The sequence below is a fragment of the Athene noctua genome, chromosome 16 (assembly GCF_965140245.1).
Source record: "Athene noctua chromosome 16, bAthNoc1.hap1.1, whole genome shotgun sequence".
Lineage (NCBI taxonomy): Eukaryota > Metazoa > Chordata > Aves > Strigiformes > Strigidae > Athene > Athene noctua.
Window position 1 is genome coordinate 1,666,860 of NC_134052.1, and position 116,548 is coordinate 1,783,407.

General features: G+C 40.2%; 2 protein-coding genes across 3 annotated transcripts; one reads left to right on the forward strand and one right to left on the reverse strand.

Annotated features, from left to right (window-relative positions):
• Positions 1-463: 463 nt before the first annotated feature.
• ITCH (itchy E3 ubiquitin protein ligase) lies at positions 464-63,796 on the reverse strand. 2 transcript variants are annotated; one of them, XM_074919988.1, is made up of 25 exons: positions 63,716-63,770; positions 46,406-46,510; positions 37,635-37,725; positions 34,913-35,051; positions 31,592-31,716; positions 30,234-30,371; positions 28,028-28,070; positions 25,817-25,986; positions 24,392-24,626; positions 22,120-22,215; positions 20,639-20,813; positions 19,691-19,757; positions 17,717-17,801; positions 16,287-16,415; positions 15,540-15,612; positions 14,517-14,588; positions 12,333-12,421; positions 11,504-11,663; positions 11,086-11,219; positions 7,138-7,278; positions 5,246-5,366; positions 4,347-4,451; positions 4,022-4,118; positions 3,577-3,649; positions 464-2,896 (listed from the first exon to the last, which is right to left on the reverse strand). In XM_074919988.1, the coding sequence occupies exons 3-25, from the start codon at positions 37,702-37,704 to the stop codon at positions 2,797-2,799; spliced, it is 2,637 nt and encodes an 878-aa protein (XP_074776089.1). In that variant the 5' UTR covers positions 37,705-37,725; positions 46,406-46,510; positions 63,716-63,770; the 3' UTR covers positions 464-2,796. The 2 variants fall into 2 exon arrangements, with proteins under 2 accessions (XP_074776089.1, XP_074776088.1); XM_074919987.1 differs by lacking the exon at positions 46,406-46,510 and having other exon boundaries at positions 63,716-63,796.
• A 12,903-nt stretch (positions 63,797-76,699) lies between these two features.
• On the forward strand, positions 76,700-106,218 carry AHCY (adenosylhomocysteinase). The gene is made up of 10 exons (XM_074920326.1): positions 76,700-76,807; positions 78,565-78,755; positions 81,531-81,606; positions 83,465-83,617; positions 89,715-89,827; positions 92,834-93,041; positions 93,860-93,947; positions 94,852-94,969; positions 101,946-102,140; positions 105,219-106,218. The coding sequence occupies exons 1-10, from the start codon at positions 76,780-76,782 to the stop codon at positions 105,348-105,350; spliced, it is 1,302 nt and encodes a 433-aa protein (XP_074776427.1). The 5' UTR covers positions 76,700-76,779; the 3' UTR covers positions 105,351-106,218.
• The last annotated feature ends 10,330 nt before the right edge of the window (positions 106,219-116,548 follow it).

Here is a 116,548-nt window from a genome sequence, read left to right on the forward strand (position 1 = left end):
ATCAACTGACAGTTGCATACCAATATACATTTGTGACATACTATGAATTTATGCAGCTCAGGTTGCTAAATCAGTTGAAGTAGTGGGAGACAAACTCATTAATCTCTGCTAAAAGTCTTACTTGTAAGTCCAATTCATAATGACCTATTATCTGGGATACCAGATGCTGTGGGCTCATCCACATGTTGTTTTCACCAGATCCCCACAAAAAACAGAAAAGTGCACCAGTGGCTTATGTTAATTCCTTTTTATTTCTACACAACATGCTGTAAAAAATTAACAGATTTGTTAGCATTCACAATGCTGACAAAGTAAAATGCCTAAGTCATCTTAACCTTTGACTTCAGAAACACTGCCAATTTAACACAGTAAAAATTTTTTATATTTTTGGCCAAATCCAATATTTCATAGATTTCCCCCCCCCCCCCCCCCCCCCCCAATAAATTCTTTATTTGTAGTATTTTAAAATCATATCTGGTGCTTGGGATATCCAGCCCCCTTTCCCCCATCCTGATACAGCAGAAAAGACATATAAACATGCCATTTAAATTAAAGAACAAAAAATTGAATAAGTGGAATCCCGGACTGCAAAAATATATACAAGCATTTACCTTTTTCCTGAACTAAACATTTCAACCATAAAAATATTAAACAGCCATACCCTATAGAACTAGGGCTAAGGCTATTTCAATTATAACTATTCTTCATTTTAAAAATATAGGGCTGAAAGCCTTTTGGGTGATATTTATACATTAACAATATTTCTAGGTTCCCTACATGAATCATGAAGCATTACGCAGAACACAAACTATTTTTCATAGCTTAATCTTGCATTATCTTGCTTAATTTAATCTCTCTTGTAAATATGTTAGATAACTACATTTCATCATAAGAATTAATATAAACAGAAAATATTTATAAGGCTTTTTTTTCTCCTCATGAGCTGTGTACTACAATATATCCATAAAATGTTTCGAAGTTGGCAGATTTTCCTCCTAGTAAACCCATGAAGTCAGGTTAGTTCTCGCCATCAATGAAACTGTAGAAGAGGGTCATTTCTGTATCATCAGAAACTCTTTTCCATGTCTTTCTTAGAATATGCATCACAAAAAAAGCTATTCACTCTACAGTCTAAATATTCTGCCTTCCAATAAGCACGTATCACTTTGTATGACCTGAAAAACACTTGAACTCTGATAAAAACTGTACTGTTTTGGTTGTTCTTAGGCCTGAATCAGTTTTCCCCTCTTATAGTTTAGACAGAAAGGGCAGCAGGAAAGAAATATTCTTTTCAAGACTGGAAGTTCAGTTGTAGTTTCCCACCGTCCTCTTTCATCTCGGATACCTAGAAGCCTCTTAAGAACAGCTCCCATCCCAAGGCTCTGAGCTACAGTTACGCTTTGCTATGTGCTACATGCTATTTCAGGGGTCACGTCTCTTACTATGGCTAACAGCTCATCTCACTGAAGTTTGCTTTCCTCCCTTCAGGCAGGGAAAGAGCTGACCATACCCAAAAAGTGCATTCAGTCTAAAGGAGCAGTAAAATGCAAAATGTTACTGTAAACCAGAAGAGAGTTGAATATTAACAGATTCTAAAAGGAAGTAAAAGATGTTATTAATCCAATAGGAACTCACTACAAAAGTTACTAGCTATAAGCAGCTTAGGGTGAATATGCTTAGAAACCTCCCCAAAAAACCTTTCATTTCAGACTTTATAGAACTGTTTACTGATGCTCCATCTTTTCAAAAACCTGTAATCCATATCTGAACTTTCTAATCCTCTTAGCCTTAGCCACTATTGCAAATCAGTTCATCAGCAAAAATGGTTAAGTATTACCATTTTCTGAATCCAGTCGTTTTGCACCTCTTCCTGAAAACCCAATAAATTCTTCAGAGCAAACTGACTGCAACATGTAAGAATAACACTGAGAATAATGTCCATTAACACTTTTGACAAGAAACATCAGTCTGCAAACAGGAATTTAAAAGGAATCAGTGCAATCCCAGGTGGTCTTGTCTTTTGCAAAACAAGTGAAGTACCACAGTGTTAATATTGATTTAAAAGTTAAATGTGTTACACAGAAAAAGATCAGAATTCTTCTGAGGGCACACAGAAATGTTCCAACAACTTTGGGCAGGTGTCTGTTTTGCTGAAATTAGCAGGATTGGGAAAAACCAAAGAAAAGCTATGCCCTGGATTTGTGCCACAGTTTGACATCCCCTTAACAGCAGCTTGAGTCCAGCTGGCATGTGAGCAGACTCCAGGCAGGGAAAAAACAGTCTGGCCACACTCGAGTTAGAAAAAAAGGCTTAAGCAATGAATTTGCTCATGGTACGCAGAGGATGGTTAGGAGCTGGCTCTAATAACACTGCTGTAAAGAGGCTTAAGATGATGCTGCAGCATTGCAGCTACCAATGAACTTCCCAGTGCATCAGTAGCAAAAAATGCTACTAAAAAGGAAAGACAAAACTATTATTAAAAATCTGTCAGTCTTTAAGGAAACATTCTAATTAATGAATGGTAAAACAAAGCAGAGCCCAAAGCTGTATTAAACCTCTACTTAGGTCGTAATTCATTTGTAGCCATATCTGATCGCTCATTTGATTTCTGAAAGTGCTCAGTAGAAATCCAGAGTTAATGTGGATAACACCTCAGGATAACATCCATTTACTTACACATTAGTATTGTTAAATAAATCCAAGTCAAGTCTACTTTACAATGAAGTGTGCAACAAGCAGAAGAAGTGAAGAACATATATCATATTGAGTTCACATTCTTCAAGGTGCAAATTTTAGCTATTCTTGTCCAAATCCTTCTGTTTCTTCAATTGCAAACAACAGCTTTTCCTTCAACTGCTCATAATTCTTATAGGGTGGAAGGTCTAAACGATTGAAACTGAAAATAAAGAAAAAATTAAGTACTGAAAAATAATTAAGCCATCATTAAAAAAATCTGTTCTGAATATGGGTAACTAAGCTTTTTACTGTGTAGATGGATACCTGGATTCATATCCTGTGAAAAGCTGACTACCAACATAAATCTGAATATTTCTGAGAGCAAAATTCAAGTGCCTGAACGGTCATAGTTTTCTAGAAATGTAGTGCACTCAGTAGGAAGTTTCACTAACCTTTTGTAGTTGGTTAATGAGAGACATCATTCACATTTGAAATTTTTAATTTTTGTCTTTTTACTGACCACTAATACACCCAAGGAACTGAGTAGAAACCACCTTTTCTCTAGGGAAGAGGGAGTGTGAATGTGGCTCCTTCACTATCAAAATGGAGTGTAGTGATAACAAAAGATCAGTCCCAACCTCTTTAGACGGTACAGTTTATTACTTTAAACTTTCAGTAATACACAAATCCATGGAATTTACAGTGGAATCCTCTCTATGCCACAAGACTTTTTCAGAAGTTCAGGTATTATTCAACAAAGTTTACCACTACAACTTGGTGTTTGCTTTCACAGTCTCAACCTTAAATTTAAGCATATCACCCATTTACTAAAATCTCCAAGTAGATTGCTGTTAACAAAAACCAGAACAGTAGTAATATTCTGATTTGTTACATACTCACCAGGTATGACTTCTGGGTAACCAGTTTTCCTTTCCAACTTTTTCAATACAAAATTTTTGGGGTCCATTGCTCCCTGTAACAAATTCAAATAAAGAAGGTCTAGCTACCTTTATCTCAGTAGGTAATACATTACAACTGAAGTGTGAAAGGCCCAAACACAAGACAAGATTGAGATTACTCACACAGGAAAAAGACATCTGATTTTCACTACATCTAGATCAAAGTATGCACGTGATGCAATGCATAAATTTGATTTTGAAACAATACAACAGGTGTAATCATTCCCTCCATCTCTTTTTCCATCATAGCTCAAGTATATGCAGGACTTAAAAACCAGCATTAAATACTATAAAGCAATAAAACTAATTTAAAATGTCTATAAATATATAACTTGGTTCTTTTAAAAAAAATTATCTAATGCTTTAGAGGGATTATTAATGCATACCCATGAGGTCAGCAAATCCTCCCACTGGTAATCTGCATGTTCCAGTAACAAACTGCAAGAGCCTCATTCTCTTCTCGTTATCTATTTCTTTCACAAACTGAAAAATAGTAATTGAAATGAACATTTAGGTATAGATTTGATATTCAGATTTTCACATCCTCATCCACAGATTAACAAATTACATGATTTACGAATAGCTGGATTAGCAGTTACAATTTGTATTTACACACTACAGATCTGTTCAATCATTCTGACTATTGTTTACTAAGTTGCAGCTGTGCTCTCTAATTTCTGTTGGTCTGAGACTAAAACAAAATCTACAAACCTGCCAGAACCATACTATCTGCCTGCTGGTCCTGGTATAGTGCCGGTAGATGGTATGTCTCTGCCAGTCATTCAAATCAATTTCTTGCATTCCACACAGAAGCACCTTTAGGGAAGAAAAAGGGCAATAAACATGAATACAAGTTAATGACTTGCCTTCTATAACTTTCCACATAGTAAAATAGAATATCAACTGCACCCATACTCAGAAGCATCTGCAATGGCAGTATATTGTTTTTAATTTTAAACTTCATCCAAAACTTCTACAACAAAGAATGATGACTGCTCATGAAGTTTATTTGGAGAGGCCACAAAACAGAAAGCACCTCTGTCATGAAAAATAGAGTAATTGCTTGCCTTTAGGCATTCAAGCCAGGAACGGTTTATCATTGCCCAGCCATACGATTTTTTGCTAGGAACAGGATGTTTTGTTTTTATCTTTTTAAACTGAACACGTTTCAGAAAGTGTAATCTTGAGAGATCAAAAACATCTAGAGTCCGGTCCAGACTATATGCAATCATCTGTTGCATATCTGGTTTTACCTCCCCTTCTGTCAAGTTCCTCATTCTTTGAACATAGGCAAATCAAATTGCTGAGGATTACAAAGGCAATTTGATAAGAAATTTCTACTGGCGGAATTATAGCCTTTAGAAACAGTGAAGCAGACTGCAGAGAGGCAGGGTGAAAAGAAACACACTAATAAATAGTAGACTATTATTAATAGTATATTATTAATATTATTAATATTATTAATAATAGACTCCATCAAGTCTCCTTCATATGCTTTATAAAAGAGAGTTGCCAGCCTTAGTGAGTTCTGCTCTTCAGACACACTGACTGGAGTTTAAGTATTTTATGTGTAACAACCTGGATCTAGTAATAGCCAAGCAGTCCTTTACCTCCAGTTCCTTAGCATCAAAATACTGCAAATACTGCTGTGGCAGAATTTCATTGAAGCCTTCAAAGAAAGCCTGTGTCTGCTCCTCAACACCTCGGGAAAGTCTCCATTCTGCTACTAGCCTGTAAAAGAAGATAGAGAGAGATCATTTAAATGGGCCTGTGCTAACCCAAGTCCACATCTTTGTTAGCCTATTTTGAGATGAACTGTAAGCTAAGTTAAAAAAAATTATGGAAAGTCTGGAAAGTTCTGGGGATAGAGTGTTGCATAATTTTATTAGTAACCTTTACACTGTGCAAACAATTTTGGCTTTTTACGTTAAAACCCTATGTTTCAAACCAGTCTGCTACGGAAAGTATTTTAGACGCAAAGAGGAGGCAGCATCTATTCACTGATTGTATTAATGAGAGCACAGCAGTCCCTAGGTATTTGAACAAAGAAAAAAATGCAGAGCTATATTCATCTAATTCTCCCCAGAAATCTCAGTCATTATCCATGAAAAGGTAAAAACTAGGTCAAGTTGTACTGGTGAAGATAAGTAGGACTGCTAGCTTACCAAGAAACGACTATGTCCATTTGGAAAGTTCCATATTTGTTTCTGTTAATCATGAAACTTTGCTCTGTGGCAGAAACTCCACTCTCCATTAATAAAAGGGTGAAAAGCAGGCAGGAGACCCGAAGAACCTGAACCCAGGGAGAAGCAGATATTATGCTGAATTCAAGCCTAACCTGTCAGGAGAATTGGAGTCTAAAGGAGAGATGGCTATTTCCTGATTTCAATCCTAGAAACTTTGGGGACTTAAAGCAGGACTCAGAGTAAGACAAAAGAGTATGTGTGAAACTGCAATCTGAGCTCTCCCTGGGTTCCTTGAAACTACAAGAGAATGGTTTTCTGCAGATCCTCCCTATTTTCAACCCTAGTATTAATACCTTGCAGAACTGCAGAATGCAAGTATGTTTCTTGCACAAATACCACTTTTTCTGTGAATCACTGAAATGTTTTTAGATACGCGATGAAAACAAAATCCATTCCCTTCTTCCTCACCCCTCCCCATGAAAGAAGCCTTCACAGAACGCATCGTAAAAGAGGAAAATTCTACTGTGATTCAGTTTATTTTGTGCCTGAAATGTGTGATTTTTTTTTTTGCAAGCACATCCTCCAAGCTTATATGTTGAAGTTCACACCTTAAAGCAGACCTTAAATAGTGCTGCACATTGAGAAGAAAGGAATATTTCAAGACAAAGCAGGTGACTTTTCACATTTTTATTCTTTAATCGCTCTTAGGCTCTTCCCTCTTAACCTACTGCTTTAAAGCATTCTGGTACTGCAAATATAATCCTTCATTTATGACAGTACAACTTATGACATCACAACCACTGTCCTGTTACAAATACCAAGACCTAATTATACTATAAGGCCAGTTCAGATAAAACTAGTAGCGATCGAGTATCTTTAAAAAGTAAGAATCATCACAAAAGTATCAAAAAATGTTCTTATGTTTAAAAAAACCCCAAACATAAATGGCTGGGCAGAGTATCAGCAGGCTATGAAGCAATGTAATTCCAGTGATAAACACATGCAATGATTTCACAAAATACCTGACATTCACATTTGTTGTCATGATGTTCTGCTACACATAAGTATCTCTAGGAAAAAAGTGTATGTTTTACTATAATTCTTGGGAAAAATGGATTTTAAAAACTTATTTCCATCAATATTCTTCTTTCAAATACGATATCCAAACAATTGCCACTTGTTGAGTAATTGCTGATGTCGACAGACAGAATTTCAGCAACACTTCAGATTACACAGTCTGATAATCTTTTCTTGTTAAAATTCGAGAACAAAAATGATGGAGATATTAGTATTTTTACATCTTCATTTATTCTCACCTAATATATTCTTCTTTGTTTTCTTCTGTGACCAGAATGTTGCTACCATTTGGCTTCAAATCATGGCTTTTGATTTCACCTAGAATTTCTTTATCAACTGAGAAAAACATTTCCAAGCCACATTCTTCAATATCATTCTCTCTGTAAGGAAAAAAATACACTTTTAAATAACTGTGTCAAGACCTTGTACTCAGTAGAGGAGAACCTTAAGAAAAAAGGTTCGGAGCTAAATAATCAAGATAAGGATATAGTCCTTACACAATAATTACAGTTTTGCAAGAAGTACTGACTCATTTTACCAACGTGTATACATGAATTGAACTCCTGATCAAAAGTTTTTGATCAATAACACCTTTACATTTACCAATCACAAGGCTGACAAACTACCTGCTGACTACAATCTGTGGAATGTCTATGAAATACAGAAACTTTTCAAATAATGACATTTTTGCATTTCATTGCATGATTGCTTCTTCTAACAGGTAATGTAACTGTCACTTTGTCAGAGAATCACAGATAACAAGCAACTTAAGACTCTGCACGCTTAATGAATTATCTTCAGCTCCAGTGTATTTACGGGACTATCCTGTAAGCATATACTGAAATGTCCCAAGCTCCTAAGTTAACAAAGTACAAATACTCCTGCTGAAGAGGAATTATCTTAGAAATTTCAAAATAGGAAGAATCTGTAGCCAACAAACATTGTTCAAATAAACTGTTGTGTTTACAGGCATTAATAGACAGGAGAACAAGTACAACGCTGTAATTTATATGTTGATATGTGCTTTTGGAAAGTGAAGAATCACCTGCATATGCATAAAGTTTTGGTGACCATCTTCCTCCCAAATAAAGTGCAAAATCAAGACATTTGTTCTGAACCATCACACAGTAACGTCACTCTTGAAAACATCACTGTGGCTTATCCAGCACGGTGATGCAACAGTGCTTCTGAACTTGATCTTTCCAAAATACATACTATTACATGAAATCTTAGATGAGGAGGGAAGGCTTCAGATGGGTGGACAATGAAATAAAATCACCCCTTCCTTTTAAAATTAAAGATACCTGCTCTAGTTCAGTTTGAGCAGAGGTTTGACTAGACGACCTCTAGAGGTCCCCTTCCAAGCTCAATGATTCTGTGAAATTTTCAGAATTGTGGGAATGAGAAAAATGGCCACCTGATGGAGGAAGTCCCAAGAAATTAAAAACTACTGAAAGCTTCCTGGAAAGTTATAAAATGTGCTTCTTTGTGTGAGGAATAAAATTACATCTGCCCTGACAGACGTGACTTTTTCTCCCCCTACAAATTTGCAGTCATCTCCACAAGAGTATAACTTCATCAGCTTCACCTTCATCAGATAAGCAGGCTCAACTATACTGAACTTGAAGTGTGGGTCTCAGTTTTAGAGGTCAATATGCATCCCTTGAGGTCTGAAGATTTTTCTCCAGAGTTTTCATATTCTTAAGTGTTTTTTCAAAGGGGCAAAGCCTTTCATGGACTCCAACCTAGAAGATTTCTTTATTACTACAGAAATTGCTACTGATATTTGGGTCATATTTGCTCTAGAGACAGTCTCCAGAAAGTTCTTGTTATAGCCTGAAGCTTCCCCATTGCTTTCTTCTGTGGTTAAAAAAAGGAAAAAAACAAAAGGGAAAAAAAAAAGAGAAAACCCAAACACTGAGTGCAGATTAATAAAAGGATATGTAGCCTGCACATCTTAAGTCATTTGAAACCCTCATATACAGAGTGAGATGTAGAACGTTCCTCTTTGACAGTAAGTTCTGAGTTTTCTAGTTGCTTGCTACAGATGCAGGCTTCTCCTGTCTTTGACAACATCTTTCATTAGGGACTGCTGATACCCAAGAATTCAGTCTAGGAAGTTTCACACCAACAATCCACTGGGTGGTATCTGGCAACACTGTATATTTCAAATTAAAATGAGGGGAAAAAGTAGTCTGTGATGCCTGTGACAAGTTCCCATTTATTGCCATAGACAAGCAGCCTAATGTTGACATCCAAAAGCCTCTGTACTCTCTTCTATACCGTTATAAACTACATATGCACCAAAAGAACCATACATAGAACTAATGTAACACCCTTGAGCAGCACTGAAAGACCTTGCAATTACTACTGGGTGTTATAAAGAACACCCATTGCTTTCAAATGTGAAAAGTGTCCAGCTCACGTGCACTACACACACAAATGCAAAGATACAGCTACATCTACAGATAATGTCTTAAAGTAACACCCTTTAAATCTAGACTTTCCACAAAATATTAATGGATCGATATTGTTCATGAGGTAAATGTTGTTATATGTGCAACTTGCTACAATTTAGTCAGCAGATCTTTCACCAGTAATAGCTTTCCCCTCAATTTAATGCAGATTTCTTCACTATACTATTTTTCAGTATCATATTGGCTTGGTCTCTAAAACTCAGTAAGTCACAAAATGACAAAGTGCCCTCTTAAAAAAAAAATATACATACATTTTCTGACTAAAAAATAAATGACACAATTCCTTAATTACAGAAATCAGCACTTACAGCTTTGAGACACTTTCTTCCTTTTCAGGTCTCAGTTTCATGGCATCTTTACTCAAATAACAACAGTTCTAAGTTTTCCTAATAGAATTCTAACTCACCACACCTTTTAGCAGCACATATATTGAGTACAGATGATACTACTCTTTGAAAAACAAATCAAAATTCCTATCTGAATTTCTAAACATCTCATAAAGCTGCCTTCCCCCCACCTTGTTATTCAAGATAATGCTTCCAAGATTCACCACTACAGGAGATGACAATCTTGTCTTTTACCTTTATTTCTGCATTTTAAAAACCAATCTATTCCCACACCTTTTATGAATTTCTTAAAGTGTTTTCAAAACTAATCTGGTTTTGTGTGATTCTTAAATAAAATATTTTATCTCCCTAGTCATGTAAAAAAAGCCTGTTTTTTTCTGCTAAATTGTTTTTACTATAGCAAAAGCAAAAAAAAATTGCCTTTATCTTTCCCTTCTAATTTTTGTGTGGTCTTTTTAACTCGCCTGTGTTCCTGAAACAAATGGTGCACATCAACCACGGACTACAGCATCCTGGAGTGCTGCTATTATGAAATAAGTATAGAAAAATAACTACAGAATTACAATGCTTTACATCTAAGGGATTTTTAAAATTATTTCTTAAAATATTTTAAACATATAATTCCAAAATAATTATGATATACAAACTCCAGATCCTTTTGATTTGCTCCTTTCTGGAAAGGAATCTGCAAAGGAGTGGAAAAGGAGGACTCAAAAAATGACTGTGTAACAGACAGATGACTGACAATGCATATATGGAAGGCTATATGTAAAAGTGGTCTTGAATGATTCAACTTCGAGCAAAAAAACAAGGACACGTAGAAAAAAACTTATTTAAAGCATTAAATCATTGATATTAACCTTTAAGTCAAATTTCAGGTATGACCAATAGAAGAATTTTGCAGGAGTAAATAAACTACATTTGTTAACTCCACATTATTGTAGCAATAAACTTTTTATGTTTTCTAACTAAACCAGATACTAGAGAGAGAAACATTAAATGCATTTTTGATTATTTTTTTTAATCTGTTATCTGAAAATTTTCACTGGAACTCAACCATTTTATATATAAGTGTTCAAGACTGCCACATCTGTGTAATTAATTATACAGACGTGGCTAGATTAATAAAAATCAATAGCAAAAATCAAATGAAAGATGCTGTGCAGAATACTCAATGAATGACTTTTGCATTATCAAATTATTATTTGTGTATCTGAAGTAAAAATTCCAATACTGCTCTGCAACTGATATATTATACTTTCCAGTGGGGTTTTTAGTAATACATTCACACCTACTTCCTAGCATAAGTGAAAATTAAAAACATTGTACTGCTATTTCAAGAACAAAATCAAGTCAAACTCACTTTACCCAGATGAGAGAGTTGTAAAACTCTGGGTCAACAGATTCTAAATCCTTGAGTCCTACTGGCTTGTTTAGGATACGTTTATAGAACGGCAGAGAGAAACCAGTGTCAATGAATTTCCCATGGAACAAAGCCTGAAGAATACGAAAACAGACAAAATAACGCAAAGGACGATTGAATACTTACTATGACAACATTCTGTACTCTCTACCAATGAAATTTGACAGCCAAAGAATTAAAGCAACCTAGAATATCATGACTGCTAATAAAATGAATTAACTTAAACCAACAGTAGCTATATCCAAACATCTGATAATAGTTTCAACTCAAAAATGAACTGTTTAATTATCATCTGATGGTAAAATATTTATTTATAGGAAAATTACATGAAAGAACCTCTGTCTACTTTTGAACTTACCATGGCAATGAATCTCCCAATAAATCGGAAATATTTCAGATGGTCTGGATTAATATAAGAGGCTGGGTTTATCTGTAAGCAGTAGTTATCTTTCCCTGCATATTCAAACAGGCAATACATTGGGTTCAAAACTTCATGTGACAATAGAAAGAACCATTCCCTGAAATCACACAAACAATAAAAACACATTTCAAAATAAATTAAATTAGATATTACTTTAGCTAACTTGCGTTGACTTAGGAACTTGTTGACACGCAGGTAGTCAGTCCGACTTCTTTACCAGAAAGTATGATTGACCAAACTGAAACCAATTTGAAACTAACATAAATTACAAATTAATATACAAAGTTACACAGATATACATTTGTCAGTGGTTTGTATAAAAATCACCCTTATCTAAATGAGCAGGTTAAAAGTCTACCGCTGATTTAAACTTCAGGGTTTTAGGGAATGTTAATATATGTAATTCTTGGTTATGTTCCAGTAAAGACTTTTGACTTGAAAGTAGATTTCTATTCACCTTTTTCAACAAAACTACTTTGATAGTAATGGCTGTGACAAAGTCTTACTTTAGTTCAGTAAAAGGTGTATCTCCAATCACTGAGACAATTAAAGTAATTCCTAATATGAACTGGAAATTATTTTATACAGTTTTAAGACATACATATATTTTAAGGAACTGTCTTCCTCAGATACTCCAAGGAAAGATAGATAAGGAATAAACTTCACTAATATTCTGAAAGCACTGCATTTTAAGTTATCTATTTTGGGGAAGTCTTCACACCAACAACTTGCAGAAAAAGGTATTCACCATTTCAGTTTAGTTTACCTTGCCACACCTCCATAATCTAAGCCTTCTTCACCCGGGAAAATAACCCATAAACGTCTCCGTAGATCCTGAGGGCTGAAGCTCATTATCTTAGTAAAAGAAAAACAATCAATTCTTTTTAAGAAAACAGCTATGAACACTGGCTAGACTTATTACTATTTGCTATCTAGCAATAAGGCATTTAATAATTCAGACCATAAAAAGAACTGTGAGTACGTGAAGTACTTGCTTATGGAATGTTCATGGAATCAGAAGTGTTAGTACAAACCTACTTCCATAGTTTAAAAAGTAAAAGATGTAGAAGCAGAGAAAAATAACAATTCTGAAATTACAGACTCAGGATACTTAGGCCAGCAGCCTGTCTATAAGTATAAACCAGAAATCCAGACAATAAATAATAGGCCCAAAGTGAGTAAATTTGGTATTTGTTAAATAGCATACTGAGTAACTCGGTTACAAGTTATGAAGAGTCATGGTCAAGGACTCAAAGAAATAAATTAGAAATGAAACAGTAATACACATATATATTTTTTCATTTTACAGCTTCATCTCCTAAAGAGAATAATCAAAATCTAGCTGGTTGGTTTGTTTGTTTTTTAAAAGTTAGGAAGAATCATAGATGCTAAGGAACTTTACTAATGCTGGTTTTAATACAATGACCAAATTTATAATTACGCTGGTCAATTATCAAAGGTTTACATAAAGAAATTTCACATAACACTTGTGTGTGTCCAAGCACTTTAAGTTTTTGTTTGCAGGGAGAGGCAGAGAATTTGGGTCAAGATTTGCATTTTAAAAATCTCTCCTAGATGTCTGTAGTAATCATCACAAAAAATGTTATAACCCCAGAGATATCTGCAAAAGATGAATGACTAACGAGTATTAAAAATTAACTTGGGTCTTTGCAATTAGACCATCTATACTACTGATAAGGAACCCTATTTTCCCAAGGAAACCTAGGTTTGCTGATTTTTACATAATTACATAATCTATCTCTTGATTCTTTCTAGTACAGTGTAATTTCATTACCTTTATGGTTATACTGTAAAAGGACCAAGTACAATTTTGGAAATAATGCTGGAGTTAACTTTCAGTAATGGGATTTTTGTCTCCTTCTAACCCCTTTTATTTCAAGACATCACTGTTCCAACAGAAAAGACAACTGCACTATTTGTTGCTTCTAAGCCAGTTGACAGTAATTTGAACAAGAAAGCATTAATCCTGATTTAAGAATATATTTGACTCAAAACATAATATTCTATTTCTTCCAATTTCCTGGCATGACACATCTGTGATAATTCCAACAAGAAATGAAACCTGAAGACATATAGGAAGACGAAAAAAAATTCAGCTAGGGACAGAGGAAGATAAAACATCTTCTTATGTAAGGTCTGCATTTTCTTAAGCTACTTTTAAGTCAGAAAAATACAGAAGTGGCCAAGAGGAGTACTGGCATGACCAGACTGTTCTGTGCACTTCCAAGCTTTTTTTTCTATGTATCTTACTAGACTGACGAAGAGCTGCTTTTGGCTTCAATTTTAACAAGCAATGGGAGTGATTTACTGCCACAATGAACATTCAAAAAGTAAAATTCAAAAGCACTTGAAAATATTGTATAAGAACAAATTTTAACCAGGGTTTAAGTCTACAAACATTAAAAAGAATTTTGCTACCAATAATCTAAATAGAATTTTTATTTTCTTTTAACCATTTCATTACTCATTTAAAGATCCATAATGCCCTAAGATCAACTTAATGATGTTAACTAAGATGAACTTAATATATTTTGGTATGTAACCCATGCTTATGTAATACTGTTTGGAAAAATGTAATAACAAACACAAGCACAACATGAAAACTTCCTGAGAATGGGGAGCTGCTCTGCCACAGCGCTCACCTCAAAATTAACTCAATTTAAAGTACACTGAGGAAAAAAAAAAACCAACAACAAAAAAACCACCTTTCTCTGTTAGATGAATCAGTCTTTAGAGCCAGAACTTCATATTTTAGAATGATCTTTTAATATATAAGCACGGATGTATCCTAAGTATTAAACCAGTATTTTTGTTAGCGTCACTTAAAATGACAGTAGCAAGACATCAAAGGATCAGAAATGACACGTAACAATAAATTTAAATCAACTCAACTTCTCATGCCCACTACTAACACATTTTAATACAATACCTGCTGAAATGAGTCCTCAAATAATGTTTTTCTGCTCACTGTAATCTTTATGTGTTGTGGCATTGCCAGTTGCTGAAATGAAATTTTGTAGAAGTGTACAATCACTTAGAGATTCTGAGTTTGGACTGTTATTTGTTGACTACATTATTTTAAGAGGTACAGTTGCATTTCACCAATCAATATAAAAAAAACAGTAATCAAGATAATTGCATTGTAATCACTCTAAGAACAAATTGCTTACAATACTGATATCTACAATGAGGATACATGCCTCCAGAACCTGCTTAGAACAGGTTCAAATACTGTACTCTTACAAGACATCAGAAAACATTAAGATCAATAACATTCTCAGTCAGCAAGGCTTTCTACCCAAGGATTTAATGACAAATTTTAAAATCTAGGTTCTTTCAGCACAAAATTCAAAGTGAAAAATTAGGCTAGTTTCTCCGCTATTTTTCAAAGGATAATTCATTGACTCTTGAAAACTTCTGAACCATATAAACCTAAGACTTCTTTCCAAACACCAAGGTACTTAATCTTTTGACATACATAGAGCTTGGAGGACCAAGACTGACACTCTGGAATATGATATTACGTTAGAACACGATAACGTGCAACACAGTATAGTCTTCAATGTTTAGACATGCATGTTCTGTGTCAAATGCCCTGCATTTTCTTCCAAAAGTAGGTATCTGTTCAGAAAGTAGATATTGTATTAACTATAAAAACACTGTGCCTTCATATATTCCCTTATTAACAGCGGAAAACACTATTCTGAAACCTACAACTTCTAATAAAATAAAGTAGCTAAATTAATGTTTTCCTTTATTCTGAAGATTTAAAGCCAGTTTACCTTTAAAGCTTACATTAGTTTATTCAAGTCCTGTATTTACTCCCTTCTAATTTAACTCATCTTTAACCTTAGTTTGTTCACCTGTACATGCAAGGCATTGAGAGTTCATTTAAAGCGTGTAAGCAAAAACCAAAAATGCAAACAAATATTCTCAAGAAATGAAATCATACCTGACACCAGAATCTGAAATAATGGACCTTTGCCTTGAAATCACGCACATAAGCTATCTGGGGTCCATTGTCTCTGGAACCAAAGGAGAAAAAAAAAAAAAAATTACAAAACTACTTTTGAAATTAAAGTATAAGCTTGCAATTGTATTAGTTACATAGTTGTATGGTTTAGTTGGAATCTAGCTGGAAGATTCTTATTCACATTTTTTGATTGTGGGGTTTAATTTTCTTGTTTTTAAACTAAAAAAAAAAAATCTTCCTTTGCAAAATGTGGAGTGCATACACAGTACTTTTTAAACAGTACCTGATTATTAACTGTCAAAAAGATTCTAACAGTAAGGATGGGATGATATTCCACTAATATAAACTGGGAGTTAATTCTGGTTTTAACTCCATTCCGGCTCCTAAAAATCAAAGAAAGTAAGGGTTGAGTGTACTTTTAAAAAGAGAGACTAGTAACTGGAAGGAAAGGATCTGGTCATCAACAGTACTGATGAAGCTCCTCCATTACCCTAAAATCTTATAAACTACTTGGCAAGAAGGATTCTCAAGTGTTCAAAACACTGCCTTCTTCAGGGACAGTTATCAGTGGATGAAAAAAACCCCAGAAAATTAAGAAGCATTACTACATGTAAAACTTTCTGCATAAAACACATACAAAGAGGGGGGGGAAAAAAAAACCCTTTCAAAAATGATGTGTGCTAAACTGTGCTTTTGAAAATTCAGTGTAATGTTAAAAACACTTACAGAGCAGACTTGCCAGTGCGAGGATCTATATATGTAGTGGTTCTCCTATTGTGATCCACAAAATATGGAATACCATCCACAGTAAATCGCATTTCCCAGCCCTCTGGTAAAGGTTTCTCATTTAATTGACTATGGATACAAGGAAATACACGTAACTGATGAACTCAACACATTAAGACAATTGAACAATACCTGAAGCAGTAAAAATTTTGGCAGATCTAGAAAAACTGTGGATTGAGAAACTTTCCATTCAGTATTTATTCTGCCTTTTTTTCCTCATAAATTTTCATGTCAGCTCTCAATTAGACCAAAATGACTGTTTAACTAAACATTAGCTTATCTGGTTACACTACCTGGAATAATGACAAATAAAAGCTTAAGGGAAAAACGTATGTAAGATTTAGAAATACTTCCTCCACTAAACAATTTTATATTCTATTAGGTTTTTACTTGGAAACTGACATTTTAATAAATAACTTTTAGCACCTCATGTATAATCACAGCAGACAAGATAGTTTCAGAATGACAAAAATAAATGAAAATACTGATCTTGTATAATTTTTTGACAACTTCTAACTCAATTTTGGTATATATAAAAATCTCAAGTTATTTGGAAGACCTAAGTAGTATCACTCCAAAGTGGTCTCATACTGACTTCCCTCCACAGAACTACACTGTAGGACCATGTTCCTAACTTAAGCCAGCACATTTGGTTGTTGGTTGTATTCAGAGTAATAGTGTTCTCCACAGTCAGCTGCTGCAGACATGACTGTGGTAGAAAAGTTGTCACCTCTGGCTACAGCTATTACCCCTCCACACATACTGGGCTGTTGCCCTCCCCCTCCTCTCACTCCTTCTCTATGGAGGACAGATGGAAGTTGCTTCAACAAATGGAAATTTTCAGCTGAAACAGGAAGACCTGGAATTGAACAGCCTTCACCCTCAATCTCCTGCCTACATACCCTACCCTCAAAAAGTCTGAGTGACCAGACCCTGAAATTAACAATACTCCATTACTTCTAGTAGTTCCTCAAGTTTTGCAAGTGCTGCAGTTTTACAAGTCTGTTGTCTTTCTGTCTCTTAGCTATTAACTGTCTAGGATCCTCTGCACCATCCCATCACCGTATGAAAGAAATCTCTCTCCCCCAATGATACAAACGTTTAGACATGTGTGTCTAATTATAAACAAAATAGGAGCTGTTCTGGGGAATGAACTTACTGTTGTTGACCAAGACTTCCCCGGTAATTGTATTTTTACTAAGTAATATTTTTTAAAGTTTCTATTTTAGCTAGTACCTTTTAATATTTTTACAGGCTGTCTGATGTTTGTGTAGGACAGCATATGTTTCAGCTGTGGGCAGCATTTCCTAGCTCACTACTCTGTTACCTTTTCATTCTAGACTTACACGAAGATGCAACTGATTTCTTACCCTTGACTCCTGGGATCTTCCCACTGAGTGATTCGTGTGTTGTGATTGACAAAATACACTCTGCCATTACTGTCAGTTCTCTTTTCTGAAAAGATGCAAAAGAAAAAAAAAAATTCAATACCTGCTTAATGTATTGCTGAGACTACATCAAAGAAAATAAATAAAATCAGTCAACAGCCTCTGCTGTCTTCAGGTTTCTCTGCACCAGCTTTGACTCAACATCTTTCCACTGTCATTGACATTATTCCTTAATAGGCTGTTGACAAACAGGAACCTGTCTTAATACTACTGACTGCTAATAGTCAGATGAAACTGCACCATCACCTCCTCTGGGAAAAACCGTACTTAATGCTGTTCATAGGCAAGTTCTTTGTAACTCAATTCTTACTCTGAAATGTTCAGGTATCTCCACCTGCACTGCTTATACCAACAATCCTGACCACGAGAGAGATGCTGGGCATCGTAACAACAATATAAACATTTGCGTGAAGGAAGTAGCTCACCACAGGAGATTTACCTTCACTAGATCTACTGGCCTACGGTTTACATTTCTTAAAAAGTTTTTTCAGTATTTTTGCAAGTTAAAAATGTGTATGGACTAAAATACTGACGAAGTTCAAATTTCCATATTAAAGTCCTTTACCATGCTATTTATTTTTCAATTGTAGGAAAAAATTAACAGGAAGAAAGAAAAAAAAAGTAAGCTGTTTTCTCCACAGAAAATCCCAGTTGCTTTGATTATTATGACATACCTTACAAGCAATATAGACAGTAAGCACAAAATAGGTAACAAATGCATGCACAAGGATCAAGAAAGTACAGGAGCTTCATATTCAAATTATGGAGCAAGGAATAAAGAGGGATCAATGCAGTTTCCAAGAAAATAGATTTATATTTTCTCTCAGATAGTTTAGTGTATAACCATGACTGAACAAAGCTTATGATAAATTCCCCAGCTTGGTCTTCTGTACCATTCTGCAGCTTTTCATAAAGTTTTCATTTAGTGTTGCAAGAGAAATGCAGAATATAGAATCAAATTATAAAAAAACAGGCCAAAAATCTCACTACCACAGGTAAAAAATCTTCGGTTTACAAGAGAAGTCTGGAAGTAGACACTCATCTATTGATAGCAGAATTCAACATGAGGTGGAAAAACTCAGTTTTGTTGTTACCTGGGCAATGCCAGCCTAAAGAACTTTCTTTGAATTTTTATATACGTAATGCAACAAAGCACAAGTGTGAGGAATGATTTTATGGCATGAAATTGCATCAATACCGGAACTAAAAATGCAAATAGTTATGTTTGAAACAGACAAGCCGAAAACCCGGGTCTAACTTTGCCAAGTAATTACTTGCTTTAAAATTACACAATTCTGAGAACTTTGCCTACGTATCATGAAACTTCATTTCTTATATCAGTTTGATAGTCACACTAGAAATTAGTTTTACACTTATATTTTTGTACACACACCCCCCAATTATATTAACTGTAAGTTGTTAAACCTGTAAAGTACAAAACCAAATTTACACCAGGGAGAGGGGCAAGTCAAGAAGTGGTTAGTTGTATTAAAAAATTTTCAGACCAACAAAACTCTTCAAGAATCAGCTTGGAGAGGGAATCTGGCAGTCTGGTTTAGAGGAGATTTGGAGTCTGATTTGGCAGGAATGAGACAGTGGGTAGGGAATCCTGCCTAATGAAAGTAGTTAAAAAAGGATCACAGTGTGAAAGAAACTATTATGATAGTTACAGGGAGTGAAAAAGAATACTTTACAGTTTCCAATCTACTTTGAAACTGCACATCCTTGCCAGGACTCTGCTTTAACAGCACATTTGATTAGATTCAATTTTAAAATATTTTTAATCCACATTTTCATTTTAAAAAGCTAGCCTAGAACAGCTGACAAAATTTGGAAGCAGTATAATTTAATGTTTAATTACATTGCACTAAAAAACACTTTTCAAGTCAGTCTTACCCCATCCATGTGGCAGAGGCCCAAGAGGATCAAACTCTTTGTTCTGTGTGGATGAAAAGTCCTGGTTCTGCAAGTGACACAAATAAATGGTACATTAATGACTAGTCATTTGCTTTCCAGATGTTCTACCATAGCCATCATGAATTACTGAAGTAAATGCATTTTTGTTGATGTTACATATAAGCAAAGATGCCAACAATTTATTTTTCTCCACAGAGAATGCCTATTTTACAGACCTTGGCATACTTAATTAACTACAATGCCAAGGAAATAATTATTCTTTGTTTAGTCCCCCTGCCTACGCAGAAGGGAAATTAGTACAGCAGCACCCAAAACAATCAGAAAGCAAATGACTTAATTCCTGCATTCTCCCTACAACCATTTATGAGGTCCATTTTTATTCTCTTCACTTACAGCAAATTTAGAACCTACAATATTCCTGATAAAACTAGTAGCATGCATTGGAGTTATCTAAAGTCTACTATTCATCAAAGGTAAACAATGGATTTAAAATTCTGGAAGGATATTTTTAGTTTCCCTGCATATTTCATTTTACCCAAACCAGAAATATATGTACTGTGAGCTTGCTTTTACCTTCTAGGTCTTTGGCCAAGTGACACAATACAAATAAACCAGTTATTTGTTTTGAACCAATGACTTTTATCAATATTGTACATAAACTTTATCAAGGAACATCACCAGCTGACAAACATTACACTGCATGTGATGCCTGCAGCCATTGCAAGGACATGAACACATACAAAGATAATAGATTATCACAAAATAAACCATAACAAAGTCTGGTAGCTTATGGAGAAAAGTCACCCACAAACACGCTCAAAATACATATATGCTTTCAATACACAGAAGAGGAAAGACTAATGGGTTGAAAATTTGAAAAATATACCTCTCTTACTTAACCTTTATATTCTTCATTATATTACTTACCCCATATATAAATCTCTGATTAAACTGCTGCATAGCTCCTTGAAGCTGACTGCGCTGAAGCTGCCACTGCTCATAATTTCGGACAGACTCTAATGTTGGTCTTTGCCACGTTGTTGTTCTAGTGAAGTGGTCGACATAATAAATTCTCCCCATGTTGTCAACTCTTCGCTCCCAGCTTTTAAAATAATTATAAGCAACAGTTCTCAGTGGCAGACAATTTTATGGGGTCAGAAGCACTTTTACGCAAACAGACAGTAAGTAGGAAGTAGATATAAAGCATGGGCTCACAGCAGACTTGTTTTTCTCCTTTTACAATTCACTAAAACTGTAATGAATCTAAGAGCTAAAATTGTCTGAGGAGAATCACTTTTACTTTGTTGTATACTACACCAAGTCAGACTCATTCCATTTACTGTACATCCAGGATATTTTGAAATAGTTTAAGAGCTACACAAACCACGGTCAATACTATACTGTCATTACCTTATTTATCCCATCCAATCTCTAAGTCTGCTGGTTTCTCTTCAAAATACAGCAAAACCCCTGACAGTTTGGGCTACATAATCCAAGATTTCCTTACACTCTTAATTTGGCAGAAAAGGAAGGTGTGAACATTGGGTTTTGGTTTAGTTTGGATTTTTACTATTTTCAGTTAATATTAAATCAGTACTATTTACAAAACTTGAATGAAAACACTACCATTCTGAATAAGTTTAAGTAATATACTGGTCAATTCTCTCAGAGTTCAAAATAGATTGAGCATGACAGCTGGGTTCCCTCTATGAGACTCTCTGCCAGGTTTTGTTCTTTAATACCAATTTCTATTTACTATCAATTTCTATTTACTATCCCACATTTTTACTTAGTAATTCTGTACAGCGTGTGAACCACTGGAGTATGAAGTCCAAGAGAATAATTCTCATGTTTTCCTTACATTTTTTAAAAACTAAGAAAGATAGCACTGCTTTCATGTAGAGACTAACATCACCGGCTGTTCTGATGCTATCAGCTGGAACAGCCTAATAACCAAATCTGTTTTATAAGAGCATAATAAATTAGCAGATGGAAACTGAGACAAGATCAGAGGACTGCAAACAGGAACCTCAGGATAAAGAGCTAACCAAGGGCATTCTTGCTTAAGCTGATAGTTACCTCAATCCCAAAATACTTTTCTGTGGTTTTGGTTCCCTTTTACAGTTGGGGGTGTCTACTGTCTTTAACTTTAATCTGTTACTCAGTAAAGACCCACTTCCTTCATCTTTGACAGGAAATTCAGATCCCATTATGTTTGGCATTCAACTGTTTTCCATACTATGTACTACACATTTTTGTGGAGCTCCTTGGAGACAACCTGGAGCAACTATTTGCACTGGGTTCACATTCCTCTTAATGAAGATGTATTCTAGCTTCAGTAAACTGCCAGTCAATTTCTGAAAAGTCCAGACATATCTTAGACAATCACATGACTTATCCTGGCTCACCTTGGAGGAAGAGGTTCTGGCCGATCCCATGTTGTTCTTTTTTCAACATGATCTACGTAGTATACTCGACCATGTTGGTCTACTCTTTGCTCCCAGCTGAAAATAAAATATCTTTATTTTCCTCCAGATCAAACTACTCCAACCATTCATCCACTGTATAAAGATAAGAAACACTTGCTTTCATAAAATGCTTATTTCTAAACAAAAGGCTCAAAATAGACTTGGTTCACAAGATGCACCAAAATGCTGTACAATATACAGTGGTATCATGTTCATATTGGCAGTAATTCTGTGTCAACTAGAATACAAATAAATGTTCGACATGACCACCTTCAGTTTCTGGGAAACTGAAGCTAAAGTTCATGCCTACACATACAACTTTATCAAGCAAGGAAGCAAGGTTTTGTATTCAGTATCAAGTATATCAATAACTTGTTGAACAGAATCATCTGTTGAGCCATTTTGAGTAACAATTTAAATTGAACCCTCAAACTATGCAAATTTTGAGATCATATATGCAGAATTCACCTTAAGGGCCCTGGCAACATATTTTCTGCATCTGGGACACTGACTTACCCTTGTATTTGCATCGAGTGTAACCTTGCTGGTGTTCCTCAGGGCTCAGTACTGGGGCCAGTTCTGTTTAATATCTTTATCAATAATCTGGACAAGGGGATCAGGTGCACCCTCAGTAAGTTTGCAGAAGACACCAAGCTGGGTGGGAGTGATCTGCTTGAGGGTAGAAAGGGTCTACAGAGGAATCTGGACAGGTTGGATCGATGGGATGAGGCCAGCTGTATGAGGTTCAACAAGACCATGTGCTGAGTCCTGCACTTGGGTCACAACAACCCCACACAATGCTACAGGCTTAGGGCAGAGTGGCTGGAGAGCTGCCAAGCAGAGAAGGACCAGGGGTGTTTGTCAACAGCCAGCTGAATGTGAGCCAGCAGTGTGCCCAGGTGGCCAAGAAGGCCAATGGCATCCTGGCTTGTGTCAGAACTAGTGTGGCCAGCAGGGACAGGGAAGTGATTGTCCCACTGTACTCGGCTCTGGTGAGGCTGCACCTCAAATACTATGTTCAGTTTGGGTCCCTCACTACAACAAAGACACTGAGATGCTGGAGTGCCTCCAGAGAAGAGTGATGAAGCTGGCAAAGGATCAAGAGCACAAGTCTTCTGGGGAGCAGCTGAGGGAACTGGGGTTGTTTAGTCTGGAGAAAAGGAGGCTGAGGGGAGACCTTATTGCTCTGCTTGTAGCAAGGTGGATGTCAGTCTGTTCTCCCAAGTAACAAGCGAAAGGACAAGAGGAAATGGCCTCAAGTTGCACCACAGAATGTTTAGATTGGATACCAGAAAAAAATTTCTTCATGGAAAGGGTTTGTCAAGCATCGGAACAGGCTGCTCAGGGAAGCGGTTGAGTCACCATCCCTGGAGGTATTTAAAAGCCATGTAGATATGGTGCTTAGGGACATGGCTTAGTGGTGGGCTTGGCAGTGTTGGGTTTATGGTTGGACTCTATGATCTTGAAGGTTTTTTCCAACCTAAACAATTATATGATTGCAGGAAAAAAAAACATGCTAATTTCCTATTTCTGTTGAAATCAAAACAGTCAAGCAACAACCAATGTTTTCAAGACTGCTTTTACATTTCATAGTTGTTCTGTGAGTAAGTAAAGTAATTCAGACCTCTCCTACCTTTTGGTTCAATTGCCTGCACATTAAGGCAGATATTTCACCAATTACACCATTCACATTGGAAAGCTTTTGCCTTCCCTCACTCAAAGAGTCCAGAACCCTTTTTTTTTAAGTTTACAATCTAAATGAGAGCTTTGAGGCAACAGACCCACCATCTGGTAAATTCCACATGTACCTGATACAGAACAGTGTGCCCACACTACTCCTAGGAGCTGCAGTATAAAGTCCAAAACTTTCATACATATCACAGATTATGTACTGCAATAGCAGCTTTTCTTCTACTTACCTATACCAATATTTTACTATCTGACTTCATCCTAATTTGAAGACAGCAAACTGTCACACTATTTAAAACTTCTATGTTTCACTGACATGGGAATGTATAACAAGTATCAAAAGTAAAGATTCTTAGAAAAGAATAAACCATGCTTGAAGGCCTACCAGACAAAATAGTGATGAAAATCTCCAAATTAGTATGGGGGGGATTTTTGTTATGCAGCTTTATTACACCTACTATGAGTGAAATAAAGTAAAACCAGAAATGTCAGCACAGGAAATAAAAAGTCATTAAACTCATACCCAGGTGGAAGAGGACCTTGACTGACTGTAGTAAGTGCCTGAGGTGGAGGATTTACTGGCTGGACTTGTCTTGATACTGGAGGTGTGGTGAGTGGAGCAGTTGCAGGAGCTGTGGTAGCAGCTGTTGCCCCCTCAGGGCTCTGTTCTGGAGATGTATGTGCAGCTGTACCTGCCAGTGATCCTGCACTGGACCCATCATTTTCTGTGGATGTGGATGAAGGACCATTTACACTTGCTATGATGTCAGAGATACCAAAGACAGAAAAAAAACCCTTTAATTGATATTTATCCTCAATCTGTTTTAGAAGTTGTAAATCACGAAAGTAAACATGCAAGAACTGGTATTTCCAAGTGCACACATACAGTCACACTTTACAGCTTACACAAAAACTAAAAAGCAATTTTGTCTTGCTTTTTAAAAATGCTTTAACCCAAAAAATGCCATTAATGGCACAATTTTGAAATTTCTGATAGAATAAATCATGTTTACCAAAACAAGTTGTCTGCATTGTGTAAACACTGAACAATTATAAACAAAGAATGCATTGATTGCATTGATGAGTTAATTATTTCCCATTTATTGTTTGGAGTAATAACTGAAGAGAACAAGCATAAAATTTTCAAGAGACCTGACACTGCATAGAAAGAAATTATTGGAATGGGAGAGGAATACATACATTCTTTAATTTTTCATTTTTTTTCTGAAATGCCATTCGCTGAGTGGGATTATAAGTTACATACAACTCAGGCCTTATTACTGAACTACACTGGATTAATCTTTTTAAGTAATTACTGTATCGCAGTTTCCCATCCAGACTCAGCATTTATCAATTGTAATAATGAGACTATTGAAACAGATTGCAGCGTATGCAGGTGAAGCAGTTACCCTAAAAACATTAACTATTGAGGACTATTTGTCTTACAAGTTTTTTGTTTTTAAATAATCAAATCAAATAAAAAAAAAGTCTATCCATTTCAGTGCAAGAGAATAATGAATGCTTTAAGTCCTGCTATTTCAGAGAATTTAACTAGAATTTTAGAAACAAATAATTAGTATTTCAAACACCAGTATTATCAGCTTGAGACAGTTCTGTGAGTCCTTCAGTAGATTTCATCTCAAGCCTCAAACTGAGCAGATGTCTTAGTGCAGCAGCATTCACTTGTGTTCTTTTGGTCCCAGCTCCACTCTATGTGGCAGCATCATTACAATCATTACTTAACAGACATGGAAGCTAGAAATTTCTAATAATATGAACAATGATTAAACACCATGTACTGAATGCAAGCTAGAAAACAATCCTGCAGAAGTTATCTGCCAAAGAACTTACCATGAAAAAAGGTAGTTAAAAATCAGCATCAGAAACAATTATGTTAATTCAAAGATTATGTGGCTTTAAAATGAATGCTGGGCCCTAGATTACAAACCAGCTACTGAAGCAGGTCTCCGAGGGGTGGGTGGAGGTGGTCTAGAAGGCCTGGGAGGTCTAGAAGGTTTGCAGTTTCCATTTGTCAGTAATGGAGAATCACTGCCATTAACAGTCTTGTTTTCATTGGAAGGAGCATCTTCACAGCTTTCATGGTCATTGGAGTTAGTCCTTTTGCAGGAAAAAGACAGAAAGGAGAAGTGTTCTGATAGTGTATGGATGACATTAAACTTTGCAGAAGACACTAGAATGTAAGTAGTTATGACCAGCTGAGATTCTTACATTCATAATAAAACCCTATACATCCATATAAACATACTAAGAGTTTATCTCCTGAGGTACATGAAACCTCAACTGATTAAAAGGTTGTGAAATAGTTATATATAACATCTGTCACTGAAACCTCCCCTTTCATTTCCCAACTCGATACACCTGCCTTTAGGCCCAGGCTCAGGATTTTGCTACTCAGCTGTTCCCACCCATGAATTCCACTTGTCTCTAATGAGATGGAAAGCTGACTAAGACCTGAGAACAAGCCTGTGTGTGTTTGTTCCACCAGGCTAGCATATGCTCAGAACACAAATGCTACAAAATTTTAGAAAACTTAGACATACAACAATTTTCCCCCTAAACTCAATTCTGGAAAGGGCTGGAAAATTTAGGGCTAAGCATTAAAGTTTTGACAAACAGCTATGAATATAAGCTTCTCAACTTTACAAGAGTTAAGGGACTAAACAACAGTACTCACCCATTCCGTACTGTTCAGTTATACCTAGCAGCGTATTATCCTGATATATTTGTAGCTCCTTAAGCAAAGTTGCAGGTATCTATAGCTTTATTTCTAATATTTCTAAATAAAAAGATTATCAACTAAGTCTAGTGGATTGGCAGGTGAAGTACACAGGTCATTGGTAATAAAAGCACAGGTTACTGTTTCAGTCCAGTACCTCTAAAGTTACACTTATTTAAATGTACACAAAATAAAAACCAATACGTAAGCTTAAGTAAACCACAAGTCCTGGAGGATTAAGTAGAATTGTGTACGTTTGACCTCAATATCACTGTCCAACACACTTTCGCTCTATACCAGGTGTAGTGCATGTAATTCACACCATACCACACCGACCCCTACATAAATGACTATGAAAGTGTGTACAAATCATCGGTGACCAAAGGTGGCAAGAGCTACAGTCTGGGTGTTCCTCAGTTCCAGAAAGCATACTGCTGCTGTTTGAACATTAAAGTCCTAAGTGCAACCTTTTATCTTTAGTGATTTGACCAGTTGGCTTAAGGTATAACAATGCATATCAACACATTATTATACATGTAACAATAACCACTACTAGACATATTCCAGATGATTTACATGATCCTCAAAATGGACCTTTAATAAGCACCACAAACCCCACCAGTTGGTACTAAAACCAGATTATTATTACTATTATTACTGTACCATTACACACTCAGGCATTCTGAATACCCAAGCATGGAAACTTTCTTCTGAGCATGGAAAGTAAATGGAACAAAAATAAACTTTAATGGGAAGACTTTAGACAGTATAGGTAAGGGAGTTATGATCCATTAAAAAAAGAGTGAAATTTAACTTAGCTACTCCAGATCTCATCCAAGAATGCTGTGCACTGTACAGATCCTTAAAATACTTGTAGTACTGGGCACTGAAGTGGCATGGTGCTCACTGCAGGTTAATCCACCATCAAGTATGGTCACACTTTTATCCTACCAAGCAGCAGGGTACATAATCCAATACTGACCTTAAAACACTGCAACTGCTAGAGAGCTTTTGGTATCTTCTTAACAAAGCTAAATATAATTCTGATACCTCCACGCTATAAAGCAAACCAGTTTAAAAGTAAGTAGTGCCATTTACTCACCAGTGAGATTTTTTTTTAAGTTTTTTATTTTACTTTGATTAATCACTGGGAGATGGAAGAGGAACACAGAGGGAAAAAACCCAAAAGATCAGTCAGATATGGAGGAAAACTGAAGCTAAATGACGGAGCTCATATGGAAAACAATTTAATATGTGAATGTGCAACAGTATAGTAGTTTTGTTTAGGACATGCTCAGATCTCAGGGGATACTGTTGTAGGGCACACTCAGAAACTTTTCAATTGTGATAAAACATACAATTCCTCTTCCAAAATAGCAAACATTAAAATGCAGTATAAAAAAAATGAGGAAAAAGCCTTACCGTGTATCATTCCTTACTTTGGAGCTATCATTCTGTGTAGGACCTTAAATATCAGAAAGAAAAAGACAGTGGAAGTACAAGCAACATTCTGAACCATTTCCAGCAAAAGAAGCAGTCTTTAACACTCAAATTTCTTCCAAATTTGGAGGTGATGCACTATGTGCTGCTCATTTACTGTCTTATCTCAAACTGTATACATTTTTCATGTCTATCTATATGTGTGTGCAAACATTTTTTTAAAGCCACTGCCACAGAGTAATATTTTCACCTTAAGGAAGATAGAACAGGATATCCATTTGACTGTATGAATATTCTCAAACACCCACAGTTAAATAACACAGTCTCGTGTCTTTGTAGCAGTATCAGCATTCTCCATTCTTCAAGTGGACCTGGTTTTTCATGTTCACTCCTTTTTCAATGATAACAGGCAGAGCAGGAAGGGCAACAACTTCTCTAAAAACCTTCCCTCTAGCTGGCTAACAAGCAACCACAGGGGCTTTGTTTTCTGGGGCTCTCTAGCCTGGACCCTTCCCCTTCTCTGTAAATTTTTTAGCATAAAGGCATTGAAGCAGGTACAAAATATGGCTGCACTCCAAACAGAATTATAGGAGCTCAGCCTAGATTTGCAAATGTTTTGCGACTGCTTGTTCTGCCAGCTTGGAAATATTTGCCTTTTGTGCCAGCATTTGCAATACTTGAATATGCAGCATAGAAATGCTCATTCATGTAGACAGCACAAATACTTTATTCCCATAGAATTAAACAAGTGTCATTAAGAAAGAAATCAGATATCAATTCTGATGGCAACTAGGTACAGATCTAAGCCAAAGACAAGGATGTAGTCATGTAAAAGGCTTACAATAATGTGCTGTTAGTGGGCTGTGCACAGAACCGATTTTAATCCCAGAAACAGAAATCTTAACTTAAAAAGCTACCTGGTAAACATTGTGTTTGCCTGTAAGTATCTTTAGTCTGTACAATGTGTTGGGACTACTTTAAGATTTAAGTCTTTCCTCAAGTGCTACAGTCCCCTAATTACCTGGGAACTCTCTGCTGAACATCTGACTTGGTCTGTCAATGTCTGTCTTTACTGTCAAGCCCAAAATTGTATTTAGTTCTCGTTCCATGCAGGTAGCATGCCTTTTTCTACTTGTTAACACCTTTTCCTCTGTAGGTGAATTTCAGGAAATAGAAGAATGCATAGATAAAAACCAAGTATTGAATAAGAGGGAAATTTGTTACTTTCACTACATATTTCTATTGACATATCTGCTCTACAAGTCCCACACAACCCCACTATTTGGCTTTTATTTACAAAAATATCCCACACCATCAGATCATGTAACTGATCCTTTTAACAAGATGCAAAGAAAGAGGGACTAAAATCTTTAAGAAATAATGGTTACAAAGCTAGCGTGTAAATTCAGTTTTCCTATATTTAGATGAAATCTCGAAGCTACCTTCTCTAGTCCTTTAAAAAAAACAAATCCAGAAGCCTAAAAATTGCCAATTAACTGTCTAGCTAATTGCTACAGCAGACAGTCTCTCCAATGCTGCCTTCTGGAGAAACAACCTCTTATTCTCTACTCTGTAGTGTATAATACCCTCAAAAACACTCTGTTGCCTGTCCTACACCAATAAAATTAAATCCCCTTCCTTTTTATTTTAGTGTAATTACACACCTTATGTGTATTCAAGATTTTCAGTTAAAAATCATACTAGTTATCTGAAACCAAAGACACCAACTAAACAGAATAGTGGATCCCTCTCTGCAGCACTCCACAAGGAACAATCTATGAAAACATTTAAATGAGATATTTAAAGAAAAACTAATATAAACCAATGTCTCCTAGTGAGCAGAATACTTATGATGATGAGATGAAACCTATATTTTTTTCTGTTTATGATGTTATTAAACATTCAGGGAAGCTAGAGGCTTTCATTAAAGTTTGGGATTGCTAGCTATGAACTAGCATAGTCCAGAAAATAAAGATGCTAATGTTATTTTTGTTACGGTAACCCCGAAAATCTTCACTGTGGACTATGATTCCACCTCAAATAAAAATGCAGGAGTCCTGATCTCTACAGTCAGTTATAGAAACCACTGTTATTAGGATTATTAAAACATTGTATTAAAGTTTCCAGAAAAAGCAGCTGTGTATACCAGATATATGTAGAGGGCACATTTGAACTAAAAGTTACTTACTTCTTGTACTTGAAGCATCACCGTTGGTTAGGAGCTCAGGATCTACCTGCATTCCATCTAGACAGACAGACAAATCTCCTACCACTTCTGCTGGTTCTCTGTCACCAACAAGATGCAATGTCACCACCACCTGCTCAACTGAAAAAGTATGGAAAAGAATTGGAGTTTATCTTACTACATGACAAAAAACCTGCATTTTATTCAAGGAGCCATAGACTGTAGTGATCAAGGAAAAAAGGAAAACAAAAGAAACCCCAGAATTACAGCTCTGTCTTTCCATAATTTTTTCTTTTGTGTGGTAAAACTAATCATTTCGGGATGTCAGTAGAAAGTTATTATGTCTACAAAAAAGGGAAAACTGGAGCATAAGCTTGTTGCTGCCTAAAGAAAGAAAGGATTATCATTACAGTAGACTGAGTCTCATATTTCTGCCCGCATTTCTGCGGCAATTAATATACCTGTCCTTGAAACCCTATAGTTAGGGAATGCAATTCACTTTATTCTTCATACAGAGCAGACAGCAATTCCATATTCTGATTAAAATACGTTTATCTACTGAAATCAGGATTCACATTTAGACTGTGAAGATTTTGCATCACATCCCCAGACTAAAAGTACTTTCAGGGTAAATAATTGTTTTTCAATGAAACAGAACTGTAAATAAGCATTCTTGATGAAATGGTCTGAAACAAAATCCAATGAATTACAGCAGGGTATCTGCTGTATGTAGTTACTCAAGGTAATTTTCACCCAGATTCAGCAGGACAGTAACATTCTGTCAGGAGAACAGGCTTATTACACCACTATCAACATGCTGCATTTATAATGCTCACATCTGGAAGTACAAATAAAACACTTCTTTAAAGGACAGAACATAAGTATGACAGTACAAAGCTATATGCTGTGGCAACGAATTCTCTTAACAGGTGTGTAGAATTCTCTATTTCTCTTTCAAGCTTCACAAGATGAACGTACTGCCTAAAGTCCAACTAGTTCTAAGATGCATTAAATAATATATCCCTATAACACTATTTAGAACAAAAATAACTTTACGCATTTCCTGGTTTAGCACCAGAAACAGAGTCACCATTTTTAAGCTGTATAAAAGGAAACACTTTCCTTTAATCAGGTTTTCACTCTTGCATATACTAGCAAAGTGAAAAATACCATGTTTTCACTGACACCATAGCAGACGGTGTATAATGAAATACGATTACACTGAAGAGGAGGAAGCTCATAAATGCAATATGTAGCAAAAAAAAGGAATTCTTAAGGGCCATCTACAGAGCTGCACACATTAACAGACAAATTCCTGACAAATTCTGAAACATCCAAGGTATTGTTAATCCTATACTTACGTTTCATACTGTTTGATTTCAAAGTCTCATGAATATCCAGAGCTGCACTTCCTAGAAGGACATCAGATTTTAATGTTTGGTGGCTCCAGACTCGAAAGTTTAATTTACTTACAGGAGTGACAATTCTGAAAACAAAAAGTTAAGCAACATGTAAGGGCATTTTTTGGCAGTGAAAGTGGGTGAACTGAGCACTCTACTTAAACTCTCACTTAAAATGACTTAAAAACAAAGTAATAATTGTGGTAACATCAAACCATTTCTAATCATCACATTCTAGTATGCAGTCACCTTTATATGTCATGTAAATCAAGACTATTGCAAGACTGTTCACTGAGTATATTTTTTATTATTACTATTTTAAGGGAAATATCTATAGAAAACCCACCACCTCACAATTCGCATCTGAGTGTAACCAGGATTAATAAAAAAAGGCTGATTCTTGCAGGTTCGCATTTCATGAGCATTCAGCATTTATGTACCTTGATGTGAGAATTTTTCACACAGAGCAAGAAGACAGCAAATTTGTTTTCTGAAGAGGTTATCAGAAAATTTTAGGACAATCCATCAAAAGGGAACTACTCAGAAATACTAAAAATTATCTCAAGTATTTTTAGAAGATCACTGTTCCCCTAATAAACTGGCACATAATATTATGACAAAGAAGCAGGAATATATACAAAATTATTTAACATTTTACCAGTATACTTCTGGCTTCACAATGCATTTACTGAGAACAGAAGAACACACTACATCTTCCATGGCTTAACAATTCAAAAACTTCCCTCACCATGTCCAGGAGTAGGAGGTATTACTTCTACAGTGTGCTAATTTGATTATGTCCTTGGAGAATTCCTTCCAGGTTTACTACCACCGAAGTCCCTTATGACCCAACTATCACAAAAGTTTCTCTTCATTCCAAATCAAGTAATTCAAAGAATTATTCAACCATTTACTTCTATCCCCTTTTCACTTCCCTGAGGTTTTTCTTAATTTTTTACTTTTTTCAGTGACAGAAAAATCCAAACTTGATTCAAAGCATGGTGCTACAATCTGGAAAGATGCCTTCCAGAGAGCAGGCACAGTACTAAACAGTCCAAACAAGAGGCAAAGTTCTCTCTGAAAAAGCCTGTGGCCTGGTTAAGGTCATAAACCCACAATACTGTAGCCTTGAATTTGTCAGCCTGTGGTAGAGAAGGTACATCTCCGTTCCTAGAAAAGCCGTCAGCAGAGTCACTCCCTAGACCTGAAAGCTCTTGATCAAGGATTACTTATGCAGTAAGACCTTCCATTCCCAGATCTATGCCAGCGGTTATGTACTGGGAGGGCCCCGTACCGGAGCATGAACACATGCAAGTAGAAATATTTTCTGCCAGAACAGTTAGTCTTCCTCTCTCTAGCTCCAGAATAAGCTGAATCAAACCATGCTCATTTCAAAATTGCTAAATCTCACCAAACGTTTTGCAGCAAGATGATGACAGCTCATATAATGTATGCAATCAGGCAAATCTTGGAGAATAATGGAACTCTCCCAGTGATAAGAAAAACCTAAGAGCCTAGATTTTTCTTTTTCCTTCTTAAAAGTATTTTGACAACAGCAAAAAAATAAGCATCACAAAAATAGCTGATACTACAATTAAAAACAGACTCACAAAACTTTTTTTTCCAGAAAGTTGCTCTTAGAGGTAAAATATTCACCTGCCCCACCATGCTCCCTTGAGTTTTGAGAAGCTTTACAACAGAGAAAGAAATTTACATCACTATCAGTTGCTGACATTGTATGAACACTTTTCTGGTGTTTTTTTTTTTTTTTTTTTTTTTTTTTGTTTGTTTTTGGTGTTTTTTTGTTTGTTTGTTTGTTTTTGTTTGTTGGTATTTTTTTAATTCCTAACAGCAACTTCAAAGTAATTTTTAATACTGAAATTCTTTTTCTATAAGGGACATTCTAACATTTATGTATTTTTAAATTATTTTAATTGCGAGAAACAGGTATTACAAATGACTGTTTATTTTCAGTGGATAATTTCACTTGTATATGGTTGATAAATCCAGATTTCCACCATCAGACAATCCCTTCAGAATATGCAGCTCCAGCTAACAGACTGCTTGTTAGAAGAGGAACCCATGGTCCATATCCATTTGCTGAAGATATTACACTTTTCCTTTTTACTCTGAATCTGAATGTAAGGATCTGTGTCAAAATATTTCCTGAAAATCTATTAACTTAATCCACTCAATTCCACGGAGCATTAGTGTAATCTTCAATGAAGTTGATATGCATTGGGTGTCTCTGTTTGGCACTTACTGAACAAGAGCAAAAATTGCCCATGTATTATTGTGTGGACTTGCACAGCACAAGCCACAAATATTTCCATTTAAAAAGAAAAAAGCATAAAGAAAAAAGGCAGACTTTAAAAGGTGAAAGAAGAATCTGCTTCTGCACAATGATATGCATGTAAAGCACAAGGTTTTCTCTTTCTTAAAATAATTCTTTGAAGTGGAAAGTAACGTAAATAGTAATAACTAAAACTTCATAATAATCTGAATTACAAGAACAGAACAGGCACTAAAAAGGTTTTCATCAGGCAGGAATGTTCAAGGTGCCTCAAAAATAATAATCTAGAATTTAAGCATAAGCAAATGTGCAAGCACAAGACTGACCTTTATCCCTGTGTTCCATTTGGTATATTCTTAAGAGAAAACAAAATTTCATAGAAGATGAAGATAATTTTTTTTCTGTGCTTTATACTTCCTATGATCTCACAACACAAACAGTGGGCAAAGCAAACATCAATAGCTCTGTTCATCTTGAATCTACTGTCAGTTTTGTACTCTGAAGGCACAAACTAATCCGGAATTTTGTACTTGTGATTGAATTTAGATGTGTGCAAGACAGCGCTCACTATCTGTGCTATGGCATGCTACACAACGAAGTTGTACACAAAGAACAGCTATGCTTTTCAGCCACAGTATTTCAGAAACACTGTAACCTTAAATGTGACAACAAAAACGTGTATGGGACTCAGTTCTAACATCAAATTACCTTACTTTCCTTACTAACTCATAGAATTAAAACTCCTTTGATATGCCCACATACCTTAATAAAGAATATTTTCCTTCATAATCACTGGGTACTTTCCATAGGACATGATGCAATAGTTTGTAAATATGTATTCCAGACTGTAGTACATTTGCTCCAAAAATTACACAAATATCTTCAAATCATGTAACACTGAATGCTTTGCTTAAAATAAACGCTTAAGTGCATTGTCAATTGCATTAATTTATTTTCAAATAAATTGGAAACAAAACCATCAAACCTACACTGTAAGATGCTGCTTCCACTTTGGACTATTTGTATTGTTGCATTTTTCTGTCTTCTTTGACTGTCCATCTACTGAGACTTCCACATAAGGGCTAGGTCCAAACCACTTATTTTTTTCTTTTAGTTTGGCTGAAATAACTGTTAAGAAAGAGAAAAATAATTATCCACTCAGTAAGGTTTCAACTGCAAAAAAATACTTTTCAGTTGTATGCTTCAATATTCAAGTATTATTTCACTGATGCCTGACAATAATGCTCAAGGAAAAACATAAATTAGATGGACAAAAATGGTCTTGCATTCCAGATCATTTTATACAATGTTATAGCTCACACAAATGCCTAAAACATGCAACAGAACTTCCATAACTTGAGATACTATAATTAATAATAATCAGTATAAGATCCACAAAAGCATTTAGGTGCTGAAAGTAGAAAATATCCTCTACAACCTCCTCCAGTCTATAACCAGCCAGGAAAATTCCTCGAGTTTATTACACTTGCTTGTTAAAACACCCAAACCATGATCTGTCTGTCTCATTAAAGAATCATGTAAAACTGCCACCACTTGTGGTGAAAAGAACATCATTAAGAAAAAAACCTTTGTGTTATGTTTTCTGTATCAAAGAAAACTTACAGAAAAGCTAACTAAAGGCAAACTGAGTTCCAACAACTACCTACTGTTCTAGACACAACAAAACCTGAATAGGACTTGCAGCTCCAGAGCTTTAATGGGGTGAGAGGGGGTGTGGGGTGCGTGTGTGTTGAGTTTTTTGGTTGGTTGGGTTTGGGTTTCTTTGGTGATTGTTTGTTTTGTGGTTGGGTGTTTGTTTTTTCTTTTCCACACATTCAACATCATTGACTGCAACACTCCTGTCCTGCCAAACAATGGCTACATTGCCTCCTTTTAGCCAAAGCAGCAGGCATGTGCATCAGTGGATGCTAAACTCACAAAACAGTACTTAACACAAAGATATTAACATTTCTAATTGGCCAGTGAACTCCACTCTAACAAATAACAACTTCGTCTCCTGTGTTTTTGTCACCCACCTCAGCTGCACTACATCCTTAAAAAAAAGATGAGTAATTCTAGCCCATATGGCTAATCTACCTAGATTCCCTTTATAGCCTATGCTCCTTTAGAGATTTAGAGAAGTAGCTTAGAATAAACTGCTCTGAACTGCTCCCAAGGGAAACTCTTCCTCTCTATATTACAGACATCTTACAGAAATTAATTTCAGTCAGCTAACATTAATTTTCATAAATAGCTCCCCTTCCCCTCATGTCTCCAACACTTCTGTACTACGACATCTCATGCTTCAACATCACTAGCTATCTCAAAGGCATCAAGACCTACTTAGAGGCAGCACAAATCAGCAGTCATGTACCTACTTTCAAGGTTCTTACTTAAGCAGACAACGTGGAAGTTCATTTAAAACTAATGAAGACAGCAGAATGGGGAGGTGAGGGTAGGGCAGGTGGAGGCTGCTGTTTATGCAAATGTCTACAAAAAGGTAATGCCTGCTTGCACAGGAAATCCCAGGCAGACTGTGGCTGAACTTCTACAGAATTTAACAACCATTCAAACATCTTAATAGTCTCAATTCTAAACACTGAATAATTTCTTCAACTTCACTTTCTTTATGCTAGGCACAGGCCTTTAATGGAGCAAGCTTCTGACAGCAGTCACCACTCCAGCCCTCAGCTCTGCTCTGCATAGCCACATGTGGATGTACCTCCGCCCAAACCTCTTCGATTTTTCTCTCCAATATCAACCCACAGGGACCAAGATTTCTCTTCATCTCATGGCCTACTGAGAAAAAACAAGCTTGTAACCCCGGTGCGACAGCTAGAACCAGTATAACTCACTGAGTTCCAAGCTCTTTTCTAGTCTAAAGCTTTCATATCTATTTTTGACAGTTCTTTTCATCGTCACAATATCAACATTGTGAAACTTCTGCATATACCCACAGATCTTCCACACTGATGGGGCAAAATTTACCCTTGATGCTTCTGAACATATTCCTGCATACAACCACAGATCTCCCATTCCCAGGCTTCAGATTTTATGATTCAGTAAAATTTGTCAGAGAGTAAAAGTGAGGAAAACTTGGTAATTAAGTTCCAACAGCTGCGCTGTGGGTGTGGCACTACAAAAAGTGAAGCATGTCATGTAAAACCATTCCTATGCAATCGACAGGTGTTCAATTACAGTAATATTCTCACCAACACTTTTATTAAAGCTCCTTTACAATGGTGGCCATAAAAACATGTAACAATGGAGAAGCAGTAAGTCAAATTTAACGAAGAGCAGTTCAGATTCACTTAGCTTGAGATGTAAAAAGACTGTCAGGAAAAGGTGTTAGATTTGGTATTATGTCAAGTGTCAGTAACTGAAAGCAGTATCATAATACATTATTGCATTTCAAAGATGACTGTTCTGTACAATTTACTTAACAGCATTCAAAAAGAACTCTTCCGTCCATTTTTTACACAAATTATCATTTCAAAATACATTTTAGATAAAATCTTGAATAAAATCTCTATATTTCTGCCATAGATTATGGCAATGGTATAACATCATCAGTCTTACTGTGTGACTTCTCTTGGGTTATATAAAATTCAAGCTTCCTGAAATGCAACATACTAGTAACTTCCAGTTAATTGTGGGAAAAACCCTTTCACATTTCTAACCAGAAAAGATATATCCTTTCAGAAGTCTTACCAGTGATTTGCAGCTGTGATTTCATGGAAAACCCACTGGATGGTCCTGATTTGGACCCACTGCCAGCCATAATACGGGCTGGATCTTGAATCTGGATGAAGAGACAATGTAAACATTTGAATCCTCAGAAACTCAAAAACTGAATCATCTTTTCTTTTGACATGTAGATACATTATACTGCAAACAAAAACACCGCACTTGTTTTCTTTCTAGTTCCTTCCCATTTCCCCAAAGTACAGAAAATGTTTTACAAAAGGAATTAGTCTCTACATACAATGTTAACATTCATTTCTTAGGCAAAACAGGTCTTTTGATTTTGTCCCTTCAATTTGCCAATTAACCAAGAGTGAACAATGTTCTAATCGCAAAGTTTGCTATAACTCTCATGTCTGAAAACATCTGCCTGTTCTGATGTTCTAAGTTCTGGGTAAGAAGTTTACCTTCCTATGTCAAGTATTACTTGGTTAAAAAAAAAAAGGGAAAAAGAAAACTACAATTCACAAGCATACAAAAAAGGCTGAAAATTAATTATTAAAAAGTGAATTTCAAATTCAGATAAACCTGCTTCTGTATGTCTTTCATTTTCACTTGGTCAGATCAAACCTACAGACAAGGGCTGTAATGCTACAAAGTGTTAATACATCATTTCTGAAAAAGGGTAAGACAACCTTCATTTACAGTCCCACCTTCCTTCTTACACACACCCCAGTCCTCAAACCTGTACTAGGCTGATCCTCCCAGCACCAAAGCAAGCAGGTATTCCTATTATTCTTTGAACTTTAACCAATTCAGTAATTGGTTTTGGTGGGCAGAGGAGAGAAAGTGAACAATATTCATCACATAGCTTTGATATTAACAGACAGAAATGAAACAGTGTGCTATCATATTAAAAATAGACATCACTTCGGAAATAGTCAGATATCCTTGCCTCCTATTAATTTTTAAAACACATTTTCAGCTCAGCATCCCTTACCAACTACACTAGATATACATCAGTAAGTCCTCTACAGCAGATTACCCACTGGAAAATGAATGGCTTATCACAGACTCCACATTACCTGCTGGACACAACTTCCAGACTACTTACTGCAATCCCTATTCATGCCATGTTCCCTCCTTTGTGCCATTTCCTCACTGTCTTCTGTGATCACAACCTACTGCAAAACCATGCATCCACCTGTACATCTCCCTTTGGGCTCCCACGTGTTGTGAGGCTCACGTACTGGAGCCAAGGGGTTGGCTTATCAGCACCCGCACATCTCCCAGCCCACTGCTGCACATCTTTGGTTAGCTACACAATCTGAACCCCAAAGCAGATCAATGATCATGTGCCAGCTCTCAGGTCATTTTCTGCACACACTATTTCCAACAAGGAAAGTAACATGTTAGCTTAAGCTGCTGCTAATCTGTATCTTGAGTACAGAGAGATGTATATATGAATTTACCAACTGATAACACCACAGGCAGTCTAAACAAGCACATGTCTTATCCTCTGCATGCCATGCAAAACAGAATTTGTAAAAGGAGACCTCTTCTGAGTAACACAACTTTCTTTTTAGAGACTGCAATCTGAAGCAAAAATCTGTATAGTGTGACACTGATAATTCCACAGGTATCTTGAAAGTGGAAAAATGGGAGGTTCTTGCAACCTACAGCTTGCTGATGTGACTGTTAACTACTGGAGAATATGACACTACCAAAAAAAGTACTAATGACTCGCTTGAATAGTATATACTGTTAATTACTAGATTCCAGACACAAATCACACAAATCTAAATCCTGCTAGAGTGAAAAAGCTTTTATATAAGTATTTAAAAAGTAGTCTAAATTTAAAAGATTTAGAGGACAATTCTTAATTCTGATCCTGTGATTAGTTGTATCAAACTCACTAGGTATCCTTTACACTTTAAGGAAGCTGCTGAATAACTTCTAGACCAGTACAGACATACTGGACAGCCTAAAGAGTCTGCACTTACAAAAGAGATTTTATTTTCCACTTGGAGAAATGACACTGCACATAATACAAATTACTGAAGGCGATAATTTTCAACTGAAGTCATACAGTAAGCACATATGGCATACAACACTCATTCAGAAGCACATGTTAAAGCTAACTGTAATTTCTAAGCATGAAAAATACCCTCATTAAAATGTTTTTATTAAAATTTGATCATTTTCACTGAAAATATGCAGTAAAAATTCTAGCAGCTTAATCACATCTGAAATGACTGTCCTGCAAACATTTCAGTTAGCACGTGTGTCCAAGTGTATACATAGTGAGACATAGTTTTCACTAACTAGCTTAATTAAAATGTGAATAATCTATTGCCTCCTAGTATTTTAAAAAAAAAGAAACTACATTACACATTGATTAGTTCTCTCAATTGCCATAAAGTTTCTAATTATTTTTGAACAAAAAACCTGGAGTCTTATTTTATTGCATGGTTGCTAAAAATCGAGAGGCTCTTCCCTTACAGCAAGCTCCATTAGTCAGTCAGGAAAAAGGAGAGTTCCAAAGGAAGAAGCAGAAGACAACAATTTACCTGTGTCCTGCACTTCAATAGACCTATTCCTCTTTTGATGTTTTCAAATACCTTGACTCCAGTGCCTCTTCCACTCTCCTTAACTGCCAGCTGAAAGACTCAACAAGCAAAGTTCCAAGCCAGACATCCAGCAAGGAATAATCACTGAACTCACATTTTTCTTTCATCTGGGCACTATTTTAAGACTCTTCCCTATGACATATGTATACAATCCCATCCAGATTTTTCATAATTCATATAAATTTAATCAACTTTGACACCTCCATCTCCATGAATTTTTAACTGGAATGGATCAGCTATTAAGAAAGTCTGTAGTGCAACACACACAAAAAAAGCGAGCAGAACAGGACTGGAAGGTGGCATTGTATGTACTTCCTTCCTAGGAAACAAGGCTAAAATACATTGATTAGTCAAATAAGAATCTGTGATGATTAGTGAACTACACTTTGAAGAATCACAAAGAGCTTGCAAAAGACAATAACCCCACAAGTTACATCTAGCTGATTTCTATATTTAACCTTAATTTTTAGCATTTACATTCTCTGTTTATATAACAAATACATACACAAATCTGTTTGGTAAGAAACTACTGTATTAACAGCTATTTTTAATGGCAACACTGCATATGATTTCAACTTAAAACCAGCCTAGGGCTACTTACAAGCTTAATCACAACATAAGACAACATACACTCCTCAATCATTAGTAAAATATTTCCATTTAGTTTTATTACAATAGAAACAATATTTAAGATTCTGTGAAAATCAAATGTCTTTAAGACCAGCAGTTCTGTCAGCAACTGGGTATGAACAGACCATCATGTGTGAACACAAGTATTAACTGTACTAGACCTTTGGACCTCTTGCCAATGGAAAGGAGTATAATGATTGCTTTCCAATTACATTATAAATAATCTTTTTATAAACAAAAATATAATTTGAGAAATCCTATAAACTGCGTATGTCTGCTTCAATGTAATGCAACAAGTACTTCCACGAGTTCAAACTGTTATTCCAAACATTTCTGCAGTAGAAAGTTACACACATCCTCATAAATATTTAGGGATTTGGTTTGGTTTGGGGGTGTTTTTTGTTCTGGTTTTGTCTTGTTTTAAATTACATTAAGCTTATATTGCCATTTTTTCCCTCAGATGCCAATACCCACTTCCAAAAAACCTCACAATTTGAAATTTAGGAAAATTAGTTTAAAGGTTTCAAAGCCGTGACAGAGAGAGCAGGGCAGTGTAACAGACACTCTAATCATGATCACATAAATATAATTTTCTTAGAAATTAATAAGATAAAGTATTTGACATATATAAAGACATAATAATACAGAATATCTTCTTATCATTAAAAATAAACTATTCAAATGCTTGCCTGAATTTCTTCTGTGGCTGCACATCTACTCCCAAGTAGGTTGGTTTGTTTTTTTAACATGCTACCATAATGTGTAGATTATTAGATAAATTATGCTCAACTTCATAACTGCACCTGTCATTGTTTGTAGTCAGCCAGGTTTGAACAAACATTGTTTAAAATAAATCTGCTTCACAGTAGGAAACTTGGCCACACATCCTTACAGGATTCAGTTCTTTGAATTCCACCTCTAACTAGAGCACTTTCTCGGAAGCCTCTCCTATGGCACAACTTGATGGTGTTAGGCCAAAGTGCATCACCTTCAGTGGCATTTTGATCCAAGACAGCAAACTTCATTACCAGATTTTTATTTTTTTTTTTCTGAGTGTGGTATGGAAGAAAAAAGAAATTCTAGAGGAGCACAGCCCAGATGTTACACACACTTTCAGAAAAAGAAAGGAAGAAAGGGAGGATCCTCATTTATTTTTCTAAGAAAACATGAGACAGAGCGGGGAGAAAAGGAGCTCTGAGTGCTTCTTGGTTAAAGCAAAGTAAGGAAGAGGTGGGAAGGATCTTCTTGTCCACAAAATCAGGGAGTATAAATAGAAGAAAAATGCTATCAAAGGCTTGAGAGATCTTCCAAATGTCACACCAAAGTAACTTAGGTGACTTTACCCAGCAGTGGGCTTCACCTGTTAAAGAGCTGAACTACTGAAGAAGGTAGTTCTGTTTCATATTTATTTGAAAGAACAGAAGACACAACTAGGTCAGAATTAAATCCTGTGACGTACATTATACATGCATAGCTTTGAAAATATGTTGGCACATGCTCTTTATAATTTAAAAAAATACTGAAATAATTGCACATTGTTGGCTGCTGTATGCCTTATGTTTAGTAATTAATTTTAAGAACAGGCTAAACTGCTCTTTACAGGTGTACCAATTGAAAGGGTATTTGCTGTTTCAAAAATCCAGAAAAAAATTTGCATAATGAAAAAATTTCTTTAACATACCTAATAATGTAACAATAGTTGTGAAAACCTCACTGTGTAACACAGGAATACAGACTTTTGGAAAAAGTATAAAGTATACAAAGTTTTGTTTAAAAAACTGCATGCAAGATGCAACATGTCACCTTTACAATAATTTATCAACAGCTATGTGAGTTACAGACAGTTAAGAAGAAATTAGACTAGATATTTCAGAGAAAGTTCAAAGTCACCTGTTTGCATCAGTACTGCACTTTTTTGTGTGTGAGAAATTAAATACAAATGCTTCCTCTCCTTCACCCAAAAGACTGAAGCCTCTTTTTAACTGAAGGCATGCATATTGTGGAAAAGTTCTTTTCTCTTAAATGTTAGATATAATTATCCAGTAAGCGTAGGCAGAGACAGGTAGTTTGGCAACTTACTTGTTTAGCAAATCTGCAATTACTTCAACTGTTCAAGTTTCATCTTTTTACTTAAAAGTGCTTTGACAAAGCTGGTTGTATTGTTTTACATTTTTATAATTTTTTTTCTCCCTAAAATAAGTTTTAAGGACATGGTCAGTTTTGCCCAAACAAGAAGACATACAGAAAGAAACTGCTGAGTAATCAACCAGGAAGAAAAGAATAGACTCAGATTATAAGAGTGTTGAGTATACTTTGTAAATGGAAGCAATTATGAGGTTTGCTTCAAGGGATATTTATATAAGGAATGGAAACAGAGGGTTTTAACAACAGAATGCAGCTTAACACCCTTGGCTGTTACTACATGTGAGCAGCACTACACCTACTGACTGAAAATGCAGTCAAATCAAAGTAGTCTCTGCCATAACACATCTGTTGAGATCTGAAATTCAGATGCCTAAATTGTTTTTTGAACAAATGTGAAATACAGTGCATGGTGGGTCCAAACACAGACTTCAGGCTGAATTACCGAGCTGCTGGTGTTCTACCTTCACTGCTACCAGTAACTGTACCCACCAGATCAGAGCCAGCACTGATACACCAGTTCCTACTACAGGCACACCTCCCTTTTGCTGCCTACATACTCAGTTTAACTATTCACAAAGCTAACAACATATGAGCAGCTGTTCCAATAAGAATGAGTGAGATGCAGACTCGAAGACAACACCCGAGCTAATTCAATATACTAGCTAAAAATATATTTGTGAGAAATAAAATGTAATCAGTTTGGGAAGTAACCCAAGTGACATGACCTTCAGAGGCTGCAATGGGAGAAAAGCCAGATACATAAGCCACAAAACACAGAAGTGCCTGAATTCTGTCCCTTCCCTACGATGGACTTTCTAATGAGAAATCTTTGACACTGAAGTAGAAACTTCATCCATTACGCTATCTTAAAAATGTATATTTTACATTTTCCCCTAATTCATGTATACAGTATATATGATCCATTGTACTTTTGGCTCAACACAGGAATTATTTTCATGTTATGCCTGCTTAAAGACTATCATTTCTACACCCTTTCAAAGTACAGTGGTGTATCAGTCAGAAGTCACATCTCTTAAATGAACAGTTGTAATTATACTTTATGAGTGAGATTATCTGAATCTGGAGAACTACAATCCTGAATCCTTCCACTGGATGTTTTTCTGCTACAAGCAAACACACCTTGCAGAGAATTGTAGTGAAGCTGTTAAGATTGGTATGAACAATGAACTAATGGAAACGTGCACATATAAATAAAAACAGCAAAACAAAGGTTAAAAAAATGTCTTTTATTGATAACAAAGGACACTCCTTGCAGCAGTAAAACTAAGGAGTGTTTGTGTCAAGGCCAGGATGCCTTCACTCTGATAAGACTACGGCACAGGTGAATGGCCAGCAAAAGAGCCTGTGCTTTAAAGAGAGGAGAGGGTTATGTCACATCACATATGTCATTCCTTTTCCTGTTAGCCCAACAGGAAAACATAGTGTATCTATAAAGATACGGACATTTCAAATAAGGAAAAAAACAACTAGCATCAGCCTTCACTTAAGATTTATGGAGGTTGAAATAAGCCAGATTCTAAAGTAAAGGACTAGTGCAGAACAACTCTTGACTCCCAAAGAATATAAAATATGAATCTATAAAGCAGTTCTTTATCATGCTTTGGGTTACTTCTGGTGACAAACAGCTGACAGATACCATTAGTTCCATCCTTCATGTTGTACATGAGACACCGGCTATACCACCTCAACACACAGAAACATCCTGGTGCTTGTGAGTACACAAGTGTGAGAAAGTAAACGAAATGTCTGAGAGAATGAGTAGGTAAAATTAATTTAAGACTTTAAAAGTAAATACCATATCCTTCCCTGTAAAGTCTCTGAGTTTTGTTATACTAACTTCCTGCGACCTCATACACATTAAGAATGATAATCATTCTGACAACATATTGATTGATATCCTCCAATAGGATCAAAAGATGGCTCTATTCTGTATCATGAACAGATTCAAAGTTACAGTAGCAAAGACTAAGGAACTACAGACTAAAAGCCTTAAACACCTTTTTTAAAAACACTCCGACAATTATTTATGCAACACTAATCCTCAGCACCGATTCCTTGTTTTTCCTGAGTATCTACCACTTCAAAAGAGAGCTGAACATGGGAAACTCTTCTGAATCCTAAGTTTCTAAGATAGAAAAGCTGCAGAACATTTAATGTGACTATCAAAACAAAGAGATTGCTCAAGAAAAGAACAATTCTGGAAATGTTGTGGCCAGACACCCAGTTGTATTCACACTGCAACTTTTACCTCAATACCAGGGATCTCTCTTGTTCCTTAAGCAAACTGTGCAGATTAGAAAAACTGGTCCATCAACTTCAACCTGTAGAGAAAAATGCTTCCAACAACACTGCTTGCAATTCTAATTAAATTATGTCTTCAGGCCTCCCAAACTTAAGACTTACATCAAAAATATAGAGAATTCATTCATTAGCTTTTCTATGCACCAAGAAGCCTCCCTGTATAACCTGCACCTCAACAGAAATGTTTCATATTACTATTCTCTACATACATATAGTATTTGATACTGAATAAAAGAATTGGAAACAAGACACGTAAAGAAACAGTACCGAAATATAGAAAATTCAAAGAAAAAAAAAATCATGTAACTTGACAGTTTCTTCCCCCTTTTAGTAGTATATCAGTAATTACCCAACCACAAGCTGTTCTTAAGACTAAAACTGTGGCAGGCAGGACAAAAGGACAGACTTATCCACCAACTCAGATAACCTGCCAATGAATTTCCTTCCTAACTAAAAGGACAGCTTTTACTAACTTTTAAGAAATGCTCAAAAAAAAGACAAAGTATACATGAACATCATATGCCTTTCGCTTGATTCCAAAAAGCCTGGCAAGAAAAGTCACTGCAGAGAGCTGCACAAGATAATTAAAACCATTTGTGAAAACAAAGAGATAGTCTATTTTTATTTCAGCCATTTCCTTCTTATGGTACAATCCATTTCAAAGAGGACAACAATTCATATATGCAAACCACTAAGCTAAAACTGGTTCACTGATGTAATCTTAGAAATACAGCAATACTTAGAATGGCTGGTTCTTAAATACCACCGTTGGAAAACAAGATATATTAAACTTGGTGTGCATGTTAACCCACAGTAGAAAGAATTAAACTGGTATTAGAAAGACGGAGAAGACAGTGAAGCTGCCATCACTATAACTACCACAAACTTGAACAGATTTTTGAACTGCTGGATTTACTGATATTAACTGGACATCAACTGGATTAACTCCTGCATTTTATAAACCACTGCTTTTAGAAAGTCACTTTGGTCTTTTAAACTCCTTTAAAAAAAAATCTTTTGTAATAATATAGCTTCAACACAATACTGCTTTGGCTCAGAACTGTGTCTCACCTTAACACTTCTGTGATGCGGTGTCAGGAAAATTTTTCAGTGGTAGTGCACAACCAGAACAATATTACAATCTGTGGACTGGGAGGTAAGCAGTTACCTTGCTACCTGCAAAGCAAGACAAATTGCTTTTCATTCAAGAAACCTGATACACAAGCCAATTCCTTTTATGGCTGAAAGTACCCAGGTGTTATCATGGGTTGACAATACTCAAAGTGAAAGTTCTTTTATCCATTTTATGATGGGCAACACTATTTTCATAGGCCCCCTCTTCTGGAATCTTACTCTATAGGTCTAGGTTTTGGTAGCAGAAGGGCTGCAGGGGTGGCCACTGTGAGAAAAGATCAGGGGTTGCGCCTGCGTTGGACAGATCCAGGTCCAAACCAGACCCCACTGCTGGTCAAAGCTCAGCCCATCAGCAGTGCAGGCAGCGTCTCTGCGATAACATGTTTAGGAAAATGTATAAAACACTGTGCAGCAGCTGTGTGCGAGAGGAGTGGGAAAATGTGAAACAACTTTGCAAACTTGAAGGTCGGTGAAGGCGGGGGAGGAGGTGCTTCAGGCACCAGAGTAGAGATTCCCTGCAGCTGTGGAGAAGCCCATGGTGAGGCAGTTGTGCCCTGCACCCAGGCAGGGTAACGCCCAAGCAGATGCCCCCCCTGCAGCCCAGGGAGGTCCCCACACCAGAGCAGGCTCCTGGCAGGAGCTGCAGCCCATGTGGGAGCAGGTTTTCTGGCAGGACCTGAGGCCCATGGGGGACTCACACTGAAGGAATGTGTTCCTGAAGAACTGCACCCCACGGAAAGGGAGCTGCACTGGAGCAATTCTTGAAGAACTGCAGCCCATAGGAAGGGCCCACATTGGAGAAGTTTGTGAAGGACTGTATCCTATGGGAGGGACCCCATAATGGAGCAAGGGTAAAGTGTGAGGACAAAAGACTGGCAGATACAAAGTGTTACGAACTACCTGCAACATCCATCCCCTACCCCCCTGTGCCACTCAGGGCAGGGAGGAGGTAGAGGAGTTGGGAATGAAGGACTGAAGTTGAGCCTGGAAAAAAGGGGGGAGTGAGGAGAAGGTGTTTATAGTTTTGTTTTTCTTACTATCCTACTCTATTTTTAATCTTCCCTGAGTTAAGTCTGGTTTGCACTCAATGGTAACTGGTGACTGACCTCCACATCCTTATCTTGACTAATGAGCTTTTTCAATCTTATTTTCTCCTGTCTCCTGCTGAAGAGGGAGAGTGAGAAAGGGCTTGGTGGGCACCTGGCAGCCAGCCATGGTTAACCCAACACACAGGTCTACTGTGATCATCACATTACAGCCACAACACTTTTCTTTTAGGATGGTTTAAAGGAAGTTTATACCATCCAAAGTACAAATTAAACTCACAGTCTGAAACCTACCAGCTGACAGTAGTATGATCAGAGAGTTTATGCCCTGAAGAGGTGAAGGTTCCAGAACTGTATAGCGAACCAACTTCTAAGAATGAGCAATATTCTTCTTTCATAGGGAGATATCCTTTTAGCACCTCCAAATACCCGAGTTCCTCTGATCTTACACAATTCCTGTTATTAGGACTGTTAGACTTATTATAGATCTCTAACAAAAAAACATCCAGCTCTAGCGATTAGAACTCTTACATCTTGTAGAAATTAATTAGAGCTTTCCCTCTTAACTCTTCCACTTCCTTCCAGTGTGAACCATGTCCTATATGGAACTTTGTGGAAATACAAGTTAAAAAAAAAAATAATCTGTACTATAACTTCATGGACATCCTTCCTCAGAGAGGAAAAGACAGTGACAAAGGCTGAAGCACTGTAATCAATGGGTAATGACAGAGCCCTAACAGGAAAAAAAACCCTTTGTATTTCACTTTTAAAAAACATTGTTACATTTCCAGGTTTGTAAAAAAAAGTACCCAGAACATATGAACAACGCTTTCCAGTGGTAACCTTGGAAGAGAATTTTCTCAAGGGAGAAGCAGATAGTGTGGCCACAAAGCTACAAGCAGTCATTGTTAAAACTGTGCACCAACAGTAAACTGACCAGGTATCCCAAAGCATTTAGTGCTTTCTTTGAATTGCAGCTGTTTCCTAAACACAGTGTTCTACAGCGTGCAGCCTTGGTTACCATTTACCTAAGCAACACTGTGGCCTAACCGCAGAAATACATGCATTTGGTTTGTAATTTCAAGATTGTTTCTCAACACTACTCAAATTTTATCACAAAGGACAACTTGGAGCACAATAAAGCCCTGAAGAGAACCTGAAGATAGTTACAAAACAGAGTTACCAAACGAAGCAATATTTTTTGTTATCTGCCCTATAAAATCTCATTTAGCAGCTACGTTTATGCTTCAGCTGGCTCTGAGTCTGAGAGGTTCCTACAAAGCAAAAATCCAAGTCTTGAGCATCTCAGTCAAATATTAATGGTGGTGTTAGCAACAGGTTATTTTAGATCTTACTATGAAAGTGTGACAAGGAAATCTTCTGAAGAACTTTACCCAAAGTCTCTTCCTGCCTGTTACTATGGGAAGAGGAAGGGAAGAAGTGATCTGGAGGCCTCTGCTTCTCACTACTTTAGCTATGTGACACAGTAGTGAGAAGAGGTGGTCACACAAATCCACAAGCCGTAAGCTACTTAGTCATGTTATTCAATTATTTTTTAATTAGGGCAATGAAATAATGTTAATGTCATCTCCCAGAGTAAAAATATTGTCAAAATTGCAAGGTTTTTTCCCTTTAAGCAATTTCCTTACTTGTAATCTATTAACTGATAACTGCTTGGAAGAGATATTTCAAATCATCTCCCTTTTACCCATCTTTTTTCATTTTTAACAGTTTTCCTGAAATGCAAGAAGTTACTAGAAATAGGTAGGGAAAAAACAAGTAACATTTCCATATTTAAAACAAAGATATTAAAGGATTAAAAGTTATTTCACAAACACATAAGCAAAACTTGAAATATAAAAAATACACTATAAATACCAAAATTTTGCCTGTTATGAAGTGCCCAAAAAATTAAGGCAAGGGAGACAAAATACACAAAACAGTCACTGAATTTGAAGTCATAGTACAAAGCCTTGTGAAAAATTTCACACAGGATGGGGAAAAAAAATAAACACTCAGTTATACTCTCAGACTTCCCTGAACACAGTCTAAACAACTGTCAAGCAGCACTTACACGTTATCCTGTCTCTCAGAACCTTCCTATGTATATTTTTGTTCTCCCCTATACTGTGCATTTAACAAAAAATATCTAAAAGTGATCCGAAAATAACATAAATGAAAATGTGCTACTGAAAGAGCGTATGAGGAAAGAAGAGTATCTTAAAATGAGAACACGCTTCTATGAATTACTTTTTAATTTCCTCCCCATTTTTTTTTGGTATAGAACCACACAATAATTTAGGCTAGAAAGGACCCCTGGAGGTCAGTCATCCTGTCCAGCACTCTCCCAAAACAGGGCCAACTTCAAAGTTACACCAAGCAGCTCAGTGAGCTCAGTGTCTCATAAAAGTGTTCAGTACACTAAACTAGTAGCAAGAAACAAGTTGTAGTAAAGGTATCTCATCAACTTTCCAGATACACTGACAACAAAGTGAGCATCTCTCTGGTTTTACACAAATGCATCTCCTATTTTCCTAAGGTGCACAAACGCCTCACATTCCTAGCATTTCAGGCCTTTCACAAATCCTGCCATACTGCTACAAAGAGGTATCAAGAGAAACAAACATATTTAACATGAAAGTTAAAATATGAAGTTACCTAAAGCTGCATTCCTTAGAACTTCTAAGTCGCTTCATGTTTGCAATAAGATGGAAAAATAGAGTGAATAAAATGAAACAGGTGAACCCCAAAGACAACTGCCTCTTCTACCCTAAGCAATCACCTTTGAATCAAGTTCAGTTACAAGACGGCTTTCATAAGAGATTTCTCACAGTCAAGATAATTTACTTCTTTCAAGACTTCATGCAAACTGTAAATCAAACTGCTTTACTAAAACCAGAGGGCAATCTAATAGTTCCAAAATAAATTTTATATTACAAGATTTATTTTGTTACACTATTTAATTCTCAGAAGTGTAATAATTTTTCCAGTAGATGTTTATACGTTCACTTCATACAGCTCTCAGTTGAAAGACTGAACTACTGAACTAACTTCTTCTGAAGCATTCTCCACCTCACTGTTTTCCAAAAATAATTCTGGGTTTAGTGAATGTAATAGCTATTCTTTTAACACCTTAGGATGTGTGTTTCCCTGTACCTTTCATTAATAAAAATACATATAAATGCTTCCCTTTTTCTCAAGCTAGGTTTCTTTTTTGTTCTTAAAGACTTTTATTGCTTCTTCATTTTCCACACTAGTTCATATTGTACACATTCAAGGAAAATTAAAATAATTCCTTTCTAAAAGTTGTATTTAAAACAGGGCTATTCCCTTTTAGCTTGTACTATCTTATTGTGTTGCCTTATGGCTTCTAAGCCTCACTGAGGGAAATACCTGCCAAAACAGATTCCTTATTTCTTACCATTTTTCACCTCCTGGACTCCAATCTTTCTCAAAACTCCTTGCACATACCTTTCAGAAATACTGCAGTCGACCTGTCTCTTTTTTGTTATGGCATCTTTTAGAATGGCAACAACCTTTTTCCAGCGATGACAGTCTTTGAACTCTCCCTATACCTTCCTTAATCTGATTTGCTGTAGCTATGTCCACATCAGCAAGCAGTGCAATATAACAGAAGTGGAGCTAGGAACTAAGACAGGTCTGTAGACCCAATACCGACACCGTATGTTTCTGGAGTTTTATTTCTGAAAAGCACTACTCTGATCTCAGAGTCCCACTGCAGCTTCCAGTTTAGTTTCATCAAAAGCAAATCAGCTTCCTTGATCCAAGTTCATTTTTTAAGTCAAAGTGCAGTCTGTGAGAACAATCAGGGAATTCATTTCCAAAGTGCACTCCTTGTCCAAATTAGAACAACAAAAACACTAATGCAGATGCATTCCCTGTTTCTGCATCACCTGTTCCTCTCTGGTATGCATTCTGGCCATATGAAAACCTCCATAAATTTAAATTGTCTACTGACTTAAACTCACGCTTCTGCATAATTTTTCTTTAATTTGGTCAATGTGGATATAAGTATTTTCATACATGAATATGCTTAGTCACTTTATTTCAAGACTTCTACTTTTCACTCTGTTTTGACAGTTTCAGATTAGATTCTTTTACGGAACATTTTCCTTTATAAAAATATAAAAAGCAAACCCCAGAGTTTCCCACTCTCCATCACTGGGATAGACCTGTTTTTTCTCTTCTGCACAAAATCTCAGCTAGAAAACTGTTTCTGCAAAACTACTGGAAAAGCACGACCACAGCAGTTAAAACTAAGTAAATAATAAGGATCTTTCCAGTCAACTAGATTAAGATTGCATTTAAAGTATGTATCTATTTAACTTGAATGATTAATGCTGTAGGTAAAAAAGAAAGCTCTGTCACAAAACACAAAGTATTTGTGTCTTCAAAGAGGGTAATGGATTGTGTTTCTCTGAGGCCTAAGCAATGAGCTGGACCACAGAACTGCTTGTTTCAAGTGGAAGAAAGCCCAGTAACTGAGTACCACTACCTGTATAAACACAGATGTTTGTTTTCACAAGGTGGATGCATTTCAAGAGGTATTAAGTATCTACAGAGATGCTGAAAAACTGAAGTTTCTTTTCCCATTCATTCTATACGCTGGAGAAAAATCATTTGCCAAAACTAAAATTTCTGATAAATCTCTGAAGTCAATTTTGAGCTCAGTGAAGCCCATGCTGTGCCACATAGAAGTGAAAAGGTCACTCAACACCTCTAAGTGACTCTTCACATTCCCAGATACTGAAAAAAGCAAATGTCACTCCTTTCTTCAAAAGGACAAGGATTATCCAAGAAACTACAGGCTAGTCAGTCTCAACTCAATTCCAGAGAAGGTCGGGGACCAAATTCTCAGAGGAGCTATTTCCAAACATATTATGGACAAGAAGGTGTTTTGCATTAGTAAGCATGGATTTATGAAGGCGAAATCTTGAGCAACATGAGAGCTTTTTATGACAAGATAATTTGATAGTGGAGAAGACAGCAGTGGATGCTGATTATCTTTGGCACTGTCTCCTCTAACATTCTCATAGACAAGATGATGATGTATGGACCAGACAGAGGACTGGAGTGGACTGAAAACCTGGTTAAACTGTGAGGCTCAAAGTGTTGGGATCAGCAGTACTCAGTCCATTTAGAGGCCAGTTATTAGTGCTGTACCCCAGGGGCACATGCTTGGCCAATACTGTTTAGCTTCTTTATTTATGACCTGGACAATGGGACCAAGCTCACTCTCAGCAAATATGCGGATGAAACAAAAGTTCCACAAAGAGAAGCGCTAAGTTTTGCACCTGTAGAGAAATAAACTCACACAGCAGTAAAGGCTGGGGGGCAGCTGGACAGAAAGCAACTTTGCAGAAAACGCTGGTCCTGCAGAACACAAACTAGCAATTCTTTCTTGCAGAAAAAAAAAAAAATTCGCCAACATCCTGGGCTGCATTAGGAAATGCATTACTAGCAGGATGAGGAAGGTGGTCCTTCCCCTCTTCTCAGCACCAGTGAGATGACATCTGGTGTGCTAGTCTGTCTAGTTCTGGGGTCCCCAAATCAAGAGTGACACAGACATACCGGAGGGACACCAGCAAAGGGCCATAGAGATGATTAATAGTTGGAACATGACATACGGGGAGAGGCTGAGAGCTAGAATTGTTAAGCGTGGGAAAGAGAATGCTTGGGAGGATCTTATCAGTGTGTACAAATACCTGAAGCTCCTATAAAGTGCTAAAAAAGATAAAGCCAGACTCTCCCCAGCAGTTCTCAGTGATGGAACAATAGGCAGTGGCACAAATAAAATGCAGGAAATTCTCCTTAAAAACAGGGGATTTAGTTCTTTATTTTCCTATGAGGTGGCTGAACAGTGGGGAAGCTTGCCTGGAGATGTTAAGTCTTCATCCTGAGAGATACTCCAAACCCATATGAACACAGTACTGACCACTCTAACTGGCCTTACCTTAAGCAGATAAGTTGGGACCAGAAAATGTCCAGAAGTCCCTTCTAACCTCAATTATTCTTGATTCTTTGATCTCCCTAAAAGAAATTCAATATTTCCTGTTGTACCTGTCCTGTTCCTCCTGCTCGTTCTCTTTAGGTCTCTGTCTTCTAGCAGATTCCTCCTCTAAAGAGACACCTATCAAGTTGGTTATATAGATATTTTTTTCCTCCAGACTGAGGTTCCCTTTCAGTGTCCAGTTATTGATTACAGCTTAAGTTTTACTGCTTTGAATAGAAAGGCACAGACTGCATAAGTCAGCATGCATGTTCTTCAGGTTCAGTGTTCTTCATCCTGAGCAACATCTACTTTAATTTCAACAGCTTTTCCCCACATCCTATATTAAAATTCAATGCATAAGCCTACACTAGGTATTTTTTCTCACTTTAAAAAACTACTTCCATTTACTTTATGGCTGCTCTCTATTATAAGGAACAAAAAAATACAGCTTGAATCAATCTTCTACAAAATGTCCAAGATTGTACACATCAAAATGTTAGCTAGCTTCAATTAATGACAACTAGGTAAGGTGAAAACTGAAAAACATGCAAAGTTCAAGGTCAACTGTCCCAACAGAAAGAATGCTGTTATACACCTCATAAGAACACTGCTTTCCTGGCTTATTTTTATTTTCTTTTGCCCTGATAAGAAGCCTCACAAAACATTCACACGTCACTGTCTTGCAACCTGTGTTAACTGTTCACTATTTATGTAACATCAGAGATAGGAAGTCATTGAATATCATGGTTGATATTCTATTTTACTTTGCTATTGGCATGTGTCCAACTGTTCATACCTTCAAGAATTTCCTTCATTTTAACTCATATGGTGGTAACCCCACAGCAAATCTGGACAGTTACCTGCATGTTGCTCTGTATGCATCTATAAAGCATCTGTCCCCATCTCTACAGTACTTTCTATCAAACTAAATATTCTGGTTTACATTAAAAATATCCCATGTGTGACAAATTTGGGATGGAGTGTCACTTAAAGGATGTTGATCCTCTAACAATTTCTATAAGTTTCTCATAGGTATCTATATAAAATAATCCATATCTCAGTGAGAAAGAATGACAATGAAGTTTCACTTAGGACACTAAAACCAAACAAAAATGATGCTGCCAGAAATCTACGATAATGATAACTACAGGTAATTTGATCGTGGAAGCACAACACAGCTGCATACCAAGCTAATAAATTCACATCAATGTGCTGTTCTACTACTATAGCCTTATGGTTTTAACATATCCACTAACTTCCATTCATTTCACAGTTCCCAAGATATACATTTAGCTCTCCTATCTCATTATTACAGAAACACCCACACAGTTCAGATTACAGTTTTATATTATTTTCCAATTAAAAAAGGCAGAAATCAGTAATCTTCATGTGCAAATTTCAGGAACTGCAGAACAATTTCATGCCCATGGGAAGAGAGAGAAAAGGCTGATACTAGTAGGTATGTTGGAGAACAACTTGAGCTCTAATTAATGTGATTGATTCTGTGATTTGACATCAGAAGAAAACTAATGTTTTTGTATTACAGCAATTTTTAAATGCATTTCAAAGGCATTACCTTTGAAGTGTCAGTAAGAAACAATCTCTGTATTATAAACTCTCACAGTAAAATGAAATAGAAGGCCATCACCTCCTGTTTCGCCATCCACCTTACAGCTTTTAAACAAGTCACTTCAGAAGCAGTTACATATTCAGTTATTAACAGAGGACAGTATCTACAGAGGATTTTGTAATCTCCAACCATTAGTTTTTCTTGTTTACAGCTCAATGCTTGCTTCAACCTATTTCCCCATTCCATTCTCAGCACTACATTTCATTATCAATGGTTCATATACACCCTTATTCCAACAAACCTACATAAAGTTTTTAACTTTTGGAGAATGGAAAAGAAAACAGAAAGCTTGACCATTAAATTACATTATTGCCTGTATTCATTACAAAAAATGACAACTTCACCAACTATTATAGTTATTTTAAAGAATGTTTTTATTTAACAGGAGCCTTTTGAGAAAGGCTGTTTGCTAGCAGTCTGTAAACCCAGAACTAAAACCAAATCTTGGCAGCTGGAAGACTCAAATCTAGCAGATACGTTTTTCAAAAGCATAATAAAGCTGGTATCGACATTAACCTAAACATGATTCTTCAGTATGTTCTGTACAGAACTGTACAACACACAACCCACTTTGTTTCAAGAGTGTTCAGTAGCACTGATGAAGGTTCACGCATGTACCAAGGTACCTCCTTCCAGAGATACAGCTCTGTTTCTTTGCTCCCAAGAACACAGATAAAAGGAGCCATGGAGGTATCAGTAGAAAGATACTGGCAAATGATATTGCCTGACAAAAACTATCTTGCTAAAGAGATCATCACTGTAGGTACCTGAGCAATACACTAAATCAAAACAGACTGCACCGATCTGCAATTCAATCTGGCAAAGTGCATCAAAGAAAAGATGAATCATTCTCTGCTACCAGTGACAACCACAAATCAGAAATTTACTGATTTGAAATCTGTTGAAAAAGAAAGTTCTTTGTCACTTGCTGCTTCTACTTGCTTTAGCAAATTAGATGGTACAAGACACAGTTCCTCTTGATTAACTTTGACTCAGCTGTACTGTAGCCAATGCCCTGAAATTCTTACAGTTAGCTAGTTACCTAGGTATGAATATACATACATTGCTCCATAAGAAAAATAAGCTGATTCTCTGAATATTCTTAGACGTTACAAACAATCAAAGAAACTAGAACTGGAAATCTAATATTTGCAACAAAATAAAGTAATATTCCTGTGTGCTAAATTCAATGCCAGCTGGAAAAAAAAGGTTGCATCTTTTCAACCTAAATTATGCAGTACTAAAGGAAAGCACACAAATCTGAAAGACGTAATGGAAATGAGAACTTCCAGAAAAAAACCACCTGAGATTACTTAAGTAAATACTGAGGTATCTGAAAGTCTTCTATGGGTCACTGTTTTTTAAAACTGCAAACTGCTCCAAGCAAAATCTTGAGTTCCAGAGGAATCCTCTTCCTATTTTCTAAATGCAAAAGAAGATTATCACCTGCTTCCTAGGAATCTTTAGCAAATGTCCAGATGGCAACAGGTAAGCATAGCCAGGAATGGACAACACAACCATCCCAACCCAGCAAAATGTAACTGCTTGCTGCATTCCAGCTCACACCTCTCTGAAAAATAAAACAGAAACTATAGGAAAAAGATGGTTTAGAACTGCACCATTATTTCCATATTCTCAGCACTTCCATTTAACTTGGTTTTTGTGGGGCTGCCCTAAAACCCTTTTGCCCTTTATCAGAAGATAAAACTAGACTTCTCTTCTGAAACCTTGGGTTACCCAAGACTTACGACCGTATTAATGAATAAAATCCTTGAATGAAAGTTTCAGTCTTTACATCCTAGATCTTTCGTATGAAGAAATGACAACCGCATGTTTCAAAAAAGAATAGGATTATCTGTTAACAAACATTAATTGCATTCTTGAAATTCAAGGGAATCTCCCTACTACAGGGATACAAATTAAAGCCCACAGAACTGTACACTAGGAGTGACAGCAATACCGATGCTGCAGCTATCAGGGGAGCACACATGGTGAGTTCTACTCTGGCAGCTTGGTATCACTGAAGGAGTGGTCCCACCTTCTCCTTTACACCCCTCCCAGTTACACAGTCCCCTTTGTGCCAATTCTAGTGCTAAACTGACACTGACTTGTTTAAATTCAGTAGATCCTCAGGGAAAAAACAGCTTAGGGCCTCTGATAACTGCAAAACATTTTTTTTTATCAAATAGGCATATTTTGCACACCGTGACAAAGTATTCTATACAAGGAGTGTAATTCAGTGAGAACACTTATTACACCCCTTCACAGGTTACCAGTCCATGCATTGTGGCAAACCAAAAAGATACTCATAACTGGAGTAAAAGTATAGGCCCATAGGGTTATAATGCTACAGAATGATCTTTGCAGTCCGCAAAGAATTCTTCCAGATACAAACCCTGAGTCTAAATCATGTGAAGAGTTCTGACAATTGTTCTTCTAAATTTTGTTCAGACACTTTAGTTTGGAATACATAAGAACTTCAACGTGTGATTATAAGTCATGAAGGTAGAAATACAAGATACAAAGTACAGAGTTTACTATTTTAAAAATAGGAAGTGAAATTGCAAAAAGCAAAGAAATCCCAGCTGTGGCACAGGCTTTCTCTCATAATAGATTCTAACCCTGTCATTACTGTCTACAAAGTCCCTCCCCTCTCAACTCCCACATTTTCCATGCTTAACTGCAAATTTCATTTTGCTGGTGTCTTCTACACTCAAAGTTCACTGCTTTGAAGTAAACACACATTAGCTGGAAAGCATTTTCACCTCTAATATTACCACCAGGACAGTATTAGTTTGTCCAGACATTCACATCCCAGATGAAAGCAAGACTTTTCTTAAATATTATCTTTTGTTTTAATAACTAAAATCATCACTAATGTCATAAAAGTCTTTAGTTCTGAGGGTCTGATGAGGGGTGAAAAGGAAAAAAGTAGTAATAAACATAGTCCTGTGAGGTGTGGTGTAAAACCTTTAAACCATTGAGAATATCTAAATAAAGCACCAGCAATGTCAACAGGCTTCCACACAGAGCAAATCCACTTGCCCAAATTAGATTTCAGAACAGGGGTTAAATACACTGATTCAATGGGTGCACAAAAAGAACAATGAGAACACCGTTGCCCTGTGATAGCTTATTCATTGACCTGAACTAGATTTGGTACAGGCAAATGTTTAACAACTGTTAGCACTGCTCTGGAAATCAGTCCTTCTAATACACAGCACACCTCACGTTTGCCAAAGACAAAAAAGATATTCTAATAATTTACTGGTAAACTCAATTTAACAAGCACAAAAACGAGTATGCCAAATATCTGCAGAAGTACTGCCCATTGATCACAAGTCTTTCTCTGCATCTTTAGGTGATAAACACTTTTAAATGGAATTAGAAATGTTACAGATGGTCTGTATTTACTGAATAACACAATGTAAAAAATCCCTGAAAACACAGGTGACAACTATTTAGTTTGGATAGCTACAGAAACTGGTTTTGATGGAGACTGAGGTGGTCAGAGCATTTTCCTAAACCTTCAGCATTTCCCTCCTCTTTTATCATTATACACATTATTGCCTTTCAAACAGATGGAATAAGAAGCTGCTTTGAAGACTGCATCATTGATGGAAACACATGCACTGGATGAGTTGCATTGGTTTAAGATCAGAAGCAGTCTTGCTATCTTTTACAAGAAAGAAGTTTGTGTCACACTATTAATTATTTTCTTTTTTCTCATTTTCTTTATAGAGTGAATTGCCCTTCATATGCAGGATCATCCTAGAAGGTCTTAGCTTGACTAGATAGGAAAGGGTGTTCAATTTCATGTAAAATCTAGTGAAAATATGCAGCTCATCACCTTCACAGAAGTTAGCAAAACTGGGTAAAGATTAGACCAAACACACTGTCACTTTATAAACATTTTTATGTATTAATCACCACATTTTTTTTATCTAGTGTCTGAAATTATACATTTACAGCAGTAGGAAATACACACATACATATAAGGCACACTTGTAGAGGCAAGCTCTATGAAGAGAAATTAATCAAAGTGATCCAAAGGTCAATTAATTCAGGCTTTGACAAGCCAAAGTAAAGTTGAATAATCCTTATAAAGCATGAACTCATTCCACATAGCTGCTCTGCAAATAAATCAAGAGCAGAGCAGCTCATGGCACTGGCAGAGCAAAAATTAAGGTGTCAGAAAAGTACAAATGCAGTATTTGGAGCAACAGGTCTTAATCCATTCAAATGTTTATGAAACCAGCAGTGAAGAAATAAAAATTTGGATATCTGACAACTCTAACTGTCAGAGAAGAATAATTATTATTAATATATAATTAAAAGACTGCTAGCACTGGGTATAGGAACAGGTACTAGGGATGGATACTGACCAAAACCATCTTAAAAATTAACACAATCCCCTCTTTTATGTCTCAGTACATACTCTTCAACTTGCTCAGCATCTAGTCTTTCTTAGTCTTTTTTCACTGTACTGGAGGAGACAAAGCTAAAAAGATCAGTAACCACTTATGAATGACTTGCACAGGCAAAAGTTCTATCACAGTCATGTAAAACTGAAGGAATCAAAAAGCCCATTTTATTTCTAAGTAAATGAACATGCTCCCAGTCACAAATTTGATATTCTTGATATTTCACTGCAAATGGCTATCCATTTGATGAATTAATGAACAAATCGGAATCAGACTGTAGATCTGTCTTTACTGTGTCTTTTTTTACTCAAGATTGCTTTAAACCTTAACTGATGTTTCTTTTCCTTAGTATTAAACTTTAAGAATACCAGGTATCTAGCTAATACTAAGAGAAAAAGTATGTCTAAAAGCCACCCTTGACAAAAAGCTAGACCTATAAAGAACAGAAAACAGAGAGCATGAGCATTTTGTAGAGGTTGATATTAACACCCTCTTGAAAGCTGCAGCATCTATATCATGACCTATCTGCATCAAAAACCTGAGATCTGCACATTTCAGGTAAAAAGTTACCTAACTTTCACTTCTTCATGAGAAACAGGGTTCCATACAATAAAACTTTTAACAATCCAGCTGAAGAGAATAGGCCTTTTCTTGCTCAACAACAATACCATCTGAGTCTATAAGCTCTGAACTTCAAAATCAATGATCTAAATGCAAACATGTAAGTAGTTCTGTTCATGACTGAAACAATAGGCCTCTCCTACCAGCACAGTTTAGAATAGCTCAGGCAGGTGGGTGGAAGGGAGGCATTATCAGTTTCTAAATGGGAGGAATGTAATAAAACTTTTTTTTTAAAAGAACAGCATATTAACATAATGCCAAGTTTTAAATAATGATTTGAATAACCAGCGTAACAAGATCTAGTACTGTGCTTCCTCAGAGAGGGAGAAAAAAAAAAAAAATCTGCCCTTGTTTTACCAGAAAGTTTGTTCTATGTCCCAGTATAGTAAAAGTAGAAATTCCAGGCATGACTTGAGCTGGTCATATGAAATAGGGACTTCATTTCTTTAAGATGCTCTTTCTCCATTTGTTACAATACTTTCATTTCCATTAAGTGTAATTTGCAATTCTTATGAAGACCAATCCCTCAACAGCAGTATCTCAGCACTACAATAAGTAAAATCTGAATGCCAGTCACTTAGAGAAAATGCAGGTCAACGCTTTATTCTTCAGATGAGAAGGATGAAGAAAAACTACCCTTCCCTCTCCAAAATGTGGACACAGAATTAGCTCGGGTAATAGTCAAACCAAGCCCAAGAAAGACTGCCTAAAACCTTTAAAAATACTCAATTTATGAGACAGTAAAAAGTAAGTAGAAAAACAGAATACTCCCAAGCTAGGCTGTAATCATGGCTTGTCTACTTCCTCTTCTGAGGCGAGCACACACTTCAAAGTGTTTCTATAGTTGGGCAAAGTACATTTACACTAAGCAACTGAGGCAAATACTCTCCTCTAGGTTATGCACATGTATTCGCTTTCCCTAGGTGTAAGGGCACAAGGTAGTTCCTTCAATTACATGTAAGTACAAGACTGACAAAAATTAGAACATTACATGACATAACTGGATAGCCAAACAGAAAGGCTTAAAAATAAACAGCATCAGCAATAGCACTCCCAGAAGCTTCACCATTACCACTTGCAGCAGGTTTTCCTTCTTCAATCCTATATAGTCTTTTCCTTGCTTTTAAGCAGAAATCAAACTGATTTTGCTGCAACATGGAAAAACACTTCCCTATGGTTGAATATGTTCACCCCTTTGTTTAAACAGCTTAAATTTACAAATTATGTTTCTTTAGATGCTATCATTCATACTGATAATGCTGTTGAGAGGCAACTTCTCTAATGCATATGTTGTAAAATAGAAGAAAATTATTTTGTAAATCACTCATGAAACATTTTTTCAAGCAGTCCTCTAAGCTTTCTCAGAAACAATGATTAATTTAAACTCCACAAGAGAAACATTATGCTACTTTACTACCTGCCTCCCTATCAGCTTATTTATTCTGTAGTTACCTTCCCTAAACCATTTTGAAATTTAGTAACAAAGAAACAAGACAGCTTCGGATTTGAGGTCTATTTCACCACAGAAGAAACAGAATTTTAAGACCGGAGAGAAAATTGAAGGGAAAAATATGGGGTGATGCTGCTTAACTAATAAATTCATATAAATAATCTTCTCTCAATCTCTCTTAAGCCCCAAAATAACTGTTTAATCTGTAAGAAGCTTTCAAAGTTAGCACTCAGAAGTCTCAGTTATTTTCCACTGCAACATCATATTTCACGAGTACTGTATCAGTTCTTTGTTTTAAAGACAAGAAAATTCACTTTGGATCAGAATGGAATACTATTCCAGTGATCACTTGGAGATGAATGTATTCAAGTGTAGTGATTAAAACTGTCAGCCAAACCACAACTAAGAGTCCACACTAGACCAAGTTGAGATTTAAACAGCTGTAGCAAAGAGCAGTATAACTGTAATTAAACTAGAACTACTTGGTAGTTTTGCTGTAAGAAGAGGGAAAGTGATTTAAATATGTTTTTTCAAACATTTTTAATCATTAAAATCCTCAGAACTGAAGACAGCTTGCAGTTCATGTTTCATTCTCAAACATCTACACATTGTTTGAGGTAAATACAAGCAGCAATAGTTGGATCTACTGTCATTCTCTCAACACGGACTGTCTTCTTACAAATACAAGTCTGGATTTCTCTCCTTTTCTCTCTGAAAAGGATGAGCAGCAGGGTAGCAGAGACCAAACAAAACTATGAGAAACTCACTGAAATAAGCAGTAGTATATTGGAAAAAGATGGTCTAAAATACCCCGGTTTCTGACTTCTTCAGTTCTAAGCTATGAAGGTAAGTTCTGCTGGAAATATTTTCTGAAGCTTCAGATAAGGGATGCCACACAAATGGCAACAGATACCCCAAATGTTACATCCACCTTTCTCTACATCACGCACAGATCTGAAGTTCTTTTATCAATCTAACATCACCAAATTACAGCTATTATAACAAGCTGAATTCTTGGATATCAAGCCAATCTGGTACAGGAACCCTCAAACACTCTCCAGTGCTGGATACTATTGCCAGACAAGGTCAAATACCCTATTTGGAAGCAGGAGAGTTAAAGCTAGAACCCGTCCGTGTTTCCAAAATAAGGCGGTGGCACCAGCGCTGCCATTCTGCTGTGTTTACAAGAGGGAACATAGTTCAGTACAAACCTCCAGCTATAGTCATGCTTTATCTCTAGGAAATATTACTTCAAGGCATGGCTGTACCCTGACAACACAAAGGCAGCGAACCCTCGTAAAGCGGCTGCAGCAGCAGCTACTTCTGGCAGAAGACCTCGGGACAGGGGGGGGACGCGCTCCTTAGAGGGGACTAAATACAAAGGCTGGAAAGAGGGCTGTGCTACGGAACGACTGCCGGAAAGCAAAGCCTCTGACGGGAGCGAATCCCCAAGGCCCTAAGAGGGCGAAGGTTTGTTTAGAGGCTGATCTCAGCGACAAGGAGCCTGGAAAGGATGGCAGGGTCCGACCGGGGAGGGGAAGCAAACACTGCTGGGGACTAGAGCAAGCGAGGGGAAACGGGCACCCCAGCCCGGGGTCCGGGCGGGTGCCCACAGCAGCCGGAGCAGAGTAAGGGCTCGGCAGCGCAGGCAGGCAGCGCCGGAGAAGGGGCGGCGGGGCCAGGCAGCCCTCGCAGGGGAGCGCCAGGGTCCCGCGACCGCCGCCCCACGCCCCAGGGAGTAACGATGCTGCCGTCCGAAACCGGCCCCCGGCCCAAGAGCCGCCCCTGCGGGGGCCCGGTGAGGCAGCGCGGTGGGGAGAGCCTCCCTCAACGAGGCCTTCCCGGGGAGCGAGGAGCCCCTCAAGAGCCCCAGGCCTACACCCGCCGGGGTCCCCCGCGCCCCTCTGCCCCCGCCGCCGCGCCACGGCCGCCCGGAGCCGAGGAGATCAGCGGGGCCGCCGTGCCGCGCCCCGCCGCCCCGCAGGGTCCCGTCCCCACCGCTACCGCCGCCTCCGCCTCCTCCCTCCCGCCCCGCCCGCAGCGCGGACCCCCGCTCCCCTCACCGGGCACGGCGGCGTAGCAGCTCCGTCCCTCGGCCAAGATGGCAGCCGGTCCGAGCCCAACCTGAGGCAGCGACTTTCCAAAGTCGGGCGGGATCTGCGCATGCGCCGAGTCACTCCGCGCAGTGACTACAAGTCCCGGCGTGCTCCGCGCTAGGCGCTGCGCATGCGCACGGCGCCGGAGGGGCCGCCTGGCAGGGAGGGGAGGGCCGGGCCGGGGCGCGGCGGGTGCAGCGAGGCCCGTCGGCTTCCATCGGCAGTGCCGCTCCCCCGGTTCGCCCGTGGCTGCGGCTTGTATGCCCGGGCCTTGGCGCTACGCTCACGTGAACGCTGCGCAATAGCGGTGGGTTCCCAAGCTGCAGCTGCCGTTTGCCCGTGCGCTCGTGAGGCCGCCCGGGACAGCAGGGAGCTGTCTGGGCCTGGTCATCCTCTCACCTCCCGCAGCAACCTTTCTGGGCCAGGTCTCTGGAAAGCATTATGTATGTATACACACACACAGAGTACATGTATATGTGTGTGTATGTGTACATGTATACACACACTACAGTAAAAATCATTGATCATCAAAGCAACCCTGCCAGCCAGGCTAATGCTCCTCTGAAGATACAAGAATGCCCTAACGAGCCTGTGGCTATCTGTAGCACTGGGTTATCACAGTAACACTAATAACTGGAAATTTCTGGTGGCACAAAGGGACCTACTGGGTAACCTGAGTCTCTAACAGTTAAGCAACTGGGACATCACTGGTGGCTGTGTGGGCTTTGTGACACAACTAAGGTTTTGCGGTTTTGGTGTATCCACTGCAGATATTTAAGCTATTGATATTGCTTAACCCTTACATAAACCCTTTCTTGTTACAAGTGTATTTTTTGTTAACCAGAATGCACTATTGCATAAGTGAAATTACAATACACCTCCTCTTTGACGGTGAGGAATGAGAGCACTCAGTTTCCATGCTCCAAATTCAGAGAAAAGACTCATTTTCAAAGAGCAGGTGAATATCCTCACTAATTTTTCAGGAAAATTGCATGCTTTACAGATGCAATTGCAACTGGTAGGGATGTGAAAATCCATCTTGTCTTCCCTACTTAACACATAAACTCCAGTAAGAAAGTTCCCACAGCTACAACTAAGTGAGCATTTCTGTTGGTGAGGCCTAAGCAAGGAAACAACTCAGAATGCTTTTCCCCTAACAGAATAACTTATGTGTTTCAATGCCAGTTAGCCATCTACAGTTATGCTTGACCAAGGCATATATGAACATAACTTCAAGCACAGGAACCACTTAAATTCCAGCACAGAACAATATATGCTGTGCAGTCAGAGCCTGTCTGTACTGAAAAGTGAGCAGTGTGTGGCTTTGTCAGGAAGGTGTGTGTCCCTGGGAAGCAAATTTGAAGCCAAGGTTACAGCCCAAAATAAGAACTAAACAAATTGAACAGCTGAAATACGTTCTGAAGGTTGTGGGTTTTATTTTGTCTCTGAAGCTTTTCTATGCACCTTTACGTCTTTATGTTCCTTTATGGATTTTCAACCACATATGCATACATTTACAGTTCCATATTTAAATGGTCTGTTCAAATTAATAACAATAAAAATGAGTTCTGAGGCCTTAACAGAAATTCCTCTCTCATACAGAAACAGTCGCCTCTCATCCATTGTTGCGGTACAGATTCCTGTCCTGGCAGGACAGTAAAACTCAGGCTGATATCAGCTGCATAGCTGGGTTTCCTTTACAGTGCATTTGTTCTGCCTCCCAGCTGGTACATAACATTGGGTTGTTTTTGCACATTGCTTGTGGTTTGATTCCCAAAACTGTAGGAACATTGCAGCTAGGTGTACTATGACCTTTTACCCCAGCTGTCTGAATTACTTTTAACTTTAGTAGAAGTTTAGTGTTTGCAGGAAGAAGCTGAATGCTACCCCGTGACTCCTATCGAATTCAACAGCTGTGCATATATCCCCAGGGCAGTGTGGCCATTTGCAGTCTGGTTTTGTCTTACTGTTTTTTAGGTTTCAAAGGTAAAGGTTGCTAAAGCAGATGTGAATTAATAACATTCAGTGTCTCTTTTCAAGGACACCACGTAAGTTGTCTGCTGTGTTACCATTTTTTTCCTCCTTTTGTAACTGGCATTTCAGAAGAGTGATTGTCATTCAAACCCAGCAACCCTAATATTATTATTTTTCAGCTTCTGGTGCCTCAAGTCAAGTTCCACTGGTGCTATCGGCTGTGTAAAATTCATGAGAAAAAATGCATTGCAGGCGCACAGACTACTGATTAGTTTATGCTTGCCAGGACAAGATGAACGTAGATAAATCCTAAAATTCACACCCCTTCAGAGATCACTTTCACCATTAAAAATCATGACATACCGATGAACTGAAACACCAAATAATGAATTAATGCCAGAACAATGTGGCAAGCACAGATTAATATCTTGAGTGGCAGAAGAGCTATGTATCCAAGATTTTACCCATCTTTTGTTTGCTTATTTGGGGAAAGGAGGAGACTACTCGATTATTTTCTATTTTACTATTCTTTCTATAACTACAAGATACTCAGGCAGGATGGAATTTTCTTGCTATTCCCTGTCATAGCTTTCTTTTGACTAGTAAGATCCCCAACAGATGATGAAACTTTGCTACAACTGCCCAGGATGATCTTGTACAAAGGCTTTTTAGGAAAACTGTAAAAGGAAAACTATACTTCATAGCTTTTCAGATTTCCTAGGTTTGCTATGGTCTAGCATTGCTGCTGGGAGTTAATTTCTGAGAGGTAATATTGAGTAATAATCATAATATTTTTTCCATTCTTTCTCAGTCCAATCCAGATTTCAAGGTCACCGGGACAGAGGTGGTTTCTTGTGACAAAATATGTATAGCATTTATTCTCACTTGAGCTATTGTAAGCAACAGCATTCAGATCACTAATACAGTCTTAACTGTGTTGTTACAGCCAGAACTAGCACACTAAATTAGTGCTGGTGGTGCTGGGAATTGACTGGGAAACCACTGAGGATAAGTGTGTATGGCCTAGTTGTGTAAATCACTTCCATGTTTGAATCTTTCATGTGGTAATAAAAAAATCCTGCAGAATCATTAAAATATTGCAATTCTATTAGATTTTTGAGTCTGTAAATGGAGAGTGCTCTCTGATACCTCAGATCCTTCAGCTCCCTCAGCTAGAGGGCTGGGACAAGACTGTGTAACAGAAGCACTGAACACCCTCATTATTTTGCTATCCCTAGAGTATGGGATCCTCTCTCCTGAAATAGACACTTCCTTCATTCACTTCCTTTTTCCACTCCCAACCAACAGATCCCTATTGACCTTGCATATGACAAACCTATTCTTTCCAGGATTACATAGTTGTCTAAAGGTTGCACAGCAAGTCGCTGTCAGAGTTAGAAACAGAACTGTGTTTCTTAGCTCCTTGACAAGTGTTTAATGGTCTTTTTATATATATATATATATATATATATTTCAGTGAAGCACACAAAAAATCTAGACAGAATCACATAAATACAAAATAATTTAGGTAGGAAGAAACTTCTGGAGGCCTCTAGGTCCACTCCCTCCTTGAATCAGAACCAACTTAGATAAGGTTGCAGAGGGCCTTGTTCAGTTGAGACAAATATTTTCAAGGATGGAGACTCTTCATGCCCTGGTCGAGTGTTTGATGACCCACACAGTGATTTTTTTTTCCTTATATCTAATTGGAATTTCACTTGTAGGAAGTTTTTCTTCTTGTCCCTCATCATGTCCCAGTGTGCCTCTGCAAAGAGTATGACTCCATCTTCTTTACACCTTCCCATCAAGCAGTTGTAGACAGCAGTAAGATCCCCCTTTACCTTCTCTTCTCCAAACAGAATAGAACCAGCTCTTTCAACATCTCACGTATATCCTGTGCTCCATCCCTGATCATCTTGGTGGCCATCCCTGTCCTCTGGTACATCAGTGCCTGTCTTATTCCAGGGAGCTCAAACTGGACCTGGCACTAGAAGATGGGTTCTTACCAGCGCAGAGTAAAGGTCAAGGCTCCCTTATCTCACCTTGCTGGCTGCTCTCTTGATGACACAGCCCTGGATGCAGTTGCCCTTCTTTGTCACAGAGGGACTCGGTGGACTCCTACTCAACCTGTTTACCGGGATCCCAGCACCTCCTCCCCCAAATTGCTTTCTAGGCAGTCGACCCCATGTGCTACTGAATTGGCATTACTCCCTTCCAGACACAGAACTATCTTTGAGCACCCACATTTGTCTTTGTTGAGTTTCCTGAGGTTTATGTCCACCTTCATTTAGGATCTCAGTCCAGTAATGCTATATAGCTTGACAGCATAAAGCTGGTCCTGGTACCGAAGAGACCGCAGTGACCATCTCTCCATAGAAGCAATTTTGACAGTGTGAATGCTTACCCACTAGACACAGCCCCAAGCAAATATCACACAATGACTGTTGAATAGTCATCAGATGTCATCAGCATCCATTAGCTGCTAAACTATTTTAAGTCTTTAACAGTGGCTTACACTTCTGTCTGACTTAAGGCTTTGTAAAGCTGGTGATTTACAAATGCAGGAATATTTGGTTTTCACATCAGCTTTCATTACTGGATTTCAAAGCACTTTTAAAAAAAATATACTGTATAAAATATATAAAAATATATAAAGTACTTTATAAAAATTATAAAATAAGTCTTATAAATATGTCTTCTGGAGCTTTATGTTAACTAGGTAATTATCGCAGCAAGTGCTTTATATTTTAAGATCAGACTTACTATCTTGAAACTGTCAACATTAAAAGGAATTTTTCTTGTGCTGCCTTATCAGAGTCTGAATTTATGATTTCACTCATGAAGATAGTGCCGTGTAAGAGTGTATCTATTTCTAATTGACTTTAAAATCAGAATGGATTAACTTGATTTGGGATTTAGAAAAGTATCAGTACGAAAAGATAAATTGCTTCCTATTATTTGGAGAAGGAATGAATGAAACCCTCAGGTTGGTGAGAAATGATTATTATTTCCGAGTAGTCTAATTAAAGGGTAAAACAAAGACATGTGGCCATTTAATTAAGTATTTTACTACTCAATTGCTCTACAGTGCATAATCAGAGAACTGGGAGGGAGTGATTAGGTGTCTTGAGAACGGAAATGACACAACCAAGATATGTAGATGTTTTAAATGAAGGACAAGATACTGGGAAAATTGTTCCTCTCTTCCCTATGCTGAATTATTTTCCATGGGACTGAAGAACATGATATCATAAATCTGCTGGGGAGTTTTCAGAAAAGTAGTGACATGCTGGTGCTGGGATAGGTGAAACACACCACTCATTTTTCAAATGACAGCTCTGTCCAGCTCTTACCTACACAGAGACCTTGCAAACAGCCTTCAGGTCCGCTGGGCCCGTGGTAAGACAGCATGGCAGATACGCAGGGTACCCACCAGCACCACTTGGATCCCAGCTATGACTTTGTTCTCTGTATGCTGCATCTAGGACTCTCAAAGCACAGTAACACATGCATCTTGTCAGTGTGAGCTTCTGCCAGGCTCTTTGAGAAATGTTTTTGAAATGGAGATGCTAGTAGAGAGGGAGTCTTTATCTCACTTAGGCCCAGGTTTATTCCTGTCCCACCCGATAACCTCCCTCATTTATACAGCTGTAAATTATCTACATCAGGAAGGCTGACTCATCCCCTGAGTGGTTTACCTCCTTGCAAATTGCTCTGGTATAAATCAGCTTGCATTTCAGAGCAGAACAGATGCTGATATAAAGCTATGTAATGTCAAAACTAATATAAAGGGAGAAGGTATGATTTAAATACTTGGGGCTTGATCCAAAGCCAAATAAAGCTAATGAACTGGTTTCCATTGTGAAGTCTTTAAAAGTCTTTATCAGCTTCAGGGGTCTGTACCTGCTTTATCTTATGTAGTAACCTCATACCAGGCTACCCCATGCCCTCCACTAAAAAGAACAAAACCGTCCAAGCTATTGATCCTGTTGAGTAAGAGGTCAAGCTGTGTGTTTCACTATGTCCATCTGTCCCTTAGAGCTGCAACATTACACTTCTGAACAAGAACTCTGAACTAAACCTCTAGTTTTGGACTGTGAGGAAGCTAACAGGTCCAGGCTTTCAATATCCCTTACTGAGCACTAAACTTGCTCATTTAATTTATCCAGCCTTTTTTATGCTCAGTGTGCGCTAAGTAACTGGGCAGCTGAATTGCAAATTTGAGGTGAGTAACAGCAAGGGGCAGGAAGGTTGCTGTACCAGTCCCATCGCATGCCATTAACATACCAGGTGCAGTGCTCATAATTTCCCAGACTGGATTAAGGGAGAATTTACTTGGTTAAACTTGCTCTACAAGGCTCAGGGCTTGGTCCTCAGTTCATGTTATGCTCATACTTGCTACAACTGTGAAAGGGAGGAGAAGATGTTGTACTGATTTATCACCAACCCAGAGCCTCAGGCTTTCAGGGACTAAACAGGCTGGCCCCAGGGTTCCTCTAAGAAACAAAATCTTGTCTCTTGTTGGGGATATAAGGAAAATAAGAGGCAAGAAGTGAAATTAGTTCAAACTTCCCTTTACACCAGTTCATCTTCTAGCTCTTGCTTCAGTTCATGCTTGCACTGGCTGTACAGACAGTGTTGTTCACAAGCAAATAATTTCTAGTGTTCTTGCAACAAAAACATAACCTCCTTTTAACCCTTGGACTAACTGTACCCTTCCCAAAAGGCACCAGCTTGATCATACCAAACTCTTACTTAAATGTTATTAGTCCTCATTCACAGGGAAGTCAAAATGAAGGTGCTCTCTGCCCTCTGTTGGGCAGCTAATGATGGAAAGTGGATGGTACCTGTTAGGTATTGGAAGCATGAGGAAGGCAAAACAGCAAAACAGTGAGAAATCTGCGAAGCACACATTTTCCTTGACACAGAGTGCCCAGAACAAACACAGGATGGGACAAAGGTCCAGTGCTTTGTGTTTGATGTGGCGCCAAGGAGGAATGCGAAGTGGGATGCAGGCTGCACGGTTGCATTCTTTCACTTCAAGGACAGATTTATCTCCTGTTTTACTCGTTTCCCTTGAAATATGATTTTTTGTAGCAACCTTCCAACTCTGTGCCTCATCCTCCCTTCTCTCCCACACAACCCAGCTGCACCCATCGTGCCAAGTCAACCTTGCTTCCCGTCCTCCCTCTTTTTCCCACAAAAAATAGCTGTACCTCTTGGCACCACAAAATTAATTATATCATTATTGATAATGATTTGACTACAGTCCCACCCGCTCACCATACCTATTAAGATAAATATTACCCCAAGTTTGTACCTAACTTTGAGGGACAATAATCCGACACCAAAATGGCGGTACAGATTGACAGGTTTGTGCTCTCGCCGCCCCCCCCCCCCCCCGAAGGGACACCTTTTGGTAAGATTTCCTTGGCTACACCAAGTGTTTACCCAGGAACTGTGTGTGTGTGTGATTGTAATCCTTTTGTGTAGTGCTATAGAGCCAACCTGCAGTTTGTGCATTTATTGTAGGCAATCTTAAAGAATCTGTAGATGTTGCATGAAAATAAACCGTACTATTCATGAATCTGACTGCTTCTCTTGAATGCAACCAGACTTACAGCGTATGGGCTGTTTGGGCTGGGTCAGACCTATAGTGACAGCCACTAATCCAAACTATTTGTGAATCTGATGGCTTCTTTTGAACGCAAGAGGACCTACAGCATACAGGCTGTTCGGACGTCCGGGTCAGACCTATAGTTACGGCTCCCATTGGCATACCTACTGAGGGGTAAGTCCAGCCACTCCTAGCCCCACTGATCTCTGAGGACCAGCTAGAATGCAAGGGGATTTATCGCTTCCCAAATTTATTCTCACCCTAAACGCAACAGTACCATAAGCACCAAATCAAGACCTGGTGAAGGGCAGAAGCCTTTACTGAGGAGAGGGGAGGAGAAAGTTAGCTGTGGTGAATCTGGAATGTGTTGAATTTAATATCACTGGGGCATATGGTATTATCATCATAATGCTAATGCTTGCTACAGTAATATAAGCATTGCTGTGGGTTGAGATAGTATTAACTGAACAGATCCTCACTGTTATTCTGTTCTGCTGCACAAGATGATAGTGAGCAGGAAATCATGTTGTGAAGGACTTTGTGCAAACACAAGGCAATACAAGTCTCAGAGTTTATGTTTGAGGCAGGTAGGGAGAGTTTACTTGTGGCATGATATTTCTGAGTACCGTAAGTGTATGTCTATGCTACCCGTTAACAGCACTAAAAAAAAGCCATGAACAAGTCCACACGGGACCCCTGCTAAGCTAAATCAGCAGTGTGCATGTAAGAAGGCTGCTGCAACCTTCAGCTGCTGGCTGCGGCCCTCACAAGCAGTGAGGCTAGAGTGAAGCACATGCTCAGAAGACACCAGTGATGGCATCACTGTTACAACCTACATTAGGCACCTTGTGATGTTTACCATGATACAATTTCACTGGATCATCAAACACTGTACCCGCCCCACTGCACAGAATGGCTGGTGCTTGCTGGAACAGTAGTTAGACAACACCTCCTTCAGCTGCATCAAACCTCTATGCAGGGTAAAGCAACATTAGTTCCTAATTCAGAGTGCTCCTGAATGCTGCCACCACAATATCATAGAATCAGCTAGGTTGGACTGGACAATCTTCAAGGTCCTTTCCAACTGTTAACCTAGCACTGACCGTTCCCAACTCCACCAGATCCTTCAGTGCTGGGTCAGCCTGACTCTTCAACCCCTCCAGGGATGGGGACTCCCCCCCTGCCCTGGGCAGCCCATTCCAACGCCCAACAGCCCCTTCTGCAAAGAAATCCTTCCTCAGAGCCAGCCTGACCCTGCCCTGGGCAGCTTGAGGCCATTCCCTCTTGTCCTATCACTTATTACTTGGCTCAAGAGACTCATCCCCCCTCTCTGCACCCTCCTTTCAGGGAGCTGTAGAGGGCCATGAGGTCTCCCCTCAGCCTCCTCTTCTCCAGACTAAACCCCCCCAGTTCCCCCAGCCGCTCCCCAGCAGACCTGTGCTCCAGACCCTGCCCCAGCTCCGTTGCCCTTCTCTGGACACGCTCGAGTCATTCAATGGCCTTTTTGGGGTGAGGGGCCCAAAACTGAACCCACTCAGCGAGGTGCGGCCTCACCAGTGCCGAGCACAGGGCTCAGATCCCTTCCCTGTCCCTGCTGGCCACGCTATTGCTGATACAAGAAATCATAGTGCTTCACAGGCAGAAGTGAATTTATTTTTGCAATGTATATGTAAATTTGTGGGAAAGTTAAATCATTGTCTGCAGTTTATTGATAAGGGTGAACTGATGCACAGAATGTAACATCAAATGCTCTCATTATTTGTGGGTACCACTTTGAGACCTGCAGGGTTTGTTTTGGCAGAGTATTTGGCATTGCACTGCATTTTTCTGAAATCACTGTTGTAGTCTGGACTTCATGCAGTCTGGCAGAACATTGGTGAAATAATAGTAGAGCAGAGAATGCTCATCATGGACACCTAGAAAATGAGTATGAAATTAATGATCACTTGTGCAAAGCCTGTCCTAAGGGACTGAGCCAGCACCACAAGAGGATGATGTGCTATGGTAGGGATAGAGCCCAGTTCTTCATGCTCCTACAGTGCTGCATTGTCACTGCATTCTTGCTGCTATTTGACACCCATCTTCTTCATCCTGTGACAAATGAAGCCCTGTGAACAGCTACCTCATTTTCAGTACATTTCTAATTCACACTCAGCACAGATCCTCCCAGTTCACTGTCAAGTGAGAAACCTGTTAAACAAAGCACAGGCATTTTTTTAATTAAAAAAAAAAATCAGACTGCACAAAATCCTTCTTATAATGTACATAATATATAAATTGCTCCAGTCAGGCAAGTAACTGGCTTTGTATGGAGTACCTGTGTGAAGTATCACCTGTATTATAGATTTTAGACCGAGGTTTTCTCCTAGTCTTGAAATCTACAGTATTTCCTAGCCATGCCAGTAAACCCAATCTTTTTTTAAATATAGTTCTGAAGAAATGTGTTTCACCAATTATTAGGCCTAGCATAAAGGACACAGCCAGCATAAAGATGAACCAATAACCAAACTGTATTTGATACAAAAGGGTCAGTACATGGGTGAGCGCTGGGGGTACAAACAAATCAGTCAGATTATACATAACTGACACCAATCCCACTGACCCCAATAGTGACACCACACAACCAAAAATGGGTAGAATAAATGGTGAAATGCAGTCTCCCATAGAAGGGACAGGAGACAACCGAGTCAACAAGCCAAACACATCAGACCAAGGAAGCCACATACTGAATCTCTACACAGCCCACGTTTACAAAGGCCAGACCTGACTGGAGCCCAGTCCCAGGGAGGCGGGAGGTCCTTCCCCAACAGGGAACTCTGCACAGGGCATCCCCCTCACACACAGACACTGCCCCTCCTGCAAGGGGTCCCAGCTTTTATCCCTAAGGGGGACACCTGACCTTGGGTTACTTAATGCAGACCCCTGGGGCTCCTTTACCCAATGGCTCTGTCTGCCAGGCCGGCTGCACCCTGGAGGGAAGCCTAAAGGCAAACTCACCCCCCTTTGGGAAGGGCTGTGGGAATCACCCACATGTCAACCTTAATGTGGGGCTTGGGGTTGAAACCCCAGCATTTCAAAATGTCATATTATTCTTTTAAAAAGTGTTTTTCCCCCGAGTTTTACAGCTTTTTAGTGACTGTGAAATATTTAAATTTACAACCCAGAACTTCCCTACTTGAACTACCACAGTAAATGAAACAGTCACAGGATGTCTATATAACATGAATAACATCCTGTTACTGTTTCATATATTCTGTTACGCAGTTATTTTTTGCACTCTTTGTTCTTTTTCCTGTTTCTTCTTCTTCACTACATCCTATTCCCTCCATTTAGTGCCTATCTTGTGCCATCTGGTGTCCCAAATCCACCAGTGACAGCAACAATGAAAGGACCAGGGTGTGTATGAGTAGTCAAGGCACTTACTACTTACAAATTAAGATGTAGCATAATACAGTGCTATGAGGTATTGATCTCCTAAATCAGAGGGTCAAGGCAAACCATGCTGCCAGCATGACTTGTCTTATACACTCCTTATAAACAACTGAGAATATTTTGACAAGCATTGAAGCACCTTCACACTAGGTGGAGCTAATCTGTCCTCATTTAAATTTTCATAAATACTGTCAGCTCCTGCCACCCACTCCTGCGCTTAGCTGTAGCCAGGTGCTGCTCCCTTTCAGCCTTCACAGGGAAGTATACCTTGAGCTGAAATTAGTGGGAGTTATATGAAATGGTGTCTTTGTTTTGGCCTTGTTCATTAATTTAGGAAGGATATTTATGTGTAGGGATTGCTGTGGGTTAGTGCATGAAGACATTGATGAAAACTGACAAACTGATGATCAGGTTTGCTGGGGAGGCTGACACCTCACGCAAGGCCCCTTTAGAGCATTTTGTTGCCCTTAGGCCACACTGTGTAACGTAGATGAGTTGGGAAGTTCCCTGTTCGCCCATCTGCGTGTGGAAACTGCCGCCTGCCTGCTCCCTGACCTCCGTGTCTCGGATGAGAGGGTGGGAAACTGCCAGAGCCCCAACTGCTGTCCTGCTGCTGCGAGCCAGTGCATTTGATCTGTGACAAAAAGGTTGCTAGTGAGAGAAACTAATGAAAGCATGACTAAGTTAGACAAACTGTCCCCATAGGACAGACATGCTACTCCTTTGGGCACCTTTTGATTTACAGAACTGCTTGGTACGGCATCAGGTGCGCTGGTGCTCCTGCAGCACTCCGAATATCAAACATTACCACTTGCACCGGTACTGGCTGTAGGGCTGAAGGTTTCCTACTGGGACTTCTGTCTTTCTGTGTGGGTTGTTGACTGTAGGTCACTGAAGACACCTGCTGCTCAGGTAACAAATAATGAACCTCATTTCTGGGGAGCACTGTGAGTTGGTGTCTCAGAGTGAACTCTGCACTGAGAATTATTTCAAACTGCAAAATAATCCAGTGAGTATTTCTAAGTAAGTGTGAGGAAATCCTCACTTTTTAGTATTTCACAGATAAAATAAGAGGTGTATAACACCCTGGTTGCAAAGTTCACCCGTTTATGACTGAAGCTAATTTCAGATGTCAAAACAGGAGCAAATACACGAGTGACCCCCAGACAAGGCTGAATCAGGGCTCTGCCTCCTGCGTGTGCAGCGGGCATTGGCTGTGGCGGGGGGCAGGGGCCGGCCTGCCCACACCCTTCCTGCCCCGCACCTGGCAACCCGGCCCCGGGCTGGGCAGAGGAACAGGCCACGGCCAAGTCCAAGGTCCAGGCCGACAGAGCGGCTCACGTGCGGCGCCTCAGCTCTGTCTGCGTGGCACCTCAGCAGCGCCCTGCCCTGCCTCGCAGGCCTCCCCCGAGCCGCACAGCGCCCTCGGCCCCGCTGCCCTTCGCCACAGCAACGATCCCTCGGAGCCTCCCGGGAGCGCGGTGCGGCCTGGTCGGTGCCCACAGCAGCGCCATGGCCGGATCCGGTACTGAGGACCGGGGCCCGTCCTGGCGCTGCCCTGAGCCCTGCTCCGGGCCTGTGTGGCTCCAAGGCCCGTCCTGGCACCGGCGGCGGTAGGCGGCAGGGCCGCTCCCGGTACCGCAGGGCGCCAGCGCCCGCCCTGCCGTGGCTCTGCGGCTCACGGAGGTCCCCGGGGCAGAGGCAGCCTCTGGAGCCCACTGTGGTACCGGGGGCGGGGTGTGTGTGTGTGACCCGCTGCGGCCCCCCCAGCCACCGGGGCGCTCCCCGGCCGCGGGCAGGCGGCTCCGCGGCGGGACGGGGAGGCCGCGCGCGCCAACGGCCGGGCGCCCTCCCGCTGGCACCGGCCCGGCCCCCGCGCGCACGTGCCGGCGCGGCCGCGGCCCGCCCCGCCCCACGCAGGCGGCGGCGCCGCCTCTACTTAAGGCGCGCTCGGGGCCGCCGCCTCCTCCTCCTCTGCCGCCTCCTCCGGCTGCCGCGGCCCGCCAGCATGTCGGACAGGCTGCCGTACAAAGTGGGTGAGTGCGAGCCCCGGGCCCGGCCCGCTTCCGCGGGGCTCTGGCGGCTTTCTCCTTCCCCTCCCCGCGGCCCGACGAGCGCCGTGCGGAGCCCGCTGTGGCGGGGCTGGGCCGCGGCCACGCCGCGGAGCCCCGCGGAGCGTAACGAGGGCTCCGCGGCCCCGGTGTGGCGGCTGCGCGTTGCCCGTGCGGCCGCGGAGGGCGGGGAGCGCGGGCAGCCGAGCATGACCCCAGCCCCGCGCCGGGCAGGGCCGGGTTTGCGCCCGCGGAGAAAGGAGGGGGCCTCTGCGCGGGCTGCACCGGCTCGCTGGAGCTGCTGTTTTTTTCCGCAGCGCGGCACCAGGGGGGTTTCCACCCGCGATTTTGCTGCTCTCCTGCCCCGTAACCCACGGCGCGGGCGAGCCTGGCAGCCCCGTCCGTAGACCATCTCCGGCTCTGACCGCTCGCCAGAAGCCCTTCGCTGGGAACACGCGTTCACTTTGAGTGTGAAAGTATCTCGAATCTGGGACTCGTGTTACACCTTTTTGTAGACCTGAAACTCTACAGAAAACCTAATTTTTGTAGAGTTGTGTGTTCTTCGAAGGTTCAATTCAAAGAGATGGGTATTAGTTTATAAGGCTTAGTTTCATAATTAATTTGCCTTGGGGGCTGTGAACCTAAAATATTACAGGATATATTTTTAAGCAGCCCTGGTAAAACTACTGAGCCCTTAAAAGGGGGAAGATTCACCGCCCCTGCCCTGTTTGGTGTGCAGGCTGTGCCCCAGTCAGCCAAAGCGTAGGCAATAGCTTCAGTGGCCCCCAGGCTTCATTCTGGAGCAAAATGCTATTAGCTTGGCTGTATTACAAGCTGCTGTCTGACTCGCAGGTTCTAGTGCTTTAAACAGCCTGTGTTTGCTAGGTAGGTGGAAAAAAAGGTATTTGACCATGTTCTTTAATGAAATGGTAAGGTTCTGACATCTCTGAAAGAGCTAACTGAGCAAGAGGGACACTTGGTGCTGGGCAGTGCTGCAGAGTGGTGTACATGAGCTGTTTGACCCTTGCCTTTGTAAGGCTGGAGTCTGACATCTGTGGTGAGTGTGGTGTTTTCTACTGTGAACTAGCCTGTCAGAAGGCTTTTTTTGTTCAGTTTTTGCTGAACTTTTCTACTATAGATCCTTTTTACAAAGGCAGAAATAGACTTGTAACTAAGGTAATTATGGTGCCTTGAAAATAATCTTTGTGGTTCCAAGGGGTTAGAAACTCTGCAGCTTAGGTCTTAAGAGTGGGAGCTGGGCTGGGCTCAACTCCAGGTGCACTTGGCAGGGAGCATGCTATGTGTGTTCTCCTGTGGGGAAGCTATTGCCATACAGGCAGTTCCCCCTTCCCAGGTCTTAATAGTGTGGAAGTAAATCTCTGTAGGAAGAGTCAGACCCTTGGGCAGTATCTGTAAGGAGGAGTGCTTAAGGCTGTGGCTTACAAAATTAATGGGCCTTGGGATGTCTGCACACTTGATCAGTTGATTATTATGCTCATGAAGGAGCATACTTTTTTCAGAAAGGGTGTTAGGTTTGGTCTAAACTTTGAAAGCCTGTGTACCATAGTAAAAAGCAGGGTGTAATTGGAATAGGCTCTGTTCTCCCCCCAGCTTTGTTTCCCATCTGTTGCTGGGTGTTCAGTTCAGCTGTTGCACTATCCACAAGTGCACAATCCACAAGTGTGTCAACAGATACCAAGGTCTCAGCTACTTAAACTCTGACACCTGTCCTTCTCTTGCAGCTGACATCAGCCTTGCGGACTGGGGTCGCAAGGCCATTGAGATTGCAGAGAATGAGATGCCAGGGCTGATGAAGATGCGGGAGATGTATGCTGGCTCAAAGCCACTGAAAGGTGCACGTATTGCTGGTTGCCTTCATATGACCGTGCAGACGGCAGTTCTCATAGAGACCCTTATAGAGCTGGGAGCTGAGGTAAAGTCTCTCTTGAGTTTCTCTTTCAGGGTGCCCTTAGGTAATGCTCTGCCTTGGGCACTGCTGTTGCTTATATAACTACCTCAGGGGATCCTGGCAGATATCGGTACTCTTTGGAAGAGATTGTGCTGCAGTCTCCAGGTAGATGGAGTATGTCTTCTCTCCTTAAGCAAAAAGCTTGTCACCTGTATTGCATGTGCCTCTGGGATGTGGTATGTGTCTTCCCATTGGACAAGCTGCATCTTTGTGAGTGCCTGTTTTGGGTTGGGTTACTGGCTTCAGCACTCCATCAGCTGTGTGTACAGCTCCCTGAGCAGCAGTGCTGAAAGCTGCTCCCACGCAGTTGTTTTGTGCTCGGGCATGCAGTGCTGTTGCTGGTGATGCTGAAGCCCTAGTGACTGCCTCCAGCATAGATTAGCCTGTATTAGGAACCACACTGTGCCATGGTAAAGTCAGCAAAAACTAATGAAGCTTTCTGCAAGCTCATGCTGGCCCTTAGGCTGTGCAGGAAAACAACAGGGAGGCAGTGTGGTTCAGTGATCGAGGGCTGGGGGCACCACTGGCTTTGAATTTGCTGTGTGACTATGGACCAGTTACCCTGGTCCATAGTAAAGACTGAGATAAGCTATTTACTGCATGGTGTCCTCTGCCTGGCTTGCTGACTGAAGTCCAAACATCACAGCTGAGTGCTCACTGTACAAGACATGAGGAGAGCCAGGCATCTGAGCACAATCTGCAGGGCTTGTGTGCTGACCAGGGAGCTGACAGGAGCTTGATGATGGGTTAAGTACATATGTGATCTGAAGTTTAGCTGCCTGAACTCAGGCTGACCAGAGGTGTCCTATATGGGATCCCTCCCTGGAAATGGTTACAAGAAGTGTCATGCTGATCAAAAGGTGCTGGGAGAAGGGGAAGCTCTATCTGTAGCAGCTAAGGCATTTCCTCCAGAAGTGGAGGGATTTAGGTCTAGACAGCATGCCAGGTCAGCCTGGGCAAGGTACGTGCTGTTGTACAGGTGCTCTTCAGCCTGTTCAGATCTGTTCTGTGGTTGTAAATCATGCACAGTGCTGTAGGAGAGCTTTGGTGTGGAGGTATGGTCCTGGCTTCATTCCAGCTACTCTATGAAACTCTTGTACCTCCACAGGATTTAAAAGAAAGCAGTAGCCACTGAAATTTGGGAAGCTCCTTGCTGCTCCTGTTGGCTGCTGTTTCCCAGTATGGCTGGCCTAGGCAGCAGCTGTGTGCTTACTTAAACACTGCCAAGCTGGTTTAGTCTGAGCACAACCCCGGGTCAGTGTTGTGTGGGATTCATCCAAGTCTGTCAGGGAGGTACCTGCAGAGATTTGATTTCTCTAAGCATAAGGTTGTGCCTTTAAGATGTGTGCTGTTGTGTTAGCTTCTTGTCCTGATGCCTGCATCTTAGTTTAGACTTTGACTTGAGTTTGGATTCAGCCCTAGTTCATCTGTTCTGCCAGAACTTAGGTGCCTGGAAGGGAGGTGTGAAACTGATGTAAACATACCCTGCATAATGAAGATGTAGGTCACTTCAGCATAGTAGTCTCAGTATCCCTTTTTGGCTGGGTTAACAAAGCATAAATATTTTGTGCCTCAGAGTATAAGTTCTAAAATGGTAATAAAAATGCATCTTCTTAATAACCACTGATGTAAATATTAGGCTCTGAGCCCATCAGGTATGCCAGTTATTTTAGGGTCTATGCCATTATCACAAACTGGTAGTATAGATGAGGATGTAGTGTTGAAGTGGCCTGTGTCTTTTATCAAGTTGCTTGCAATGTAAATAATATGTAGGTATTCTGTGTACTTTGAATTTCATGACACTGGATGTCATCTGTATGGATATGGAGGGAGCTTAGAAAAACCCAGGTGAGGAGGTGCAGTGCTTAAGGTCATGAATTCAGTTTTCCTGTGCTCCTTCCAGGTGTAATTCACTAACAAATTTTGGCTGTGTAGGCTCATATGAGGTCCTTCCTACTGCAGCCCTTTGAAGTGTCAATTCTTGATAAAGTGGGGTGAGTGTCTGAAAACAGGCTGAAGGATTATGCCTTATTACCCTCTCTTCTCAAGGTCTGTTACAAATAAACATGCAAATACCTGCCAGGCAGCCCTGTAGGGAGTGGAGTGAGAACTTGTGTGTCTCTGGGATGTGGTGGTTTCTGTGCCCACTGGGGAGCTGCAGTAGGTATATAGATAACTTTCAATGCAACTCAGCAAGATGCTGTTGCTTTTCTAGGTGCCTGAGCCTAGTTATGAAATGTGTGTGGAAAACACTTAGCTCAGCTGGAAAGCTGCTGTGACTGGAGCACAGAGTGGGAGCTGGGTGAGCATAATCTTGGAGAATGTCTGTTGACTGAGTGTAGTGTTTCAGCATGTCCATATCCCTCAGTGGACACTTGCTATGTGGCTGTTCTGAAAATCTGAACTTTATTGACCAAAACTTTCTAAACCCACCCTATTGTGCACTTCCTGAAGATCTACAGCTGAATGTACGCTCTGTCTGTCTGGCAGAAGCTCTTGTGAGTAAGGAGATGGCTGAATATGTAGCACAGCTAAAGCTCTATTACATTCTCTCCCCAAATGACGTTATTTTCCTTGGCCTAGTCAGATACTTAGTTTTCACCTTAACTTTGCAGAACTACTGAGAAAGGCAGGAATCTGCCCTAATAAGCTCTTGCTCCCTTTATAACTCCTGTGTGTGGAAGAGTGCCTGATAACTCAGAACTTTGTTCAGCAAACAAAACTTGGGTTGTTTTCCAGGTACAATGGTCAAGCTGCAACATTTTCTCCACTCAGGACCATGCTGCAGCTGCTATTGCAAAAGCTGGTATCCCTGGTAAGTTTTCCTTGTTCTAATTTGGCTCTGATGAATTGGGGTTGTACTGCTTGTTCTGGCTAAATCAAACTGTGTACAAATCAAGCTCTCCTGAACAAGCTTCAGGACAGAAACAGCCAATGAAGGCAGTGACCGTTCCTGTGACTGTTTGCATCAGACTGTGTAGTACTTCTGACAACGGCTGGTGTTAGGCTATGGAAGAGCCTTGCTGTATGTTACCAGCTTTAAGCCTGGTTATTAAGATGATTGAGTGGGCTGGTAATTAAATGGATTGGTGTGTAGGTGTGTCTAGATGGAGGTATTTCCAGCAGGCTTGGTGCTCAGTTAGTCAGAGAAGGGATGTTAACTGCACTGTGCCCTGTTACAGTGACAGCCTCAATACCCAAGATATTTTTAGGCTAGAGCTAGGCCAGCTGTGTTGCTGCCTAATATCCCTGAAGCAGTTTTATGAGGATGCTGCTGGTTTGTTACTGTCCTTCCATTGAAGAGCAATCCCTTGTGGGATCAGTATGAATACATTTAGCTGTCTGCTTCGGTTACTCAGCTTAAGGACATGCAGTCCTCATGCCTCTGTGCTGGGAACTGCATGGCCTGAGCCTGGATGTTGTCTGAGGCTAAATCTGATTTCTGGCAGCCTGGTTCTTTGCTTTGGGAGGTGTACTTCAATTCTGTTACATTTAGCTATTGCCACAAGTCTTTCCCCAGCTGTGGTCCATTCTAAGGTAACAGAAGTTGTCCTTTCACCAGCTCCTTTGGCATTACTAGCTGCAGGTGTCACCTCCTCTACCTGTCTCTGGCCTGTGGTGTCAAAGGGCCAGGTGGAACTCTCTAGATCTGATGTCAGATATTGCCTTCCTCACTGCTCTCAATACCCAAAACTCAACTGAAGAGCAGTTTACAGGTGGAGTGTTGGTCTAAGTTTTTAACCTCTGCCCTTAATAGCCTTGTTTTGTTGAACTTGCTCTTTTTGTTAATATTGCATTTCATATACTGAATTTCAGACCTTGGAGGAATGCTGATCCTTTGGATACAGTAGGAGATACTGATGCACACTTCAAAAGGGGCAATTGCATGATTGGCTCTTTGGGGCTCCAAGTTAGTTTTCTGTGTAAACAGTGACAGCATATCAATTTAGTCAAATATTGGCGTATGTAAATCATGTGCCTAATATATATTTGAATGGCTGAGTGCCACTGAGGCTCAAGTATAACATGAAGCCAGTACAAATACCTGAAAAGGCAAAAATACTGCTAGATTTAGCATGCTCATGGTTGCAGTGTGTTGCTGGTGGTAGATGTACTGATACAGAAATATGCCCTAATAAGAGCAGACAAGGCATGGCAGCTTGGATTTTAGTGCTGTGCTAGAGACTGGAATTTAAACTTAAAGTTGCTGAAGAGTTTATAGTGTGGTGTTTAACTCATATTAAAGTCTAGTCCCTCTTTTCAGCTGTGCTAGAAAATGCAGTATTTGTGTTTTCATTGGTATCAATATATCCAGTGGCTATTTCTAATTCCTGGTAGCGTTGGGTGTATTAGCAGAGCAAGTGGGGTGTTGTGGATGTGAGTCTGCTTTAGTTTGCTTTGCCTTCTCCATTTTAACATGGAAGAAGAATAAGAGCAGTGAAGTCTCAGTATTTTGACCAAGTTCATAGCCTGGAACAGAAGGCAAAGTGATTTCACTTCTGCTCATTCTGAGATCTTTATTTCAATGCGAATGTCTCTTCTGGCCTGCAGGCACAGATAATCATCTGTGTGTTGGCTCCGCTACTGAGAGCTGCTGATGAAATCTTCCTTTGGTTGCTTTACTACATGCTGAGTAAGGAACTGGCTAATTGTGTGTGTTTGTTCCCATGTAGTGTTTGCCTGGAAAGGGGAGACCGACGAGGAATATTTGTGGTGCATTGAGCAGACCCTGTACTTCAAGGATGGGCAGCCCCTCAACATGATTTTGGATGATGGTGGAGATCTTACCAACCTAGTTCATACCAAATACCCACAGCTCTTGAAAGGTAACTTGTGTTTTGTTTTGTCAGGCACAGTTGTGCTTGGGAGGCTGTTTGGGCAGTCTGTTTCTGTGGGAATTATCTGCTTGTGTAAAAGGGGTGGGGGAAGAGGGACAGGCGTGTGCAAAGAGGTTGTGAATGAAAATTGCTTACGGTCCAAGACCAGAATCTCTTACCTGCAGGAGCTGTTTCCATCTCTTCTCTGTAGTATATAAGCTGCAGTGCCTGTTACCTGAGAATGACCAGTGGTACTGCTGATGTGCCAAAAGCTTCCTGAAAATGGGCTGTGGTTTAGAATTGCTTAATGTCTGCTTGCAGTTAATATTTAACATTAATGCTTTTTCTTCTCCATCGTCTTAGTGCACCTCTGGATGAAGTCAGAACAACCTGTAGCCTTTCTTGGAAAGGGAACAGTTTTCTACCTTATATAAACTACAAGGCATTAACTCATCCGGTTTGTGTCAGTGAAGATGGTGATGGATTCAGGGTTGGAACCCTTGTTTTGTTGACTTATTGCCTTCTCTGTAACTTAGTAAACCAAAACAGATCAGTGTGGTCTTGCTAGCATGCAGTTATCTAAAAAATACTTGTCTGAAGGGATTTTGGGATGATCTATATTAGCAAGCTGATGTGTGCCTGGCAAGTATGACAGTTTCTCCTTAGCTCTACCAGTGTCCATCATTTGTGTGGCTGCAATCCACAGATTCTGAACATTGTTAAAGGGCATATTTGACCTGGGATGCACAGAAAATTGGCTGGTGATATGGGCTGGAAACCAAATGGATACAATGGGGTGTGCTAACATTTGTTCTTGGTCTGTAGAGGTGAGGTTGCTGTAGAAGCCTGCTGGATCATTCTGACATTTGCACTGCTTTAAGAGGGAGCTATGGGGGAAACATCTGAAGGGGCAGGCCATGGATGGGGCTGTGTGAGGGTAGGAGTCTGGGGCTGTTCCCCATCTGTGTGTTCATGCAGGTAGGGGCACCAGGAAGAGGAGAGACTTCTGCTGTGTGACAGGCCTCACTTTCTCCTTCATCTTCAACCTGATGTCAATAGTAATCCAACAGTCAGTATCTCTGTGGTACTTAAACTGTAATGAGAGGTTTTCATTGATGTCTACTTGGCCATGCTGGGATCTCCTCTCTTCTGCCAAAGGTCTCCTGCTTCCTAGATTGCCTCTGATGTTCATCACCTCTTGCTTTTCTGCCATTTGATGCCAAGAAATACCACAGCTGATCATGCCTGCCTGTCTTCTTTGCATTGTCAGAGGCCAGAAGATGCATTTTCCATGTTCGTACTGTTTTGCAGGATTGTTTCTCAGCCACTCACAATGCAACACCTCAGTTGCTGTTCCTGGGGGTCCTTGTGCTGAGTTGCTTTCACATTTCCAGCCCTCCTGCTGCCAGCATCTTTCTCTCCTCCAGCCCTTTTCTCCATCTTACTTGTCTTGTGCTCCTGGTATGAAGGGACTGGTATAGTATGGTGCAGTAGAACAATGGCTGTTGAACCTACCTTAGCATCCATCTCAACTGTCCTTGATAAAAGCCATCCCTGCTGCCTGGGGTTGCTTCCTAAATTCATAGGAATGACTCTTCCACTGGGTTTTTGAAGAGTCTAGGCAGATTGCCATATCTGTCAACATTTCCCTTGCCAAAATGTGTGCACTATCTGCACTGACTGTTGAAAAGCCTCCTTGCACCAGTTCAGTCAACTAATTAAGACTGATCTCTGTCGAGGGTGACAGAACTTGATCTGTTTTACCTTTCAGTCCATTGCTCCTTGGAAGCAGCAAACCTTTCGGAATGGGACTCACTGGGTAGACTCTTGATCTCATTTAACTGAGCTCTCCACTTAGCCCTTTGCTGCAAAGACTGCTTGAATGAAGTGTGTGGCATCCATTTTTTTTATATCTTGAAGATAATAGAAGCTAATACGTCCTAAGGACTTGTGGTGATATTTGACCTCTTTGGGGGAGAGAGATGACAAGAGTAACATTAGCAGAGCATGCACAGTGTGTGGAAAGACTGGATCGTGAGCGCAGGGGACATTTTGTCATGCAGCATCTGAAAATGCTATTTGCCATTAAGTCTGGACAAGTTTTCTGTGCTAATCTCAGAGAACTAGTCTTCTCTGCTTTAGCTGCTTCTAATTTATGTAGAAGTTAGTTCAGCCCTTGTGTGCAACTAACAGTTCAAAGTAGGGCTCATTCAAGTCTGTTTCACTAGGAGATGTGTTAAATACCTGTGGAAATGCTCAGCAAGCTTCCTCTCTCTCTAATTGTGACTGCTGTTAAAGGGCAGAATGGCCTCTGTACTACTGGCTTATTCCACTAAACTACATGCCCTTAAAACCAAGATAAGTAAAGGCAGGAGGGCAAAAACTAGAACTGAACAAAGGAGAAAGTCATCTGAACTCATGCAAGGGAGGTCTCTGGCATCTGTGTAGAAGACTACTGTTGAGAAAGGATGGAGATTGGATCATTTGTGATCCCTTGATGCAGACTTGCTTATTGATGAATAAGCAAGGTAAGAAATAAGGTAAGAAATACAGGGGAGCAAAGTAGGTCTGAGTGTTTAGGAAGGTTTTTTCCAGTTTAACCTTTTGCTCGCTGTAGGCCCTTCACTGTTCTCCGGTCACTTAAGTCACTCAGGCATTGAAATTGGGTGGTGTAGATAGTACTGCTTTCAGCAGACCTGCAAAGTAGTTGAGACCAGCTATAAATGTCACCTGGAGGCAGCAGGAAGGTGGCCTTCAGGGAAGGGAAGCTGCTGCTGTACATAGTGTGAGGTTCGCTTAGTGCAATTTGAAAGACAATCTGCTAAGCTTAGAAATGTCAGCCTGGAGAGCTTTTGAAGGATGGTGAGTGTCTCCTGTTGCCAGGTAGGGCAGAAGAGAGGGCAGGTTTGAACTGGATGTTTCTGCCATGACCTCCCACAGATTTCTTTCACGAGGGGGATGATTATACTTGATCTAGGCAGTTGTGCTGGAAAATCTATGCTTTTGAGAGACTTACTACAGATTCTATATTTCACTGTGCACCAGGCAGTATTCTTTAAACTGTCCCATCCCCTCCAAGCAAGCCTCAGATATGCCAAACTTGTTCTTTCTGCAGGTAACCATGTGGGGAGTGTAGTTCCCAAAGGCTCTGTGTCAGGTCTGTGATGAGACAGAACTCTGTAGGGGTCAATTGATGTAATCAAGCTCTACTTCCTTCTAGTGTTGTTGGTCTTATTTTCTTGGTGTGACGCAGTGCCAGTGCTTCTACCTGGTGGTCTGGGAAGCCAAAGGGAGCTCTAATGGCTCTGTCTTCGACTCCATTGAGACATACATCTGTACAAATTCTGGTTTGAAAACCACTGAGTTGTGCTCAGAGGCTTAAAGCAAAGTTGTCCATGTTCTTGACCTTATGTAGCTCATCTAGGATTAGATCAGTTTGCATTTTTTTTTTTTTTAAGCAGGAGGGATGATGGGTTGGAACAAGAATGGGCACCCGTGTGCTAGGTGCTGCTCGCCTGGCTGAGGGGGGTTGTGGTGGCACCTCCATGTGTGACTGACTGGGGGTCCCCGCTGGGGGGGGGGTGGGGGGCGCTAGAGGGCAGTGTTGTGCTGTAGGTCGGGGGTTGGGGGGGACAGGACGGCTGTGGTCCCCTGTTTGGGAGTGGGAAGGCCTCTGGTGGGAGCATGTGTCTGCCAGATGTGGCAGTGAGCCGGGCTTCCCGAGGGCTTGGGCTGTGAACTTTGAAGATTACTTTAACAAGCTTTATTCTTTCTCACTTAATTGAGCTCTGGTACAAGTTTGGGATTCCCCTTTCCTCCTTTCTGCTTCCTTTACTTGCTGGGGTTGTGACCTGAGCCCATGGGTTCCTGGCAGCTGTCACTGAGGCTCTTATTCCAGCTGGGAAGGTGGCACCCAAAGGGTTTGGGCAAAGCACCTGCCTGCCTTCTCCCAGGATCCATGCTTCTGTAGCCTGCTGGGGAGCTGTGCTCAGAGGGGGCAGGTACCTGCTGGGGAGCTGTGCCTGGCAGTCACACCACCCCTGGGTGCCTGGAGGGTGCAGGTGCTTGTGACTCTGAAATGTGTGCTCTGGCCTTCCTGCCCTCTGGTGTTCCTGCAGGGTCCTGGTCTGGCCTCAAGGAGCCTCCCTGGAGCCTGCAGGCCCCTGGAATGGCTGACCTCTTCATTTGTCATCTGTGGGCAAAGCCAGCTGCTCATCTGGAGGTGCTGATCTCATTGGCTTTGTTCCCGTTCCTGCCTTGGACTGTGCTGATGCTGTTGCTCCCAACAGCGATGACTTCTGCATGCCATTTGGAGAGATGATTCTCCAGTTATTCATCCTGTCCTATAAACTTCTGACAGGTTTTGCTTGCTGGGGGGGTACTGACACTTGGATGCTTCTCTTTGATACCTAGAATTAACAGACTACATAAATAGTTTGGGGGATTTTGCTGGGGGTTATTGTTCCCATTTGCCCATCCCTAAAGTAATACTGGCTGCTGAGGAGGTGCGTGGCCTGTGGTTGAGGAACTCCATTGTTGCTGCTGGCTGGTGAGCTTGGGCAAGACCTTTGGCCCCTCTGCTTTTGCTGTTTGTGAAGTAGGAAGGCTAGTGCTCACCTTTTAGAAATACTGGGAGGGCTATGGATAGAGTGTTGATTAAAAAAAAAGTAGCAATTAGGAGTGATTATATGTTATATAGTGAGGGAGGAATTAAGAAGAAAGAAACCTAAAGGAGCAATATTTCTGTATGTTCACATGCACTCACATAGGATAATTTGGACTGTCACCTGCTTCATCAGTAAAAGGGCCCAAACAGAACAACCGATGAATGTTTTTTAGAGTTGTTCTATTAAAATAACTGTAAAATTATTTTTCTTGCAAGTATCTCTTCATTTTTGTCCTATGACCTCAGTGTGAGAGGTCACTTGCCTGGAGGGACAGTATCTTCTCTGTATACATCTCTGGTGTATGTAGAACTTGGTATTCAGTGCTTTAATATTTTTCTCTTGTGAGTCTGAATTAGCTCCAAATGCCACATGGATCTCTTTGTAGAGATGTTGCTTGTGTTCGTGGGTTCAGCCTGATTTAGCAGAATTCCTATATTTTCCCCCAGTGGTTCATACATCAACAAAATAGTCTTGCAGGGTGCCTCCAGTCCTTAAAGAGCAAATGTATTTACTGTATCCTCTACAGTGGAGATTCAACGAGACTCTGGATAGTTTATTTTCAGAGTTATTCTGATTTTCATAAATTGAGTACCTTTTTGTGCAGACATGCTTTAAGTAATCAGGCTGTTGCCCAGTGTAGCAACTAGACAGTTGATATACAATGAGGTATTATTGAGATATCAGAGAGGAGAGATATCCACAAGTCATGTGTAATGATGCCACTTCTGAAGAATTTGCTTCTGTCAGAAGGTTCATGAAGAATCAGGGTCCTTAAAGCAAGGGAAGCCTTTGCAGCTTTGGCTTTTTGATGTAATGTGGAGTTGGGTAACCCCATGACAGTTCCTGTGTTATGATCTTGGTCTGCTATATGATGTCGGTGTTTCTAGACAGTCCTTTGTCTCTGGTCTCTGCCTCCTGGACTGTTTCAAAAAAGGATATATTTGAAATAATGTTTTTTGAATGTGCTAGTAATACCTGTGAAACTGAAGTTTCATGTAGCTAGTATCCAGATTTAGGGGGTGTGTCAGCTGTTTAATCAGAGCTGAAGTTGATTACGACGAGGATTGGGAATGGTGAACTCTGTATTTGATCTACTTTCAAGCCATCTTGCAAGATTGGACTAGTCTGTAAAAACATCACTGAGGTGAACATCTTGTCCTTTTTGCAGAAGAGTTTTTTTGATCATTTTGTGAGAAAATAGTCTCTTCCCTGATCTAGAGCCAGTCCCTTCCATTTTTCCGGAGAATATTTTATTCTGCACTTTTAATTGCCTTGTGGGGGAAGAAACTGGTTTGAACAGTTTGAAACTGGTTTCTCTTTTCCCCACTTTCTGCAAAGGGTTTAACTTAACCTTTTGGAGGATGCTCCCAGCACCTGGATGTGTTGTTTTGCAGCAGTGTTAACTCCCAACTAAATTGAGTCTTTTCCTCTCCCCACAGGAATTAGAGGTATTTCAGAAGAGACAACCACTGGAGTTCACAACCTGTACAAGATGAAGGCCAATGGGACCCTGAAAGTGCCAGCTATCAATGTTAATGACTCTGTCACCAAGGTAATGCAGCTTCTGCTGCCTTCTGCTGTCTGACCAGTTTGGATGTCATTCCCATGCAACTGTTACTTCTCTTGTTGAACTGTTCTTGAAGTGGTACTGAATAGATTTTCACCATATCCTTGAAGTGAGCTCATGATGTCTCTAATGGGACATGGCATTGTAAATACCCTGTTTTCAGAACATCAAGACCTTCTTTTGTATGTAAGGACATGCATTCTTCTGTTTTAATTATGTGCAAACACCTTTGGAAGTCATGGCTCCTGGGGTACAGTCAGTTCCTGTGGCAAGGGGCATGGTCCTCTGAGTAGCTTAAAGCCCACAGGTAGATGGCAGGTACCAGCTGGAAAGAGAGTGTGACCTACATGAGCTTGTGACTGCTAAGGGTTGGTTGATTTGACAAGGTATCTGTGAGCAACAGTTGCAAAGGATAGGGCAGGAAGTATTTATTCCTTGCTTAGCTATATTACTGTTTCCTGAGACAAATCCTGGTGAATTGAGGGATGTGGAGGAATGGTGTTTAAAGGCTACTGGTGCTTTTTGGATGCTGAAGAATTATAGTGGGAATTTCAAGTGTACTTAACGTTAAGGCATCTAGATGTTTTTTTAAATCTAGTTGCTAAATCTGAGTTACCATACTAACATTATCCTGTTGGGCATGGTAATTCTCACTGTTTGGCCTGCTTCCTCTGCAGTTTGCTATCTGAAGAGTATCTCCTTTCTGTTCAGAGATGCATCTGGCATCTTTATTTCATAGCGAGTGGGATGGAATCCAGTTGATCTTGGAGGAAGCTTGTTTCTTTGCATCCTTTTCACCGAAATTTGTGCGTCCTGCATAATGACTATTAATACTGTTCAGTAGATTTGGAAGTTCAGATGTTTCTAAAAAAGCCTTTTGAATGGATTTGGATTGAGCTCACTTTATTCTAGTGCCAAACAAGTGCTTATTTTCAAGTACTGTTTGGTGTTTAAACTGAGTGCAGATATAGATACAAGGAAGAAATTCTTTACTGAGAGGGTGGTGAGACACTGGCACAGGCTGCCCAGAGCAGCTGTGGCTGCCCCCTCCCTGGAAGGGTTCAAGGCCAGGTTGGACGGGGCTTTGGGCAACCTGGGCTAGTGGAAGGTGTCCCTGCTCAGGGCAGGGGGTTGGAACTAGATGATCTTTAAGGTCCCTTCCCAAACCATTCTGTGACTATGATTTATGTAGTAAAAGATTTGTACTAATCACAGTTGCAGATGTCCAGGAAGACGTGCAATTGAGCCAACAAATTATACTCTCCCAGTTTGATATTTTCAGTTGGTACCACGTTCCTATACCAGTCTTTGGACAGAGAAGGCAGACAGCATTGAGTTCATTGTTTTTCCCTCCTGCTGCTTAAATGTATTTTTGGGTAGGACAGATGTCTGCATCTGTCACTCTGCCTTGCCTGCATGGGAGTGCACAGGCATGCGAAAGGCTTTGATTGTAGTTGGGGGATTTGGTGATGAGGAATCAAATCTGACCATGCTATTTTCCTTCATAAGAAGGCTTATGCTGCAAGGAAAATCTGCTGGAGGACTAGAAAAGAGGATTACCAACTGGCACTAGCTTTGGAATTTGAAGGGTTGGTAATGCAAATTTTCTGAAATATTAATGGCAAATGTGCCTGTGGCAGGAGTTAGAGGCATTGAATCAGGAACTTCTGGACCTGAAGTATAGCTTCTCACACATTAGGCCTTGGTCAGGTGTGACTGATATGTCACTGTACCTTGTAACTTGCTCAGGTAATGCATTGCAGTCATTTTTAGCAACACTTTCATATGTGGATTTTGCATTTTTATTGTAAAATTTTTACAGTTTTTAGCTGTAGACTGAAAACCAAACTGTAACATCACCTTACACGTGCTAGATGGCACCAGCCGTAGCTGCAAGGTAGGTTCCATGTGAAAGATCAGTGCCTCTGCTCACATCTAGGTATGCAGTCTAGAAAACATGGGGCAGGCTTTGGGACCAGAATTTTGCTGCTCTGCTGAATTTTGCTGTCAATGGTGAGTTCTTTTTACCCCTGCCTTGGGAAGCATAGCACAACTTTAGTAGCAAGGTTTGGATTTTTTCAAATTCTTGGCTTCTGTAACTATTCAGATAATGAAATCTGTTTATATGGCCCATCCCTCTGGTCAAAACAAAGGGCCCAAGGAGAAAAAGAAGCATTACAAAAATCAGTACAGCAATGTGTTTCTGAGTTGAGGGAACAGTTCAAGTGGAGCATAGTTTGATATTTGACTTGCAGGGGAATTTGATTTGGAGGTCTGGCTAGTAGGATGTTGTGCGATGGGGCATTAGGAAATGAAATCCAGGGGTTCTTGGTTGCAGTGACCAGTACTGTGAATGGCTACTTGCTGGATTTACCTAGATTTGAGCAGTGGTAAGGTCTGGCAGTGTTAGTGTACCTTTTCCTGGGGGCAAATGTAATTTTGGTCTTCCTGGGCTGCAGGAAGCAATTTCTTATGGTTGATGTGGGCAACTTGCTGCTTCTGCAGGGTCCATGTGTCTTGCAAATATAAGAATATGTGCTAACCAATCGGCTGCATATTCTGCTGATGTTTTTTGCCTACTTGGTTCAGTTCATTGACTGAAAAACAGCAGCAGAGAACTGGTGAACATCTGGTTAAGGAACTCAGGCCTACTTCTGTACTCAAGAATTGTTTGTGTTTTCACTTGATAAATTCAGATTACCTCCAATAAGCTTTTAACATGTCCAGGCCTTAGTAGATGCAACATTTATGAAATGCTTCTCACCAGGGGTGTACTGAAGCTTGTATTTTGTATAAATATATAGACTGAAACTGCATAAAAACATCAAACCAGGTTATCTTCTTTCCATCCCTCATTGTGGTTGAAGAATTTAGCCGACTGTCAGCCTCCTGGTTTGTAGGACTTGCATACAAGTCTGTTTTTTGTTTCTCTAAGGAATTTTACTTGAGTGACTTTCATCTGTTCTAAAACTGTTTCTTTTTCTTCCTCAGAGCAAGTTTGATAACCTTTATGGTTGCAGAGAGTCCCTCATTGATGGCATCAAACGTGCTACAGATGTCATGATTGCTGGGAAAGTAGCGGTTGTGGCAGGTTATGGTGATGTGGGCAAAGGTTGTGCTCAGGCCTTGCGGAGCTTTGGAGCCAGAGTCATCATCACTGAAATTGATCCCATTAATGCACTGCAGGCAGCCATGGAAGGTGAGAACTGAAGGAGATGCAGAAATTAATGTCTGATGGGGGTCTCTGCATGTTAGTGCAGAGTGATAAATGATAGTTGGCCAAGACAGTTTCAGTGGGTTCAGCCCTGTCCCTGCTGAGTTAGAGGTGACTCCAGTTTAATTGTAGGAAGTCTTTCCTTACAGTTAGGGAAGGAGTGTATTAGTGTAGTCCTTGAAGATGTGTTTGCAGTCAAAGATATAAATACCATAGTGTGGTAAGGCCCCCATTTCATAACGCTGCAAGTTTGGTTTTGAATGGGTTCATTAATCTTCAAGTTGTGCAACTCTAATCTCCAGTGTGGGTTAAGACTTCACTAGACTATCTCCACAGTAAAACACTAGACCTTACCTTCAGTAAATGTTTTTGAAGAGCACTGCTGTGCTCTGCCTTTCCAGCTGTGCTCCTTCTCTTCTGCGGGTGTCTCATGTAACTGTGCTGCTTAGTACCAGTTTATCCCATTTCTCTTCATACCTGGCTGGAACCTGTAGGTGTGGTGGGTGCACTTTCTTTGCAAACTTGACCCCCTGAATCCAGTATGAGTGCTGTGCCAGATACTACACCTATGGACATAGGACATTGAATGTACAGATCTACAGATTGGAGAAGGGATAGATATTGCTATTCTATGTTGATATTTAATATCAAGACAATATGCCCATTACCTTGCATCTTCCATAGTCAGGTGTTGGTACAGACTTCTCTTATTCTGTTTCTGTGCTTTTCTACTTATAATATTGTATACAATTTTTAAATAAATGCTGGTGGTTACATAGAGGAATAACTACTTCTCTTTTCAGGTTATGAAGTTACAACCATGGAGGAGGCCTGCAAAGAAGGCAATATCTTTGTTACCACCACAGGCTGTACCGATATTGTTCAGGGCAGGTACGGTCTAGCCACTTGCTTTAGTGAATGCATACCTGTATGGTTAGATTTTTTTTTTTTAAATACAATCCTAAGTTGTCAGCAGTATGGTGAGAGTTAGCATGCCGTCTCATTTTGGGACATCAGAATTTAGCATCAATTTAGTGAGAAGTCAGGGCTTTGGTCTTTCAGCTCTGTTGGATGTTGTCACATTGTGATTGTTCCTGTCTTACAGCATGTAATGATGGAGAAACAAAAAGCGTGGAGGGTTAGATAGACTTCTGGAGAGCACCAGGGCTAAAATTGGTGTTAGAACAGATAAATGTGAACAGAAGAGGAGGTTGATAAAGGTTGAAAAGGTTGAAAGTGATTCCATCTGTGAGTGCACATAGCAGACTTGAAACTAGCCTGTTTTCAATAAGCTACCCTGCAGTTTTTTGTTACCACTTCTTAGATCTCAATTTATAGCCCCTCCACTGTACACAAACTCATTCCTACCTTTGCCATTATGTTTGTACATGGAAGATCAGATTAAGTGGGAGGAGATAATGCTATTAGTCTCTAGAGCCGGGAACTGTTGGAAGGTCATGAAGCAAATTATTTCTTCTGTGTAGGAGAGAGAATAACTGCAGATATCTTAGTTTTGACCAACTAAAACAGTTTTACTTTCCATACTAGGATAACATTTTTCTCTCCAATAACCTCTTATCTTTGGGAAATGTCCTTCTATAGAAGCTTAAGAGTTTTTTCCAGTAAACTTGACATGTCTGGAAGATTACCAGACCCACACATCCTGTGAGAGTTAAATGTAGTTAGTGAGTCAGGCACTTTTCATTTCTCCTTGATCAGAGCTATGGACCAGAGCATTTTCTGATGCTTAATAATTTTTTTGTGCATTAACTTTTCATATAACTTTTTTTTCCAGGCACTTTGAGCAGATGAAGGATGATGCCATAGTGTGTAATATTGGCCATTTTGATGTGGAAGTTGATGCAAAGTGGCTGAATGAAAATGCAGTAGAGGCAGTGAATGTTAAACCTCAGGTGAGACAGCCCTTGCATGAGCTCTCCTGTTAAGAAGCAAGCAATACCTACTGAGTGTCTGTTTCCAGAATGGGGTATTTCTTTTCAGGTACTTGGGTTTCTAGCTTTCTTGGAAGCCAGTGTTTCTCTGGGCAAATCAGAATAGAGATTCTGCTGTGCTCTTCCCTGATTAACCTGGAACAAGCAATTGGTTCCAGCCAGTGCCCAAGTGTACAAGCATGGCTTCTGGCAAGAGGCACCTGATATGGATGCATCTTTCTCAGTGTGTTCCTACTTCCTGACAAACAGGAGCCTACCCCTTACTGGTGGCTGTGTAGACAATTAATTGCATCAAGTTCATTCCGTACAGGAAGTCAGCTTTGTTTGAGGTGTGGTGAGGAGATATGGAAATGTGTTTTCTTTGATATTCCCCAGCTGAAAATCAAAGATTCATAGAATGATTTGGGCTGGAAGGGACCATAAAGATCATCTAGTTCCAACCCCCTGCCATGGGCAGGGACACCTTCCACTAGCCCAGGTTGCCCAAAGCCCCGTCCAACCTGGCCTTGAACCCTTCCAGGGAGGGGGCAGCCACAGCTGCTCTGGGCAACCTGTGCCAGGGCCTCACCACTCTCACAGGGAAGAATTTCTTCGTTATATCTAACCTAAATCTCCCCTCTTTCAGTTTAAAACCATTACTCCTTGTTCTATCACTACCCTTCCTGATCAAGAGTCCCTCCCCACCTTTACTGTAGCCCCTTTAAGTACTGGAAGGCTGCTACAAGGTTTCCCCAGGCTGAACCCCCCCCCCCAACTCTCTCAGCCTGTCCTCACAGCAGGGTGCTCCAGCCCCATGATCATCTTCATGGCCTCCTCTGAACCCAGTCAAGCAGGTCTGTGTCCTTATGTTGGGGGGCCCAGATTGCCCCAGCCCATGGGCAGGACCTTGCCCTTAGCCTTGTTGAACTCCATGAGGTTTGCCCATCCCACCTCTCCAGCCTGTCCAGGTCCCTCTGGATGGCACATCCCTTCCCTGCAGCGTGTCACCCCACCACACAGCTCGGTGTCATCGGTGAACTTGCTGTGGGTGCCTCGATCCCACTGTCCATGTCACCAACCAAGATGTTAAACAGCGCCGGTCCCAACCCCAACCCCTGAGGAACATCACTTGTCACTGCTCTCCACTTGGACATGGAGCCGTTGACCACAACTGATTGTGACCATCCAGCCAATTCCTCATCCACTGAGGGATCTATCCATCAAATCTGTCTCCAATTTAGAGACAAGGATGTCATAACTCAGTTTCAAAAAGCAAGTTAGATGATGAATGCAGAACAGACCATTAGACCGTATGAAGAACAGAGCCCGTTGATTGCCTAGTGGCTGATCTGAATTTCCTGTCAGGAAGCTGCTGTCTCGTCTGCTGCTCTGCACAAGACAATCAGCCCTGGTGCAGGGTGCCAGGATTAGAGTGAATCTCAAGAGAATGTTTTTTGGGATTCTGTCAAGGTTTGAAAAAAAATTCACACATCTTTGTTTTCAAAGCATTTTTTACTAAAGATTGAAGCCTCAGGAAAGCCTATCTGGAGCTCTGCCAAGCTCAGACTTCTCTTCCAGACTTAGTGGCTTCATTTTAGGAACTTGTGTAGACCAGAAGTCTACGCGTAGGCAGACAAGGCGAGAAGTTTTATCCTTGCTCAGCCTGCATTCCCACCATATATTTGGTTCAAGCTATGGCTATAGCTACATAGGAAAATAGGGATCTAAAAATTTCAGCTTTTCAGCTGTGTCCTAAAGCAGAGAAACAAAAACTAATCTAAATCAAAACTGTTTTGTAACACCAGCATTGAGGGAGAAAAATCACATAAAGTCATACAGGCTTTATCTGACTTGGCATGGGACTTCTTACCTTTTAAAGAGGGAGTGTGCTTGCTGATAGCAGGATTCTGGGACAGGTTCTCTACTTTCTATAAGTGCCACACCTAAGCATGTGTCTTAATAGATTTGTATCTGCCCTTCCAATTTTCATCACTCCCCTGTGGCTTATTGGCCACCCACATCAAACTCTTACTAAGCAGTTGAGTCCCCCCACGATCCTGGTTGCTGTTGAGATGTTCTACATGGACTCAACTAGGTATGAAGTTGTACCCTCAAGTTCTTGCTACATTCAAGTCTGTTCTTGCCCGTGACTTGTGTGGAGCTGACTTTGCTCAACAGCTCTTGTCCTAGAGGAGCCTGCAGCTACCTGCTTGCTTTCTAGTAGCTCAGGTTTTAGTAGAACTGTGACTGCTCAAAAAGTAAACACTGAAGGCTAAATAGGGTATTAACATAGTGATGTACGAACTACCTGCACATGGGCATTCAGCATGGCTTTTAAAGTCCATATGAAAATTTGTCACTGCTGGCAGAGGTAGTAGTCCCTTTTTCTTTATATACTCTCTATTGAATGACCCTGTCTGTTACAGGTGCAGTGAGATGCAGTCTAGTCCAAGGTATGAAAGCTGTAACAAGTTTCTGGTTAAAAACAGAATATTAAATTTTCAAAAGGATGGGGGCCAACATTATCCATATGACTTAATGCTGAAGATCTACCTCCTATCCTGAATCTCTGGTCTGTTTATATAAACTGCTGCTGCTGTTGCAAGCGGGGTGTTCAGAGTGATGCAAAGGAGATACCTGCTCACAGAGCAAAATTTGTGAAAACAGCTACCCAGCATGCTGTGGGTGCCACAGGTGTGTTTTACTTACAAGTTACTAGCTAAAGTTTGTAAAAAGGTGTCTGACAGTCCTGAGTGGACCACCTCTGTCTCAGCTTGATGCACAGTAGCTGAAGCTGAGAAGATTTACTAGGGGAAGCAGTACTTTACCCTTAGGCTGTTCCTGTACTTTTCCTTAGCAATCTACTGGCTACCACTGGAGATGGAACATACCTAGAGGTAAATCTGATTTTACATGGGCTGTTCCACATGTTTGAAGCTTTACTCAAGTGAGGATGGCCTATAGATGTGTACATTGCCAAGCTCAATAAAAGCTGGTCCCTGGCTCACATTAGTACTTGGGTTTGTTGCCTTCTAGCAGTGAATCTGAAGTACTGTTAAGTAGTTTCAATCTCCAGTTGGATTCTGTTATTGGTGTATTTAATGCTATATGTAGCTACACTATGCTAGCTGTATGCTTCATTTTGTGCCTGTTTAGATTTCTTGTCCCTGGATCACAAGGTAAGGAGGTACCTGCTCAGCAGGTTACATGAACAAGTTCTTCTGTGTAAAAGCTTCATTATTCTTAGTTTTCAGTCTCTGTGCCTGACTGCCGTGGTGGCTGGGCGTTGAGCAGGAGTGGACTAAGACATATCTAAAAAACTTACTCATTTCAAAAGGGGAAAGGCAGGATGGGGAGGCAAAATCTGACTTTAGAGACCCAAGTTCTGTGTTTGAAACAAATTAAAAGGCATTGAGTAAAAACTTTCTGTAGTTGCTTAACCTCTTCCAGAATGTGCATTAACTTTAGGTTTAGAAACAAGCTCCCAGGAGTATCCTGCTGCTTCTGTCCCTCACCACCTGCATGGGAATTTTTCTGTATGTGTTGAGACCTTTCTCAACAATGATGAGTCACTACAGTAATATATGGAATAGCTCTTACACTGAAATCTGGGAAGGAAATTATCAGTCTAATTAGGCCATTGCTGGTTCCTCAGTTCTGTTGCTCAGATTCATCAGAGGGACACTTCTATGGTCATCTTGTCCCCAGTCTTTTGAGGGCTTCATGGGGAGGTCACTTGTCTTAAGGGTGTGAGATTTTGCCCTTATCCTTAGAATAACATGTTTTTTTCATATCAGTGTTCTGGGTGAGGTATCCTATGTTTTATAATACCAAGTACTAACTCTGTTCAAATTTTTATGAAGACCTAGCAGCTTTTTTTTCTATATCCTGTATCAGGGAAGGGAATATAGTACAAGAACAAAAATCTAATCTCATCTGAAGACATCTTGTCTCTTGATCAGAGGATTAATACCAGAACTGAAGGGTGGTAGACTTCAGCTAGAGGTATAGAGTAACTGTGAAATATCCGACTTGGTAGTTTTCAGTACCACATGGTCTCCATCTACAAGTGGGGGACTTGTGTAACAAATGTTTTGTACTTGGGAAAGGAAAACATCTTACTGTGCTGACTTACCTGTTGCTTTCAGGGTACAGTTAAGGAGGAAATAGGCTTATTACTGAAAAGCTGGTGGGTTGTTTTGAGTGTGTCCTGCTCAACTGCGTTCTGGTGTTAGACTGATGTGTAGTGCAGGCTTGACCAGAGGGGAAGGAAAGGTTGGGGTGGGATCAATTAACTTTGGCTCTGAAAATAAATAATCAATGTATCATGGTGTGGAGGGAAGTTCAAAGCAGCCAGAAAGTCCAGAGCAAGCTAAATGCCAGTGGGGAAAGGGAGGAGGCATTTGTATAAGTGTGGAGATGAATTTAATACTTGGATAACTTGAATGCTACTTCTGCAGTGGTTTCTTAGGTTTATGAATCAGCCTGTTTATCTGTCCATAGATAAGATGTGCTTCCACAGTTCTGACTCAAGCCTCTGCTGGTACTGCTACTATTTTGTCTTTATTTCTGTGCAAGACATTAACTTGCATTTTCTGCTTTACCCTTTGCATTGAATGAATCATGTCAGCAGGTTGCTGAAGGTATGTGATTCTGTGCACAAGCCAGCAGCTGTGCAGTTGCAAGTTGTGTGGATATTATATGGATATCATACTTGCCCCTTAAACCAACCCAATTCAGACTTCAAAACTAAAATGCTACTTAACTGCTACTTTCTAGTAGTTTAATCTATAAATTTAATGTTTAATAAAAGCAATATTGTAGCTGTTCTCAAGGATTTTAGTGTTCTCCTTTCTGGCTGCGTCCTTCTTTGTTTCATTATTCCTTTCGATATGATAGCCTGTATGGTATTTTTTGGGTGGACTGAGCACTGTCACTGGTGGTCCACAATGGAGAATCATCATCTGTAAGAAATATTGCAACTTGTCAGTAGAGAGCATTCTTACTAACCCTACTCTGATGTACTGCTCTTGGACAAGAGAAATAAAGAATGTTATTTAGGGATTCTGTTTGAGGTGGTTAGTGTCTGCATATGTTGTGCTGAAAACACAGTAATCTGTTATATGAACCCAAGAAGTAGAAAATGGTGCTGTGATTGAAGCATAGCTGGTGAAGACAGGTACAGGCACAGACCTGCTGTGAGGGCAAAATACTTGTTCTAATAAAGTGGTTTCTATTGATTTACTTATTTCACTGCTAAGGACCTGCACAGAGATGTTTTTTCAGAATATGGTACTGTTGCAATTCAAGCTTCATCCCACATGGCTTTTAACTTACAAACCAAAGCTTTAAGAATAAAACTGAAAGCAATGTGTGTTTTCCTTCATATTAAATAGCTTTTGAGACCAGAGGTGGAAATACAGCTGTGGGGAGGGTCTCTTTTAGGTCTTTCACAGTTGCTGTGCTATGACAGCACAAGATAAATGGACTTGTCTAAAGCATTAACCTTTATTAAAGTTGGTCATTGATTATCTTTTTAAGTCTTTCCAAAGGTTTATTCTACTGCCATGTGCTTGGCATGGTACAGTGCTGTGTTTTGGATTTAGTATAAGAATAATGTTGATAACACACTGTTGTTGCTGAGTAGCGCTTATCCGAAGTGAACAACTTTTCAGTTCCCCATGCTCTGCCAGTGAGGAGGTGAACAAGAAACTGGGAGGGACCATGGTTGGGACAGCCAAAGGGCTATTCCATACTGTAGAGTGTCATGGCCAGCGTATAAAGTGGGGGGAGCTGGCTTGGAGGGTGTGGAATCACTGCTTGGGTATTGGTCAGTGGGTGGTGAGCAATTACCTTGGGCATCACTTGTCTTTTCTTGGGCTTTATTTCTCTCTTTTGTTATATTACTTTTATTAACGTTTTTAATTGCTATATTTTTAATCTGTTTTATTTACAAAACTGTTCTTAGCTCAACCCATGAATTTTACTTTTCTTTCCATTCTCCTCCTCATCCTGCTGGAAGCAGGGGAAGAGTGAGCAGCTGTGTGGTGCTACATTGCTGGCTGGGGTTAAACTATAACACATGAACAATAAATACCAGTGAATACTGTCTATTTTTGTAATTTATAAGACATATTGATGTTTCATTTTGGGCTTTAACATTATAACCTTCTACAGGGGTGAAGACGGGGAGAGAAGAACTAGTGACTCGTGGAAAGGATAATCAGTTAACTCTAATATTGGAGGAGCCCAGACAGTTGAGGCACATATTAAGTGATGTTATCTCCTCAATTTTGTGGGACTCTTTCATATAGCTGAAGACCCATCTCCTTAGCCCACCTGAGGGTTGATTGTGTGTGTAGTGTCCTGTTGTCACCAGCATAGCTTAGAAATCAGTCTGAGTGGAGGACTGTGTCTTTGCCCCCCCGAGAGTGAAGGAGGGTACACCAGAAGCAAGGAAAGCTGTTCGTTGTACTGCAGAGCACTGGCCTTATGGAAGTGGGAAGTTACAGGGGGGCAGTTTCAGCAGGCTGAGGACTCTGGCTCTCATCCTGTGTTAGATGCAAAGACTCTGGACTGTTGCATGTAGAGGTGTTCCCTCTTGTCTCTCCACACAGGTTGTTATAATTAAGCCTGTATGAACTTCATTTCACAGCTAGCAGCATGCTGCCCACCACAGCCACTTGAGATGGCATGCATATGGAAAAGCCAGAAGAACTGAATAACCGGTTAAATATGAAGCAAATGCTAAGATTCATGTTGTGTGAAGTCCAGAATAGCTGCATGCTTCACAAGCACTGCCTGGGAATTGAGGGAGGGGTGTCTCAATGGTAATCAAAGTCTGTGTTGCAAACCCACTGCTGAATTGTTGATGTAGGAAGAAAGCCCACAAAGCTTTGCATGATATAAAATGCTCTCTTACTCTGACATCCTGCTGCTCTTGCTTTTTCCCACCCAGGTGGATCGCTATACGCTGAGGAATGGCCGTCATATTATATTGCTGGCAGAGGGCCGACTGGTCAACTTGGGCTGTGCCATGGGTCACCCCAGCTTTGTTATGAGCAACTCCTTCACCAACCAGGTGCTGGCACAGATCGAGTTGTGGACCAATAGTGACAAGTACTCTGTTGGAGTCCATTTCCTGCCAAAGAAGGTGAGTTAGAATGTCAGAAAGATGCAGGTTTGCAAGGAAGCCAGCTTCAGCTGTGATCATGTAGATTTGCTTTGTGCTTAAGCTCATTTTCCTACTGAATGTTGTTGTTGCAAGGAGCTCCTGTCTCTCTGAATACTTGGCTTTGGTCACACTGAGTCTGAAGTGGGCTGGTTTTTGTGGCTAACTTGTGCAGAATTGGGACTTGTCTGTCCTGTGATAGAAACGTCCAGTTGCTTTTTGGTTTGAATTGGGGCTCTTCTTTAAGGTGCTGGGAAGCCTGGTGCTGCCTCAGGGTAGTCAGGGAGCTTCTCCCAACCATCTTGTTCCTTCTGCTGAATGTCAGCACTCACAGTAAACTTTCACATGCCTATTCTGCAGCAAAGTCTAGTGGGGCAGAGTTGAAGCTGGAGTGAAACTAGAAATTGCTTTTGTTGTGGTTGATAGAGTCTGGGTCCCATTTGCACATGAGCAAAGGTTATCACAATCTGGTCCTAATAGCTTCACAGAACACTAATGACATTCCCTTAGGTTTTCCTTTAAACTTACCTCTGTATTCTTTGTTCTTGGAAAAATCTGGATCATGTCACAACTTGCAAATTCCTTTTAGAAAACTAACCTGGTTTTAATTTTCCAAAACAAGCCTGAGAATTTGAGATGGTAATCGAAAAAGATACTAGAGTTAAATCTGCCTTTGGAATGCAACCAGGTGTGAGACTAAATGTGAAAATACTTTTGATTCGGGAAGTAGAATGTGTATTTGGGCTTACTTATGAAGTGCTTGCTTGAAGGATTTAAGCTTCCAAAACCATCCCTTAATGATCAAGAAAAACATACCAGAAATACAGTGTAGGAGTTGATCAGCAAGCTGACACATAATTGTCTTCAAAGGGGAAGTTTTGTTGTCGGTTTTCTTGAAAATTATAGTCTGGTGTTGCTAATAAAATGTGGCTTCATCCTATTCCTGAATAAAAACTGGAAATAAGAAGTAATGCTCAGATCAGTTACTTATGAATGTAGTTGCATGTTAGTGGAGCATATGGTAGTGATCTCTTTGGGTTCATGTAGTGTGACAAAAAGCTCTTTTTACCCTCTGCGTTCCATAGAGAATTAAAAAAAATAAAGCAGTCACCTTGTCAGAACCAACAAAAGATGGGTAGAAGAGCTTTCCCTGTTTTCTGGCTAGTATCTTTCCTTGTTCTGTGGAATAGCTCTGAGGTCCAAATGTAAAACTTGAGAATTACCAAGTATCTTACCTTGCACTTTCTTTGACTGCAAGAATATTGCTTTGATGATCAACTATTACAAACATGCACACATTTATGCAATATGTGTTCCCAGAAATCTAGCCAAACTGTTGTGTCTCTGTTCTTATTACCAAATCTGTCCATCCTTCTGCTCAGCTATCTGATTTTAAGGTGGAAATGTCAGTTTACCTTCATCTAAATTTGTGTACCTTTTAATCTAAATCTGGAAGTCCCCAAGCTGAAGCAGATGTGAAACAATTTATCTCTGCATTTGGAGAATCTGATCTGGGAAATGTCAGGGACTTGGCTCCTTTTCAGGCGTGTGTAATCTGTCTTAAACTTGCTGGAAATGCACCTATCAGATTTTCACATGTCAGTCTAGTCAACCAGATATGCATTCAATTTTTAACTCCCCTTTTTTTTTCCTGGTAGAATATAGTAAGCATTGTTTCCCTTCTAAACACAGTCCTTCCAGTTAGCTTTTTCTTTCATGGTTTTCCTGATTCTTATGTAGTTTTCAGTAGCTTTCATGGTTCACTTCCACATTCTTTAGCCAGCTCATCTTCTGTTTTTAATTTTGTCTTGTACATCTTTGGCTGTGTTGGTTCCCAAGAGATGTTGGCAGTTCCATATTACTTACGAGCAGGTTGAGCTGCATCTCTCTGTACAGATGTAGCTTTTTGCCTGGTTCATTACAATGGGATGACTTCAGAGTAGTTGCTTGTTACCATGCTTCCTCTGAGTGGGAAATCTAGGGCTAGTTATTGAATCATTTACGACATGCTGGTTCACACAAGCTGAAGATCTGGCACTTGATCGTTTTGTTGATTTATTGCCCTTTAAATATACTGCAACCTTTCACATCTCTTTAACAAGTATGGGAGAAATATCTCCTTCCCATGTTGCTGGAATTTAGCCTTACTGTTTATCTGATTCCTTAGCAATGATTACGTGTGTTTTGCAGGAATTACAAATGGTGGACAAACTTGTTCTTCTGTTGTAACGCAGTAGTATCTGATCCCTTCTTAATGTTGTCTGTTCTGGCTTTTAATATCCTTTATGGCTGTACGTTTACCTCTGACATAGCAGCTACTTTGCAATTTTACTGTTTGTTTTCTGACTCTGCTGTACCTATCTCCCGTAGCTCTTAATTGTCTTGTAACTTTACACATTTTTCAATCCCTTGAGTTTGCATGTCTGCCTGGTGCCTTTGGGATAAAGTGTATAAGAATTTCTGAGCTAATGTCCTAGAGCCCACTTTGGCTTTATTCTCTTGAAGAAAGTGGTAATAGATACTAGTATTCTTGCCCAGTTAGTGATTTTGGGATTAATTTCTTAAGACATGTAACCCTAAGATGGGATATCTAGAAAGGAGATGCATTTTTTCCAGTATTAGAACTTGTGTAAAATTGTAAGATGATAGTCTAGTATGCCCAGGTATATTTGTAGTGAAGACATAACTGGGACTTTACCATTCTACAAAACAGGATATTGTCTGAATAGCTTGATCTGTGTTCTTGGTGGATGGATGTGAATGTGTAGATGATATTGAAATGGGCTTATTTTTATAAAGTTGTCTGTCTCACTTAAGCCTAACTTGACTCCCTCCAAGGCATGGGGCTTTTCCATCTGGACGCAGATGCCTGTGTGCTCAAGCAGGTGAGGTATGGTGGCAGGAAAAGAGCTGTCTTACTGTTCCGTCTGTGTCAGTATGTTAAGTTCTCCTTGGGGCTGCTATTGGTTTTCACGTATTCATTTCTCGCTATTAACCATGACTTCCTAAACTAACAAGACTGCTCTGCTAATATTCTTGTCTCAATGTTTTGTTTTCCAGCTGGATGAAGCTGTGGCTGCTGCTCATCTGGATAAACTGTGTGTGAAGCTGACGAAGCTAAGTGACAAGCAGGCCAAATACCTAGGCTTATCAAGAGATGGGCCATTCAAGCCAGACCACTACAGATACTGAGCAGGTGGCACTACCGAAAGACCAAAGTGCAGGGATACAACCTTCCAAAGCTCTTGTGTGTGCTGGGCTTCTGAGAACAAGCCCTTTGCCATACTCCTTTCAGTGCTGCAGAACCCTTCCCCTTACCAAGGGACCTTCAGGGCCTTATTTGTTAGTGAAAGAGGATCACTCTGACTCCTGGAATTAGAATTGGTTACTTAGCTAATGCCATGGTGAAAAGGATCCTGTGCACCTTTTGTTGGCTCCTAATGTTCCATTAAGCGGAGTAGGACAGAAGATTGCTAAATGAAAATGTGTAATCCTGTCAAACATGTGACTGACAGCCTCTTTGAACAGACTTAACCAAAAAGATGGAAAACGGTTTCTACAGGGAAATGCTTTATGCCATGCCCTGCTCAAATTACATGAATCTTATTAGGAGACTGGCAGTGTCAGGCTTGTCTCCACAAAAGGTGCCCTAGCTGAAGTGCATGCTGTGAAACTGGAGGAAGTAGGGAGGCGTATAGATTGCTTAGTCTCCTTACTGTAAAGTCAACTTAACTTCTTGCTCAGAGATTAGAGCTGGAGTTTTTTTCTGGGTTAATTTACTCCATGAGTTTTGGTCAGAACAAAGACCCTTCTGTGCTTCTTCCATACTAATCTGAGATGGGGTGAGGCAAAGAGTGACTTTTTTAGCAGCCTTCCAGTGTGTCATGAACAGCTGAGAAACCACTGAGCGGATGATTAGGTTTAGGGACCTTGTTCAATCCTCTGAAAACACCAGTAGCACACTTCTACCCTAACTTGATTCTTTTTAGTTGTCATGTCTGCTGTATCTTGTTTGTCACTGGCTCAAAGTGCTTTTATTAAAGATCTAACTGTGGCCTGACTTGTTTTGTGTAGTGAGATGCTTTGGGTTTTGCCATGGATTTGTTTACTTTTGTGTGATCCTTAAGCTACTGAAAATATTTCAGGTATCCACGTTGGGTTTCCTCAAGGCAAAATCCATTGCTGTGGCTAGTCTGCATCATATACTTGAGCTGGGAAGAGCTGCTGCTCAGGCTTAGCTATTTGAAGGGCTAAATCTTACAGGAAAAACACTCTTCCCCTCTGCCCACAGAGATTTATCTCCTTATGTCCATATATGTCATGGAAGTCCTCTCTTGTCACTGTCCTTTTCATTATACAGCAGGCTGCCTCTGTTTCTGGATGTAAGATGATGAAAGGTTTGGTGTGATAACAATGCACAAATTTGACTTGAACAAGTCTTGTTTGAGTTGATAAAATATAAAATTTATATTTGGAATGTATTCTGCTAGATCTTCTGTTTTATTGGTTGAAGAGGACTAGATCAAACTCAGGCCCTAAAAAAAAAACCATTGGCAGAGTTCCTCCCTCCCACTCCATGCAGTGCAACTGTGGTTTAGTGCTGCCTGCAGAGGAAATGCCTTGTCTGGTACCTGTCAACAGTATGGTTTGTGAATTGGCAGCGTTAATACAAGAGGATGTTTTGATAGTTTTGTTCGGCTGTTGTTTTGCACTACGTAACCATTGCTTAGGTACAGCTTAGCAGCCTCTCTTCATAAACAGACTCATCTTACCTCTTGCTACAGTATGAGCGATACATTGGCCAAACTCACATGTTACTTCAGTTTTAACTCATCTTTAAAAGCAATTTTGAATAACCTTTACAGTAAAATATACAGATTTCAATTCTATTTCTGAAGCTTTGCAGAATGGACGGAAGACTTTGAAAGGTGTAGCAACTGATTTCTTCTAAAAAATATATATTATCTCATGTCCTGACTCCCTGATGATTTCTCAGAAGATGTCTGATCTGTATTGAAGGAAAAGCGTGCCTGGGTGGCCAAGAAGGCCAATGGCATCCTGGCTTGTGTCAGAACTAGTATGGCCAGCAGGGACAGGGAAGTGATTATCTCTTTGTACTAGGCACTGGTGAGGCTCCGCCTCAAGTACTGTGTTCAGTTTGGGCCCCTCACTACAGAAAAGATATTGAGGTGCTGGAGCATGTCCAGAGAAGAGCAACAAAGCTGGTGTAGGGTCTGTAGAGCAAGTCTTATGAGGAGCAGCTGAGGGAACTTGGTTGTTTAGTCTGGAGAAGAGGAGGCTGAGGGGGAGACTTTATTGCTCTCTACAGCTACCCAAAAGGACGCTGTAGTGAGGTGGGTGTTAGTCTCTTCTCCCAAGTAACAAGTGAAAGGATGAGAGGAAATGGCCTCAAGTTGCACCAGGGAATGCTTACATTGGGTATCAGAAATTTCTTGATGGAAAGGGTTGTCAAGCCTTGGAACAGGCTGCCCAGGGAAGCGGTTGAGTCACCATCCCTGGAGACATTTAAAAGACGTGTAGATATGGTGCTTAGGGACATGGCTTAGTGGTGGGCTTGGCAGTGTTAGGTTTATAGTTGGACTTGATGATCTTAAAGGTCTTTTCCAACCTAAATGATTCTATGAAATCACTCAGCCTTATTGCTTTTTATTGGCAAGAGCACATCTGCTGTCACAGTTCCACTAAACCATTTACAACTAACTTTTTAGCTTTTTTCTGTGGTGTTTTTTTTTTTGTGTTAATCTACATGCAGTTGAAGGAATTAAAAATTGGTTAACAAAATGTAAACTGACCTTGAGGTTAAAAGAATGATTGTGGGAAACTGAGGCAGAATTATGTAACACTGGGTGAAAAATGGCAGTAAAAAACACCCCCTGCAGAGTGTGGTGAGCGTGTCAGCAATAAACAGGCAAAACCTGAAGGGCAGTAGGATGTAAAAGTAAAAACGAACTTGTGTAAACAGGTGGTAATAAATTTGAAGCTTGCACATAGTGCAGCAGCATTTGCACTTGACAGTGCCCCTGCCTTCAACAAACTGGTGTGAGTTTGTCATTCTTCTGCGTGTCGCCTTGATCCTGGCTGGACCCAGACCGACATGCAATTAATTCAGTGTTTAGTCTAGTCTGAGGTTGAGCATCTTGATTCCCTGAATATGGATTGTCAGTCTCACTGTGATTACTTTACAATTGCATTAGCAGGAGCTACTGAATGCAGAACAATAGCCCCGAAGAGAGCCCAGCATCTGTAGGTATTGAGGCTTGTGAGTGCCCCCTCCCTGGCTCCGCAGCCCCATGCATCAGCTCTTATGGTGTCCCACATCTGGCGTGGTGAGTCATATGACAGTGACAGACTACAGCTCTTCTCGCTTATGTGGCTCTGCACAGCAGATGTCACAGAGATGAGATGAGATGATGAGATGTGTAGGCTCTCTGGATCTGATATACAGGATCCCAGAGAGGGGCAGACGGGTCACTGTGCTGTATTGCAAATATAGACTTTTGTACAGGCAGGGATGAGCATGTGAAGTAGGAATAAATGGAATTTTCGTACTCAAATTTGTCGAACTCTGCAGGCCCGGTGTATGGACAAGCGGGGTGATGTGCTTAACTGCACGTGTTCTCTGTGAAAGATTCTACAAAGAGGCTGTCCTGGAGCAGCAAGGAGTGCTGCTCAACGGCGGTGTTTGTTGGGCTCATGTCCTCAACAAGCCTGAGCAAATACAGTAAGTTAGAGCAGCTTTGCCTTCCAGTTCCTCAGCTGCTTCTTCCAGTCTTGTTTGCAGGCTCATTTTGACAGGCAAGAATAAGTCAGATTTCCAGTTAACAATGAAGGATTGTACTCCTAGCCTTTAGACAGGGCTCTGATTTGGCCAAGAAGAGTAATCACGTATTTCCTCAATGTCTTACAGATTCATTTTCTGTTAATGCTTTCCTTATTGTTACCAGCAAAAATACTATTCTAGTTTAAATATGGCAACTCTTGACCCTGTTTTCCTTCCACTGTTGAGTCTGAAGTGGTAAGAGTACAGGCTGTACATCTTTCTCCATTTATCTCAACCAGATACACAAATGATTTGCAATACAGTCTTGCTAGGTCCTGCTCTTTTTTTGCATGGCTAGATGTTATGTGAAATGGAATTTGGAGGTGTAGAGATAGCCCTAAGGCTAATATGTCTCATTGTGAGCAGAGAACAAAGGATGGGTAAATGAATGTTCCACTGACTGATTCATGGCTGAGCTTGTTTTCATAGCAGTGTTCTTGAAGATGACATGAAGTTTTTCAGAAGTCATTTGTGATTTCTAGCCTTTAGGGCTTTTTAAAGATAAATCAAATGTGGTAAATATACACTGTAAAGCCTCAGTTTTTACAGTAGCATTGTTTGCCACTGGACAACTTTGCACAACTGTAAGAAGCATCAATTGGAATTAAGTATTTTTTCCCTTTTTTAAACTCATAAATCCTTCATGAGTGCTTGTGGTTTATATGCTAATTTCAAAAAAACAAAACCAAACAAAACACTGAAAGAAGAAAAAGTCCTGTGGAAAAATACTTCCAGGAGTTAATACCATTAAACCAAAAAGGGTTTAAGGTTCTGCAGCATCCTTTTGAACTGGATGGGGGCTGATATCTCTTTTGCTTGTCTAATTCCCTGAAATTGTGTAGCAGAGAAATTAAAATCTTTAATTAGAAAGTCTATAGCAAAGGTTTTTTTAATTACTCTTCCATCTGTAGAGTCCAGAGACACTTTTCAGCAAACCTGTTGCTTTTCTGTCGCACTCTGGTTTTGGTTTCATCAACTGGGAAAACATTTCTGTAAGAGAATATTACATGGGTCACACTTATAGGCTCCTTTTCCTTGATGGAACAGCAGCATTTTAAGTAAACTGAACATCATCTTAGTTGCAGTATTGCAGACGTTGGAAGCACCTTAAATGCTTAGTAATCGGGCTGACACACAGATTTTGTTTTGAGCTTATTGTAGGTATCTGCTTTGCATTATTAACTTGATTGCCACTTGGAACAAACATTCGGTGATCCTTTTTTTTTTTTCTCCTCCAAAACTTGCTTCCTATGTGTATTTCATTAACAACTAGATACAAAGTCTGTTTGACCCATTTTGGCAGTGAAGGCCTTTGCCACCAAGATGCCATTTTTTAGGTGAAGAGCAACATCTCTGGCCAAACCAAACCCTGCACTTAAAGCAGTAGTGATGGAGGGATGTTGAGCAGAGAATAAAGGGAAGTAAATGTTCTGGTATACTCATTTAGTGCTCCAAATACTTGCTTCCCAGATGGAGAAATTATGAATTGTATCACAGCTTTATAGCAGGGAGGTCTTTTAAATACTAAAACCTTTAGCTTCAAGTGATCTTGCTCTGCCAGATACTTCTGAGGCCTTTTCAGAGTGAGGGACGTCTGGCTGCTGAATTACTTTAAATGCATCAGCTCTCATGTCCATTCTAGAAGATTTATAGAACCATTAACCATTAATGAATTTATACGTTTTTCTAAAAATGCCACTTGTTTCTTATGGAACACAAGGAAGACTGAGACTATATTCTTGTGGTGATTTCTGGCTATTACTGTTACAAGTTGTATACTACTGATGTTTATCTGAGGCAGCTGTGCAGAGCGAAGGGAAGCCCATATGAGATCACAAATTACATTTTAGCTGAGGAAAGTGCCAAAAATAGCAAGGGTACCACAAGAGCGCTGTTATTAGCTTAAGCCACCTGATGGTAGAGAGTGAGCGATAAAGGTGTTTATGAAAGTATATTAATGTCAATAGAAGATTTCCACTGATTCAAAGGGGCCTGAACTGGATCACTAGGGAGAGCATATTTTTGTTTTTTCCTGCCTTGATATGTATTAAATGAATGCCATATGTGAATTGTGTTATGACACTATTACAGCTGTTTTAGGGCTCCCATATTTTAGGCCAGGATCTAATCTCAAAGGATTTCCTGGATAGAAATACGTGTGCATATGCCATGCAGCAATTGTAATATCTTTTCATTTCATTGAAAAATCGTGCAGAAAAGACTAAAGCCTCTTTTTCTTCTGGGAGAGGTGGGAGAGGGACTTAGCCATATGTTGGCCATCTGCATATCATCTGAGAAGTTTGCAAATAAAATCTTTGCATTACCTCGAAGTAATGTTCAGGCACCACAGATTTAAGGGCACTTTGAGAGAGTGATTGCTCTTTCAGGCAGCCTAGTGTGTCTCTGGCCTTGTGCTGCTGCTCCAGGAGGGGGTAGTGTCCTGTGTCACATTTTCCAGCCTCGCATGGGTGTTCCTGATGTGTCCAAGATGGCACTGGCCAGTTAAACTGATACTGCCAAATTGGTCCTTTTGTGAAAGTCAGTTACCAGAGGGGTGAAAAAAGAAGGGGAGGCGGGGAGGGTGGCAAATTTTCATATCCCTCTTCTTAGCTCCTTTAAATACAACTGTGCAAGAAGCAGAAAATACCTGTGTTGACCAGAAAAACCTAAACTGGCCTGGCATGCCATAGTGACATTTGAGTGTCTTGGCCCTCAGGTCAGGGTAATTTGCTGGGGAAGGGGGAAGAAAATTCCACCAAATCCTCTCTAGGTATAAAAGCTTCTCACTTGTTCAGTGTACTGGAAATAGCTCATCAACAACAGAGCTCTAAGCTCCTACTGACTTCAGTATCCTCAGTGTATTGTTGGACCTGAAGAAATCAGGATCATTGTTAAAGCACATTAGCTGAGTTACCAGCAGAACATCTCAGGACCTCTAATCTAGAACTTTCTGGAGCAGGTGTTGCCTTTTTTGTTGTGCTCAAGAGTAGTATTGAGCATGTTATGAGTACTGGGATGTTATAAACAGGTCCTGTAGCTGGCTGTGTAACTAACTTGGGTGAGAAGCCACAAAGTTTTGCTTCCATTGTACAGGCTTAAGGAGCTACTAAGAGTGAAGAAATGAATTGTAAGTCTATTCTATGTGTTCATGTGCTTTGTGCTGTACCTGCATTGATGGGAGCTGATGATACCTTTGCAAAGTACCTAGTGGAGTCTGGATACTGGCAAAATGAAAGTAGAAATGATTCAGAGTGGAGATTGTATGAACAGAGATGAAAGAACAACTCATGAAGGGTCAAGACTCGGCACTGCCCATGTGTGGGCCCACCTGTAATGCCCCCAGTTGCATTGTTATGACTTACCAACTGTAGCCTTGAGCAGACTGGGGGACTTCACTTATTGCCTTTGGGGTGCCCTTCAGAAGTGACATGGGACTTTGTCGCATCCCCACAGTTAGAAAAGCATGCAATATTGGAGGTGATTTGTATCTGACACAGAAAACAATTATTTCTTTTCAACTATGATGCATACTACAAATTTCCAAGTTTACGTTTGTTTGGAAATGAGTAGCTGTTTGCTGTGCACTTCCAGTTTTGGAAATTCTGTGACCAGTCTGTTCCAGGTATTACAGTGGTAACTGGGATTTTGCAATGCAGTAACCATAGCAGGCCATCCCATGTGTTTGTTTCTGTATGTTGGAGATCACTGTGGGGAGAGGGCTGTCAGGAGGGCAACAGTTCAGAGCTCAGAATTAGACAGAAAAAAAATGAAGTGCTCATGTGTGTGTTAGGGGAGTCCGTTTTTAATTATCTTCTTTCAGCTCTGATTTTGTAACTCAGTCATATGTGTCTGAGTTAAATAGCATGCTGGGTGTGAACAAATGCTGAATTGGTCTATTTGGTGTGCTTATCTCTTCTGGCCATAGAATGGTCTAATTCAACTTGAAATGCTTTGAAAAATGTTATGATTTAATGCTTTTTTGCATTGGCCTTGGATGTCATTTAATGTCTACACCCATACAATAAGTAGCCTTAAAACTGCAGTATCTCACAAATAGGGTTTGTCACAATACTCTGAGGCACGTCTGCCCTAGGACTCACACCATGTAATTGTTGCACTGTAAATTAGAGCTCCCATAGAGTCAGCCTTGGGCATGGCATGTGCAAGTTCTTCTTTGGCTCCTCAGTTTAGTTACACAATTCTCCATCTGGTTCTCCTGTAACTCATTTCATCATGAGGTTAGCACTATCTGCATCTCAAAGGGACTTTATTGATTCTTTCATCACTCTCAGCCAAAGCAGCATCACAGATACTGTTGACTCATCTATAGAACTTGGAAAAAGTTGTTCTACCTTCCATCAAATCTTTCCTTCTGTGAGAAGATCTTGAAGACTGACATGGGGAGTTGTTTGTTCTCCTTCTGGAGTCTCCCAGACAGTTTCAGTGATTAGCTTGGAAAACTGAGGTGTTTAGAGCTAGTTTGGTATAGTCACTAAGATATTCATTCTACCATTTGTTTTATCTGTCAGGATAAACTTGGACTTTATGGTCTTTGAGTGTGACAATAAGCAATCAAGTCAGGACTTTGGGTTGGAAAGTACAGTATCTGTTTTAAATTCACACAAGATAGGCAATATTTGGAAAAGCTAATAGTGATTTATTTGTGCTTAATCCTACTAAGCTGTAATTAGGGTAAAATTTCCATTAGTCTCTAGGAGCAAAATGACTCTGTTATGGAGCATTACTGGATCTGTCTCTAAGCTTGAATTCCAGTGAGTTTTCAGTGGATACATTTTGGTATGTGACAACTAAATATTAAACACTCCATCTTTGTCATGTGTATGTTTTATCAGCTGTGTGCTTGATGACTTTTCAGATAGGTTGCTTAGGGAACTCTTACACACACAAGCAACTCCTCAGTATAAATCTGTTCAAACTAAATACAGGAAACAAATATTAGGTGTACATGTTTTACTGATTTCTGTATTCTATCAATACCTTATGCAATGTGATCTTTACCCAGAAAAGTAAAGTCACTAAGGCTGATAACAATCTCAGAGTACTTGATTATATATATTCTTTGGTGTGATAGATGAACGGCAGAGAAAGCATAACCTCTTTCTAATCAGTTCCAGTTACAAAAAGGGCTTAAGTCCATCAAAACGCACTACATTTTAATATAGCATTTATAAGTATGTGCATATGTGTTGAAAACCATATCCCCTCATTCTGATATGAAAGGATCATTCCTCTTCCCTCATAGCATACACGCACCATCCTGTACTTTGCTGGTTTAGCTTCCCTGTCTCTAGCTCCTCATTGTGGGTCTCAGCACGTTCCATTTCCTTAGCTGACAGCCACAAGCTGTGACAAACATTTTCGTTAATGATCTGGATGATGGGTCAGAGTGTGTCCTCAGCAAGGCTGCATGTGACACACAACTAGAAGGAGTGGCTGATATGCCAGAGGGTCATGCTGCCATCCAGGGGGACCTCAACAGTCTGGAGAAAAGTTCTGACAGGAATCTCATGCAGTTCAAGAAGTGCAGAATCCTGCACCTGGGGAGCAACACCCATGTGCATGAACATATGCTGGGGCCCACCCAACTGGGAAAGCAGCTTTGTGGAAAAGGCCCTGAGGGTCCTGGTGAACCCCAAGTTGAACATGAGCCAGCAGCGTGCCCTTGCAGCAAAGGTGGCAAGTAGTGTCCTGGGCTGTGTTAGAAGGGCTCTTGCTGTCAGGCCAAGGACGAGATCCTTCCCCTCTGCTCCCCACTGGTAATGCCACACCTGCACTACTGGGTCCAGTTCAGGGCTCCCCAGTACAAGAGACATGGACATACATTCAAACATCAGGAAAGGCTTTTTTTTTTTTAAATGTCAAGGATGGCTGAGCACTGGCACAGTTTGCACAGGGAGGCTGTGGAGCCTCCCTCCTTGGAGATATTAAAAATCTGTCTGGACGTGGTCCTGGCAACCAGCTCTAGGTGGCCCTGCTTCAGCAGGGGGTTGGACCAGATAAATTCCAGATGTCCCTGCTAACCTCAACTGTTCTGTGGTTCTGCAAAGCTGGAGTGGGAGGTGCTGGCCAGAGAACAGCTGTTTGTTTGTTTTCTGGCTCTGCTTCCTTACCTTTCTTCTTCCTGCTTCCCTCATCCTGGTAAAACATAATTTTTCTGACTGCCTGGACATTTTGGTAAGAAAATGGTACTGTTTCCACATGAAAAGTTGTTGTGTGGTTATTGGTAAGATTTTAGTATCACTAAGTGCAATTTTTCATAGTTATGAGAGTTTTGAAGCAACTTGATGGGAACTTAAAGATTTATTTAGTAAAAGAAGGGGCCCAGTTCTATTTCCTAAGCCCATTGTAATGTATCACTTTTCCTTCTCATCTCCTTTTTATCATAAGTGAAAGGATTACAGATTCCTCGGCCAGGATATCTGATTAAAAGACATTTAAATACATTTGAAAGAATTTAAGCTTGCATCATAAATGAGAGCTGATGTATTTTATAAAAGATAAGGAACACAATGACATCCTGTCATCATTTGGGCTTGATCTTAGATTTATCTCTGCCATCTCTATATATAAGATAAACATTTCTGTCATCATCTGATCTATGTTTTGAGTTATGGGCTTTGAACTGATTATTAGAAAAGTTCACATGGCTTGAGCCCCTTTAGAGTGTCATCTGTATAATCTTTGACTGCCTGGAAGACTTTTGTAGCCCTACTTGATTGTCTATGTTCTTTGACCTGCACAGAGAATTAGAAAATCCAGGATTGGAATTAGAAATACATGGTTAGAAAATACCTGATTGTGAAAGCTAAAGACCAGTGGTAGGGACACAGCTGCATTCATCTAGCAGGCAGGTAGAGTGAACACAAGATGTGGATTTAGCCCTGGGAGTGCACATGGATCCTGTGATGACTGGCAATAGCAGTGGGACAAAGAGAAAATAATCATAGAATGGTTTGGGCTGGAAGATCATCTAGTTCCAGCCCCCCTGCCATGGGCAGGGACACCTTCCACCAGCCCAGGTGGCCCAAAGCCCCGTCCAACCTGGCCTTGAACCCTTCCAGGGAGGGGGCAGCCACAGCTCCTCTGGGCAACCTGTGCCAGTGTCTTACCACCCTCACAGTAAAGAATTTCTTCCTCATATCTAATCCCAATCTACCCTTTTTCAGTTTAAAGCCACATCCTATCACTGGTTTCCCATTCCTGTAGCCCCTTTCAGTCCTGGGAGGCCGCTCTAAGGTCTCCCCGGAGCCTTCTCTTCTCCAGCTGAACCCCCCCAACTCTCTCAGCCTGTCCTCACAGGGGGTGCTCCAGCCCCCCGAGCATCTTTGTGGCCTCCTCTGGACCCACTTGAGCAGGTCTGTGTCCTTCTGATGTTGGTGCCCCCAGAGTTGGACCCAGCACTGCAGGGGGGTCTCACAAGAGAAAGAAAATCAAAAAAGGCTCACTGAAGAGTCAGAGTGGGGAAGAGGAAGATTGTAGATAAAGAACAGAGGAGGTTAATAGCAAGAGCTGGAGTCTGGCAGATGAG

Excerpts from the sequence above, each read along its gene's own strand:
- ITCH (XM_074919987.1), bottom strand. The coding sequence starts at position 37,704 with ATGGCTGGCAGTGGGTCCAAATCAGGACCATCCAGTGGGTTTTCCATG. Across the intron at positions 24,627-25,816 it reads GAGACCTGCTTCAGTAGCTG|CAAGTGTAAATGGTCCTTCA; the intron begins GTTTGTAATCTA and ends CTGACATCATAG. Across the intron at positions 19,758-20,638 it reads ATCAGAGATTTATATATGGG|AACCAGGACTTTTCATCCAC; the intron begins GTAAGTAATATA and ends TGTCACTTGCAG.
- AHCY (XM_074920326.1), top strand. The coding sequence starts at position 76,780 with ATGTCGGACAGGCTGCCGTACAAAGTGG. Across the intron at positions 78,756-81,530 it reads TTATAGAGCTGGGAGCTGAG|GTACAATGGTCAAGCTGCAA; the intron begins GTAAAGTCTCTC and ends GTTGTTTTCCAG. Across the intron at positions 81,607-83,464 it reads TGCAAAAGCTGGTATCCCTG|TGTTTGCCTGGAAAGGGGAG; the intron begins GTAAGTTTTCCT and ends GTTCCCATGTAG.